The 144,179-nt window shown below is 43.2% G+C and overlaps 1 protein-coding gene across 1 annotated transcript; it reads left to right on the top strand.

Moving 5' to 3' along the window:
* Positions 1-71,140: 71,140 nt before the first annotated feature.
* Positions 71,141-125,997, top strand: LOC126248224 (protein obstructor-E-like). Its single transcript, XM_049949047.1, has 5 exons — positions 71,141-71,259; positions 90,541-90,741; positions 107,361-107,564; positions 116,787-117,000; positions 125,372-125,997. The coding sequence occupies exons 1-5, from the start codon at positions 71,205-71,207 to the stop codon at positions 125,424-125,426; spliced, it is 729 nt and encodes a 242-aa protein (XP_049805004.1). The 5' UTR covers positions 71,141-71,204; the 3' UTR covers positions 125,427-125,997.
* The last annotated feature ends 18,182 nt before the right edge of the window (positions 125,998-144,179 follow it).

Below are 144,179 nucleotides of genomic sequence, written 5' to 3'. Positions count from 1 at the left end.
TTCGACTGTATCTGGCACTCTTATCTAACGACACGATACTTACACATACTACTGTCACAAAAATTTGGGATACGTACGTTTGTGACACTCTTTACTGTTCTACATCTTAACGATCTGTCGTTGTAGATGAATGCCTTCGAGTAAGTCACCGTATATCACCCTCCACTCAGAGTACTATTAATCCTGTCACGGGAAAAAGCCAAGTATAATTCTACTGGCCTATAATAAATTAGCAATTCTCCGATAATGTTACTCTCGTGAAACGATTTTAATTTGACCGTGACTGTGCGTTATAAATGAGGTATCGGACTAAATTTCGTTTTTCGAAAGATTTTAATGGAAAGGAAGCAGCAGCAGAACAAACGGAATTCGAACCAAGGTTCTATTAGTAATAAAGTAAACTGCACTTTAGTAAAAGAAAACAGTCGCCAACCTAATTAGGCAAAGTTGCACCAAGTACTAGCACTGATCAAGAAGAAAGTTAATTATGAGGATTGATTTTACTTGATACTGAAATCATTCTTGCAAGCAAGATACAAGACAGTAGCAAACTTCAGCAAACAATGTAACAGTGATTTGGCATGGATAGCACAAGAGGAGCATTAAAATGTTTTGTCATCAACCGTCTCTCAGTAACAGTCTGTATAATAAAGCAGCAAAGTAATGATAATTACAAATACATGATTTAACTGATGTCGTAGCTCTACTAACTTGGACATGAGGTTGTTTTATCAGTTTGATTATTGGAAAATGCTGTCAGTCAGATCTTTATGTTATTTATTCAGATTACTGTTTATTTTACGAGACCCGCCAGGTTAGACGAGAGCGCTAATGCGCTGCTTCCTGGACTCGGGTAGGCGCGCAGCCCCGGATCGAATCTGCCCGGCGGATTAACGACGAAGGCTGGTGTGCCGGCCAGCCTGGATGTGGTTTTAGTCGGTTTTCCACATCCCCCAAGGTGAATACCGGGCTGGTCCTCACGTCCCGCCTCAATTACATGATTCGCAGACATTTGAAGGACGTTCACACTGCCGGCCGAAGTGGCCGTGCGGTTAAAGGCGCTGCAGTCTGGAACCGCAAGACCGCTACGGTCGCAGGTTCGAATCCTGCCTCGGGCATGGATGTTTGTGATGTCCTTAGGTTAGTTAGGTTTAACTAGTTCTAAGTTTTAGGGGACTAATGACCTCAGCAGTTGAGTCCCATAGTGCTCAGAGCCATTTGACGTTCACACTATTTCATGGTTTACATTACATGCAGACAGCTGAGGTACACTGATTCCATCCCGGTGGGTACAGGGAGCTGACAGAAGGGACATCCAGCCACCCTTTCAATTAATCATGCCAAATCCGACCGCAACTATGCCGACCCTGCGAAAACTGCGGGACAAAGATACAAGCAAAAGAAGAAAGAAGACTGTTTATTTTACGAGGGAGCATTTCCTTCTGTATACTAAATGGAGTGCACATAAGACGTGACCTCTGAATCTGTAGTATTTTGAATAGTAGTAGCCAGTTATTTATTATAGCACACAAATGTTATAGAACTGGTAGTTGTCCTTCGTTAGTACAGTAATTTGAATCTGGAAAGCAAAGCTGGTTCAACAATATGTATGTGAGGCCAGAAATCAATCTATCAGTGACTAATAATAAGGCTGACTAGTTTTGCTACAACAAAGTATGAAAAGCACTATTAACTGCAAACACATGAAATATACATATCATTACAAACCTGAACATTAATGATTTCTTAAGCTGACCCATCAGGTTTACTAGACAGTAACTACTCTGATTTATTACAGTTCTGTGCGGGTAGTTTTGATACTGTACTGATATTTCAATAAAAATGACATTCAAGTAAAGCTCTGTAGGTCTTTTCTTGGCAGTTACGCTTTAGTGAAACTATCCTTCTGTTACAAAGACGTGCAGTAGTTCACAAACAAAACTCACTGAATGGTAAGGAAATCTACTACTTCCACACAAGTTATTAAATGTTGTTATAGAAATCAATTACTTTCCAGCTCAGTAAGTTAATATACTCGGGAATATCGCTGCTGGTGGAATAGGACCCAGTCTGGGTAAATCACGAAGGATAAAAGATGGGTCTTCAACACAATGTTTAAACAAAGCAACATTACTAGTTGGATAAGAAACCAAATAACTGGTCCATGCCATTTTACAGTACTCAACTGGTTATGTGAGACGAAGGTATTGGCTGTGGCGATCTGTGGTTGTTCGAAAAGGCGGAAAAAGTATCCATGGCTCTTGCAATATAACAAGCTCTGAAAATTTTCTTTTTAGCGTCGGATTTTTGTAGTAAAGAGCTAACCAATGTAAGCCATGAAAAATGGGTCAAATTTCTTTCGCTTCCGAGTCTATATTAAATAATCTTCCTGCTCTTCTTGCCTCGTTCAGCACACAAGATGCGAACACCTTTCATGCTGGACACCGACTAACTCTTGCCACAAAAAAGCCTTACAGGTCGACCGCCAAATCCACCTTTTATATTCCCGCCATGGGGCTTTCGTAGTGGAGGGACTTCCCTCCAGGTTTTACGTGATTACAATCCTATTTGCTCTATGGATGAACCAGTACTACAAGTAAAGTTTTAACATATCCATTCTTTTACAGAACATTACTCTTAAATTTTCGCCCAAAAATTAATTATTGTGACATAAATAATGAATAAAACATTTACATATATGTTTCATCAAACAGCTTGGTGATACAGAAGTCACATTAAGTAAAAGCAGACAGAGAAGTTAAATAAGTTAAGTGTAGGTAATATCGATATTGGTGTTTCTATATATATATTGCATCTTGTCCGACAGCAATGTCACTTATCTGGTTTGAAGGACTTCAATTCTGACTGATATAACACTACAGCACTGTCTTTACTGTCCTATTGCATCCATACAGCTGTATTTCCGTGGATCTCCAACAGTCATTATGTTAATCGACGAGTTTCACAGATATTAATAATAAGCAACGAAGATATTGAAAGCGTGTCATTCTGTTGGGGAAGGTAATGCTGATGTCCGAGGCATTAATCGTGAAAACATTTTTCTCTCAGTACATTCTTAGCATTTGCCTTCTTACCCGCGCGAAGACATCGGCTGATAACTTTTTCCGGTGCCAATATTATGGCTATCATCATTTCGAAAGAAATTATTTGCTTTTGAAGCTCTGGGCTTTGAAATCAAATGGCACACTTCTAACATCTTTTACACCCACCACTGACAGAGGTTATACATGCTATATCGCTTTCTGCAGATTTAAAATGCAGGTGCATGTGCAATAGCGACAGCATGCAACTCATTCAGAAGGTGACTGGATGGTGTGCAGGAGGTGGGCTGCATTCCATACTGCCCCAACTCTTATCGATTACTGACCATACACGAAAAATCTGAAGACCCACAGATGATGGGATTACTGTTCTCTTTGATCAAATATCAATGGCACATATAGTAAAATTTATTGATGATATTTAATCGATTAACCTAACGTTATAGTGACGTAATTACAATACCTAATACCAGCGTTCATATTTACAGTAAGACAATGAATAAAAGGGCAGAACAAGTGACCGGAAACTGGAGTACATTTCCTAAGATCAGTGTGCGGTGGCAATGTGTAAGTTTTTAATACCACCGCTTAGATCCCTCTTAATGGAATTTTATTATAGAAATAGCCGCCTAGTCTTGAAACTCTTAATGGCTTTATCTTCCAGCACCGTAGGGTGAAATATGCAACACCATCTGTTCACATCTTGCATGTCATATAAACTGTGAAACAATGGCTGTCTGTACTGAAGAGCTGAAGAAAGCAGGTGACTGAAGCGGACTGCAGAAATCCAGAAGGAAGTAAACTGTGAGCTTCATCTAACTGTTTGTTCATCGATGCTATTTACAGTAATTTACTGACTCCTTGCTTTTCAAGGCTACATTCAACCTTTTGAAAATATCATACTAGAAAGTAGTTGCCTGTAAAAGTGACCCGTCGAGAATATTGTACGTTGAATTAAATTACACGTTCTCAATATAGAACGTGGCACTCATGTCCACAATGTCACAGTTTCTTTTACGTCTGTCTGAAAATACCCCTGGTGTGAAGAGACGGCCCTAGCGTATCCGTAAGTTGATTAAGACATCCAGCCCTAATGTCACAAAATTTATTGAAATGTTAATTTTGGTTTAGGATTAGCAAAAAACAAATTCTGAAGTATCTTAATTTATCACACATACAACACTAAGACGTATAATTAGTCGTTCAGTTTTAAATATAAGAAGAAAATTTACAGAAAATACACTTTTTTGTCATCAGTAATCTGACTGGTTTGTTGCGGCTTGTCATCAATTATACCCCTGTGTCAACCACTTCATTTCAGAGTAACAGTTGTATTAAACGTTCTTAATTATATATTCCAATCTATGTCTTCCCTTAAAGTTCTTGATCTCTACGTGTGCTGGCGTACCACAGGACATGGGCTCTATTCAAGTTGTAAAGGTTCATGTAAATAAAGAACTGTATTAATCCACGTGTGCATTTGTGTTGTAGAAAGAGGATACAGTACGGTTCCCTCAAGTAACATTGAAATTATTCTTGGATGTGTCTAACCCATATCCTACAATCCTGTTCCTTCTCCTTGGACGCGCGGGGTAGTCGCGCGGTCTTAGGAGCCTTTCACGGTCCGCGCTGCTCCCCCCGTCGGAGGTTCGAGTCCTCCCTCGGGCATGGGTGTGTCCTTAGCGAAAGTTAGTTTAAGTTAGATTAAGCAGAGCGTAAGCTTAGGGACCGATGGCCTAAGCAGTTTGGTCTCATAAGACCTTACCACAAATTTACTATTTTCCTTCTTCTTGTCAATCTTTCTCTTAACTTCCTTTCCTCGCCGATTCTCCTTCTCACTCCTTTTCTTATAAGTCCTACTGATTTTCATCATCCTTCTACAGCACCCAATCTCAAACATTTCGATTCTCTTCTTTTCCAGTTTTACCTCAAGCCATAATTCATTTCCATCCAATGCTGCGCTCCAAACGTACATTCTCGAAATTTATTCCTGAAATTAAGACTCATGTTCAGTAGTAGCAGACTTCTTTTGGCCAGGATTTCCCTCTTTTCCCGTGCTAGTCTCGCAGTTAAGTCGTCCTTGCCTCGTCCGTCGTGTGTTATCTCCATTTCGTCTACTTCGTGGTCCGCTATTTTGATGCGAAGTTTTTCGCTTATCTCGTTTCTGCTAGTCCTCATTACTTCTGTCTTTCTTAGGTTTACTCTAAATCCATAGTGTGCGCCCATAATAGCGTTCATTCCATTCAGCAGGCCCATAATTCTTCCTCACTTTCCCTGAGGATAGCTGTGACATCAGCGAATATTATCATTGAACTTTAACCCCACTTCTGAACCTTTATTTTTTCCGTCATTGCTTCTTCGATGTACAGATTCATCAGTAGGGGCGACAGACTACATTCCTGCTTTGCACCGTTCCTAAACCGAACATTTGGTTCTTGGTCTGCCCGTCTCATTTTTCCTTCTTTGTTCTTGTACATACTGCACATTACCCGTCTTTTCATATAGATTACATTCATGTTCCTGAGGATTTCTGACATCTTGCAACATTTTAGCTTTCGAATGTTTTTCTAGGTGGACTAATCCTGTGAAGGTGTCTTGGTTTTTTTTAAAGTGTTTCTTCCGTTATCAAGCACATACTAAAACCAAACTGATCGTAATCTAACACGTTTACAAGTAAAATAAAATCACTAGTGTAGTAATTTTGAGTACAATGTAATTAGCTTGGTGATGGATGGTGTGCTCTGCCTTCGGGTCTCTTCTGTAGCTAGCACGTGGGTGGGTTACAGTCCTTGCGCCCCCGTGTAGGGCCGCCTTCGCTGGCGTATTGACCATGCATATTATCCTGAGGAATTCCCCACTTATGTAGCCATTTGCATGTCTAGAACCAAGTACTCATTACGGAATTAACAAGTCCCCCACACGAAAGCCACTTATTTGGATGCTTACTAAGTAAACTAGAAAATTTACTGTCGAATGTTTGTTTCTGGACATCAAGACTGCGTCAGGGTCAGAATAAATAATATGAAAAGCCTAATTCAACAAGCATTCAGTCTACAAATCGCGAGGGACAGGAAGCGACGGCGGGCGCTGATGACCGTGCAGTTGAGCGCCCCACAAACCAATCATCATCATCATCAGGAAGCGAGGAATGTCATCTGCGATCAGGGCCAGGTGTGTAGCACTGGGACCATTCAAGTACAGAAATAACTTCAGTAGTACTGGGAACCTAAAGATAAACACTTAAATACAAAAAGAAGGGATTGTCATAAGCGATTCTGTATTCAGAAAATTAATCACTAAATTGGCAAAGACAAGAAGAATTCAGTGAGAGATACCAGAAACACAGAAGCCATATAATAGCTTCCCTTATCAACGTGAGATACATTCTGGAACTTCTGAATCCTGTTTCAAAGTGCTAGACCACTGCGACATCGGATACAACATACTGGGGTCCCTTATTTGCGATGAAAAGAAAATATTTCACAAAGTACACAATTTCCTAATTCATGGACGCAGTTACTCTCCCGTTGAAACCACGAAAGGAAGAAAGGTCATTGGAGAGGACGATGAAAGGTACCCTTATATACGTTTCGGGGGCTGGGAAGCTTTTTAGTAGCTGTTAGTGTGATATTTAGTGTGTCATTCTACTTTGAATCACGTGCCCTTACTAAAAGCGACTTTCAAGGTGTCATCCTCCGCAGACGACAGTCTTTCATAAAATAGCAGCATATAGAATTTTAATGAAATGGATGTAATTCTATTACAAAATATGTAATAGCTCGACATAGCACCTTTCAGTTTCTGTACATTTATTGCATCGTGCAATTTACTCCGTCTTATTTGACCATAATATTACACTCATCATCATTTTGAAGAATTCTTCATTGTGGCTAACAAATCCTAACGGAAGGGTGGAGGTCGGTCCTCATATGCAAAAAATGGTTCAAATGGCTCTGAGCACTATGGGACTTAACTTCTGAGGCCAGCAGTCCCCTAGAACTTAGAAGTACTTAAACCTAACTAACCTAAGAGCATCACACACATCCATGACGTAGGCAGGATGCGAACCTGCGACCGTAGCGGTCGCGTGGTTCCAGACTGAAGCGCCTAGAACCGCTCGGCCACTCCGGCCGGCGCCCTCATTTGCAGATGTATAATCTGGAAACTGCAGTTTTTTAATTAGGTGTAGAGTTGTATCTGCGGTGTGTGGAGGAATTCTGCCGTTAAGGGGAAAACAAAAGCGCATGCAAACTAATGTGTTCTGTGACGGCTTTGTGTTGTTGGTTTCAGTTCTTTGCGCTCTACCGGCATTATCCATGCGAGCTTTCAAAAACTGAATGAAATGATGTGATGGTGTGGCCCTCAACTACGTACCCTCTGACTAAGATTTGCGATATTAAAAGTTTTGGCTCATTTCGAAGTCTAAGGGCTGGGATACGTAGTTGCCGCATTACAGGCCAAATACTGCTGAGTCTACAGTATACGATAAGAATACACACATGAATCGAATGGTCGAAGGTTTCTATTACTCGGCAATTGCGAATTATGAATGTAACATAGAAATTTATAAGTGAAAGATTGCAATTAAATAAAATCTGCAGGTACTATCTTAACGACTTTAAATGATGAGTACGATAGTAGAGAGTATTTTTGATAATGCGGTATATTTCTGAAAAACACTTACTGGTGTCGATGCTCCAGCAATTAAATAAAATATGAGTTGAATAACAGGGAAACAATAGATTCCTATTTCACGTAATTAGCTATGAACAACAACATAACTGGTGAGATATTCACTTCTGAACGCATACTACGACTTCACCGTAGAAGCCAGGGAAATCTCACAAGTGCACAGGTCGGCACTCCGAAATATTTCTCTCCTCCGCGACCACGCGCAAACTGCTCCATTGTCTAAGTCTTTCCGCCGACTGTGCGTCCGTCGCGCTACACTGTTCGCGTCCAGCCCTCACTCACGTGTCCTGAGTCGTACTTTCCAGAACTGCCGCCCTGCCAGAACTTCGGTAGTCGCCTCTCTCAGCAACGAACATAAAACAGTTTCTAAATACTGGATTTACATTTAAATAACTTGACATTAAATAAATATTCCTACGGCTGGACCATAAACACGCTCTTTCTTTCTTTCTTTCTTTCTTTCTTTTGCTTGTGCCATTTTCCCGCAGGTACGCAGGGTCGGCATGGTTAATCGGATTTGGCAATGTTAGCCTAAGGGGTGGCCGGATGCCCTTCCTGCAGCCACCCCGTACCCCCCCAGGACGGAGTTAGTGTACCCCAAATATCTGCGACTAGTGTAATCCATGGAATAATGCGAAAGTGTCCAGATGTCTGCATGGCATGTAACTGAGGCGGGACATGGGGACCAGCCCGGTATTCACCTAAGGGGATGTGGAAAACCGCCTAAAGACCACATCCAGGCTGGCCGGCATACCGACCGTCGTCGTTAATCCGCCAGGCCGAATCGATCCGGGGCCAGCGCGCCTACCCGAGTCCACGAAACACCGCGTTTGCGCTCTCGGCTAACGTGGCAGGTGGACCATAAACATGCTCTTATTAGATACATAAACAAATTAAATAAACATATATCAAAGGGATAGAAGAAAAGGTAGGCCAGTAGCCTAATGTCTCTGTGCTTTCTAAAACACAATAAATATTTAAACCATTTCTTCATGAATAGTATATATCAGATATAAACAAAGACATCATTATCATCATCATCATCATCAGCCAATTCAATCATTAGATGATGTGGCCTCTTCGAGTTGTGGATTCAGGTAGGCTTTCAGAAGTCTTCTCCAAGTGGGACGGTCTTGGGCAGTTCTCTGCCAGGTGTTACCAGCCATCTTCTTGATGTCTTTGTCCCATCTGTCTGGTGGTCTTCCTCTAGGCCTCCGGTGCTCTCTCGGACTCCACTCCAGTACTAGCTTCGTCCATCTGTTGTCTTTTCTTCTTGCAACGTGGCCAGCCCACTGCCATTTCAAGGAACCTACTCTCTCTAAGATGTCATTAACCTTCGTCACAGACCGGATGTCATCTGCCCTTTTCCTGTCCTTTCTTGTATAGCCCAGCATTGATCTCTCCATGGCTCTCTGTGCTGTCCTAAGTTTCCCTTTTGTGAATGAGTTCAGTGTCCATGTCTCGCAGCCATACGTCATCACAGGAAGAATGCATTGATCAAATATTGCTTTCTTCAGATTTACTGACATTTTTGATCTGAATACTTTTGAATTCTTCCCAAATGCTTGCCAGCCAAGCTTGATGCGTCGATAGATTTCTGGCCTTATGTCTCCCTTCATATTTATAATCTGGCCAAGGTAGACATATTCACTGACCTCTTCTAGTAGACTGTCCTTGACTTTCACATCTCCAGCTGGGACCCATTTGTTGGATATTACTTTTGTTTTGGAAAGGTTCATGTTCAAGCCAACCAGCTGACATTCCGATGCAAGATCTGTAACTAAGTTTTGGAGCTAAACAAAGACATAGATGAATAAATATATTTATAAGCATGCTCCTACCGATTTTCGTGTAACTGTGGAGTACTTGTGGCCTGACGCGATCGATAGTAATCGGCCACTTTGACCTCCAATAACTCATGTACTATTTAAGTTACATGCCTGTAATTCATACGAATTTAGGTTTACACTAATAGCTTTCTAAAGACGCGTAGATCGACGAAATAGGATGAACCGTTTAGATTTTGGAAATTCGTTGCTGGGTGTTACTTGTATAATTTGTCGTCAGATACTAAACTTTACACTAATAAAGATATTGGAAATCTGATTACACTATCAGAATAGTCGTGTAAATAATGGTAATATGCATTTTTCTTTTTGAGGTATCATGATTCATCTGGCTACAATTAATTTCTACGCGAACTGTGAAATGTCTGCTATGATGATTTCACAAAGTACGCCATCTTTGGCACTCTCGGCATGCAAGTCTCTTTCATTGACACAGAGTCACCATGGAATTTCCAGTCACGCGTTCGGGCTGGATTTCTCTTGCTTCGGCCAACGTCCGGCGCCACGTGGTTGCTGCCGGGCGCGCGGCTTTGAGGAGCGTCCTGTGCGGTCGAACCAACTCCGAACATATAATATTTCCAGGGTACCACAACTCGCCCGTTACCTCACATCCACTGTTTCATTTCTCTCGATCATTGAGGAGTGTGAATGTAAAAAATTGCATGAAATCAGCAGAAGGAGTCACTCGTTACTTCCGAAAGTGCTACCATGAAACCGGCTAGCACAATAACTGTACATACGGAGTTAAAAACAATGTGGTTCAATGGTTGAGCAGTTTCTGAAATCCCAAACATTTCCGTAGCCATGGCTAAGCGACACTTTACGTGCTGTAGCGAGAGACGCCACTAGACAATGCGTGGGTGGAAACAAGTGATCTGGAGTGGTGAATCAAGCTACACCCTGTGGAAATACGATGGAAGGGTTTGAGTTTGGCTAATGCCTGGAGAACGTTACTTGCCATCCATGTGTAGTGCCAACATTAAAGTACGGAGGAACTGGTGTTACGGTATGGGGGTGTTTTTTGTGGTTAGTGAGTGATCCCATTATTGCACCAGTGGAGGATATGAGCACGTTTCACAGAATTATGTACTACGTACAGTAGAGGAACAGTTCATAGACGATGACTAATTGTATCAGCAAGACAATGCACTCTAACACAAAAAGCATGTATGAGGCAATTCGCGGGAAGAACAATAGCTGGAAAGCCTCCGCGTGGTCTTGAATCTCTCCAATTCTATTCTGATGGTCTTTTCGCGAAATATACGGAGAAGAAGCAATATATTGGATGATTCTGCTAGGAACGTATGCTTTCGAAACGTTAACAGTAGACTATACCGAGATGCAGAACGCCTCTCTTGCAGCTTCTGCTGCTGGAATTGGCAGAGCATCTCTGTACTCTCATGCTTACCAAATGAGCCTGTAACGAAACCTGCTGCTCATTTTTGGATCTTCTGTATTTTCTTCTATCAGTGAAATCTGCTACGCATCCCATACTGGCTGACAGTATTCAAGTATTGGTTCAAATGGTTCATATGGCTCTGACCACTATGGGACTTAACTTCTAAGGTCATCAGTCCCCTAGAACTTAGAACTACTTAAACCTAACTAACCTAAGGACATCACACACATCCATGCCCGAGGCAGGATTTAAACCTGCGACCGTAGCGGTCGCGCGGTTCCAGACTGTAGCGCCTAGAACCGCTCGGCCACCCCGGCCGGCAAGTATTGGTCGAATGAGTGTATTGTGTGCTGCATCCTTTGTTGATGGACTACCTTTCCTGAGGATTCCTTCAATGAATCTGTCTGGCACCTGCCTTACTCGTGATTAATTTGGTCGTTATACTTCAAATCACTCAGCACGGATACTCCTAGATATTTTATGGAAGTAACTGATTCCGGTGATCGTTCTACAATTGTGTAATATTACAATAAAGGGTCTTACTGTCTATGCATTCGCAATAAAGTTACAGTTGTTTGTGATGAGGGTCAACTGCCACTTCCTACGCCAAGCGTCGACCCTCTTCAAAATGGCTCTGAGCACTATGGGACTTAACTTATGAGGTCATCAGTGCCCTATAACTTAGAACTACTTAAACCTAACTAACCTAAGGACATCACACACACCCATGCCCGAGGCGCGGTTCCAGACTGTAGCGCCTAGAACCGCTCGGCTACCACGGCCGGCCAACTCTCTTCAAATCTTCCTGCATTCAGTCATAATTTTCTAGCTTCTAGACATCTCTGTATACAACAGCATCATCCCCGAAAAGCCTCATGGAACTTCCGACGCTATCTACGAGGTCATGAATAGTGTGAAAGGTAATGGTCCTATAACACTCCCTTAGGGTATACCCAGAAGGTCTGAAGATTTCTCTCCGTTCAGAATGACATGCTATGTTCTGTTTGTTATAAACTCTTCTATCCAATCATATAGTTGGTATGATGTTCCGTACGCTCTTATTTTCTTCATTAGGCGTCAGTGAGGTACTATATAGAATGCCTTCCGGAAGGCAAGGAACACAGCGTGTACCTGGGTGCCTGTAGCTGCTGCTTTCCGTGTTTCGTGGACGAAATGAGCGACCTGTGTTTCACGCGATCGTTGATCCCAGAACCCATGTTGGTTCCTGCAGAGGAGATTTTCCGCTCTCCAGAAATTTCATAACACACGAGCATAAAACATGTTCCAAATTTCTACAATAGACCGACTTCAAAGATGTAGGCATATAGTTTTGTGCATCTGTTCGACGACCATTCTTGAAAACGGGAATGTCCCCAGCTTTTTCCCTACCATTAGGAACGCTTCACTGCTCTAGAGACCTACGATACATTACTGCTAATAGAGGGTCGAGTTCTTTCGCGTACCTGTGTAGAATCGAACTGGCATACGTCACGTCCAGTGGTATTTCCTCTGTTGAGCGATTTCAGTTGCTTTTCTATCCCTTGGTCACTTATTCCGGTGTGTCATTGTGTGTGCAATAGCATTCCTGAAATGGATTGGCCTGCCCAGAGTCCCACCCAACGCCCAGTGGAGCACCTTTGGGATCAATCAGAACGTCGACTTCTCTACAGACCCCAGCGCCCAACGTCACTACCGAATCTGATTTCGGATTTTGAGGAAGAATGGACTGCCAATCCCCCACAACAGCCAGACATCTCATTGAAAATGTGCCAAGTAGGGTTCAAGACGTCATAAAGCGGAAGGATGGACACACTCCATATTAATGTCCACAAATAGGTGTCCAGATAATTCTGATCAGATAGAGTACATATTCCAGAACAGAGTGAAAAAAGCCTTTCCGTCTGAGAGAATGAAGCTTGACAGTATTCTTGGGTGGAGTAGACGTGGACAACTGTTGTGGAAACTGCCATTACCTTTATGGATCATAATTAACGATTCATGTTGAGTGTGCTGTATCAGTATATGCCAAGAACTCGTCTCACCTCATCTCGCGTTGTTTATCGCCTTGAAGAATGTGGAAATATTCCCATGCATCATTTTGTGTTCGTCACAGATTTTTCGAGGTACCCATCTACCGAGTATGGATTCATTGCAGGTGGTATGGAAAGACGTTAGTACTGAACAGATTAGTTCAACAACCGACACGCAGTGGAAATACTTTGACATTCTAGCTGCAAACATGATTAACCTTATCGGCAGTGTCAGTTCAGAGACAAGGGTCAGTAATCACATCATAATGACGATGGCTGCAAAAGTTAATAGCTCCTTCAAGAAGACTAGGAGAGTTTTTATGCCGAAAAAAAAAACAGATAATCCGTTGTTAACTTAGACAATGAATGGACATCATTTAACCCCAGTACGACTAATTGTAAATCGTGCTCTGGAGACATATGTGTCAAGTAAGTGGATTAAGCATGGAAAGTACCCTTCGTGGTTTAATAATCAGATCCGGAAAATGATGAGGAAACGGAGATTGTTGCACTCTCGATTCAAAGAAGAATGCCGGCCGAAGTGGCCGTGCGGTTCTAGGCGCAACAGTCTGGAACCGCGAGACCGCTATGGTCGCAGGTTCGAATCCTGCCTCGGGCATGGATGTGTATGATGTTCTTAGGTTAGTTAGGTTTAACTAGTTCTAAGTTATAGGGGACTAATGACCTCAGAAGTTAAGTCCCATAGTGCTCAGAGCCATTTGAAACAAAGAAGAATGCAGAAATGACAACAGGCAAAAATCAGTAGAAATTCATGGGTCGATAAAAAGATAGATGCGCGAAGCACAAAACTACTTCCACCGTCATACGTTAGCGGAAAATCTTGCTGAGAACCGGGGATAATTCGGATCGTAGGCAAAATTGCTAAGGGCGTTGAAGGCTACTATTCAGTCACTCGACAGCTAGTCTGGTGCAGCAACAGAAAACAGCAAAATGAAAGCTGAAGTTTCAATTTTTGATCTCAAAAAAAAAATCACGCAAGAGGATCGCACAAAAATACCATAGTTTGACGATCCCACATATTGCTTCTTGGAGGACATCGAAATTAGTATCTCTGGTGTTGAGGAATATCCAAAAAATTTAAAATAGGTAAGTCGCCGAGTCTGGATTAAATCTCACTTCGGTTTTACTGATAGTACTCTTTGGGATAACTAAACTTGTCTATTGCTCTGCAGAAAGACCAAACGTTGAAGGAAAAAAAAAAAAACCATGTCACTCCTATACATAAGAAGCATAGAAGAACATGTCCGCAAAATAACAGACCAAACTCCTTAATGTCGGTTTGCTGCAGAAATATTGGTATATTCTAAGTTCGGATATAATAAATTTACTTGAAACCGAAAAGATTCTCTCCACAAATTAGCCCAGGTTTAGAAAGCATCGCTGGTGCGAAAGTCAGCTTGCCCTGTTCTTGCGCGATATCTTGTGAACCTTGGATGGAAGACCACAGGCAAATTAAATGTTCCTTCACTTCCGGAAAGCATTTGACAGACTGCCCTCTACAGAATGTTAACGAAGGTCCAAGAATACAGAATAGATGTTCATAAAAAGTAGATCGAAGACTTTTTAATCAGCAGAAGCCAGTAAGTTGTCATGGACAGCGAGTGTTCAAAATGGTTCAAATGGCTCTGAGAACTATGGGACTTAACATCTGAGGTCATCAGTCCCCTAGAATTAGAAGTACTTAAACCTAACTAACCTAAGGACATCACACACGTCCATGCCCAAGGCAGCATTCGAACCCGCGACCGTAGCAGCAGCGCGGTTCCGGACTGAAGCGCCTAGCACGGCGAGTGCTCATCAGAGAAAAATACATAGTGTGATATTACAGTGTTTAGTAGACTGTACCATTGATCAGTAACCACCACTCGACACATGGAACAAAAGTATTTGTGTGTTTTATAACATTATAGGAAGTGAAAATGTTTTGTATTGTACGATGGCGTTTGAAAAGTCCACGCAAAAATAAAAGCTACTTACGTGTTTGGGGTAAACCTTTTTTATTTTTCGACATAGTCTCCTTTTAGACCTATACACTTCGTCCAACGCTGTTCTAGTTTGTTAATCTCTTCCGAATAATAGGAATTGTCCAAGTCTGCAAAATAGCTGTTAGTTGCTGCGATCACCTCCTCATTTGAATAAAATCTTTGTCCCACCAGCCATTTCTTCAAATTGGGAAACAAATAGTAGTCCGAGGGAGCCAAGTATGGAGAATAGGAGGGATGTGAAACAAGTTGGAATCCTATTTCCATTAATTTTGCGACCACAACTGCTGAGGTGTGTGCTGGTGCATTGTCGTGATGGAAAAGGACTTTTTTGCGGTCCAATGGCAGGCGTTTTTCTTGCAGCTCGGTTTTCAAACGGTCCAATAACGATGAATAATATGCACCTGTAATAGTTTTACCCTTTTCCAGATAGTCGATGAGGATTATCCCTTGAGAATCCCAAAAGACAGTCGCCATTGCCTTTGCGGCCGAAGGAATGGTCTTCGCCTTTTTTGGTGCAGATTCTCCCTTGGTAACCCATTGGTTAGATTGTTCTTTGGTCTCAGAAGAAGAGTAATGTATTCATGTTTCGTCCACAGTGAAGAAACGACGCTTGAAGTCCTGTGGATTCTTCCTGAATAGCTGCAAACCATCATTGCAACACTTCACACGATTCCGTGTGTGGTCAAGCGTGAGAAATTACGGTACCCATCTTGCGGATAGCTTTCTCCTGTCCAAATGTTTATGCAAAATATTGTGTACCCGTTCATTCTAGATGTCCACAGCACTAGCAATCTCACGCGCCTTAACTCTTCTGTCATCTATCACCATATCATGGATTTTATCAATGTTTTCTGAAGTCGTAACCTCCACAGAGCGTCCAGAGCGTTCAGCATCACTTGTGCCCATGTGGCCACTCCGAAAATTTTGAGATCACTTATAAACTATAAAAAAAAAAATGTTTCAAATGGCTCTGAGCGCTATGGAACTCAACATCAGAGGTCATCAGTCCCCTAGAACTTAGAACTACTTAAACCTAACTAACCTAAGGACATCACACACATCCATGTCCGAGGCTGGATTCGAACCTGCGACCGTACCGGTCGCGCGGTTCCAGACTGTAGCGCGTAGACCCCCACTTATAAACTGTTCTAATCGAAGGTGCAGAGTCACTGTAATGTTTATAAAGCTTCTCTTTAGTCTCCTGAGTCGTTTTGCCTTTCATAAAGTAATGTTTAATTACCACACGAAATTTTTTTTCGTCCATTTTTTGATAATCACTCGACGTCCTTGATTCACACGAATTCCAAACACAAAGAAATAGGCCACTATGGCTGAAACTTGGTGTGCATTCTTTCCAAAGATGCTACTAACTAAACATGACCTCAATACGCGCCGGTGGTGCCATCTCTCGGACTTTTCAAACGCCCCTCGTAATATTTCACTCTACGAAGTGTTTGTTTTCTCTCGTGTTACGTTATTCGAGTTCGGGGCGTGGCAGTGGTAAAAGAGCTAGTCGTACTGTTGTTACGCAGTCATCCTTGCTGGTCTACAATAGAGCAAAATCGACGGTCGTTATCCAAAGAAGACCCCACGAAGCCACTCACCCGACCGTACATTAATAATGGAGACAAACGAAACGTATAATTTTAAATTGTAACGAATTAAAATATATATTCAGTTCTTGTTCAGTTTTAGTCACTATCAGTTGAAATCTGTCCACGTAAGTCATAAATGGTTGACACGTGGCTCTGTTAGCGAAGTGTAATCGTGACGTAATGAAGTTATTAAAAAGTGAACGTAAACAATTTTGAAGATTTTTGGTAATTTGCTTGAAGATGAATTTATGTATGACAGATCTGAACGAAAGTTCTATTTGAGCCTAGTGAAGTTTTCTTGGCAGTGATGTCGTTCCCATCTCATAGTGCAAGAAGTGATATGAGATAGCAAGATACGACTTCACTGGGCACTACTTACTTTAGTTGAATAGTTAGCTCGAGCCCCCACATGCTACGGCACGAAAATATATATGTATATATTTGTTACACTTAGCTTAATTGAGGGGCCCAGAGATGTGGCTGGTCTCAATGTTTGGCTACGGTTTTCGTCGTAGGGTTCCAGCTCACACCTGTCGTAAACTCAATTTTTAAGCTGAAATAAAATATAAAAAACAATGCATGCAGGTATTGCGGGGAAATTTAAAAAAAATATTGAGTCACTCACTTTGATTTATAATTTGAACAAGTAGTTTATTTCTATTTTTTCACGAATAGTTTTCAGTATATTGAGTAAAAAAAATCTTTATTTCTCAATATATATACACTACTGGCCATCAAAATTGCTACACCACGAAGATGACGTGCTACAGACGTGAAATTTAACCGACAGGAAGAAGATGCTGTGGCATGTAAATGAGTAGCTTTTCAGAGCATTCACACAAGGTTAACGCCGGTGGCGACACCTACAACGTGCTCTCATGAGGAACGATTCCAACCGATTTCTCATACACAAACAGCAGTTGAACGGCGTTGCCTGGTGAAACGTTGATATGATGCCTCTTGTAAGGAGGAGAAATGCGTACCATCACGTTTCTGACTTTGATAATAGACGGATTGTAGCCTATCGCGAATGCGGTTTATCGTATCGCGACATTGCTGCTCGCGTTGGTCGAGATTCAATGACTGTTAGCAGAATATGGAATCGGTGGGTTCAGGAGGGTAATACGGAACGCCGTGCTGGATCCCAACGGCTTCGTATCACTAGCAGTCGAGATGACAGGCATCTTATCCGCATGGCTGTAACGGATCGTGCAGCCACGTCTCGATCCCTGAGTCAACAGATTGGCACGTTTGCAAGACAACAACCATTTGCACGAACAGTTCGATGACGTTTGCAGCAGAATGGGCTATCAGTTCGGAGACCATGGCTGCGGTACCCTTGACGCTGCATCACAGACAGGAGCGCCTGCAAATGGCGTACTCAACAACGAACCTGGGTGCACTAATGGCAAAACGTCATTGTTTCGGATGAATCCAGGTTCTGTTTACAGCATCATTTTGGTCGCATCCGTGTTCGGCGACATCGCGGTGAACGCACATTGGAAGCGTGTATTCGTCATCGCCATACTGGCGTATCACCCAGCGTAATAGTATGGGGTGCCATTGGTTACACATCTCGGTCACCTCTTGTTCGCATTGACGGCACTTTGAACAGTGGACGTTACATTTGAGATGCGTTACGACCCGTGACTCTACCCTTCATTCGATAACTGCGAAACGCTACATTTCAGTAGGATAATGCACAACCGCATGTTGCATGTCCTGTACGGGTCACCTGGATACAGAAAATGTTCGACTGCTACCCTCGCCAGCACATTCTCCAGACCTCGCACCAATTGAAAACGTCTGGTCAATGGTAGCCGAGCAATTGGCTCGTCACAATACGCCAGTCACTACTCTTGACGAACTGTGGTATCGTGTTGAAGCTGCATGGGCATCTGTACCTGTACACGCCATCCAAGTTCTGTTTGGCTCAATGCCAAGGTGTATCAAGGCCGTTATTACGGCCAGAGGTGGTTGTTCTGGGTACTGATTTCTCAGGATCTATGCACCCAAATTGCGTGAAAATGTAATCACATGTCAGTTCTAGTATAATATATTTGTCCAATGAATATCCGTTTGTCATCTGCATTTCTTCTTGGTGTAGCAATTTTAATGACCAGTAGTGTATGATACATAAAACCCACCACCTTATGCAATTAGTGGGTCCTAGTTGATACAATTCAAGTATTAGTACTACAGCTTACTCTATGTTAGTTTTCTTTTGCTCTCACTATGGGCACTACCGTTATGTCTTCCTATGTTATTTTATTCTACTTATGCTAATCTACTTCTACCTGCAGCGTTACAAACGTGCCAGCGTAGTATAAACCTACGTTTTTGGCCCTGTTCACCGAGCTAATCCCGGTGAACGTGCCCCTGGCACCGGGCTGGCCAGAGTTGTTGATAGCTGCAGCACTATACTAATGTTGTTATCCTAGCTTATCCTACGTCTAACCTATCTTAACCTAGTGTCAAAATCGGTGAGTGTCTTGGATCGGTAATTGGGCGCACCCTCCCCCTAATCCCAGGCGTGGCGGATTCCAGCCGTGGGGCGGCTGGCCAAGTCCACGCCTCGGCGGAAACAGGACAGGTGCGTGGATCAAATTGAGTGTAGTGAGATCTTAATCATTGTTCCAGAGATATTACCTTATCACTTTGAGTGAGATCTCATTTGCTAACTTGTTCAAGATTGAGAAATGGTCCTCATGCCTGAGCAGGTGATACGTGTCATGGTTTGGTAGTTGCTGGCGTAGTTGCGCCGCTACATCGTCGAAGAGGTGGCACTCATACACCACGTGTCCTGGGTGCCTGGTGTGGCCCCACAGTCACACGCTGGTGTAGCCCGTTTCCCGAACCGGCATAAGTATGCCGGGTAGGGTCCATGACCTGTGAGAAAGTGCAGCAGTCCTCGTGACGGTGTGAAGTGTTTTAACTGCAATCTTTCCCTGATATTGGGCAGCAGTTCGTATGTTCTGCGACCGGTTTCTTCGTTATCCCATTGTTCTTGCCAAAGTTCTTCTCCCCTGCGTTTGATTTCTATATTGTTCCCCACGTAAATCCCCATTAGATCAACTATTTTATCCCTGTTTCCCTTTTTAACCCAGTACCAGGTTGCTTGTTCCCTGATTTTTATGTCAAGCGGACAGAGCCCCATTAGTACTGTTAGGGCTCCTCCTGGTGTTGTTCTGTATGCCCGTACTGATCTGAGAAGCATGTTCCGCTGCACTCTTCTCACAGCCATGGCAGGCATAACCCTCGTGAGTCTGTGGGCCCAGATTCCTGACCCATATCCTACAATTGATGTCAGAATGCTGTTATGATATAATTTGATTAATTCTGGTGGTAAGTGGAACCGCTTGTGACCAATCGCAATTAGATTATTTAATGTTTCTAATGATCTCTGTGTGACGGTGTCAATATGTGATGCATAAGTCCACGTAACTAATGAGGAGGTATTGAATAGGATTGGGGAGAAGAGAAGTTTGTGGCACAACTTGACTAGAAGAAGGGATCGGTTGGTAGGACATGTTTTGAGGCATCAAGGGATCACAAATTTAGCATTGGAGGGCAGCGTGGAGGGTAAAAATCGTAGAGGGAGACCAAGAGATGAATACACTAAGCAGATTCAGAAGGATGTAGGTTGCAGTAGGTACTGGGAGATGAAGAAGCTTGCTCAGGTTAGAGTAGCATGGAGAGCTGCATCAAACCAGTCTCAGGACTGAAGACCACAACAACAACAACAAAGTCCACCTCTCATCGACGACTACGCCCAGGTATCGCGCCTCATGGCGTGGAAGAACTGGTGAGCCATCTATCCTTACAGTTGGATTCCTAGCTAATTGTCCTTTTAGGAGTAGATATGTAGATTTGGTTGGTGAAATCTTCAGTTTGGTCATGTGGCACCATGTACTTAGGATTGATATGGCCCTTTCAATTTTCGGCTCTAAGTCTTCGTGGCTACGGCCGCCAACCAGCAGGAGGAGGTCGTCCGCATAGGCTATGCCCTCTAGCACATCGTCGCTGTTCTGAAGGTTGTCCAAGAGGGGTACCATATTAATATCCCAAAAGAGTGGCCCCAGGACAGATCCCTGTGGACACCGCTTGGTAATATTTTTACTTATTCTCCCGCTAGGGGACAATAGCCAGACCTCCCTATTCTCACAATAGCTCCTGAGACAGCCATATAGCGACCTCGGGCACTCCTTCTCTCGCAATCGGGAGAAGAGCGAGGGCCACCACAGGTTGTCAAAGGCGCCACATGATATCCACCATGATGCCGACCACGTATTTGTGCGGGGTAGAGGCACAGACCTCCGCAGCCAGGGCAATGGCGTCAGACGCCGATCTCCCGGCCCTGAAGCCGAATTGTCTGTCACTCATCCCGCACAAAACTCGGTGTGCTGCCAGTCTGTCTGCCAGCAACCTCTCAAAAAGTTTCCCCAGTGTGTCTAGTAGACAGATGGGCCTGTAGGACTTAGCTTCTCGTGGGTCTTTGTCTGGGCTTTTCTTGATTATTACTACTGTGGCCTTTTTCCATTTTTGGGGGAATTTCCCGAGCCGCGAGCACTCGTTGTATAACTTCGTGAGAGGTGCTACCAGCTGGGGGGCCAGGAATTGCACCACCTCCGCAGTGATGCCGTCTGGGCCAGGAGCCTTGCCTCTTTTAAGGGCATTTATCAGAGCGGCTACCTCTTCTTCGGAGAAGGGATATACCATGTTGTTGTTCCGGTATTCCTCTTGATCTTGTCTCCGAATCTGGTGTTGTGCCTCAGAGTCATCATTCACGCCATCGTCAGGCAGCAGGACACGGAGGAGGACCTCAGCAGTTTCCTGCCAGGTTTCCGTCATCCTGCCCTGATCCCTGACGGTGGACAGCACCATGGGTGACCTAATCTTTTCCCGTACTAACTTGTACGGTACACCCCATGGGTCCGTAGCTAATTGCGTCTGTACATACTTTTCCCAGCTCTGTAGCCTTACTGCTTTAAGCTCCTGTTGGAAGTGCTCCTTTGCCCCTCTGTATCTTAGCAACCAGCGTTGCTTTTCTTCCCAGACGACACTCCGCTGGTAGTACCTCCTCGCCCTCCTGAACGACTGGCGCATCTGTCCCAGTTCGGTTGACCATGGTGACGGAGAGGCCGCTACGGCTCTCCTCCTGGTTGGTACGGCAGCTTTTACCGCCCTAACAACTGCTTTCACCAGTTCCTCGGCGTATCCTTCGACATTTTCGTCACCATCAGGAAATGTCGGTATTTCACACTCCCTTGACAGGCGGTCCCAGTCAGCTCTGCTGTAGTTTAACTGTGTCTCCCACCCTATGTCCCAGCGGCACTCCTCGTCTCCCAATGAGAATGTAATAAGATTATGATCACTGGTTGTTACCTGATCCCAGACCATCCAGTTTGTTACTCTGGTGGCGAGATTGGGCGTGACCAATGTGACATCAATGTTCGTGCCCTCGCCCCCACCTCCTGCGTAGGTGGGCGGGTTTCCTTGCTTGTTGGCGACCATTAACTGTAGCGTCATGATGGTCTCCTCGGCCTTTTCTCCTCGGTCGTCTCGTGTGCCGCTGAACCACAGGGGGGACTTAGCATTTATGTCTGCTGTGATGACACATCGACGTCCCCGCAACGCCGTGGTTACTTGTATAAGTTTGTCTAAGAATTCATCTATTGCCCGGCCGTACTGGAAGTACATGTTGATGATGTACAGTACTCTGGCTGGTGTTTGTAGTTCCACGACGTTGCAGCGATCGTCGGAGAACTGAGAGAGGACTGTGGCTCTTAGCGCTTTGTTGATGATCATTATAGCTGCTCTGGGTTCTGCTCCGCTATGAATGACTTGCCAGCTTGCTGCCGCGAATGGGATTCGCCCAGCCAGGGAGTATGGTTCCTGCAGACAGAGCACATCCAGACTCTTCTCCTCCACGACTCTGCAGAGTTCCTGCATGACTAATTTACTGTTGTGTGAGTTAATCTGTCCTACGTTTAAATGGGTCACGTGCGTAGTATGTCATATATGCGATTCAGGCCAATTCTTGCTCCAATCGTGAGCTATTCTTCCATTTGTAATGACAGATTGACTGTAAAGTTCGTCGAGGTCGAATTTCTCATTTCGCCTTTCAAAGACTTTTTTGACTAGGTCACGCAGGGCTCCGAAGTCAGTGGGGAGATTCATTGTCTTCAGCTGTGCCGGCCGCGGTGGTCTCGCGGTTCTAGGCGCGCAGTCCGGAGCCGTGCGACTGCTACGGTCGCAGGTTCGAATCCTGCCTCGGGCATGTATGTGTGTGATGTCCTTAGGTTAGTTAGGTTTAAGTAGTTCTAAGTTCTAGGGGACTGATAACCACAGCAGTTGAGTCCCATAGTGCTCAGAGCCATTTGAACCATTTTCTTCAGCTGTATTCTGTCGACAGCCTTCATCACCGAGAAGGTGACGTCTCTGCCGTATTCATGACCGACACGCACCACATGCCTCAGGGCTGTGGTGAGGACCGCCGGCTCCTCCAGGCGTGCTAATTGTAATGCGTGTTCTAGGTTGGGGTATACCCTGTTGGGATCTACGCCCAAACCCTTTTGTATGCAAGAGTTTATAGAGGATGATGTGCTGCTTATTGTGTTAACTTGCATCTGTTGTTTCTCTGGTGCTTCAGTTTGTTGTTTTGCCACAGGATGCCCTTTTGGCCGTTCTAGCTCTTCAAGCGACCTTAGTCCCCGGCTTGGGGGAGAGGGGCACTAATCTGACCACAGGGGTCCGTTTGTACACCAGCATCTTTTGTGTCTACTTTTCTGGTTCGAGTTTTGGTGGCTCCTTGTAAGAACTCCCTAAATCTGCTGGCCCTTAGTGCATCCCTCAGCCGGCCGGAGTGGCCGAGCGGTTAAAGGCGCTACAGTCTGGAACCGCACGACTGCTGCGGTCGCAGGTTCGAATCCTGCCTCGGGCATGGATGTGTGTGATGTCCTTAGGTTAGTTAGGTTTAAGTAGTTCTAAGTTCTAGGGGACTGATGACCACAGCAGTTAAGTCCCATAGTGCTCAGAGCCATTTGAACCATTTTGCATCCCTCACCCTTTTACTCGGAGACTTTCTTTTAGGCTTCCTGTTGCCTGATATGGACTCAGCCATAATCAGCTCTCGAAATAAGTCTTTGTTGTAATGACCTATATGTGGGGCAATTACTTCCCGTGGCATTGCAGTTCTTTTTTCCTCTTTTTGTACAAGGGATACATATCCCTGTTTTGCCACAGGTTTTCCTAGTGTGATCTTCTGCGCCGCACCTGGAGCAAGCCGGCTTTCGCTCACAGTGTTTGTGAACATGGTCAAGGTCTCCACAGTTGTGACACCGGGGAACTAAGAGGTAGTCCCTAACGTTTATCGAGTGGAACCCCATGTATATTCTGCCCATTGTGGTGAGCTTACGCCACATACTCCCAGAGAATTCGGCTACATGATGTACTACATCGCGCTCTCTAGGTCCAGTTCTGAAGCGTAGTTATCCAGACTCATGTTCTCAAAATTTTGTTGGTTTATTGTTTCATAAATGTCATTCTCATTTATTGTAGTGGGCACGTCGTACAGGATCACTAAAGGATTCAGCTTTTTGGGCGGTTCACACTTAACGATCTTTTTGAGTTTGTCATGATTAAGTATTTTGTCCTTGTCTTCTTCAGTGGCAACATCTACTATTACAACATTTTTTGTTGCCTTAACCTTATTTATTTTTATTTTGTCTGCTGCCGGGTTTACAGTAGTTGTGAATAGTTATTGTACTTTTTTGATGTCCTGACCTGGCAGGGGTCTTAAGAAGACAGCCGTGACAGGCCTTAGTATATTGAGTAAACAAAATACATTCTGAGGGGCTTTTACGTAAGGGAAGCCATTAACAACTGATGCTACAACACTTCACTATAAAATTCATATGTCGCGATCACGGCGCTATTCACAGTTCATAAAATACGCTCTTGTCTGCTGTCCTAAACTACTATATTGCGCTCCACTTGATCGCTTTCGAACGTCGCTACACACATACTTGTCTCGAACGTGGTTACCAACCCACTACTACCCCCAGACGGGCGGCACGTCCGCCTCTTAGCGTCGCTCAAACCAGACTGTCCTCGAAGATGGCCGCCCTATCCACCCTCGAAACGACTGTCTAACTCAAAACAATGTTTGATAAAAATTACGAATATTCTAAAACTAAACACAAAAACACTACGTACATTGAAAAATGTGGAAAAATTTCCGGGCAATAACAATTTAAGGTCCAGTTTTCTGTATCTGCCACCGTTTTTTTCACAAATAATGTTCTTGTGACGTGATATTGCTTTTCCCGGATTTTTTATATTAAACGTAAATAAACAAATAAAAATACGTACTTAATCACTCATCTACCTCTTTAAACTTTAGACTGCTGCCGCTATTTTCGTCTCTTTAAACTTATTTATTATCAAAAATAGAGTTTTTCTCAGTCGAATCCCACATTCCGACCTCTTATTTAAAAATGGTACATATTCAGCTAAATCGGCTATGATCGCTCGATGCAGCTCTACTAGTCGCATCAGTAGACACTTTGTTCATATTAATCGGCCAAAGGATTGCCGAGATATTAGTTTCTGATCTTTCATAAATTTGCAATTTTTAAGACAACAATAACTTTTAAATTATTACATATTTTTGTGGCACTTCTAGATAATTTAATTTTACATATTTTCTGTCCATGAGTGCCAACTCGCACCTCCGTGTCACCCTTAGTTTTGTTTTTATCAATTCTTCTCTGGCACATAAATTTCTCCAAGCGCGCCAGCACGGCCATGTGCGTCCCTGCCAAGCATCCAGTCGGGTTTTTCCAACGCCGCGTACACGCTAGCCGCTCGCCACGGGCCCCGTAGCAACCGCCAGCCACGTGCTCTACGGCGGGAAACTGCGGCTCCAATCTCCCGCCACAGCTTGTACGCTCGCAAAGATTTCTGTATTATCGAAACTATGCGATGACGCTAGTGAAATTTGGTTGGCTTTCTTTCACGTTAGTTTGAATGAAAGTGACTTTTCGGAGATCTTTTTTAAGCTAAACGAATTTTGTGTCCTGTGTGGAAAGAATAAATACAAAATTAATGGTGAAATAAGTTTTCAAGTGACAGTTCATAATAAGCAAACAGAATCTTCTAAGCGAAGGAAGCGAAACTTATCTCAGCAATCATACAGGTACTGCTGTATGTTACAAATTACTCTAAGTGCAATATTAATGTGGAAGCTCATCGTACTCCTGAAAGGACTCTATTAAGCTCAAAGCCAAAGCATTCATTAAGACTGATAGTGCAGATTAATTTCAAAATGGCTCTGAGCACTATGGGACTCAACTTCTGAGGTCATTAGTCCCCTAGAACTTAGAACTAGTTAAACCTAACTAACCTAAGGACATCACAAACATCCATGCCCGAGGCAGGATTCGAACCTGCGACCGTAGCGGTCTTGCGGTTCCAGACTGCAGCGCCTTTAACCGCACGGCCACTTCGGCCGGCTGCAGATTAATTGAGTTTATGCTTTGTGGATTAATTACAAATTACTTTAAAACTGAATGTTGACTTACCAGAGATAATGAATGGAGCTAATGCCGCACGAAATTAATATCTGCGAGTTACTACGAGGGATGTTCTCAAAGTAGGGTCCAATCGGTCGCGAAATGAAAACTACAGTGAAAATCAGAAAATTTTTATTCGCAACGGTTAGCCACACCTTCCAGCTACCTCTCTAAATTGTCGCCTCTCCGACTTAGACATTTGTCATGGTGTTGTACAAACTTTCCAGTACCCTCGTCACAGAAAGCAGCCGCCTGTGCTTTACACCAATTCTCTACGCTCTTCTGCCTTTCGTTGTTTGTGTCAAAACGTGTCTTCGTAGCCAGCGGTTCTTGTGAGCAAAGATGAACAATGGACGGAGACAATTAAGGGCTGTATTGTGGGTGATCAAACACTTCCCACTGAAAACGCTGCAGGAGTGTCTTTGTAGCCCTTGCAGAATGCGGCTGAAACCTCTCTTGAAGACAGAAACGCATGACATTTACGTTATGTGGGCTGCATAGCTCCAGGCGAAATCTCTCACCAGATCCACATACTTGGCGGGAGACACTGTTGTTTTAGGCATTTCTACGTGATCACTTTGTGTTCTGAACTGAAAAGAGCGACGGGAAGCGATCGACAGGCACACTACAGACACTGCCCAACACATCTGTGCAAAGTTCCATCGGATTTTCACAGTGGTTTCCATTTCGCGCCTAATCGTACTTTTCGAATACGCCTCGTACATCAGTGGAATAAACAAGACCATGATAATGCGATTTTCACATCTCAAATATTGCAACTATTAATAATAAAAAAGCTTAAGCCCTCGACGATCGTTCATCAAGATAGAACCTGCATACTGATTACATATTGTCTTCGAAACTATACAGTGGCACAAATTAAGCCTTACTGCAGCATCATCAGGTAACTGACAGGTAGTACATTCCGTTACGGCATAAGAAACACGACAGGCTACAGTAGCCGTCATGAACGACTCAGCAAAGTGTGATAGGACCGCACTTGTTCTCTGTATACACAAACGATCTGCAACTGTTTCCTGATGACCCTGCGGTGTACGGGAAACTGTTGTCATTGAGTAGCTGTAGGAAGAGACAGGATGAGTTAGACAGAATTTACACAGGTGTGATGAGTGGCAGATTGCTCTATATGTAGGAAAATGTAAACTAACGCAGGTGAGTAGAAAAGCCAATCCTGTAATATTTGAAGACTCTGTTAGTGGTGTTCTGCTTGACACAGTCAAGTCGATTAAATATCTAGGCCTAACGTTGCAAAGCGATATGAAATGGAACGAGCACGTAAGGTCGGTTGTAGGAAAGGCTGATGGTCGACATCGGTCTACAGGAAAAATTGTAGGATAGTGTAGCTCTTTTACAGGGGAGGAGGTGGGAAGGGGCACCGGCCGCTGTGGCCGAGCGGTTCTTGGCGCTTCAGTCTGGAACCGCGCTGCTGCTACGGTCGCAGGTTCGAATCCTGCCTCGGGCATGGATGTGTGCGATATCCTTAGGTTAGTTAGGTTTAAGTAGTTCTAAGTTCTAGGGGACTGATGACCTCAGATGTTAAGTCCCATAGTGCTCAGAGCCATTTGAACCATTTGGGAAGGGGCAAAACAAATCTAGACTGAAAAATATTATATGCACGTTAGGAGAGGCAATCCAATTTTCTTCATTCGCACCTGGAGCAGATGATGTAAGTTTTGTAGCCTGTCTTAAGATGCATGATATACACTGATAAGCCCAAACGTTATGACTACTGCCCACCGCGACGTCGAATGCCGCCTGGTGGCAATGCGGGCAAGTGACGCGGTAACAGAAGTATGTAAGCGGAGCAGACACGGACGGGAATTACCCTAGCGAAGGTATGGGCTGCAAATGAGGAAATCGATTGAGAGAACCGACTTTGACAAAGGGCAGATTATTATTACGCAGAGCCTGTAGACGGCGAAGCTGGTCGAATTTTCACATGCTACTGTCTTGAGCATCTACGGAAAGAGGTAGAAGGACGGCGACCACTAGCCGCGAAATGGTTGTACGTCCACGACCGTTCACAGATCGTGGGGTTCGGAGGATTGTCTGGTCTGTAAAGCAGGATAGATGGCGTTCTGTGGCATCTCTCCCTAAGAGCACAATGCTGTTGTACGGACAAGTGTTTCGGAGCACACCGTTCATCGTACATGTTGAACATGGAGTTCCGCAGCAGACCACCCCTACGTGTTCACATGTTTACCCAACGACATCGTCAAGTACGACTGCGGTGTGCAAGGCGCCGTCGGGATTCGACCATCGATCAATGGAAGCGTGTCGACTCTTCGGGTAAATCAGATTTTTGCTACTATGGGTCTATGGTCGTCTCCACAAATGCCGTCATCGAGGTGAACGGTGTCTCTAAACGTGCAGTGCGCCACGGACGCAGGCTAGTGGGAGCAGTATTATGCTGTGGGAGACATTCTCCTGCGCTTGCATGGGACCTGTGGTGGTAGTGGAAGACACAGTGACAGCCGCGAACCACCTGCATACCTTCATGTTGATGTCTTCCCCGATTGCGATGTCATCTTTCAGCAGTGTAACTGTCCGTATCTCGGAACCAGAATCGTGCTTCAGTGGTCAGAGGAGTATTATAGCGAACTCATGCTGATGTCTCGGTGACCAAATTCACCTGATGTGAATCCAGTGTAACCCATTTTGGGTCGCTGTCGGATGCCACCACAGCGTATGCAAATCAACGACTTACGCGAATTACATTACCTGTGCGTAGACATCTAATGCCACATACCTCCATAAACCTACCAACAAACCGTCGGATACATGATACGCAGAATATGTGATATATTTTGTTCCAAAGACGGATAAACAAGCTACGAAACAGGTGGTCACAATGTTTTGGCTCATAAGTGTATTTTCTCTGCGAGTTTTATTCTGTATATCCTCTATAAAAACAGAAAACTTGTGTGACACATTCTTGAGTACCGCTAGAATGTTTAGCATCTTCACCAGGTCGGATTAAAAAGACTTCTAACAGTTCATAGGTGGGCAGCTAGGTTTGTTACTGGTAAGTTCGATGAACACACGAGTATTATGGAAACGGTCTGTGAACTACAATGGATGTCCCTAGAGGCCAGACGACGTTCTTTTCGCGAAACATTTCTGAGAAAATTTAGAGAATCGGAATTTGCGACCGACTGCAGAATGATTTTAATGCCACCAAAACACATCTCGCGTAAGGGCCACGAAGACAAGGTAAGAAAATTAGGTCTGTTATGGAGACATATAGGTTGGTTGGTTCAAATGGCTCTGAGCACTATGGGACTTAACATTTGAGGTCATCAGTCCCCTAGAACTTAGAACTACTTAAACCTAACTAACCTAAGGACATCACACACATCCATGCCCGAGGCAGGATTCGAACCTGCGACCGTAGCGGTCGCGCGGTTCCACACTGAAGCGCCTACAACCGCTCGGCCACCACGGCCGGCAGACATATAGGAAGTCGATTCTCCTTCTCACATTTGCGAGTAGAATAGGGAAGGGAATAACTAGCAGTCGTGCAAGGTACCCTCCACCATGCACCATGTAGTGGCTTGCGAGTAAACGTAGATGTACACATTTTGCAGTATTTGAGGACGTAACAGACCTCACCCCAATGAGCCCCGACCTCGCTCCATACTATTAGCGGAATACCTAAAAATACTCATTAAGTTCTAGCGGTGTTTGCGTAACAGTTATTCGACAAACAATCTCACTCATTTAGGTCTGATGCCTGTGTACTGCCTCTCTTTACTACTTTGTGTTACTGACATTGCGACACTAAATAGCGACATATCATCATCATAAGTGCACCTACTACAGTGGCACCAGCTGTATTCCCCGTTGGGATCCCTTGTCAGTGGTTCAATAGGTTCGGTATACTCTAGACCTGCTGCACAAGACAGACAAAATTGCACGAAGAATACGACAATATCATGATGAGAGAAAACTTCCATGATGGATGGTCGTTCTCTAGTACCAACTTGGGAAAGGAAAACTTTCTATGGGGTTTTCATTATGCTGTCCATCCTCGGTATACCTCTGGATCTGTTTGTTGTTCCTGAGCCTACTAGCGGTCACTGTTGTGCTCTCAAGATTTGTGTGTCGCGTACAGTTATTCTGTGAGTCATGACTACAGAGGTTACAAGCCATTTTAGACTTAGGAGGTTGTCTGCCCTTCAGTTGAACCACAACTGATTTCTTCCACGAGATGCGTTACACGTGCACTTCCAATTTCATGCTCAGATTTTACATCACATATCAATATATTGATAAGTGTAAGTGAATTGTGCTGTTATGATTCATTACATATAGTTTCATAAATTATGGATTTCGATAAGGTTGGTATCCAACGTTCAAATTATTAAGTTTTTCCGGTCTATCCGGCCATAACAGTCAAAAAACAAGGCGATTTATGTTTCACGGCTTAGCTTAATGTGCGCTACAAAATAAAAGCACGTCAAAGTACGTAATAGACATCAGGAGTCGAACTCCGGTGTATTTAAGACCACGACATGAACAATACGCCAAACTCTGGTTGGAGTCCACGCAGAGAGACCATGTAAGTTCACTGCTCAGAGAACCTGAAGAAGATGACAAGACCAATCACTGAAACACTGTGCTCCAGAATGGATCATCAACCCGGATGGAAGCCTGAAAACGTACCATCAAACCATCATCCCGAGAAAACCTCATAAATCGCACCCTCTAATACGTTTGTTTATAGTTACAATTATCCTCCGCTATTTGATATTCGTATTGACACAGTCCGTACTCATCTTGTTGTAGTTTTACCTTTTAATACCAAAAGTATTTGCACGAGTCAAGCAGCAGAATAAAATAACGTTCTGTGCCGCTTTCCTTGTAACTGAGACAATTTCTGTTTCAATATTTGTATGCGTAAGTGAGGATTTCTGCTAGGTTAAAGGTGTATCAACAAAATTAATTTTAATTTTATCGTGGAAGTCTTCCATTTGGTCCGTATTTGCATATAAAAATAACAATATGGGAATTGTGAGTATGCCTTGATACAAAACACTTCTGTTATTTATTTATTTACTTACTCCCCAAACTAGTTTCAGCGACAAATATCATCTTCATCGGTGGGTTCTTCAAATCTAAAACATGTAGAAAATAGCATAGTTATAAAACACTGTGAAACGTAATTACATGTGTACTGTTTGTTTTTTAAATATTGTTTACTGTGAATACTTTCACAATACCTTATTTATTACACATTACAGCATGATTTTAATATTGTTTCGCTGTTTGCGGCATATTTTCTGTGTTTTTCTGTAGCTGTTTTTCTAAGTAACAGCCTAGTACACACAAAAACTGTATCCACAACACTACCGAAATCCCAACTGTAAAATGCTGACGTACGGAAGTTCACGTTTTTGTATTTGTTTACTAACAGCAGATCACACAGTTGCAGATAACATGATTGACATGATGTAAGCCGAGAAAAATTGCAACAGAAAACCACAGAAAATATGCCGCAAACAGCGACAAAAATCTTAAAACTTTGCTGTAATGTATAACAAATAAGGTATTATGAAAGTATTCACAAGAAACAATGGTTAAAAAAGCAAACAGTACACATGTGATAATGATTTACAGTGTTTTATTACTATGATATTTTCTGCACGTTTTAGATTTAAAGAACTGACTGATGATGGCGATATTTGTCGCTGAAACTAGTTTGGGGAATGAATGAATAAATAACAAAATTGTTTTGCATCAAGGGGGACTCACAATTCTCATATTGTTGAACATTTATTATTCTTGTATGACATCAGAATTTTGAAAAATAAGAATGAAAATATTTGGTAAAAAGGTTCATTTGTTCTGTCAAACATTGACTACACATGTACAGCAAAACGCTTAACATTAATTCTGACGCATCACGCTAAAATAACCGCTTACGCTATATGCTGAAATGGCTCCTTATTTCCATAACCTGTTTGCATCGTCTGTGTATTTCACACCGCAAAGAAAAGAAAAACCGTACGTCATAATTTGACTTGCGCCCAGTGTGGCGGTAGATTATGCCGATAAAAACCCTGAGGATAAAATCATGGAACGTTCAAGTGAAAGTGACATCAATAGAAACAGCACCATGGTCAAGACACTAGACGCGTAATCGGACAGGAAAGGATCAAAAAACCCCATCCACTCATGCCGATTTAATTTTTTGTGTTGTCTCTAAATTACTTTGGGTAATTACTGGGTTCCAGAATGAAATTAACGCTCTGCAGCAGAGTGTGCGCTGTTATGGCAGATTAAAACTATGTACCGCACTGGGAGCCGGCCGCTGTGGCCTAGCGGTTCTATGCGCTTCAGTCCGTAACCCCGCTGCTGCTACGGTCGCAGGTTCGAATCCTGCCTCGGGCATGGATGTGTGTGATGTCCTAAGGTTAGTCAGGTTTAAGTAGTTCTTAGTCTAGGGGCCTGATGACCTCAGATCTTAAGTCCCATAGTGCTTAGAGGCATTTGAACCGGACTGGGACCTTTGCTACTCGCGGGCAAGTGCTGTATCAGCTGAGCTACCTGCTGCACACGACTCACGCACGACTCCTCCTCAAAGCTTTGCTTAAGCCAGTACGTCATCTCCTGCCCTAAAAGCTTCGCTGAAGTTCTCCTGTCTCAAGGTACGTCCGCATCTACATACATACTCCGCAAGCCACCGTATGGTGTATGGCGGAGGGTGTCTTGTAAAACTACTATTCATTTCCTTTCCTATTCCTCTCGCAAATAAAGCTGGGGAAAGACAGCGGTCTACATGCTTCCGTACGAGCACTAATTTCCCTTATCTTAGTGGTCCTTATGTGAAATATACGTTGGCTGCAGTAGAATCTGTCTGCAGTCAACTTCAAATACCGATTCCCTGTAATTCCTCAATTCCTCAAAGAATGTCGCCTTCTCTCCAGAGATTCCCATTTGAGTTCACGAAGCGTCTTGGGTAGCTTATTTGGTAGAGCACTTGCACACGGCAGGGAACAGTCCTAAGTTCGAGTCCCGGTCCACCAGAGTTTTAATCTCCCAGGAAGTTTCAATTACTGGGGTGTTTCCTTCTACAAAGCCCGAAACGATGTCTTTCTCTGTCCTTGTCAGCTGTGCTAGCTTTTTTCCTTTAATGATTTCAATTTAAAAGAAAGGAAGAACTCCGTCTTCTATTCTTCCCTTTAGTTGGGTTAACTGTCGTTACAAAGTGGATACATCATCCAGTGGGTGCAGATGGGTCGCAGTTGTTTGTTTCAAGCCGGTGTAAGCTGACTGGTTTGTCTATGAGAAGAGAGCAAGAACATAATTGCTTGTGAACGGGGTGTGATAGTGGATTCCGACTGGGTGGTGCGCCCTGTTATATCGTTATATGGGAAGAAGGCGATTTCAGGTGAGTGGGACATACTGTAATATTGTGACTAGCGAGGCCCAAAATACACTACTGGCCATTAAAATTGCTACACCAAGACGAGATGCAGATGATAAACGGGTATTCATTGGACAAATAAATTATACTAGAACTGACATGTGATTACATTTTCACGCAATTTGGGTGCATAGATCCTGAGAAATCAGTACCCAGAACAACCACCTCTGGCCGTAATAACGGCCTTCATACGCCTGGGCATTGAGTCAAACAGAGTTTGGATGGCGTGTACAGGTACAGCTGCCCATGCAGCTTCAACATGATACCACAGTTCATCAAGAGTAGTAACTGGCGTATTGTTACGAGCCAGTTGATCGGCCACCACTGACCAGACGTTTTCAGTTGGTGAGAGATCTGGAGAATGTGCTGGCCAGGACAGCAGTCGAACATTTTCTGTATCCAGAAAGGCATGCGGTCGTGCATTATCCTGCTGAAATGTAGGGTTTCGCAGGGATCGAATAAAGGCTAGAGCCAAGGGTCGTAACACATCTGTAATGTAATGTTCACTGTTCAAAGTGCCGTCAATGCGAACAAGAGGTGACCGAGACGTGTAACCAATGGCACCCCACACCATCATGCCGCGTGATACGCCAGTATGGCGATGACGAATGCACGCTTCCAATGTGCGTTCACCGCGATGTCGCCAAACACGGATGCGACCATCATGATGCTGTAAACATAACCTGGATTCATGCGAAAAAATGACGTTTTGCCATTCGTGTACCCAGGTTCGTCGTTGAGTACACCATCGCAGGCGCTCCTGTCTGTGACGCAGCGTCAAGGGTAACCGCAGCCATAGTCTCCGAGATGATAGTCCATGCAGCTGCAAACGTCGTCGAACTGTTCGTGTAGATGGTTGTTGTCTTGCAAACGTGCCAATCTGTTGACTCAGGGATCGAGACGTGGCTTCACGATCCGTTACAGCCATGCGGATAAGATGGCTGTCATCTCGACTGCTAGTGATACGAGGCCGTTGGGATCCAGCACGGTGTTCCGTATTACCCTCCTGTACCCACCGATTCCATATTCGGCTAACAGTCATTGGATCTCGACCAACGCGAGCAGCAATGTCGCGATACGATAAACCGCAATCGCGATAGGCTACAATCCGACCTTTACCAAGTCGGAAACGTGATGGTACGCATTTCTCCTGCTTACACGAGGCATCACAACAACGTTTCACCAGGCAACGCCGGTCAACTGCTGTTTGTGTATGAGAAATCGGTTGGAAACTTTCCTCACGTCAGAACGTTGTAGGTATCGCCACCTGCGCCAACCTTGTGTGAATGCTCTGAAAAGCTAATCATTTGCATATCACAGCATCTTCATCCTGTCGGTTGAATTTCGCGTCTGTAGCACGTCATCTTCGTGGTGTAGCAATTTTAATGGCCAGTAGTGTAACTGATTGTGAACGGGGTGTGATAGTGGATTCCGACTGGGTGATACGACCTGTTAAATCGTGATGTGGGAAGAAGGCGATTTCAGGTGAATGGGACGTACTGTAATATCGTGACTAGCGAGGCCCAAAGTAAACACTCCACTGGCCATGAGGTCGGTCGAACAACAAAGGAAAATTACTACTGGCTGGGCGCTGCCTGTGGATCCCCTAGCGGCGAAGGCCAGGGGCGGATATAACGCCAAGACAAAGTACTGTGTCGGTGGTTGTTCGTCTTGGCTGCTGGTGTGAGCCTGAATGCTGCACGAAAGGAAGAACAAACTGCACAGGTGGAGGTATCAGCGCGAATGGTGCACTGGACGCACAGTCGAAAGGAGAAGGGGTTCTAAATCCTAGCTGACCATCATTCTGTGTTTCTCTTACAGTCAGTCTCTGAAGACATCACGCTAGTATCGTATAACCACAGCCTTTGGCTTTGATAATGGCCGTTATTCAGCGAGGGAGAGACTTGACAAGTTTTCACAGGCACGTCGTATCCACCAGTAGCCACATGCGCCACAGAACTGCGGGATGTTGATTACTACATTTCAGCTGCCTTTAAAAATATTCCCATATATTTTCTGTTGGATTAAGGTCAGGTGATTTAGCGCGTTTGACTTTTGTCGTCTTGGAAAAATGTGAGTGTCTACAGCATACTTATCACGAAGATGTAGACGAGGGCTGTGCGGCTGGTCCCGGCGGATGTTCGAGTCCTCCCTCGGGCATGTTTGTCCTTAGGATAATTTAGGTTAAGTAGTGTGTAAGCTTAGGGACTGATGACCTTAGCAGTTAAGTCCCATAAGATTTCACACACATTTGAACATTTTTTTGTAGAAGAAGGAGCAACGGTTGGATACAAATAATGTTGAAATGGACACCCAGGTTCATGTTAACGGTGACATTAATGTGTGTGTCGAAGTCATGGTAAGAAAAACGCATCAAAGCATTACAGAACCACGTTCAGCCTGAACTCCTTTATCCATACATTTCAGGTTAATCACCTCATTGGGTCGTCTGTGTACACGACACGTTGCATAATTTGTAAACAGGCAAATGTGCGACTCGACGATATATGCTCTGGGCTCCTGATATCTGCTCTCCTGTTTCCGCGTTGTTTGAGCCACTGAAGACAATTCACGTGCCATTGGGAGAAATTGCCTTCTTGGAGGTAGCCGATTGCAAATGTCCACTGCATGCAATTCTCTTTGCAATGTTCTCTCGGAAACTGGTGAGAGGACCTACATTCACTGACAACGGCAACTCGCCTCAGATTTGAAACAGATTGTTCAAAATGTTCAAATGTGTGCGAAATATTATGGGACTTAACTGTTAAGGTCATTAGTCCCTAAACTTACACACTACTTAACCTAAATTATCCTAAGGACAAACACATACACCCATGCCCGAGGGAGGACTCGAACCTCCGCTGAGACCAGCCGCGCAGTCCATGACTGCTGCGCCTTAAACCGCTCGGCTAATTCCGCGTGGCGAAACAGATTGTTGCTCACAAGTGAAACTAATCGTCATTAGTAAAGGTTTGAGCTCAGATATACAAATCTGTGACCGCTACCCGCTTGTCAACGCAATAAAAAGCTTTGCATGTCATAAAACATTCCATTCATATTTTGGCCGCTGCACACAATGGAAACAGCATCCCACTGAAAAATCACCTTGGTGCATTCTTGATAATCATGGGAGAAATTGTAGGAAGTAGTAAATGAAAGCTGTTATCACAATACTAATCATTTATTCAAAATTAACGTGGAATCTTATTGCAATGTGAATCTTGAAGAACAAATATACACTAAGCTAACGTGAATAGTGAAGTTAATTATGTTATGACTGACATCGTTAGGAAGACTGCAACTAGAAAAAAATCAAAGATCCTTATTTGTACAACTTGTGTTTTCATATAAATAAAAGAAAAGACCCATTAAACTTCGGATCCATGTTACACAAAGAATCAGTTAAGTTGCGAGTATTTCTTAAATACAGCCAGTACTGAATGTTAGGTGGTGGCTGGAAGGTCCTCGCACGAAGTTGTGGATCCTGGAACTACAAGTTTTCATTGTCGTTTACAACGGAAAAGTTTTGCTCAAGGGTTAGGTGACATCTTCGGGTGGTTCCCAAGGCCTGCTCGGCGTAGTCTGAAATTGCAGTTTCTGGGAGTTAATGTCTTTAAATATAAGAAATAAATGTAACTGAACTGCTACAGAATCATGAAGCAATTTGTCTCTGCTGGTTATGTTACATAACCACCTCGTTGATAATCTCTCTCTCTCTCTCTCTCTCTCTCTCTCTCTCTCTCTCTTATAGCGTAGATACATTCGTTGGTCACCTAGTTTTTGAGTGCCACCGAAAAATTTACCATTTCTACGCTAGTAAGAGAAAATGAAGTCTAACAGTCTTCCTGCTGGAAAGTAACATTGGCAAGATATATTGTGGCTAATGTGGTTTTTACAATACCACATAGAACGAAGGAAATTTCTGTAAGCCGTGCATTCTGTTTATGGACGTAACAGAAACAAACTAATTCTAAGATACATTCTAAAATTCAGTCCCACATAAAGTCGAAAGTGAAAAAAATTGTTTTCTTGCATGGTTTCACAGTTGAAGCTTGATAGAACAAGGATATTGGACAAATGACTTAAGATATAAAAAAATTATCTATGGAGCTCCACAGTACTTTAAGGTATGTACCAATAATTGGGATGTCACATGATTATCTCAAACTTAAAAATATCTCCATCAAATTAAACGGGATGTGAGCAAACACATATGTAAACAACATTCACTCCACGCAAGAGCAGCTCTTGTGGAACTCAGTTACAACATGGTAAAAAAAAACTTCTTTCTTTTCTTTTTACAGAAAGTAAGAGAGTGAGAAGCCAATATGACAATAAGGAAAAACTTATATCTAAAATTTGCGCATCGATCAATTACGAAGGTGTTTACACACGAAAAATCTTGCAACTAATTGCAAAACATAGAAAAAACTTATTATTATCAATTTGACATATCAGGACAATGGCAAACGAAACACTTGTATTTAGATTAAAATACTGCGATTTAACGCAAATGATTTTGCCCAAAAAACACATACAACTACGTGTGACTTTGACAAAAACTGTTTAGCTGTTTAATAAGCCAGCATAGTGGCAAAATAAATAACATAAATTTAAGATTTTAACTGTGTCAGAAATGAAAGAATTGCTTGTGCAGGAGAAGACTTACAACTAAATATATAAGTTTGACAAAAGAAACTAACTGTTTAACGAAAATTGTATGCCTGCATAATGGCAAAAACGGCTCACGTTTAAACTAACTACTAATTATAAAAAATCAGTTGTTTAATAAAAGTAACATGCGAAAAAATGGCAAGTGACGAAGTTTTTGTTTAAAAATTTGACTTTGTGAGTGTCCAGTCAGCATGAATCGTTTTTAACACAATAACGCATTCTTCTCTCACTGCTTATTATTTTGTGAAGACAGAATCATCTGCATACTGCATAAAAGAAATATACAGCTAGGAGGAATATTTTCACACTACACGTCACACTAGGTGTAATATAATTTACTTTGTAGCCTTCGCCAAAAACAGTATTAATAGTTGTTTTACAACAAGTTCTTTTTATCGTACCAACAAACAAACAAAAGTATTATTTAAAAATTTAATGCTTCTCGTCGTAACTGTCGAAAATAATTGTTGTGCAAGAGATCTGGCCACTCGGAAATTTTGCAGCTTCTTGAAGGAAGTAAGGGTTCTGGCATTTGCCTGGACCGATTTAGGTAATAACGGGAAACCTAAATCTGGGTGGCTGGACTCGGATTTGAACAGTCGTCCTCCTGAATTCGAGTCTAGTGTGTGAAAAAAATTCTTCCATTAAATTTTTGCTTTGTTCGAAGTGCTACCCCTTTCTCCGTAAAACTACATAAACGATATTTTTATCCTGGGTGCTCTTTCATTTGTTTGACCTTTTAATCATGTTGGTGAGGTGAGTGCTCTACACAGAAAGTTTGTATTCGGTGTTAAAAACGGCAAAAACAAATTTTCCTGTTGACTTTAGTGACAGCTCAGACTGTTACAGAAAAACACAACCCCTAACATGGACAAAAATCAAGCTTGCCCAGTTATCTCTTGGCAAACTGGCATTTGATGAAAACTCTCACAACATTTTCTAACACAAATAAATTCAAGATCGCCCACTGCTTCCACGGAAATCTGGCATCTGACGAAGAAGTGCCATAACCTCAAAATTTCTGGCCTATATCCCAGCGCATTTACTCTCTATAGGCGGTATGCCATATTAATGAAAAATAATATTGTCTACAGTGCGTCCTCTGACCACTCAGATCACGTAAGATATATCTACAAATGTTCCTCATGCCATATGCTCCAAACTTACAAGTCACATATCAATAAATAATTCAGTCTCAACCTTGAGCCCTTTATACCAGTAGGAAAACAACTATGGTCTCCACAAAAATTACAGCATTTTCAGTGTAAGAAGTTTAGACACAAATGAAATGAGACACCGTTTACACCATTTCAAAATTAAAAGGAACGATACTTGACGTTTTTGTCACTTTTCCCGTCACAATCACACTGTGACAGGGCTTAAACAAAAAAAAAAAAAAGTATACATAAACGGTATCTCTGACATCCATCATTGACCGTCGCTGTAGCATTTTATCTAGAACATTTGAGAAAACAGGCATTATACCTTTGCACTACAGGATTACCAAACCATGTGTTTACTGGCTGACCAAACATATACAGCTTAGTAATACTATTTACACAATATCAAATGAACCTGATGAGTAGAACAGATTCTGAGGCAGGTGTGCATATTTCCACCGCTCTTTACTTTCCCAGTATGTTAGACATAGCACAAAAATCTAACTGCTTGTTGGGTAGTTTTAACACTGTGATGGAACGTACCGTCACTTCGAAGTTGCCCATCTCAGTCAGAAAGTCATCCCTGATCTCCTCACACTTCAGCACGATTTAAGGTATAACCTGACCCTCGTTTACACCTATTTATCCCTCGTATGCAATGCAGGCCTGATGATTCCTGTCTGGGTCTAGATTCCAAATTTCCTCCCTCACATAATCGTCCAGGTAGGTTGAAATTGACTGCGCCCTTCTAAGTTTTTTTGACACAGAGCAGGAAATCTCTCGGCATGTTGCTGACAAAAAGTTGAATCAGCTCGAACCTGTTATAGGGCTGGTCTAGGTCTGATTTCCGCTTAACATCTCATAAAAGTACGCCAAGCACATCTTAAATCTAAACGCTGCCGGTGGTGGAGCTTTGATGACACTTATTCACACTTTATTGTACTCCGTGGTCGACCAGCATATTTTCCTCCTCTCCGCTTCGAAATCGGCGAATATTCTGAACTCTATAATTATTCTTGAAACTCACACATATACTTTGCCACTCAGGTGGTTGCTCAGGTGTTCGAGTTTGTGTTGAATCGGCCAACTATCTCTGAATCGGCAAACTAACTCTGAACTGCTCATGTCTTCAGGCGTGGATTCCCACCCACTGTGCAGGCGAGACACTTGCATAAAAAAATAGTGTTTTTGTCGAAATCTAGTCAGATTCTGATGCAACATCCGACATTTCACAATTGGCCTTTCTCATATTGGCAGAACCTGTTTGAAAACAAAAGAAGCTTGCTGCTCAGTGCGTGCCCTTGGTTTGTGAAGTCTCATCTGAGTATGACAATCTCCTCAGACTCCGAGAAATTAAATGTCTCATTTACCTCTGAAGAAGTGCGCTCCTCCAATTCCTGGATCTTCAGTGAAAGGGAGATGTTTATTTCCTCTATTTTTCTCCTAGCGTGTAGAAGTTGGTCCACTCTATTAAAGCCTACAGATCTGTCCTCAGACATTTGGTTACATTGTCCCATTTATCATTCATTAAATCGAACTTGCGAACTAGGAATGAGTGCTTTTGCGCAGTGCTTCAACCTCTAACTTGAATAGCTTTCTGTTGTCCTCTGGTCTTTGGCCGTCGGCTTCTGCTTTATTTCTTTCTAAATCTGTTTTCCTTCTATCTACCTTTGCATTCTTTCTATCCGCAATCGTTTGTGTCCTGTCAGCCACTGCTTTTTCTCTCTCTGTCTCCCGTTTAGCAAAATGTCAGATGTCGTCCATTGTTCCAAATTAGCGTTGTTCAGTCCACCTTCGTTTCCATTTTACAAGCACAAATATCCTCACTTTTCTGTGAAATGGTAGGTGTTTCCCGGGTAACAAACGATGGGATAGACACTGATGATTCTCTCTCGAAAAAGTCTGTTACAGTCTCCCATGAGTCTATATAATCTTCTTGAACACAGATCTTTCTCGAATGAGTCCTGATAGCCCTATCCATGTCAAAAATTGAACAAATGAGGAACAAATACAGTAAGGTATCGCTACAGTAAAATTTTAACCATAAACATACGATACAAAATCTTCACACGCTACAAAAAATACACTAATTATTAAAAAAAACTAATACAGAGAATAATGAGCGAAATAAAACACTGTGTACTCTGCTCCAGCAGTGGCTATATTGCAACTGTGATTGGTAAACGTGCAAGCAAATCAAGGAAAAGAATTGGTCGCAACAAATTCTATACACTAAGAAGCATAACAATATGATGCTCTGACAAAAGAACACATAGGAAAATACCCTGGGAAACAGGGTTTGAGGTCCTGAATAGTAGCTGCTAGCACTACCCACTTGTCGCCACAATAAACAGCTTTACATGTTATGCAACATTCCATTAACACATTAAACGTATTCGCAGTTGCGAATATGGGTAATCATCAGCTGCATAATGGAATGACGACACTGAAAATTTCTGCTGGACCGGGACTCGAACCCAGATTTCCCGCTTGTAGCAAGTGGTTGAATCACCATTTGGCTACCTAGAACTTAGAACTACTTAAACCTAACTAACTAAGGACATCACACACATCCATGCCCGATGCAAGATTAGAAACTGCGACCGTAGCAGTCGGGCGGTTCCGGACAGAAGCGCCTAGAACCGCTTGGCCACAGCGGCCGGCTTCCATCTGTTGTCAACTACGTGTCTACAACCTGTACTCATACATCCACTAGGCATAATCCCGTACGGGGGAGACATTTTGCTTAAAAGTCGCTTGCACGGTATCGCTGGATAAATACGATACTGCAGTGCCTGTGTTATTCGGAATAATTTTGCCACTGTACACCATTACATTGAAGTAACACCTTAGTGTATTCCTGATTATTTTTTTCAAATAGGAGTCGCCCAGTCATGGTACAAATGGTGAAAAGTAGGGTTCATAAATGGAAGCTGATATCGCAATATAAATCTTTTATTCAAAACTAACATGGAATGTTACTGCATTGTGAATCATATAAAAACAAATACACACAAAGCTAACATGAATACTGAAGTTAATTATGTGGGACTTTGATTGACATCATTAGGAAGACAGCTAGAAACACAAATCAGAGTTCCTCCTTAGCACAGCTGGCATTTTCAGATGTTGTTGTTGTTGTGGTCTACAGTTCAGAGACTGGTTTGATGCAGCTCTCCATGCTACTCTATCCTGTGAAAGCTTCTTCATCTCCCAGTATATACTGCAACCTACATCCTTCTGAATATGTTTAGTGTATTCATCTCTTGGACTCCCTCTACGATTTTTACCCTCCACGCTGCCCTCCAATACTAAATTGGTGATCCCTTGATGCCTCAGAATATGCCCTACCAACCGATCCCTTCTTCTAGTCGAGTTGTGCCACAAATTTTTCTTCTCTCCATTCTATTCAATACCTCTTCATTAGTTATGTGATCTACCCATCTAATCTTCAGCATTCTTCTGTAGCACCACATTTCGAAAGCTTCTATTCTCTTCTTGTCTAAACTATTTATCTTCCACGTTTCACTTCCATACATTGCTACACTCCATACAAATACTTTCAGAAACGACTTCCTGACACTTAAATCTATACTCGATGTTAACAAATTTCTCTTCTCCAGAAACGCTTTCCTTACCATTGCCAGTCTACATTTTATATCCTCTCTACTTCGACCATCATCTGTTATTTTGCTCTCCAAATAGCAAAATTCATTTACTACTTTAAGCCTCTCATTTCCTAATCTAATTCCCTCAGCATCACCCGATTTAATTCGAAGACATTCCATTAACCTCGTTTTGGTTCTGTTAATGTTCATCACATACCCTCCTTTCAAGACACTGTCCATTCCGTTCAGCTGCTCTTCCAGGTCCTTTGCTGTCTCTGACAGAATTACAATGTCATCGTCGAACCTCAAAGTTTTTATTTCTTCTCCATGAATTTTAATTCCTACTCGGAATTTTCCTTTTGTTTCCTTTACTGCTTTCTCAATATACAGATTGAATAACATCCGGGATAGGCTACAACCCTGTCTCACACCCCTCCCAACCACTGCTTCCGTTTCATGCCCCTCGAGTCTTATAACTGAAATCTGGTTTCTGTACAAATTGCAAATAGCCTTTCGCTCCCTGTGTTTTACCCCTGCCACCTTCAGAATTTGAAAGAGAGTATTCCAGTCAACATTGTCCAAAGCTTTCTCTAAGTCTACAGATGCTAACGTAGGTTTGCCTTTCCTCAAACTATTTTCTAAGATAAGTCGTAGGGTCAGTATTGCCTCACGTGTTCCAACATTTCTACGGAATCCAAACTGATCTTCCCCGAGGTCGGCTTCTACCAGTTTTTCCATTCGTCTGTAAAGAATTCGTGTTAGTATTTTGCAGCCGACGTTTATTAAACTGATAGTTCGGTAATTTTCACATCTGTCAACACCTGCTCTCTTTGGGATTGGAATTATTATATTCTTCTTGAAGTGTGAGGGTATTTCGCCTGTCTCATACACCTTGCTCACTAGATGGTAGAGTTTTGTTAGGCCTGGCTCTCCCAAGGCTGTCATTAGTTCTAATGGGATGTTGTCTTCTCCCGGGGCCTAGTTTATACTTAGGTCTTTCAGTGCTCTGTCAAACTCTTCACGCAGTATCATATCTCTTATTTCATCTTCATCTACATTCTCTTCCATTTCTATAATTTTGTCCTCAAGAACATCGACGCTGTATAAACCCTCTATATACTCCTTCCACCTTTCTGCTTTCCCTTCTTTGCTTAGAACTGGGTTGCCATCTGAGCTCTTGATGTTCATACAAGTGGTTCTCTTTTCTCCAAAGATCTCTTTAATTTTCCTGTAGGCAGTATCTATCTTACACCTAGTGATATGCGCCTCTACATCCTTACATTCGTCCTCTAGCCATCCCTGCTTAGCCATCTTGCACTTCCTGTCAATCTAATTTTTGAGACGTTTGTATTCTTTTTTGCCTGCTTCATTTACTGCATTTTTGTATTTTCTCCTTTCATCAATTAAATTCAATATTTCTTCTATTACCCAAGTATTTCTATTAGCCCTCGTCTTTTTAACTACTTGATCCGCTGCTACCTTCACTATTTCGTCTCCCAAAGCTTCCCATTCTTCTTCTACTATATTTCTTTCCCCCATTCTTGTCAGTCGTTCCCTAATGCTCTCCCTGAAGCTCTCTACAACCTCTGGTTCTTTCAGCTTATCCAGGTCCCATCTCCTCAATTTACCACCTTTTTGCAGTTTCTTCAGTTTTAATCTACAGTTCATAACCAATAGGTTGTGGTCAGAGTCCACATCTGCCCCTGGAAAAGTCTTACAATTTAAAACCTGGTGCATGAATCTCTGTCATACTATTATATAATCTATCTGATGCCTTCCAGTATCTCCAGGCTTCTTCCATAAGAGTAAAGACCCAATAAACTTCGGCTGCAAGATAAACTAAGGGTGGATTAAATTACGAGTTTCTCAGAGCGCTGACTCTGAAATATGAAACTAACGCCTCATCCTCTAGTCAAATCCGACACCTTCATCTGCAAACTGTAACGTCAGCACGATAGGAAGGCCAGACAGCAAATGATAGCACGGGATGACTTCCAGGAAACGAAAGACAAGAATACGAACCTCTCTGTATTCAGGCCAAACTCTCTTTGGCAAGGCAGCTGCAAGCTTGCAGCCAATGTGACGAATGTAAATGTGCCTCGAAGCATAACAGAGGGAAATGCAGCAGAAATTTCCCTGATATGGCATAAGAATACACAGAGACAATTTCTAACGTTGGAACCGGGTTAAATGGTCTTTTACTATTCGAAGATGTAGCACACGTAGCGTCTAGAGGGGGAAGCAATACACAGAATAGGCCGAACAGAAATACTGTTCAGATAGAGCAAAATTTTTCAAGTTTCATGGGAGCGGTAAGGCAGGATTCTTGTCGACATGTAAGCTAAATTGATGCTTGCTACATCTCAGCTGGGCTAGCACACCACCGAGGCCGCGCATCAGGGATTAAATCTCGGAAATCGTAACTTCAATATGCGCCAAACAGGCCTTGGGAACCACACCAAGATGCCATTCAACCCTCGAGCAAAGCTTTTCTGTCGTATGCGACAGTGAAATCGGGTAGTCTCGGAATCCACAACTTCGCCTGATAAATCTTTCACCCTCTACCCGAGAGCCGCAGTTGTCAGCTTTTTATTTAACTAACACATGTAAATGAACTGATACAGAATCTTGAAGCGATCTACACCTGTCAGGTTACACAATGCGTGGCATTCGTCTCAGTCCCCTCTCAGTTACGAAGTTTATCGAGATAAATGGATCAACTCAAAAAGAATTTTTTATGCAATAATATTTATCTATTATCGAGATACGATAGTTTAAAGTCGAGCTCAGAGGCATATAAGCATTCAATCTCCCCGCACTCCATCAGCGAATAGACCAGAAACAGTACTCAGAAGTGCTATAATAATGAGTACTGTCTGTCATGGAGTAAGTACGTAGATGTAAGTACAGACAAGGTGTGAGAGGAAGAAAGGCCAGTTGTGTACATACTTGTAACTTAACTTCGATGTTACAATTCTTCATGATCCTAGCAGACACCTTTGCCGGCCCTAGTTTATGCTGCAGTCACTGTGCAGCAAATAACAGATGACTGTCACATGCAGCGGTCCAGGCGTGAATCTGTTTGCTGCCTACATACGGAACTAAGACGTTCCTTGATCGTCATGATGGGGAATTATTCGGATAGGACCATCAATATCCGGCCGGTGTGGCCGAGCGCCTCTAGGCGCTTCAGTCTGGAACCGCGTGACCGCTACGGCCGCAGGTTCGAATCCTGCCTCGGGCATGGATGTTTGTGATGTCCTTAGGTTAGTTAGGTTTAAGTTGTTCTACGTTCTAGGGGACTGATGACCTCAGATGCTACGTCCCATAGAGCTCAGAGCTATTTGAACCATTTTTGGACCATTAAAACATTCGCAGGTTCGCAGTACTAGGTTTCTAATGATGGTTCAAATGGCTCTGAGCACTATGGGAATGAACTTCTGAGGTCAGGTCCCCTAGAACTAAGAACTACGAAAACCTAACTAACCTAAGGACATCACACACATCCATGCCCGAGGCAGGATTCGAACCTGCGACCGTAGCGGTCGCGCTTTTCCAGACTGTAGCGCCTAGAACCGCTCAGCCATCCAGGCCGGCTACTAGGTTTCTAGAATGCAGATAAATTTTGCCCTCGGCGTCGTTCCGGTAAGCCTACTACACTTCGTAACCTAATACGACGCCTAAAACAACAGCAGCTAGAGAGACATTTGTCACGAGAAGTTGGCATCACTCCACATTCTGACCATTTTCCTTTACAAACTTGCAGCGTGTGGAAATCATGTTGGAGAATGCAAGGACTGTTGGAATACTTGTGGCACATACGGTAACCCAAGATAGTCTTACATATATGACGAGAAGGGCAAAAATCCCAGTATGTTGAGAAACAGTGGAGTTTCTAATCCCTGATAAATGTCAGGGAGGTGTGCAGAGATGTAAAGAGAAATGCGGAAACACCATGTGCAAGAGTGTTGATAATACAATCATATACATTGTCTTTGAGATGGAGGTTATCTAACGTATTCAAAGCCCCCGTTGGCAGAGCTACAGGAGTAGACATAGTTCCAGTAGAAGACGTGCTGCTATTGGCACCATAAATTCCGTCTTCTCTAGCTCAGCCGAATAATGAGTGCGTGCAACAAGAGAGTGCAAAGTAGGAACAAAAGACTCTGTTACAAACAGCTTTCCTTCTGAATATACTTTGGAATCTGATAATAAAATTGCTGACTGATAACTCGACAAGTCTTCGAGAGCTGCACGTGACAGACCATTGTTAGTTCATCTTTCACAATGGTAAATCGACTGAAGGAGACATTAAACTGGCTGTTTAAAATTTCTATTCTTCATCGATGCCTTTGACAACCATTGGCTGCTCTCATGACATACATATAGTCATACTTAATGGAAAGGAAGAAATATTAGGGTTTAATGCTCCATCGGTGACGAGGTCATTAGTGACGGAGAAAAAGCTCGGTTTGGGGAAGGATAGGAAAGGAATTCCACCCTGTCAAACAATCTGTCCCGCCATTTTCATCATCGTCCTCCTAAATGCAAGTCCAGTTGCTACCAATGCTCCACCCCGCTCGTTGCATGTACTTAAGAACCTAATCAGAAGGTTCAATGCCGATTTCATCTATCACATTCCAAATTCAGTTAAATGATAGCATCAAACGTGGTGTACAGTGAATTGGCGTTTCAGCGTATGCGTCCGGAGCCTTGTTTTGGGAACACCTTGAAAGTGAGAAGAGTAGAAGTCAATGTATTGTTATACATCCGATACCTTTACTTCTGACGCAAATCAATAATTTTAGGTTTTTTCTCTATATGTAGGTATAACACAGAAAACCGCCTGTTTCTGGTTAAGCAAGTAGTTTGAGATAGAGATGTGAGTGAAGTAGGAATAAAATGAGAGGTGTAGTCAGAGACTTTGAGTAATCAGATATAGACAGATGAACCTGTTGCATATTCAACAATTCTTTGGAAAGGTTCTACATCTACATTTCTACATTTATACTCCGCAAGCCACCCAACAGTGTGTGGCGGAGGGCACTTTACGTGCCACTGTCATTACCTCCCTTTCCTGTTTCAGTCGCGTATGGTTCGCGGGAAGAACGACTGCCGGAAAGCCTCCGTGCGCGCTCGAATCTTTCTAACTTTACATTCGTGATCTCCTCGGGAGGTATAAGTAGGGGGAAGCAATATATTCGATACCTCATCCAGAAACGCACCAACCTGGACAGCAAGCTACACCGCGATGCAGAGCGCCTCTCTTGCAGAGTCTGCCACTTGAGTTTGCTAAACATCTCCGTAACGCTATCACGGTTACCAAATAACCCTGTGACGAAACGCGCCGCTCTTCTTTGGATCTTCTCTACCTCCTCCGTCAACCCGACCTGGTAGGGATCCAACACTGATGAGCAATACTCAAGTATAGGTCGAACGAGTGTTTTGTAAGCCACCTCCTTTGTTGATGGACTACATTTTCTAAGGACTCTCCCAAATTACTTCATGGCTCATACCCTACATGGTCGTATAGGATTGACAGACGAGTAGATAGATGAAAATTGTAGCAGTTGACCAGAGATAGTGTAATCGTAACATGTGTCGTTGAATGTCCCAACCATATTTCTATTGAGGCGTTCCCTGGATTAACAACTTTACGTCCATTAAGTCATTCTTTCATTTCCTGCATATACTCAATCTGCTCTAACAAGTTATCCCTCAAACACAATATTATTACTCTCAGACAGACACAAATCCATGTACGAAAGTTTGAAATGAATAGGAAACAGATTTACATGTTCGATGGCCTGTATCTCAATTTCAGTTACGTAACTTTCCAGAGAACATGTTATTGCCCTAGGCAGGAGCCACCTATCAATAGGATGTACAATGTACATTACAGTTAGTTAATCAGAGGTGTTAGAAGTTCTAAGTTTTCTAATGGATTATTTATCGGATGCATCTGAGGAACGCTCATCATGTCAGGGACCAATGAGCCTGAATGGTAAAGGAGGTAAGAAAATTGGAAAAATATTATAAAAGTAAAATTATTATAAAGCATTATAAACTGAAAAGCATTACAAATAATAAATAAATGTGTTGCCTATTGTATTTTAATCAGTCAGTACTCACAATTTCATTTGCAACCTCAGTTAATAGTTGTGGAAACCGTGTGTCTGGCGTAGGTAGTAATTTATATCTGGTGTGGGGTGTATTTTATTGTTACATGTTATTAAAGAATTTACACAGAGATATGGGTATTAAATGTGTACCAGTATGTGAAAAGGGTGAAAACCTAGCAGATTCCTGTATTGGTGGACCTAAGAGGTCAAATAATATTGTGAATAAACAAATCTGAATTACATGCAACTACATTACAAAATTTAATGTTGGTATACTGTGACGCGTTACAGTCTGCTACACAGAAGCGCCAAAGAAACTAGTATAGGCATGCGTATTCAAATACAGAGATATGTAAACAGGTAGAATACGACGCTGTGATCGGCAACGCCTATATAAGACAACAAGTGTCTGGCGCAGTTGTCAGATCAGTTACTGCTGCTACAATGGCAGGTTATCAACATTTAAAAGAGCACGAGTGGTGGGACACAGCATCTTCGAGGTAGCGAGGAAGTGGGGATTTTCCCGTATGACCATTTTTCGAGTGTACCGTGAATATCAGGAATCCGGTAAAACATAAAACCTCTGACATCGCTGTGGCCGGAAAAAGATCCTGCAAGAACGGGACCAATGACGACTGAAGAGAATCGTTCAACGTGACAGAAGTGCAACCCTTCCACAAATTGCTGTAGATTTCAATGTTGGGCCATCAATAAGAGTCAGCGTACGAACCATTCAACGAAACAACATCTATATGAGCTTTCGGAGCCGAAGGCCCACTCGTGTACCCTTGATGACTGCACGACACAAAGCTTTACGCTTCGCCTGGGCCCGTCAACACCGACGTTAGACTCTTTGATGACTGGAAAAATGTTGCTGGGCGGACGAATCTCGTTTCAGATTGTATCGAGTGGATGGACGTGTACAGATATGGAGACGACCTCATGAATCCATGCACCCTGCATGGGACCCCTGGTACGTCTAGATACGACTCTGACAGGTGACACTTACATGAGCATCCTGGCTGATCACCTGCATCCATTCATGTCCATTGTGCATTCCGACGGACTTGGGCAATTACAGCAAGACAATACGACACCCCTCACGTCCAGAACTGCTACAGAGTGGCACCAGGAACACTCTTCTGATTTTAAACACTTCTGCTGGCCACGAAACTTCCCAGACAAGAACACTATTGAGCATATCTGGGATGCCTTGCAACGTGCTGTTCAGAAGAGATCTTCACCCCTCGTATTCTTATGGATTTATGGACAGCCCTGCAAGATTCATGGTGTCAGTTCCCTCCAGCACTACTTCAGACATTATTCTAGTCCATGCCAAGTCGTGTTGCAGCACTTCTGCTTGCCATGGGGGCCCTGCACGAGATTAGACAGGTATACCAGTTTCTTTGGCTCTTCAGTGTAGTTGAGAAACATGCAGCAATAAACAGAAATCAAATGAGATAAACTAAAAATATAACTTCAGTCAACACAAACGCACTATCTGATCATCATCACGAGCATTCCTTGAGAGAAAGACTTCCTTTAAATGCTAGAGGTTAGTGAAATGGATTTTGAATTGACATTTTGACGTCATGTCTGATCATTAAGGCACAGATCTATGATTCAGTGGTTGTAAGGCAGCAAATATTATTTATATTCGCAGATCCTTGTCACACTTATTTAGTTTGTGGTTGAAAGTGGTGACTGCGAGTCTAAGTGCACAGAAAGTGTGAATTGTATGCGATAAATGAAAAAAAACTGTAATTTCACAGTTCGGAGAACGTAAGTACCAAAAACGATATCCGCCACTGTCAGCTCCAAGAGTGCAGCGTCTATGGATTTGATTACGACGGATTCCAATGCTTCACACGTTCTGGCAGGTTTCCCATCTTCGTTCAGGCGATCTTGGCTTGCTCCCTGCTGTACAGGGCGTTAGACTTTAACCTTCATTTCTTTGGCTTGCTCCCCATATTTCGCTTCGTCCATGCACAAACATCTGCGTCTTCTGTCACAAATTACATTTAAGAGCAGTACATAGTGAACTTATACTTACACCATACCATACAGTGTCCTTGTAGCTACGCTTACAGGTGGTACAAGAGAAAAGTTACTACGGTTATTTTCTTCACAATCTTTTATGGAGTTGTACATCGTGTATTTCAGATTATAATTCTACAATACTTGTTGAGAATACACTGCCTGACAAAAAAAGTGAAGCACCTAGAAGACGTGGTTGGATGTCGAAGTAACTTCTTACATGTGCACACCATCGTCTGGTACGTAAATAAGTAGATTTGCAATTCTCTGTGACAGGTAGAACCGTACATTAGAGCTGTTCGTGTTTAGTGTTGTTATCTGGACTGGCAGAGTATATACGGAGGGTGAGCAGCGTCAGATGCTGAAGGGCACATAGGGGCCGCACACTCGTGAGAGACACTATTATCAGCACCTGGCCGAATTTGAAAGGGGCCTCATTGCAGATCTCCATTTGGCTGGCTGGCCAAGTTGGTCAAAATCTAGATTTGTGGTGCATTTGGATGTGGTTGGTTGGTTGGTTTATTTGGGGGAGGGCACCAAACAGCGAGGTCATCGGTCCCATAGGATTGGGGAAGGATGGGGAAGAAAGTCGGCCGCGCCCTTTCAAAGGAACCATCCCGGCTTTTGTGTTAGCAGAAGAGCCAACACCGTGTTCGAGTGGAGGCCGAAATGCACGCGTTTTAGCTCACGCAGGCTTGCGTGAAGAGGGAAGGACTATACTGACGTGAGGTCTGGAACATGACAAGGAATGAGAACTCAGAAAGCGGACATAATTAGTTTGATACTTAACTTTAATCCATTAATGATGAACGTCGCTCTTGATGGTACATGATTCACAATATTATCTGTTCAGAATACATTCTTGAGGATAGTTCTTATAGTACCTGAATATGGCGCCTTGCTAGGTCGTATCAAATGACGTAGCTGAAGGCTATGCCTAACTGTCGTCTCTGCAAGTGAGAGCGTATGTAGACAGTGAACCATCGCTAGCAAAGTCGGCTGTACAACTGGAGCGAGTGCTAGGGAGTCTCTCTAGACTAGACCTGCCGTGTGGCGGCGCTCGGTCTGCAATCACTGATAGTGGCGACACGCGGGTCCGACCTATACTAACGGACTGCGGCCAATTTAAAGGCTACCACCTAGCAAGTGTGTTGTCTGGCGATGACACCACACCGGCATTCACCTGAAGCGATTTAGGGAACTCACGGAAAATCTGAATCATGATGCCCGGACGCGTGTTTGAATCGTCGACCTCCCAAATGCGAGTACAATGTGCTAACCATTGCGCCACTTCGCTAGATCATTTGGCTGTGTCTGTGGCCCATGCTCGACTGCGCTTGTTGCCAAGGTTCCGTTAAACCGCGTCTGTCCACCACAAAGGAGAAGCACAGTATTGTATACCAAGCGCATCGTAGCCCTTTCACATCTGCCCTGCCATCCGAGAAGAAGCAATGAACTGCCAGTAACGTTCTGTAACGTCCCACACCACTGGTCGGAGACTAATAGCAGCCAAACTAGGAAAATACCGTCCAGTGCGTAGGCTGCCGTTAACAACTCAACACAGACAATTGCGTATGGAGTGGTGCCGTGACAAGGAACCGAGGACTGTTGATGAATGACGTCACATTGTGTTCAGTGGTGAATGTCAGTCCTGAACTACTCAGAACGACCATCGTTGGCGATTATGGCGGTGACTTGGGGAGAGGTCCCATTCTTCACATGTTTTGGGGAAGCACAATGATGTTACTCCTGGTGTCTTGGAGTGATAAGCCATCTGGTATGACTACAGGTCAGGGCTGGAAGTGACACGGGGAAGCCTGGCCCCACAGCAGTACGTCATGGGTGTCCTGTGTCTTCATCTACATCTACATTTATACTCCGCAAGCCACCCAACGGTGTGTGACCTCTCATGTGATTGTACCGTAGTGCCACTTTTCAACAGGACAATACTTTTCACATTTGGCACATGTCTTTAACAAATATCTGTGTAGTGTTGTGGTAACCCGTGGCCAGCAATATTCCCTGATCTGTCCCCGATAGAATGAGTGTGGAGCCACCTAGGACGTTAGCTCCGTCAGTTGTTTGCCAGTTTGCCTCGGGAGACGATACAATGGCTTTGACACCCCTAAAAAAAATGTTCAAATGTGTGTGAAATCTTATTGCACTTAACTGCTAAGGTCATAAGTCCCTAAGCTTACACACTACTTAACCTAAATTATCCTAAGGAGAAACACACACCCATGCCCGAGGGAGGACTTGAACCTTCGCCGGGATCAGCCGCACAGTGATACCCCTCCCTACCGAATCAGTAGTTTCATCCGGACCAGAGAGAGTGCAACGTCATACTGATAAATGGGCTCGTGCTGCCAAGTTCTTTGTAAATTTGATTCGATATTGTACTAACTTAAATAACATCACATACCCTCTCAACATACGAAGTTTCATTTAGTCTCTTCCTCCCCTTCTGCTTGAGTCACATTGTTTGTAAGGCAGTGTAGATTCAATAAATTTTGTATTTACGTTTTGGCGCGATATTTCTGTTTTGCCTTTACAGTTTATTAACTAAAAGCGTTGAAGACGTCAGCAGGGTTGACTAAACATGTAATCATCCAATAGTACATTTTCTGTACACGATCTATAAATTAACACAGAAGCGGCGTACTTGCTCGTCTTAAGTAATAGAACCCAGTATGTTTTCTTCGGCGGCGAGTGTTCATCGGAGAAAAGGGTATCGTCAGGAGTGCCTCAGGGAAGTGTGCCAGAACCGCTGTTGTTTTCTATATACATAAATGATTTGGTGTACGGAATGGGCAGCAATCTTCGGTTGTTTGCTGATGATGCCGTGGTGTACGGTAAGGTGTCGAAGTTGTGTGATTGTAAGAAGATACGAGATCACTCAGAAAAAAAATTTTCGGTTGGTGTGATGAATAGAAAATGGTTCTAAATGTCTCCAGAATGAGATTTTCACACTGCAGCGGAGTGTGCGTTGATATGAAACTTCCTGGCAGATTAAAACTGTGTGCTGGACCGAGACTCGAACTCGGGACCTTTGGAAGTCAAAGGTCCCGAGTTCGAGTCTCGGTCCGGCACACAGTTAAGTTTCCTGGTTCTAAATGTGCAAAAATGTAAGTTAATGAGGATAAGTAGGAAGAACAAACCTGTAATGTTTGGATACAGTATTACTAATGTCCTGGTTGACAGACGCGTCGTTAAATATCTGGGTGTAACGTTGCAAAGCGATATGAAATGGAAACGAGCATGTGAGAACCGTGGTAGGGAAGGCGAATAGTCGACTTCGGTTTATTGAGAGAATTTTAGGAAAGAATGGTTCACCTGCAAAGAAGACCAGGCACGACCTATTCTTGAGTACCGCTCGAGTGTTTGGGATTCGTATCAGTTCGGATTGCAGAAAGACAGCGAAGGAATTCAGAGGCGAGCTGCTAGGTTTGGTACCGGTAGGTTCGAACAACACGTAAGTGTTACGGAGATGCTTCGGAAATTCAAGTGGGAATCTCAGGGAAGGCGACGTTCGTTTCGAGAAACACTGTCGAGAAAATTTAGAGGACCGGCATTTGAAGCTGACTGCCGAACGATTCTATTGGCACCGACATACATTGCGCCTAAGGACCACGAAGATAAGATACGAGAAATTGGATCACCTATGGAGGCATATAGAAAGTCGTTTCTCCCTCGCTTTATTTCCGCGTGGAACAGGAAAGGAAGTGACTAGTAGTGGTATAGGGTACCCGCCGCTACGCTCCGTACAGTGGCTTGCGGAGTATCTATGAAGATGTAAATGTAGATCTAAATGTAGAATTGTCGTTTGCTGAGGTACTGCAGCAGTTTTCTCTGCTGCGAAACTCTCTGATAAGCTAAAGCTGCGTACCGGACCAGAATTCGAATCCTGTGCCCTTGCCTTTCGCGGGCAATGCTTTTAGCAACTGAGCTACCTAGACACTACTCACAATCCCCAAGAGCGGCTTCATTTCTACCTTCACCTCTCTGCTACTCTCCCAGGTGCGATAGTTCAGCAAGGTATGCAGGAGAGCTTCCTTGGGCTCGGAAAGTAAGACAGACGTACTGCCAGAACTGAAACTGTGAAAGCGCGTCATGACTCGTGGATCGATAGTTACAGTCGAAAAGGGTAGTGTTCACCAATGGTAGAGGCATTCCCGGTCCGGTGAAATTTTTAGTTTACCAGGAAGGTTCAGAGCAACTGCAGTTTCCCTGAAAATTAGTAGAAGCTTGCCAGCTCATTTTTCCGCAAATAAGTTTGTGTTATGGTCGCTGTTACAAACGAGGGCCATAATAATTGTTTTGCATTACGTGCAATTGGATAGTAGTTTTGCCGGCCGCTGTGGCCGAGCGGTTCTAGGCGCTTCAGTCCGGAACCGCGCGTCTGCTGCGGTCGCAGGCTCGAATCCTGCCTCGGGCATGGATGTGTGTGATGTCCTTAGGTTAGTTAAGTTTAAGTAGTTCTAAGCTCTAGGGGACTGATGACCTCAGATGTTAAGTCCCATAGTGCTCAGAGCCATTTGAACCAATTTTTGATAGTAGTTTGGTTTAGTGAAGTACAAAACCGTATGGAGGAAAGGCCACCACGAACCCCTGTGGAAAAATGAAATACTGTCAGATTCAAAGAAATCATTGATAAGTGACGAAAGTGCCAACAGAATCAGCATCTTTCTTTCCTACAAAATAAAGGTTACGTAGAATAAGACTACTGTTTATCAATGCCACCTATGAATGCTACTGTTTCACTTGACTCTCCAAGCAAAAGGGGAGTTATTTATGGTAGAGTAAATTGAAAGGGGCATTTTTTGTTTCGTTCCGGTTAACGCCCAGTGCTAACACAAAGGCCTGGGGTGCGGCGGTCACATCCTGTGTTATACTGCTTCCTGCAGTTGCCATTACTATTCCTCCACGAGAGGCAGCTGCAGTTTCGGGCGCACTTCCGTGGCTGCGATTGACATTTCTAGAACATTTTGTAATATTCAAACTGCTTGTCACTCGTTATTATCTTTAATGTTCAAACAATGAGAAGTTGCAGTTTCATCAGTTATTATTTTTTTCTGCCATGAATGTACGCGTTGTTCCGAGAGGAATGGTCAATAAGCATGGATCTGACAGGAACGATCATCCAAAGAAAAAGGCCAGCAAACATATACTCTAAAATGCATGATGTAAGAGTTGTCATTTATCAAATATGACTATATGAACTGTATGTAGAAAGATAGCAGGCAAGTGGTGTTTGCATGGTCATCCTTCCCATCGCAGGTAGCGACACTATCGGGACAACGCAACCTATTGCCAAGCCACACGCTATTGACTATGCATGCGCCATTTGCAGTCAAAGCTATCGGAAGTTCAGGGTCATATCCCAGCGTGCATCCTGAATCGTTATACGGAACAAGAGTTGGCGTGGTGCCCGGCAGCGGTTTGCGTGGTCATCGACGATGACGACTTCTACAGATTGCCGGTACTTTCAAGAGTAACCACTATTGCTAGGCAGTTTAAAGCCTTAATTTATACCTTTCCTTCAGCAAACGCTTGATTCCAACGAGATGTGTCATAACCGCATGATGCAATTTCCACGTTTTCTTCGTAACAGAGTAAAAACGCTTATTCCTTGGTCTGCCTGTTTACGTGGCATGCCACCAACTGGACATTTTATTTACTTATCGTATGATGAAAGGGGAATATAGACAACTATTTACAACAGTTTTACAAATTTCTATAGAGATACAAGCTATTTCAAGTTCGTAATGGGTTCATAGCTAGAAGTTCAGGTTGGAAATCCAGTCAGAAGCTTCTGCAGAGAAATTGTGAAGGTCTTCCAGTGTTCCTTTGAATACACTGAGGGAACATTTAAATGTTATATGATATAGTGTTCGCTACTCTTCACCGCAGTCACATTCAAGGGAGGGCTTCCGTGTCCACTGGTGCAGCTATTCTGCACATATGCCCCGGTCAGTAGTGATCCGACCCAATATAAACCAGTGTCGTCGTGGTAGATGAACCCCTGTTGGTCGCTCGCAGGGAGTTTTGATTAACTGGCAGCGTTTCATGGAAGTTTGCTCCTTCCACTGATTGTTTCAGGCTTTTTGCAAGTTGAAGTTACTGTCCCGCTGACTGACTACTGTGGGCCACGATGCATTTTTAGACGTCACTCACCGGGGTTCTGGTAAATCAACTGGACGTTAACGGAATATGGACAGCTGGCTGGTCGACCATCTCAGGTAATGAAGCGTGGAACTTGGATTGTTCGGCTTGGCAGGAAGTATGTGTGGAACAAACGTAGACACTTCTGTTTTAATCGGGGCAGCCTCAGAACACGATATTTGTGATTTCGTTCTATTGGCATGAAAATTTAGTCGTTCACTGAGTGCACTTTTGGCCATTTGTATCATCGGCTACATTCTATCCCGATAACGTCTTTAAGGTGTTTTATTTCTCGGTTTATCAGTATTTGTAAATGAATATTCCAGTGTACGGCGTAGGAAATGGCGTGTTTGAACGAAACCTGTCAGGTGGGCGTGCATCCCAGCGTGCATCCTGAATCGTTATACGGAACAAGAGTTGGCGTGGTGCCCGGCAGCGGTTTGCGTGGTCATCGACGATGACGACTTCTACAGATTGCCGGTACTTTCAAGAGTAACCACTATTGCTAGGCAGTTTAAAGCCTTAATTTATACCTTTCCTTCAGCAAACGCTTGATTCCAACGAGATGTGTCATAACCGCATGATGCAATTTCCACGTTTTCTTCGTAACAGAGTAAAAACGCTTATTCCTTGGTCTGCCTGTTTACGTGGCATGCCACCAACTGGACATTTTATTTACTTATCGTATGATGAAAGGGGAATATAGACAACTATTTACAACAGTTTTACAAATTTCTATAGAGATACAAGCTATTTCAAGTTCGTAATGGGTTCATAGCTAGAAGTTCAGGTTGGAAATCCAGTCAGAAGCTTCTGCAGAGAAATTGTGAAGGTCTTCCAGTGTTCCTTTGAATACACTGAGGGAACATTTAAATGTTATATGATATAGTGTTCGCTACTCTTCACCGCAGTCACATTCAAGGGAGGGCTTCCGTGTCCACTGGTGCAGCTATTCTGCACATATGCCCCGGTCAGTAGTGATCCGACCCAATATAAACCAGTGTCGTCGTGGTAGATGAACCCCTGTTGGTCGCTCGCAGGGAGTTTTGATTAACTGGCAGCGTTTCATGGAAGTTTGCTCCTTCCACTGATTGTTTCAGGCTTTTTGCAAGTTGAAGTTACTGTCCCGCTGACTGACTACTGTGGGCCACGATGCATTTTTAGACGTCACTCACCGGGGTTCTGGTAAATCAACTGGACGTTAACGGAATATGGACAGCTGGCTGGTCGACCATCTCAGGTAATGAAGCGTGGAACTTGGATTGTTCGGCTTGGCAGGAAGTATGTGTGGAACAAACGTAGACACTTCTGTTTTAATCGGGGCAGCCTCAGAACACGATATTTGTGATTTCGTTCTATTGGCATGAAAATTTAGTCGTTCACTGAGTGCACTTTTGGCCATTTGTATCATCGGCTACATTCTATCCCGATAACGTCTTTAAGGTGTTTTATTTCTCGGTTTATCAGTATTTGTAAATGAATATTCCAGTGTACGGCGTAGGAAATGGCGTGTTTGAACGAAACCTGTCAGGTGGGCGATAAAGGTGTGATGTTTTTCAAACAATTTCCCGTAATTTTTATAACAGTCTACATGTTTTAATCAATCATCACGAACCGCGACATACATTTCAACACCATCATCAGATAATAAACTCATCCGATCTTTCAGTCGTTGCGAAAATTAAATAAATAATCCTAATAAACTGAAAAAAAAAATATTCATGAGCTCGGGGCCACTACCTGAGCGGTAACATTGTCGCCAGGTAAAGTGCACATCGTCAGTCTGATCATACCTGTACCAACAACTTGTTCACAGAATAGTTTTCAGCTTCTAGCCCACATGGATGGGCCTGGAGAACATTCCCGCCAGGTATAGGCACCAATTCACAGCCTCACCATATCTGCTGCCCAAACCAATCCGACACAGTTGTAGAACCGCCACACTACAGGAAGATAGGGGAAGACTAAGGAAAAAAATAACAAAAAAACTCACTTCCCTAAGGCGGGAGGAAATTACTGAAAGAAACAGTATTTGCTTCCTAACACGCTTACATTGCCATAGCCTTCAGACCTGTGATCACAATCGTAGCGCTAAGTGGACTTCAGATAATGGTTTATTTATTTAGCGTATGGTATCTACAGAGTAAAATTGCACAGATACTATTAATTAATGTAATAAACGAATTTCAAATATATTATTAAATGATTGATTGCAAACAACATTATGCGAAAGATTAGGGAGACAGCCACTGCAGCTATTACAAGTCCACATCTAAGCAGGTCATCCACTGAACAGCACGTGGAGTAGCATTCATGATATCCCTCCATTCTCCTTCAAACCTTCTCGCAGGACATTCGAAGATCAGCTGAGGGATTGTTTGTTCTTATGCACCACAGTCGCATCGCGGGTCATCAGTGAGTTTCCATTTGTGGAGAATGGCCTTACACCTTCCGTGGTTAGTCCTCACACGATTAAGTCTGCGCCAAGTTCTTCTGGGCATTTGCATTCCTTCCACCGGTATCGAAGGATGAAAATCAGTGATGAGAGGATGGTAATTATTCAGCGACCAGTATTGCCTCCATTCCCATGCTATGTCGTACCTTTCTGGGAATTTGAGGACTTTGTCTTCCCATAGAGGTTTCCTGGATTTTAGGCTGGTAGTTGGTAGATGGTCCAATATTTTTCGGATAGGTATATCTTCAGAGACTGAGGGGTCATTAATTTTCTTCCATTCTCGGATAGCTGCTTGTTGCCTTCTGAGGGAGGGAGGAGCTATATTGCAAAGAGCATGAAGCCAGGAAAGTGGAGTTGATTGCAGAGTTTCTGAGACAATCCTCATGGTGGTATTAAGCTGGACATCCATTTTCTTCGTGTGTGTGCTCTTGTACCAGACTGGGGCGCAGTATTCTGCCACCGAGTAAACAAGAGATTGTGCTGCGAAGCGTAGGGTGTTAGCTTGAGCTCCCCAGGATGTTCCAATCAGCTTTCTTAATATGTTATTTCGACTTTTTATTTTTTGACTGGTTATTTCTAGGTATTTTTTATAGGTTAGTGACCGGTCAAGAGTGATTCCTAGTTATTTTGATTGGCTGTTGTGCGTCAATCACTCATTGCAGAATGTTACTTGTAACTTTCTTCTTGCCTCATGATTGTTCAGGTGGAATACTCTTACCTCAGTTTTATTTGGATTTTGGATTTGGGCAGAGCCTCCATTTCGTATAATACTGGTTAATAAGTTGAAGGTTCGTTGACAGAGTAGCTTCCCCCTCTTCGAATGTATTGCTCTGAGTGGCTATTGCAATGTAATCTGCATAGCAGAATTTTTGCGATTTAGTTTCTGGCATGTCACTCGTGTATAAGTTGAAGAGAATGGGAGCCAACACTGATCCCTGTCGGAGCCCATTGTTTATTGAGTAGGATTTACTCGTAGATTGACCTACGTTCACTCTGATAATGGTAAGGGCACACTTAGATTTTGTGTTAAATAATTAATGAAGTCATCAAAATTTTGACAGTTTGTTTTTTTATAGTTCTCAAATTATGTGTGTGGCACATATTTTTAAAGTTCTCCGGCGAATGCGTTTCAAATGCTTCGCGGTCCAGTCCCACTAATGTGACTGCGGGCTGTGTTCGACGACAACATGCAATAACCATTCATAGACGACAGGTGGCAGCCCTAGCAGTGGACTGCTATGTAAAGCATGTCAAAAAATTGTTCAAATGGCTCTGAGCACTATGGGACTTAACATCTATGGTCATCAGTTCCCTTTAGAACTACTTAAACCTAACTAACCTAAGGACATCACACAACACCCTAAGTCATGTCATGGGGACGTGGACGACACTGCAGTTGTTATCGTAATGAGGACACGGAGCGATTTATCTGACGGCCAAAAGGACATAATCATTGGCTTTTGGGTCAAAGGTGGAAGCATTTCCGAAACTGCTAAGTTTGTAAACCGTTAGCGTGCCGTCGTGGTCAGGATATACCGTGAATGGGAAAACGGCGCTATTCAAAACCGGCGCTGAGGCGAGTGTGGTGTACCACGGGCCATAGCTGATAAGGATGAACAATGGCTGCGGAGATGTGTACAGACGAATAGACGTGCAACTCTTCAACAACTGAACATCCAGATGAGGAAAGGAACAGAGGGGCTAACAGCAGTGTCTTCTCAACGACCGTTCAGTGAAAGTTGCTGCCTCAGGCGCCTGGTTCATACACCCATGCTAAACGCTGTTCACTGGCGACGATGGCTGGAATTTGCACACCAATGCCGCAACTGGACGTCCACTGAGTGGCGATAGGTGACTTTCTCAGATAAATAAATGACCAGTGACTAGGGCCTCCCGTCGGGTAAACCGTTCGCCGGGTGCAACTCTTTCGATTTGACGCCACTTCGGCGACTTGCGCATCGATGGGGATGAAATGATGATGATTAGGACACCACAACACCCAGTCTCTAAGCCGAGAAAATCTCCGACCCAGCCGGGAATCGAACCCGGGCCCTTAGGATTGACATTATGTCGCGCTGACCACTCAGCTACCGGGAGCGGACACTTTATCAGATCAATGACGTTTTATACTCCACCGGAGAGATGGCCGTTGGCGCAAACAGCGTGAAACGTCTTAAAGGAAACACGCTACAACCAGGAGGGAGCATTATAGTCTGGGGAATGTTATCGTGGCACGGAAGGTGCAGTGAATCAAACCAAATATGCATATATCTAATGGGACCATGTCCTCCCTTACATGCTGTGTGCTTTTCTTCGGCTCGATGGCATCTACCAGCTGAATGTGTCACACTGCTCGCAGTGCACGTGCACGGTTCGAAGAGCACCAGAATGAGTGTACCATACAGCCCTGGCCACCAAACTCCCCAGGTTCATCCCAATCGAGAATCTGTGGGATCATTTCGATCGGGCTGTTCGCGTCATGGATCCTCAACCGAGTAACCTGCTGCAGCTGGCCACTGGAATCGGCAGGGGTCCGCATCCTTTAAGAACCTCGCTGAGTCTTCCTGCACGTCTCGCTCTGCATAAGGTTGCTCTTCAGGCAGGTGGTCAAATTAATGCGACTGGGCAGTATATATTCCTTTGAATTGCAATTTCTTGGAAGTTATTCTAAAGTGATGCACTAAGTACCGGCTGCCTTGCCGCAGTGGTAACACCGGTTCCTGTCAGATCACTGTAGTTAAGCGCTGTCGGGCTGGGCTAGCACTTGGATGGGTGACCATCCGGTATGTCGAGCGCTGTTGACAAGCGGGGTGTACTCAGCCCTTGTGAGGCAAACTGAGAAGCTACTCGATTGAGAAGTAGCGGCTCGGGTCTCGTAAACTGCCATACAGCCTAGAGAGCGGTGTGCTGACCACATGCCCCTCCATACCCGCACCCAATGACGCATGTGGGTGAGGATGACACGGCGGTCGGTCGGTACCGTGAGGCCTTCCACGGCCTGTTCCGACGGAGTTAGTTAATTAGTAAGTTTTATCATCGTCATAATCATCACCATCATCATCTGCCTTACTAAACGACTAACTAGGGGCACAGTCACATTTACAGGAGGCTTATGTACCTGCTTTCAGGGGCACAAAAAATTTGATTTTCAATTTTTCGTATACTTATTGACAGAATTCAAAAATTTAAAATGGATGACATAATCTACTGATCAACAGCTATAATCTTGCGTTAAAGATGTAACAAAATAAATCAAGTATTGCTGTTAGAAACTGTGTATATGTTTAGAGACAGAGTAACGCCAATTACGCAGACTATATTCCTCCGGTATTTGAGAATGAGAACCCGTAGCGTCATCCAATTACCTTTACACATAATTCCAAAAGCTTACGAAACTTTTTCTCGCTGACAACACCCACAAAACTATAAAAAGAAAAAAGTTTAACGCTCACTGTATTTTCGCTGTTCACGCTCTTCACGCAGCATCAAACATGACTTTTAAATTTATTATTTCTTTACTACTAAATCTATTCGCAACATCTTTTAAAATTGGAAATTTGTGGTAAGGTCTTATGGGACCAAACTGCTGAGGTCATCGGTCCCTAGGCTTACACACTACTTAATCTAACTTAAACTAACTTACGCTAAGGACAACAGACACACCCATGCCCGAGGGAGGACTCGAACCCCCGACGGGGGGAGCAGCGAGGATCGTGACGAGCCGGCCAAGACCGAGCGGCTACCCCGCGCGGCATCATCTTTTAGAAACAGTATCCACATATACCACTGAATGTGTCTGCAAAATTATATAATTGTACGACACGTAGATCGGAAGATACGACATTTTAAACATGGGAAATCGACTCTTTAAGGAATTGGCGGTGGTGTTTATGGTCGTTATTCTAAAACATACGAGTATTGGAACTTTGATAGTGGCAACTATTTATTTACAGCTCGTACAAAATAGATACGTGTTTCAAAGTTTTACTGACCTTCAAAGTAGTCACCAACATTGTGCCAGCGATGTGTAAGTCTTAGGATATTCTTAGCAGTGCCAGTTGTGTTGACAGTTCAAGCGGAATGCCGTGAAGTGTTTCCTTCAGTTTATAAATCGAGTTGAACTTACGAAGGCTTAAGTCAGGGGAGTGCAGTAGGTGGTATAGCACTTAGCAACCCCAACAGTCGAACAAATCAGTAACAGCTTGCACTGTACGGGCTTAAGCATTGTCCTGCAAAATGATGGTCAGGTCCTGCAGAAAGTGACATCACTTCTGTCTCTAAGCTGGTCGTAGATTGTGTTCCAAAACTGAACAGCAAAGAGACAGAAGTGATGACACTTTCTGCAGGACCTGACCATCATTTTGGAGGATAATGCTCAAGCAAGTACAGTGCAAACTGTTACTGGTTTGTTTGACTGATGGGGCTGCTAAGTGCTATACAACCGCCGGCCGGAGTGGCCGTGCGGTTCTGGGCGCTACAGTCTGGAGCCGAGCGACCGCTACGGTCGCAGGTTCGAATCCTGCCTCGGGCATGGATGTGTGTGATGTCCTTAGGTTAGTTAGGTTTAATTAGTTCTCAGTTCTAGGCGACTGATGACCTCAACAGTTAAGTCGCATAGTGCTCAGAGCCATTTTTTTGCTATACAACTAACTGCACTCCCCTAACTTAAGCCCTCGAGAGTTCAATTCGATTTCTAAACTGATGGAAACACTTCACGGAATTCTCTTCAGAACTGCTACAAATTTGTGGGGCAATAGACCGCGTCGCTCGAACCGTCAACACAACCGGCACTGTTAAGAGTATCCTACGACTTCCACATCGCTGGCAACGGGTTATACACAATGCTAGTGACTACTTTGAAGGTCAGTAAAACTTTGAAACACGTATCTATTTTGTACGAGCTATAAATGAATAGTTACCACTATTAAAGTTCCAACCCTCGTATATACAGCGTGTTTCACAATTAATGTTACACATTTTTAGAGGTTGTACGTGGGACTTTGTACATCAAGTTTTACGTATGAACCAATCGCCGGAAACGTCATCCAATGACGCTACAAAGCGTCAAAGTTATAGGTGCCGGCGCCTGTCATTGTATGTTTATACACGGTGATTCCGTAATGATGCTACATACTTTGTAGGATGATGGAGAAGAGTTTTCCCTGTACCGGAAACGAACGAGTCGAAAGTTGTAAGCGAAAACCGTTCTGATACCTCTGACAGTGGAATACAAGTACTGGTACTGTTGTTGCTAAGATTGTAGGACAGGCAACTTTCAGCGGTAGTAGTATGATCCAAAACAAGGAAAAATGTCCATGGGCTCCAAAATACATACCTGAGGAGCTACGAGAATTTGTTCATCTTTGCTATGGTGGAACACATCTCTTGTATTGAACAAGTGCTCGTGGCTCTTAAGGTAAGCACATACTTTTACAGGCGCTGTCGCCTCTAACTTTGACGTTCTGTAGCGTCGTTGGATGATGTTCACGGACATGGGTTCCTGTGCAAAATTTGATCTACTAAGTTCCCTCTACAACCTCTAGAAGTGTGTAACATGAATTGTGAAATAGTGTGAACATTAATAAAATTGACAAACAGAAGGGATGGATTCATGGCTGAAAATGGAGGAAAAAAGTTCCTGTGAAAATGTGTCCGGAAATGCATCGTTGCCACGGTAGACGGCGCTGACAAATGAAAATTTCTCTGAATATTCTTCGTGCCTGTAGTCCACAGATGACAGCTGTGAAGTCTGATGATGTCAGATCTGGTAAAGGTTGCTTCGTCGGTAAAGAGAACTGAAGACAGAAATAGAATAATTGTTATTGTATGGTGCAAAAATCATCGAAAAAATCCTTCCCGGAGAGGGAGGTTCGCTGCTGATAATCCTTGCACTCTTTGCAGGTGATAGGGATAGCAGCGATTGTCATGAAGGATACACGTAATCGTACTTTAGCTTACACCATGTTGGTCTGCCATTTGCCTGGAACTTGTAATAGGTTCGTCTCAATATCTTCCAAATTTGGTGTATGCGCAATCCGCCGTCTCCCTGTACGTTTTTCTGTCTGAAAGGATCCATAATCACACAAACGCTCAAAAAGTGCTTGAAATGGTGTGTGATGTTGTTGCTGTATGTGGGGGTAATTGTTTTGGTATAGCCATGATGCCTCTCGACCGTTTCCATCTGCTTGGCGATACACAAACCCCATCTGGACTTGTTCCCGTCAAGAATACCGGACCATTCTGCTGCTTGCATTACGCAGCGTCAATCACACAGCCTGCAATGCACAAGGAACACACGACACGTGATCAGAGGAATTATCATTTGTCAACTGTGCCACATCTACTGTTGCAACGATGCATTTACGGACATATGTTCATAGGAACTTTTTTCTCCATTTGCAGTCAGGAATCTGTCCCTGCAGGTTGTCGGTTTTATTAACGTTCACCTTGTATATATACAAGGTGGTTTCACTTAAAGGTTTACCGAGCGAGGTGGAGCAGTGGTCAGCACACTGCACTTGAATGCGGGAGGACGACGGTTCAAATGCGCGTTCAGCCATCCTTATTTAGGTTTGGCTGCATCGTAATACGTCAATTACATCCAGAGAAATTGCAAAGTGAAGTTGACGGTTGAAATAAGAGACGCGCCGCTATTGGACATGCCGAGATACAAGCATTAATCCCACACTGCTCGTAATCGTGATGTGATTGATGAGCTACCATGCAACAGTCGCTGCACTTATTACTATTAACACTTGGGATAGATAGAGCAGCAATCAGTCTTAGAATTAAGTTGCTTTAATATGACATTTATAGTCACAATGCAGATCAGATTTAGACCTGTGTCAGGTCATTATCAATGCAGCGCGCAATTGTAACTGTTATTAAGTGGTCTGAAAACAATACAGATGTCCAGTTACACAAATAAGTACAAATGGTTCAAATGGCTCTGAGCACTATGGGACTTAACTTCTGAGGTCATCAGTCACCTAGAACTTAGAACTACTTAAACCTAACTAACCTAAGGACATCACACACATCCATGCCCGAAGCAGGATTCGAACCTGCGACCGTAGCGGTCGCGCGGTTCCAGACTGTAGCGCCTAGAACCGCTCGGCCACTCCGGCTGGCCTAACTAAGTACAACGACTATTTACCCCTCTGTTAGATCCTTGGTCAGCCATTAATTATGTTTACCCTGGCCGGTGATATTCGGTTTTTCACTACCGTTATGTCTATTCTATTACTGTTGGAAAGATCAATAAAGCACGAACGAATAAACCCTTTCCTTATTTTTCATTATGTGTGACTGGTCGTCTGTATTGTTTCCAGGCCACTTAGTAACAGCGTAAATAGCAATAAGTACAGCGTTTGTTGCGTACTAGTACGTCAATCACATAGCGATTACGAGCAACGTGGGGTTCACGTTTGCATCTTACGATGCGCAAGAAACGCGTTTCGTTTATTTCAAGCGTCAACTTCGGGATGAATTCAGGTACTGCGATGCAACTAATGCCATTCTTTTTGTGATTTTTCCTGTTATTGTTTGTGTAAGAAATAATATGGGGTGTCCATTAAAACAACGTAAGCTAACGTTGAAAATAATATTTGATTACGTTTTAGAACGTCTCATATTATTTACTTTCATGAGCACCTGCTTTATATTCACACCCGCGAAAATCGTTTTTCAGTGTATGTAGCTGTGCCCTATTGTTTCAGAGTACTTGCGCTGAAACGCTGAAGTGGACTTCCCCATACATATATCCTAATCACATAATTATTACCTCCCGTTACGCTCATTTTTAACATGCCATGACTGCTCTCCTTTTTAATATACAGGGTGGTCCATTGATCGTGACCGGGCCGCATATCTCACCGTCAAACGAAAAAACTGCAAAGAACGAAACTTGTCTAGCTTGAAGGGGGAAACCAGATGGCGCTATGGTTGGCCCGCTAGATGGCGCTTCCATAGGTCAAACGGATATCAACTGCGTTTTTTTTTAAATAGGAACCCCCATTTTTATTACATATTCGTGTAGTACGTAAAGAAATATGAATGTTTTGTTGGACCACTTTTTTCGCTTTGTGATAGATGGCGCTGTAATAATCAGAAACATATGGCTCACAATTTTAGACGAACAGTTACTAACAGGTAGGTTTCTTGAATTAAAATACAGAACGTAGGTACGTTTGAAGATTTTATTTCAGTTGTTCCAATGTGATACATGCACCTATGTGAACTTATCATTTCTGAGAACGCATGCTGTTACAGCGTGATTACCTGTAAATACCACATTAATGCAATAAATGATCAAAATGATGTCCGTCAACCTCAATGCATTTGGCAATACGTGTAACGACATTCCTCTCAACAGCGAGTAGTTCGCCTTCCGTAATGTTCGCACATGCATTGACAATGCGCTGACGCGTGTTGTCAGGCGTTGTCGGTGGATCACGATAGCAAATATTCTTCAACTTTCCCCACAGAAGGAAATCCGGGAACGTCAGATCCGGTGAACGTGCGGGCCATGGTGCTTCGACGACCAATCCACCTGTCATGAAATATGCTATTCAATACCGCTTCAACCGCACGCGAGCTATGTGCCGGACATCCATCATGTTGGAAGTACATCGCCATTCTGTCATGCAGTGAAACATCTTGTAGTAACATCGATAGAACATTACGTAGGAAATCAGCAAACATTGCACCATTTAGATTACCATCTATAAAATTGGGGCCAATTATCCTTCCTCCCATAATGCTCCACCATACACTAACCCGCCAAGGTCGCTGATGTTCCACTTGTCGCAGCCATCGTGGATTTTCTGTTGCCCAATAGTGCATATTATGCCGGATTACGTTACCGCTGTTGGTGAATGACGCTTGGTCGCTAAATAGAACGCGTGCAAAAAATCTTTCATCGTCCCGTAATTTCTCTTGTGTCCAGTGGCAGAACTGTACACGACGTTCAAAGTCGTCGCCATGCAATTCCTGGTGCATAGAAATATGGTACGGATGCAATCGATGCTGATGTAGCATTCTCAACACCGACGTTTTTGAGATTCCCGATTCTCGCGCAATTGGTCTGCTACTGATGTGCAGAATAGCCGCGACAGCAGCTAAAACACCTACTTGGGCATCATCATTTGTTGCAGGACGTAGTTGGCGATTCACATGTGGCTGAAAGCGTCCTGTTTCCTTAAATAACGTAACTATCCGGCGAACGGTCCGGACACTTGGATGATGTCGTCCAGGATACCGAGCAGCATACATAGCACACGCCCGTTGGGCATTTTGATCACAATAGCCATACATCAACACGATATCGACCTTTTCCGCAATTGGTAAACGGTCCATTTTAACACGGGCAATGTATCACGAAGCAAATACCGTCCGCACTGGCGGAATGTTACGTGATACCACGTACTTATACGTTTGTGACTATTACAGCGCCATCTATCACAAGGCGAAAAAAGTGGTCCAACTAAAACATTCATATTTCTATACGTACTACACAAATACGTAATAAAAATGGAGGTTCCTATTAAAAAAAAAAAAAACGAAGTTGATATCCGTTTGACCTATGGCAGCGCCATCTAGCGGGCCAGCCATAACGGGATATGGTTTCCCCCTTGTTTCGAACTTTGTAGTCTTTTTGTATCTACATCTACATCCATACTCCGCAAGCCTCCTGACCGTGTGTGGCGGAGGGTACTTTGGTACCTCTGTCGGTTCTCCCTTCTATTCCAGTCTCGTACTGTTCGTGGAAAGAAAGATTATCGGTATGCCTCTGTGTGGGCTCTAATCTCTCTGATTTTATCCTAATGGTCTCTTCGCGATATATACGTAGGAGGGAGCAATATACTGCTTGACTCCTCGGTGAAGGTATGTTCTCGAAACTTCAACAAAAGCCCGTACCGAGCTACTGAGCGTCTCTCCTGCAGAGTCTTCCACTGGAGGTTATCTATCATCTCCGTAACGCTTTCGCAATTACTAAAGGATCCTGTAACGAAGCGCGCCGCTCTCCGTTGGATCTTCTATATCTCTTCTATCAACCCTATCTGGTACGGATCCCACACCGGCGAGCAGTACTCAAGCAGTGGGCGAACAAGTGTACTCTAACCTACTTCCTGTGTTTTCGGATTGCATTTCCTTTGGATTCTTCCAATAAATCTCAGTCTGGCATCTGCTTTACCGACGATCAACTTTATATGATCATTCCATTTTAAATCACTCCTAATGCCTACTCCCATATAATTTATTTAATTAACTGTTTCCAGTTGCTGAGGTGCTATATAGTAGCTAAATGATAAATGATCTTTCATTCTATGCATTCGCAGCACATTACACTTGTCTACATTGAGATTCAATTGCCATTCCCTGCACCATGCGTCAATTCGTTGCAGATCCTCCTGCATTCCAGTACAATTTTCCATTGGTTGATGATTACTTCGTGAGATATTTGGCCCGGTCACTATCAATGGACCACCCTGTATATAGTTAAAGGAGAACAGCCATGGCATGTTCAAAATGTGAGTAACAGAAGGTAATAGTTATGGGATTAGGAGGGTCAGTAACAAACTGGACCCACCGAGAACTGAACCCTGGTCCACGACTTGTATCATTATGACGTTTCCATCAAAAAAATGGTTCAAATGGCTCTGAGCACTATGGGACTTAACTTCTCAGGTCATCAGGCCCCTAGAACTTAGAACTACTTAAACCTAACTAACCTAAGGACATCACACACATCCATGCCCGAGGCAGGATTCGACTGTAGCGGTCGCGCGGTTCCAGACTGTAGCGCCTAGAAACGCTCGGCCACCCCGGCCGGCTCGTTTCCATCAGAATGACAAATTTTTATTCCGCGTGAGTGTAAAACCCCAAGAGGTTTACAGAGGTGTCTGATGCATCGTTTTCGAAGAGGTGGGCAACGTCTGCTAATGGAATATTTCACTGGTACGCGAAAGTTTAATCCTTTATTGTAAACTTTCTCGAAATAATGGAAACGTGCAGAACGAGCAAACGAACTTAGTAGAACACATAATTTTTGGTGTCGTACGGCTGTCGCGACTACCGGGTTCTTCCCGCGCCGGAGGGGGGCGTTGCTGGTGGTGGTGGTGGTGGTGGTGGTGGTGGTGGCGATGAAGCAGCGGGGATGCTGCCGAAAGAAGTGAAAGAGAAAGCGTCAACTTTTGGCCGTGGCCTTTGAATGTCGCGGAGGGTCCCCTCGGCGAGAGAAAGCTGAGCGCGGAGGGTGGTAGTGGGGCGCCGGCGAGAAAGCGAGTCGTGGTGCGGGCGCGCGCGCGCCGCGCAGGCCTCAGTCCGCCATGGCCGCCTCCGCCGCTCGCTGCTGCTGCCTCGCGCTGCTGCTCGTCGCCGCCCGTGAGTCTCCAGCTCCAGCACAGCGCGCGCTTTCCAGCCCCGGCGCACCTTTCCTCTCAGACACCAACGCAATACCTCACCCTCTCCACGCTGCTTTCCTTCACCGCCGATCGGTCGTGATAGGGTAACACGTTCTCGCGACACCAGCGTCTTCACTTCTTTATCCCTGGAGACCATTCTTACTATCCGGGACTATATTTGCTTTACGAACTATCCGTACGAAATGCATCCTCATGTTTTCGCGGCGTATCGACCAATCGGGCATGCAGCCGCAGAAACTCCATTTCTTCGACTGGCATTTCAGCCGTATACCTTTCTTCCACCATCCGAGTGAGCTAATACACTGAAGCTATACAGCGCCCGTACTCGTTACTTTACACACGGGGACCGCGTCATTGTGCTGTATGACAGTGCCGAAATTGTAGAGTCGGCTTCGTCCTTCTGGAAAGAAGCTGCGGAAATTCGTTTATCGAAGGATTTAATTGCTGGAGATAGCGGTGTAAGTCTGGACCAATGCATGGAACCCGGCGCTTTCTTTAATCAACTCGCAAAGAGGTCGCAATAGAGCAGCTGATATACATGCATCGATATTCCACCATGGCTCGAACGAACAAAATCTCTGGCCCTCGTGTATTCTGCCGCCGCAAGCGAAGGGCCGCCAAAACGAGATTTTGCTTCAGTGAATGTCGTCTAAGCCTAACATTACAGAGACAACTGTATTTTCTATATGACACTTTTCAAAGACTTGTTGTATGCATTCTTCAGAAATAATTTACAATTTAGTTTGGTTTGAGATACTCATTCAGCGAAATCGAGTGCTTGATGAAGCTAAATGAAGCTGGAATCACGCGTGGGTTGTAGATGTCGAAACATCGCCACTTCTTTGCCGTAAACTGCATTGAGGGTATGAAAATGAGATTTAACACTCGTAAGACGTGCTAAATTAGTGTTTTTTGCAATACACACCTTGCTGTTTTTGTAAGATTTGTAGAACGTACTTTATATTAGTTTTGCTCTTCTGGGTAGTAACGCAAAAGAAGTTACAAAAGTAATAAAAAAAGAGATTAAGTGAAAAACATCGAAACTGCCTGATACGGCTGATTAAAATATTCGACGTTACCTCCCTGCGAAATTCTTCGAAACGGAACTATTTTTTATATGCATCGGAAAAACGTCGCGATAAATTTGAACGAAAACTGGAAAAGGGCAGGCTGTACCGTGTGCATATTTTGAGATAACCGTTAGTATTAACGGAGGCGAAGGTATTTATTTTTTCGCTCTTGTCGACTCCGACTTGGAGTCCAGGCGAATAGGAAATCTTGCCCGTCCAGTTCTTCACGTAACACGCGTTACTGGCTTCTGCGCGCCGATGAAGTCACAGTGTTACAGGACCTGTCCCACTTGCGCTTACCTGCTTCTTCTCCTACCTTGGCGCTGTCTGCAGCGTACTAGATGCCTTGCACGGCAATTCCTTTGGCATACGTACCTATGTTCAACTTACCGTTGCGTTAATTATCTACTGAACTTTACAGCAAATGGGAATTATTGTGTAAATAAGATAAAATTTAGAATTTATCCACCATATCACAATATAAAAATGTGTGTGTGAAATCTTATGAGACTTAACTGCTTAGGACATCAGTCTGTAAGCTTACACACTACTTAACCTAAATTATCCTAAGGACAACACACACACACACACCCATGCCCGAGGGAGGACTCGAACCTCCACCGGGACCAGCCGCACAGTCCATGGCTGCAGCGCCTTAGACCGCTCGGCTAATCCCGCTAGGCATCACAATATATTCGGACAGATTTACAAGACGAATATAGACTGAGAATATAAATGAAAATGCTTCAAAAATTGTCATTTATACATTACGAATGTAATATCTAATACCTAATGATGCTAATACATATATTACATTACGAGAATTATTTTTGATTGAAAATTTTTTTTATACGAATGTCTGTAAACCTGGAAAGTGCCTTCGAGTGACTTACAGTTTGCTTCCTTTGTTTCACACCGGCTGACATGTTCCAGCACAGGATTGTTGATCGGCCGAAGTCTAGTATTATTATTAGTGTACGAAAACCGAAACTTACTATAACCTCCAGCATTATACCATCCATAACGAATAAGTTGAAGTCATTTCATTTGACAGTCTCTAATCTTTTTTTGTTGAGGAGAATATAACTGACATGCATAACGTTACACGAATATCTGTTAAGTCATAGACCATCATGCTAAAGACATATTCCGTCTGCATTCACCCTAACTTCCATGATATGCAAAGACCTTTCAGGAGGAACTATGCCTACAGAGTTTGCTATAAAACATGCTCAGTTAAGAGTCAGCAGAAAAGAGTAGTCGTTACTGGTTACTTACAATTTCTAGCAAACTGTTCCCAAATTTTGTTAGTCAGAGCAACATTCATGAAACGTCAATCCGTGCATGGAAACGGCACATTGTAATTCCAAAGACAATCAAGGCTGTAATGTATTCAGAGTAGCGGTAACTATCCGCTCCGCCCACGTCTGTAACCGAGGTTGCTGCGCAAAGCAGCTGCCTAGTCCGTCTGGGCTGCCTTTCCACTCACTTTGCTTGGATTTAACTACACTCTCTGTAAGGAACCAAAAACAAACCTAACAATCACTTCCGAATGGAAGTCACTAAGTAGTCCATGTCTGATTGTCTAGAAGGAAAGGAGGAAGGATAAAATTTCTCAGAGACATCATTACAGCCGGAGCTGAAGCTCGGATTGGGACGGATGGGAGTGTAAATCAGTCGAGTCCTTCTAAATAGAATCGTCCAGGCATTTGCTTTAAGCGATGTATGGAAACCGTAGAAAACCTAAATCAGCATGGCTGGTCTTTTCTTTGAAAATGTGTGGTATAAAGAAACGGCTACGAAATCTTGTGTGTAATTGCCCTTTCCGACAATATTACTCAGAGACACACTACCTCACAGATATTGTAAGTAGTGCAGCGACTAATATTTATGCTCCCCTAAACATAATAGACGGAATAAAAATATCGAGAACGTTCCCCGTCAACAGCTGTAAAATGAAAGATAGATGTTCTATATGCAAAATAAGTTACCAAGGGGTGATCAAAAAGTTTGTGTTTGAGGGCGTTGCTGCAGCCCGTATGAAACCCAGATGACGTGGATATATGAGCACCGACATGTAGCCAAGGGGTTAGTGTGGTATTCTAACGGAAATTTTTTGTTGGCCCCTTATGATATTGTAAAACACAGAAATACTAGTCTTAAAACTTCTTCCTCTTAGATGTTTTCGTACTAGTACCCTTAACAGAGCAGAGTGACTGATACATCTCATACATTCTAGACACCGCACACTACGTTTGTGTAGGTGAAGGATGTTTTGGGAAAAAACTGCAGTCGGTCACACTCTTTTTGAACTCGTTTATTGTTAGCCGACGTATGAACTGCTGCAATTTCTTCCCAAACCATGCCTGTACTCCTGACGGAGTCTCAAGCTGAAATACGCCTCCGAGATCAAGTTTCGCAACTGAATCTAACTTGTAGATCCACTATCAACCAAACTGGATATCGAATGATACATTTCTGTCTTCAGGTCAGTTGAGGATCAGTTGCAGAAGAGTTTTTATTGACCAACACCAATCATAACGCTTTAGTTTCTTCATCTTGACGTTAGAAAGGTGCGAATCCACAGCTGTTTAAACTTGTATGTGTGGCAGTCACTACCTCTATTGTCTTATTTGTTGGAGGATAATCGATTTTAGAGCAACAGATTTGCTCTGGTAGACTACTAGTGGAACATATGTAGTCACGACGTATGCTTTTGACAATGGAAGTACTTGTTTTTAAACCGGGTAGTGTCTCCCGTATATACAAACCTTGACGCTGCATAAAAAAAAGAGAAAAAAACTATGCTCTGCCAGAGGTGTTGTTATAGATTCGATATGAATCGTCATTAGTAAATTATCGTTAATCTGTGGATATGGCTTACTTATTCGTTCAGTTCTTGTATCTTGACTGGAGCGTAGAGCGTGCCAACTGAGAAATAACGAGCTGGATCTTGAAAGGTGGGCCAGAATAAGCTATAAGAGGTTAGCTGAAGGAGACTTCCGTGAAGCGAGAGTGGTGGTGAGTTGGAAAGGAGCTCGCTTGCAGGTTAATGCGGTTGCCACACCGCTGGGCGTGTCCCGGCAGCTGCGCCGCGCTACACGCCCCAGTCTCGTGCGCAGGAGGGCTCTCGCGTCAGATCTTCGCTGCAGGTTTCGAGAGCGCATATCTAGACACTCTGATATATGCCAGGTACAAGCCTCCGGACTGAAGGCGTTCAGATGGCAGTGCCTGCAGGTTTCACAGCTCAAGGATTCAGGAAGAGTTCGAGGTTCAGCTGGCCTCTGCCAGTGGTTGGAAATGCGGATGCAATTGCAGCCACAGGGCGACCTTAGCGGGCCGCTCGGGTACCGTAGACGCGACGTGATTTGCTAACTGTAACGAGCTTGTTCACCAGAAACACACGCAGTCTGGGCCTTGGTGACGTACGAAAGTCTTTTCTTTGGTGATTTCGCTGTAGTTTTCGGTGACCTTCGGCATTACGCGTAAGAAATTCTGATTCTGAGATGCGATAATGTGAACATTAAAAGAAAAGGTAATTTTTTTCTTCAGCAATCGATCCTACAAACACGCTACTTTTTCCGTTTCCACGTAATATGAGGATTTCTTCGCCAGAAAATAATTAAGAGCCCTGACGATGAAATCCTGATCACTAGTCTTTTTCAATTTTGCAAGTATCTGAAACTAAGACTTTTGTTTTGAATAATATATTTCGTTTGCGATACTTTTAACATCACGGATGTTGTATGTTTTGCGGGTCTGTTGGAAGAGTATGAACTCTCTGTCCTATACAATGTATTATGTAAAACACTTGGAAATTTTATATAACAATTTTTTTCTTCATTCTTGTATATCCTGATAATGGCCACTTGGAATGAGGACAAAGGGAGTAGCTTCTTAACAGATAATCGATATCTTTTGTAAATCTGTGTGTAATTGTATTATAAATGCAGGGTGTACCACGTAAGATGGACGCTATTAGTATTTTAGAAACTTTTGAAGATAACGAAAAAGTAATTCGTTAACAGATAGTATGCAAATGCATGAGATCAATACTGCATGATTATTGTCCGCAACTTAGCTGCGAACTTAGGTACAGCAGTATTTTTTAATGGAACCTTGTAATTTTCTAGTGGCGTTTAAGAACTCTTGAACAATGGTGTTAAATGAAATAAAATTTGTTAATTATGGCAGTGGCGGCATTTTGAGAGCAGCTTAGCAATCACATTTAGAGTATTTAATGGCTATTTCTACGGAACGGTTCGCCGCAAATATTAACAAGTGTCACAGCACTGCACGCCTCTCTTAGAGGGCTTCTCAACTGCGGAGTTCGTTGTTGTAGTTAATATAACTATAGCCGGCCAGAGTGGCCGTGCGGTTCTAGGCGCTACAGTCTGGAACCGAGCGCCCGCTCCGGTCGCAGGTTCGAATCCTGCCTCGGGCATGGATGTGTGTGATGTCCTTAGGTTAGTTAGGTTTAATTAGTTCTAAGTTCTAGGCGACTGATGACCTCAGAAGTTGAGTCGCATAGTGCTCAGAGCCATTTGAACCATTTATAACCATAGTTACTTTAATATCTCCTGTAACTAACGGCGCCGGTCACTGTGGCCGAGCGGTTCTAGGCGGTTCAGTCCGGAACCGCGCTACTGCTACGGTCGCAGGTTCGAATCCTGCCTCGGGGATGGATGTGTGCGATGTCCTTAGGGTAGTTAGGTTTAAGTAGTTCTAAGTCTAAGGGACTGATGACCTCAGATGTTAAGTCCCATAGAGCTCAGAGCCATTTGAACCATTTGAACTAACGGCATTACGAGTATTTTCCCTTCTGCAAATTACTCTTCCCTGTGCATACTCTCATATTTTCGAAACATTGTTGTCCACAGGATGGACACCCGGAAGACCCACCCGGATGCAATGGTTCAGCTCTCAAATTGTCATCGCTTCAGTGTTGAAACGGGGTACTGATGAAAACGAGTTATTTATTTATTTATATGCTGTTCCCTCCGTTGCTCCGATTTTATTGTGAGGCCTGAGAGTTCATAAGTAGACGCACATCACAGTATGTGGCGACCAGATAACGCTCCTATTGCTGCATCGCCACCGCTTATACCAGATCGGCATAATTTAATCATCACTTCTGCGGTTCGTATAGACGCTGCCCTGCGAATTTTATGTTTTTGTTTCTCGGGTGTTGTATATATTCGGTGCATTTAGGGAACCTTCCATTAGACTAAGGGGGTGTGACAAAAAGCTTTGCAATCACACTCACACAGCGTCTCCCTGGAAACTCACTAACTCGGCACACGGATTAAATTTGGCCCACCCAGCTATTTGGCTGAATATCGCTTACCGCATCGCAATCTTCTACAGTGTTTAAGACGACCTCCGCCGTCCCAGTAACATCTTCTCCTAAGCTTGTTTCCCACCTTTCCCCCTGCCTCAAACTAACGACGTTTCGTGTTGTCCTTTAGCGTGAAAGTGAGGATGAGACCCGTTTAAATGCCAAGGCCTCTACATAACAGCTTGACCCCGGAAAACGGGACTCCCGGCGTCGTCATCTTATGCAACTACTCCACTCGGACATTCTACGGTTGTACTTGTTTTTCTCTTCTTGACGTAAGCACAATCCTAAATTGTTCTTCATACAACATTCGCCTCTCTCGTGTAGCCAAGTGAAAGATCGAGAAATTCGCATAGAAAAAGAGTTCACAAGTTTTCCCTTACACATTAACTTCCTACTGAAACAAACCAGCTTTCGGAAGCACAAGTAGAGTGGTTTCAATACTTTATCTATAACAGAGACAATGCGTGATAAGTAATAATGATCGTAAGTTTTTACGATTTTTACATCGTTAAAGCAAACATTCGTTTTCCAATGAAACTGCACAAATGAATAAAACACAATAAATAGTCTGATTCCCAGGCTTGTCGCACAAAACCGTTTCTATCTTTTTAAGGATTGAGTTTCTACTGATTCCAGGGAATCTGTGTTACAAGGGGAAGAGATCTGAATGGATAAGATGGAGAAGAAAACAGACAAAGTCATTTCCAAAGAATCCTACCCCTCACTCGCCTCAGACAATGTAGGCAAACTGCGGAATACCGAGATCTGAATAGCCGGGCTATTATTTGAGCTGTATTGACCACACTATCATCTAGCTCTGGAAAAGAAAAAAGAAAAACAAGAGGAAGAAATACGTGAAAACTAAGAAAAAAAGGAAGAAAAAGAAGCTATAGTAGGAGACAGAAATAGTAGACATAGATTGAATCGTCTGGTCAGGGAATGGGGACATACGCTGGATTTGTAATGTGCTCAGTTTTCAAAACCATGTAGATGATTACGTTCCTGATTTCCTGGTTCTTTGTCGTTCATATAATTTCGTACCGTGAAAGTGTACTTCACTCAACCAAATCCATACATATCTCGCAAGTTACCCCTCTAATTTTAAATTCAAGAGGATACCGATTCACTTCCAAATCCGAATTTGATTTCGCTTTTTTGTAGTTTCTCATATTCCCTTCTTCCAATTACTATGATAGTCTACAGAAATTCACCCATTTTCCAGAACGATATTTGCATGGAAAAATTGGAAGATTGGAGGAGAAGATGTTACTAAATCAGCAAAAAAGAAGCCAATTTTACCTGAAAAGTGGGGAAGAATGATAATAGCGGAATTATTGTTTGGCAGTTATTCAGTAATTAGTACATTTCTCATAAGGGACGGGAAACTTAAACAATGACTCAAAAGCAATTAGCATTGAGGTTATCTCATATTTTATGAATGTTATTTCTCGACTATGATGGCACATTGTCATCTCGCGGCCGAGATGCAGAGAATTAGCGAAGAATTTGCACCTTTGCACCTTTGCACCTTTGCACCTTTGCACCTTTAGCTAAGAACGATTATATCCCATTGACTGTGAAGAAAAGACTAATTAAATTCGATTTTTGGAATAGACAGTTTAGCAACATGAAAGGAAGTTCACTATATGGCGATGCAGGCGAAGCCGCTAAGCTGGCAGTGCATGTCTGCGAACGGGTCGCGGTACGAAGGTCACGTGCGAACGACTCGCCATTCCCGGATACGACCTTGGTGCGTCAGCGGACAGTTACAATCACTTGATTGCACAGCAAACCTTTCGCTTCCTCTGCACAATTTCACACTTTATCCAGTCTATACACGGAACGTTTCCTACGATGTTCATGTTCGGTTGACCTTTGTCTCACCAAAGGCTTCTTTTCCTCGTTCCGCGAGTTTTGATTTATGGACGTTTTCGATCCATATGTTGTCAGCTTTGTCATCTTTTTCAGGAGTCGTGAAGCGTTTCCTTTGGCTTGAGAAAAGTTATTCTAAGTCTACGATATATGCCACGAGCAGATTTGAAGAACATAGTGACCGTAGGAAATTTTAAGCATAAATTTGCCTGCGTATCCACCAAGCGGACCGGAGAACATTAGCAAGGCTTATTATCTATAAACAATCTGTTTTCTTTTTTTGCAGCAGAATAATGACGTGACAGCTTTGTTCGAAACGCATTTATACTTTAACTTTTGAGCGATATGAACGGACGAAGAACAACAAGTCATCGTATATTACTTGTACCGATCGAAGTGGCGTAATTTTTAAGAAACTAGATTCGCATTCGGAATATAAGTTTGCAAATCTCCGAACAGCTATCTACATTTAAGTTTCCCGTGGTTTTTCTAAATCACCGCCAAATTCCTGCGTCATCCTTATCCGATATGAGCTTCCGCTCAGTCTCTAAAGAGGTCGTCGTTGACGCAACGTTACATGCCAGTATTCTTTTCTTTCGTTTGATAGCACTTGTGGTTTTGGTACTCACATGAAGTCTGGCTCGTTTCTCGTAAGGATTCCTGATGAGTTCCTTCCATTAAAATTTTCGACATGATATTGTCAGTTAGAACAGAATATTAACGCTGATCGTTTATGAGGACTGCCACTTTTCCAGGAAAGGTACCCTTTCTACTGCTTGTGAGCGAGATAATGACAGCTGAGCGTTAGATTAATTTGATTAATTGCTCAAGCGTCTCTGATAGTATCTTAGTCGCTAATGCCAAGCAGTTAATGGGTCAAATGGCTCTGAGCACTATGGGACTCAACTGCTGTGGTTATCAGTCCCCTAGAACTTAGAACTACTTAAACCTAACTAACCTAAGGACATCACACACATCCATGTCCGAGGCAGGATTCGAACCTGCGACCGTAGCAGTCGCACGGCTCCGGACTGCGCGCCTAGAACCGCGAGACCACCGCGGCCGGCAAGCAGTTAATGTCTCTTACATTCCAGAAGAGCACAGTTCCTTACCTGCTGCTGTCAAACTCAAACTGATGTTATGCTGCAAATTTTTAGAGTCTATATATTACTTATACAACGCTCTATATCACAGCTAAACCATCTAGAGATTGTTAAAATTGCAGCTTATGACATATGCGAGTTATGAAATGATTAAACTCATTAAACTCACGCATTCAGTTCCTGGGCTCGACTCCATTAATGTGAACGAAGTGTTATAGCAACAGAGCTCTATTCATAAATTGTTCTTCTTTCCTTCATTTAACAGGACCACATCTCCATAACAATGCAACTTTGTGAAATTGTTAACAAATTCTTCCTTTTCAGAAATATAAATGCTTTTTTCGCTGTTGTCAATCTGATTTTATATCTCCTCTATTCTGCCATCACACTTCTTTTACTGCCCAAATAGCAAAACTCACCTAATACTTTTGTTTTCTCATTTCTTAATCAAATTCCATCATTATCGCCTGATGCAATTCGATTACACCCTTGTTTTACTTTCGTCCTTTTCAGGACACTCTCCATTCCATTCAGAGGTCTTTCCAAATCCTTTGCCGTCTCTGACAAACTTTAATTCCCTTTCCAAATTTCTCCTTGGTTTCCTTGACTGCTTCCTCAAGGTACAGATTGAATAACTTCTGGCAAAGGCTAAAAAACTGTCTCATTCAATTCTCAACCACAGCTTCCCTTTCATGCCCTTCGACCCGTGTAACTGCTGTCTGGCTTCGGTACAAGTCGCAAAAGACCTTTCGATACCGTATTTTATCCCTGATACCTTCACAATTTCAAAGAGTAAAGTCCAGTCAACATTCTCAAACACTGCGCGGTGTCCTATAAATAGAAGAAAACAGAAGATGACCGAAAGATATTAAAAAAAATGTAACCTACTTTGTCCCTAAATTGACAACCCACACTGCCGCGCGGGATTAGCCGAGCGGTCTAGGGCGCTGCAGTCATGGACTGTGCGGCTGGTCCCGGCGGAGATTCGAGTCCTCCCTCGGGCATGTGTGTGTGTGTGTGTGTGTGTGTGTGTGTGTGTGTGTGTGTGTGTGTGTTTGTCCTTAGGATAATTTAGGTTAAGTAGTGTGTAAGCTTAGGGACTGATGATCTTAGCAGCTAAGTCCCATAAGATTTCACACACATTTGCACATTTGACAACCCACACTGGAAATAAGAAGGAAGCGGCAGGTTACCTTATTACGGTATGTGTCACAGTCCTATACGAACCAAACGGGATCAGGCGTACAGTAAAGATTATCATAAACATGCCGGAGGCTTAGTGCATATTCTGGTTGCACACATCACACTGGATATGAAAACATACAAGGCCCCCAAGACTAGTGCACGCAGCTCTCAGCAGATGGCACCTGCAGGCTGTGAGTTACGTAACAACAAACCATGACAGTTACTATAGATGACTATTGTTCTAAAAATTGCTGATAAAATGCCTATATTAATAGACACCATTATGCATACTCGAACCTCCCTGAAACCAGAATCTACGCATCTCGCACGATCTCGTGCAACGGGGGTGGTGGAAGGGGAGGCGTAGATTCTTGAGATTCTGGTTTCACAGCACTGTATCCCAGATCAGAAACTTCTAATTTATCAAGTTTTAATTTTTAGCCTAGTGAATCAAGTTCACTCACCATTGACATAGTTAACCGCAGACTTTTAATGTCATATAGAATGTTGCTTCCCCCGTGAACCATGGACCTTGCCGTTGGTGGGGAGGCTTGCGTGCCTCAGCGATACAGATGGCCGTACCGTAGGTGCAACCACAACGGAGGGGTATCTGTTGAGAGGCCAGACAAACATGTGGTTCCTGAAGAGGGGCAGCAGCCTTTTCAGTAGTTGCAGGGGCAACAGAGTGGATGATTGACTGATCTGGCCTTGTAACATTAACCAAAACGGCCTTGCTGTGCTGGTACTGCGAACGGCTGAAAGCAAGGGGAAACTACAGCCGTAATTTTTCCCGAGGACATGCAGCTTTACTGTATGATTAAATGATGATGGCGTCCTCTTGGGTAAAATATTCCGGAGGTAAAATAGTCCCCCATTCGGATCTCCGGGCGGGGACTACTCAAGAGGACGTCGTTATCAGGAGAAAGAAAACTGGCATTCTACGGATCGGAGCGTGGAATGTCAGATCCCTTAATCGGGCAGGTAGGTCAGAAAATTTAAAAAGGGAAATGGATAGGTTAAAGTTAGATATAGTGGGAATTAGTGAAGTTTGGTGGCAGGAGGAACAAGACTTTTGGTCAGGTGATTACAGGGTTATAAATACAAAATCAAATAGGGGTAATGCAGGAGTAGGTTTAATAATGAATAAAAAAATAGGAGTGCGGGTTAGCTACTACAAACAGCATAGTGAACGCATTATTGTGGCCAAGATAGACACAAAGCCCATGCCTACTACAGTAGTACAAGTTTATATGCCAACTAGCTCTGCAGATGATGAAGAAATTGATGAAATGTATGACGAGATAAAAGAAATTATTCAGGTAGTGAAGAGAGACGAAACTTTAATAGTCATGGGTGACTGGAATTCGGTTGTAGGAAAAGGGAGAGAAGGAAACATAGTAGGTGAATATGGATTGGGGGGAAGAAATGAAAGAGGAAGCCGCCTTGTAGAATTTTGCACAGAGCATAACTTAATCATAGCTAACACTTGGTTCAAGAATCATGAAAGAAGGTTGTATACCTGGAAGAATCCTGGAGATACTAATAGGTATCAGATAGATTATATAATGGTAAGACAGAGATTTAGGAACCAGGTTTTAAATTGTAAGACATTTCCAGGGGCAGATGTGGATTCTGACCACAATCTATTGGTTATGAACTGCAGATTGAAACTGAAGAAACTGCAAAAAGGTGGGAATTTATGGAGATGGGACCTGGATAAACTGAAAGAACCAGAGGTTGTAGAGAGTTTCAGGGAGAGCATAAGGGAACAATTGACAGGAATGGGGGAAAGAAATACAGTAGAAGAAGAATGGGTAGCTCTGAGGGATGAAGTAGTGAAGGCAGCAGAGGATCAAGTAGGTAAAAAGACGAGGGCTAATAGAAATCCTTGGATAACAGAAGAAATATTGTATTTAATTGATGAAAGGAGAAAATATAAAAATGCAGTAAATGAAGCAGGCAAAAGGGAATACAAACGTCTCAAAAATGAGATCGACAGGAAGTGCAAAATGGCTAAGCAGGGATGGCTAGAGGACAAATGTAAGGATGTAGAGGCTTGTCTCACTAGGGGTAAGATAGATACTGCCTACAGGAAAATTAAAGAGGCCTTTGGAGAGAAGAAAACCACTTGTATGAATATCAAGAGCTCAGATGGCAACCCAGTTCTAAGCAAAGAAGGGAAGGCAGAAAGGTGGAAGGAGTATATAGAGGGTTTATACAAGGGCGATGTACTTGAGGACAATATTATGGAAATGGAAGAGGATGTAGATGAAGATGAAATGGGAGATAAGATACTGCGTGAAGAGTTTGACAGAGCACTGAAAGACCTGAGTCGAAACAAGGCCCCGGGAGTAGACAACATTCCATTAGAACTACTGATGGCCTTGGGAGAGCCAGTCATGACAAAACTCTACCATCTGGTGAGCAAGATGTATGAGACAGGCGAAATACCCACAGACTTCAAGAAGAATATAATAATTCCAATCCCAAAGAAAGCAGGTGTTGACAGATGTGAAAATTACCGAACTATCAGTTTAATAAGTCAGCTGCAAAATACTAACGCGAATTCTTTACAGACGAATGGAAAAACTGGTAGAAGCCGACCTCGGGGAAGATCAGTTTGGATTCCGTAGAAATGTTGGAACACGTGAGGCAATACTAACCTTACGACTCATCTTAGAAGAAAGATTATGAAAAGGCAAACCTACGTTTCTAGCATTTGTAGACTTAGAGAAAGCTTTTGACAACGTTAACTGGAATACTCTCTTTCAAATTCTGAAGGTGGCAGGGGTAAAATACAGGGAGCGAAAGGGTATTTACAATTTGTACAGGAACCAGATAGCAGTTATAGGAGTCGAGGGACATGAAAGGGAAGCAGTGGTTGGGAAAGGAGTGAGACAGGGTTGTAGCATCTCCCCGATGTTATTCAATCTGTATATTGAGCAAGCAGTAAAGGAAACAAAAGAAAAATTCGGAGTGGGTATTAAAATTCATGGAGAAGAAGTAAAAACTTTGAGGTTTGCCGATGACATTGTAATTCTATCAGAGACAGCAATGGACTTGGAAGAGCAGTTGAACGGAATGGACAGTGTCTTGAAAGGAGGATATAAGATGAACATCAACAAAAGCAAAACGAGGATGATGGAATGTAGTCAAATTAAATCGGGTGATGCTGAGGGGATTAGATTAGGAAATGAGACACTTAAAGTAGTAAAGGAGTTTTGCTATTTAGGGAGTAAAATAACTGATGATGGTCGAAGTAGAGAGGATATAAAATGTAGACTGGCAATGGCAAGGAAATCGTTTCTGAAAAAGAGAAATTTGTTAACATCAAGTATAGATTTAAGTGTCAGGAAGTCGTTTCTGAAAGTATTTGTATGGAGTGTAGCCATGTATGGAAGTGAAACATGGACGATAACCAGTTTGGACAAGAAGAGAATAGAAGCTTTCGAAATGTGGTGCTACAGAAGAATGCTGAAGATAAGGTGGGTAGATCACGTAACTAATGAGGAGGTATTGAATAGGATTGGGGAGAAGAGAAGTTTGTGGCACAACTTGACTAGAAGAAGGGATCGGTTGGTAGGACATGTTTTGAGGCATCAAGGGATCACAAATTTAGTATTGGAGGGCAGCGTGGAGGGTAAAAATCGTAGAGGGAGACCAAGAGATCAATACACTAAGCAGATTCAGAAGGATGTAGGTTGCAGTAGGTACTGGGAGACGAAGAAGCTTGCACAGGATAGAGTAGCATGGAGAGCTGCATCAAACCAGTCTCAGGACTGAAGACCACAACAACAACAACATAGAATGTTGACAGTGTACAGAGGCAACCAGCTACAATTTTATTTTGGTTAACAGTATCCAAAAAACACTGTTGCCGGTTTCGAATTTACTCATTCATCGTCAGACGACTTCTATAAAAACACATACATAGAAGCACATACATGTCGGTTTGCAGGTGAGCTGCCGTGAAATGACCACCTGAAACATTTTTTTCCGCCGTCCTGCTCCAACGGATAACACTTATTTGTTCTTCATGTTTTCACATTCACTCAAAGTGCTCTTCATTACTATTCATGTTCGTTGGCCGACAACACAGATTATCGGGAAACACCGCATATTGTGACTCACTTATATTTGATATCCATTCGTAAATGCCGGATGGAGTTTTGACCCCAATCCTCCCGAATAATAGTCCAGTTTCCTAACCACTGAGCCATCACGCTCAATGCCAGGTTTCGTGGAGGCATGTAAGTACGTATGTGTAATACTTGTGTGTCTTTCTGTTGTCAAAAATTTGAGCAAACGATAAGTCTATCAGTCATTGTTGGAGGGACTCGATGCTTGCATTATGAAGAAAAGAAAGAATCTAGCGGAAAAAGTTGTAATGGTTCTTAGGAAACGAAACGTTGCTATGCACTAAAAACACTCGAAACGGAATGGCTTAAATTGCTGAGATTTAAGTAGCGTCGCGTGGTTCAGCTGAACTTCGAAGAAATTTTCTGAGAAGCAGTGAAATTATAGCTCCTGACATCTAGTGCGAATGACAAAAGAAGAACAATGTAATTAACTAATAATGCAGTTCACCTTAGGTATACTGAAATTTGATTTAAAATTACTTTTCTTGTGTGCGCAACGACACAGAGCAGAAATTATCTGATCTGTAAGGCAACACCCTTATGATTCACGATAAGAAGATTTAGGGCATTAGTAAGTAAGCAATCAAATTACTCGTAGATATAAAGGGAACCTAAAACATAGAGGGTAGTTTATAATTAAACTGTCGCTCCTTGGGTGGGCCCCAATGAAAAATGAATGATCGTAGGACAAACAAAATGTGTGGAAACATTTGTAAGGGCACGTGGAAGAGACATAAAGAATAAACCATTGAAAGAAACAAATTTCCACGTAAGAGGGTTCAAATCTGGTGATATTGGTGGTTACGCAGTTTGAAACGATCGGTCAGTGATTCGGTTTGCCCCCGATTGCCACAGACTCTTGGCGAAGTTACTGTTGCCAGGGCTGAGAATGCTGAACACAATGTGCGATTTTCAAGCTGTGCATGAGAGCTGAACATTCCGCGGTCGACTGTTAGAAAACTGCTGCGGACAGTTGTGAAATGGTATCCGTAGAAACTTCACATTGCTTAACAACTGTTGCCACGTGATGCAGACATTCGAGTAGACTTTGCTCTTACGTTTCTTGTAAGGGCTGAAGTTGAAAATATGTGACCTTGGAACATTTTGTGGAGTGAGGAAGCACACTAAGCTTACTGGGGCAGTGAACACCCACAACTGTCGCATTTGGCGATCGTCGCCGCCAACAACGTTCATTAAGTTCCCCGACATAGTGAACGCGTCACTGTTTGGTGTGGCTTCACGCCACAGTTCATGATTCGTCCATTTATCGTTTAGGAACTCGGACCCCAACGACCAAGAGCATGCAGCGAAGACACATGTTACTGTGTTCTGTTCCGCCAACAGGAGACCCCTGACCCCTGCTCTACTGGAGAGAGGTGCTTTGGACTCAACTGTTTTGATGCATGAGGGACCTCCGGCTCACACTGCTCGTGAGATCACTCTGATACTCTGTAACACTTTTGGAAAAAAAAACCGAATCACCAGCTCATCGTTCCTAACCACCAGGATCACCAGATCTGAACGCTCTCATGTGGGCATTAAAATGAGTTGCTATCAATGGTTTGTTCGTTATTCCTCTTCCGCATGTCCCTACAAATATTTCCACAAAGTTTCATTGTCCTACGATCACTTGTTTTTCATGGGGGCCCTCTTAAGTAGAGAAAGTTTGATTAAACCACCCTATAATTCATTTTCAGTTTTGTACAGTAAATACTCTGTAGAACCTTTTATTTTTGTTTGAACATAGATTGATTATTAATTCACTGATTTTACTCTTACTCAGTTACCTATAAACTGTTCCTAATCAGTGCTCATGTATCACCAGTTTTCTCCAATATTAATTTCAACGGAAATATCTTGTTTTAAATGGCCGAAATTGGTTTATCCTTCCCCGGTTGCAAGTTCTTGCGCCTCTTATCATTAAAGGTTCGTCGCTTTGATTAAATTACTCGGTACTTTGATATCGATCAGTTCCTAAATAATGCGGTCCCAGAAACTCAGGTACAACATCTCGATACTGGCACCTTAGTATTTCATGTCATCATGCTTACTGGCATGCAGAGTTCGGTGATCGCTGATGCAATTAGCTGTTTGAGTCAAGTACACTCCAAGAAAAAAACGCGAAATTCTGTATAGATGGGCTAGGTAGACCGGCAAAATCCCCAGCTGGTTGGTGGGCACTGCCCACAAAGTTCCAGACGTTCTTGACAGGGGCTAGATACAGCGACATTGCTGGTGAAAATAGGATTTGGCAAGCACGAAGACAAGCAGTACAAACTCTTGCCTTGTTCAGAAGGTCATTAACTTGCTGAAATGTAAACCCAGGATGACTTGCCATGAAAGACAACAAAACTGGGCGTACAATACCGTCGACGTCCCGTTGTAATGGAAGGATCTCGCGGATGACAACCAAAGGGGTCCTGCTATGAAATGAAACACCACAACACACCCTCACTCCTGGTTGTCGTGCCACATGGCGGGGGCAGTCAGGCTGGTATCTCACCGCTGTCTGGGGCGTCTCCAGACATGTCTCCTCTGGTCAACTGGGCTCACTTCGACGCGTGACTCATCACTGAAGAGAATTCTACTGCAGTCAGCGAGATTCCAGGCCAAATGAGCCTGACGTGACTTCAAGTCAGCTCGGTTCAAATGGCTCTGAGCACTATGGGACTCAACTGCTGAGGTCATCAGTCCCCTAGAACTTAGAACTACTTAAACCTAAGTAACCTAAGGACATCACACACATCCATGCCCGAGGCAGGATTCGAACCTGAGACCGTAGCGGTCGCGCGGTTCCAGACTGTAGCGCCTAGAACCGCTCGGCCACACCGGCCGCTTTCCCTGAGTCGCCTAATAATAATCACTGTGTTGACTGAAGCGTCAGTTGCACGCCGGGTCGATGATAATGATGAATCAGGGACTCCAAGTGCCTCTCTGACGACTGCTCGGTTCCCACGTTCTGTCGTCTCTCTAGGTCGACTGTTTCCTTCTTGATGCTATGTTCGGCCATGGTTCACCCATTTCTGACAATATCGTAGAACAGTAGCATCGCTCCTACTGAAATGTCGAGAGATTCGTCGATTACTCCAACAGACTTCTTTGAGTCCAACTACGCATCCTCTTTAAAATGATGTCATCTGCGTATATTACCAGAATGAGATTTTCACTCTGCAGCGGAGTGTGCGCTGATATGAAACTTACTAGAAGATTAAAACTATGTGCCGGACAGAGACTCGAACTCGGGACCTTTGCCTTTCGCGGGCAAGTGCTCTACCATCTGAGCTACCCAAGCACGACTCACGACCCGTCCTCACAGCTTGAATTCCGCTAGTACCTCGTCTCCTATCTTCCAAACTTCACAGAGGCTCTTCTCTGCAGATCTAGCACTCCTGGAAGAAGAGTCTCGGTCTGGCACACAGTTTTAATCTGCCAGGAAGTTTCATATCAGAGCACACTCCACTGCAGAGTGAAAATCTCATTCTGGAAACATCCCCCAGGCTGTGGCTAAGCCATGTCTCCGCAATATCCTTTCTTCCAGGAGTGCTAGTTCAAGGTTCGCTGAAGAGCTTCTGTGAATTTTGGAAGGTAGGAGACGAGGTACTGGCGGAGTTGAAGCTGTGAGGATGGGTTGTGTGTCATGCTTGGGTAACTCAGATGGTAGAGCACTTCCCCGCGAAAGGCAAAGGTCCCGAGTTCGAGTCTCGGTCCGGCTCACAGTTTTAATCTGCCAGGAAGATTCATCTGCGTATATTGTTCACACGCCTGCCTATGAGGCATAGTTGCCGTACAGCTGAGTACACGGAGTGAAGTTCGCAAAGATTTTATGCCCTGGTAGCAACATGTCCCCGATTTACTGTGCTTGCAAAGCTGCGTGGTGAAACTGCACAGCAGCTCCACACATTCATTTGTCGGCCTCCAAAATCTACAGTTTTTAATTTTACATTGATACCAGTATGAGTGTCAATTTGTGACCAATTTGCATCACACGTTTTTTTTTTTTTTTTTTTTTTTTTAAACTTAGAGTGCATAACATTGGATTTCTTAATGCCTTTCTGCAGCAGATGTCATAGGAAATTTGGTAATTTGTGTTAAGATATTATGGGACCAAACTGCTGAAGTTATCGGTCCCTAAGCTTACACACTACTTAATGCAACTTAAACTAACTTACGTTTAAGGACGACACACACACCCATGCCCGAGGGAAGACTCGAACCTCCGACGGGGCAGATATCATAGTCTGTCGTATAAAATGACAATATTAACTCAAGAGCAAAGTCTAAAATATGGAAATTACCAGTCTTGATGATATATGTAGAAAGATAAAATCTTTCCGCGATTTCTGTTTTAGTACTTTTTCTCTACCTTCTTTATTTGAGTGATCCCAATGAAACACACTTTAACAATGAAGTTTTATGCAGTGGTGTAGACATATTCGGTCGAGGACAAGTAATGTTGAAATGTGTTGTAGCTATCGTGTCTGAAGGATACTCAGTTGGTGGCGGAGGATTAATGAGCAAAAAATGTTTCAGATGCGGCCAGCAACTTCAAATGCCCGGAGAAAGACGGCGTGTTCGAGGACTCGCGCCAGTGCGACAAGTTCTACGAATGCCGTGACGGGGTCGCCACGGAGAAGTTGTGTCCGGACGGACTCGTCTTCGACCCCCTCATCCGCAAGATCAACAAGTGCGACCAGCCTTTCAACGTCGACTGCGGTGACAGAATAGAGCTGCGTAAGCTTCACATATTACTGCCATTTCTGTTCAACTATTCACTGGAAACGAAAAGAAGTCGTTGTAATGGCCCTTTATATACTTCTGTTCTGTTAAATAGTTTTTAGCCTATCATAAATGATTGCAGAAACACTTGTTTTCAGCATTTAGTTTTAACTTACAAATTTTCTAAGCAGAATTACTGCAAAGAATTTGTGTGGACTAGTAAAGAACAAATGCATTGTTACGAAATTTTAACACTGACACAAACTCTTGTTGACAAGTCGGCCATTGGAGGTTCATCAGTCTCGTTTTACGTAACGTAGCAGATAGTAAGTAATCAGCCTAAAATGTAAACAGTAATTATGATGTTAATATAAGAAACGTGATACATTCAGCTTGCGAAACACTATGGCAGCCACGTGTGTTGATAACCGGAAGGAAGAGAAAGACGATTATGTGATCATTACATATAGAGCACGAGATGGAACTGGATAAGGATGAACTAGTAGACTGACCATATTCGTTTTAAAGGAACAACTGAGGCAGCAGTATCAGGAGATGTAGCGAAAGGTAAATCTCGATAGAAGAACGGGAATTTGAGCCCCCGAATTTGGAATTCATGCCTTAATTATTGCGCCATCTTGCTTCGTTTCATATACGAAGTGATGCACTTTGTTAAAGTCGGGATGCATATGAGATTTAAGGCGATGAGGATACTGGAAATTGCTTTTTGCTGTCTCATGAACATATACTAGTTAAAACAGTTGTGACCAACCGAAACTATAATGGTCTGGCCACAACTGTGGGTCCTTTGATCGCTCGATGAGTCGGTGTTTTGACACAGATCTTTGCTAAAGGATTGCTTGATAGTTTACAACTGTTATAGACTATTAAAGTATCACCCGATGCACAGATTAACAAACTGTTCTCTAGCAGTACAGTGGTCTACCTTTAAATGAACAAGTTCCTCAGAAACTGTAACTTTCACGTTGGTCCTATACTACTATGCTGACTCCTTCAGGTGAGGTCACAAACTGGGTGAGAGCTCTCGCTAGCTCGACGCTATGTTGAGGGCGCTGCTACACTGCGAGGGGAAGAGGAAAATTTCGGATTCAAGACAAATTCAAAAACACTAAGAATAGAACGCAACACAAGTTAATCTACGTTTATAACATGGACGTAACAGTAAAACGTGAAAACTTAGACACAAATTCAGTATGTATCTTCTAACTCACAGCAGATTTGAAATGAGCATAAGATACAGGTAGCAAAGGTGTCACTTATTCTTACTGGGGGTAGTATTAGTTAAAACTAGAACAAAAGTTCCTATACTTATTTGTCCAGAAACCAATACCTCTTAAGTTATAAGCAATATTACTTGTGAGGGGCAATGTATAGTATTCGTTGGTGAAGGCAGGATTCACAATGATGTCATACAAATTACCACAATATAAATGTGTGGGCAGATGCAAATCCTTGAGCAATCGTGGATGTGAGGCATTAGGATCGCTTCAGCATCAATATAAGTGCAGGAATTGTCGATTACTCACTCATAGGGCCATACAATTTACCATATATATTAACAGGTGCTGCGTATCACTGATTTCTGTGCGACGAATTACCAGTGCTACTGGAGAAAGTTACCCTTGCAGATAGACGATTGTGGGTTATGCACGGCGGGACACCACTCCGTTTACAACGGATGGTTCAAATGGTTCAAATGGCTCTGAGCACTATGGGACTCAACTGCTGAGGTCATTAGTCCCCTAGAACTTAGAACTAGTTAAACCTAACTAACCTAAGGACATCACAAACATCCATGCCCGAGGCAGGATTCGAACCTGCGACCGTAGCGGTCTCGCGGTTCCAGACTGCAGCGCCTTTAACCGCACGGCCACTTCGGCCGGCGCACAACGGATGGTGCGACAGTACCTCACCACGAGGTTTTATGGGTGATGGATTGATTGAGGATGTCAAGTTGCATGAGCTCCCCATTCAGCGCACTAGAATCCGTTGGATTTAAGACTATTGCGACATTTAAAGGCATAGGTGTATGCCCAACCCACCGACAGTGTGCAGACATTACAGGATCATGTGACCATGCATGTGACTGCATCCGAATGGAGCCAGGTGTATTTGAAAGAGTGCTTGATTCACTACGAAGAACGGGTGAAGCATGTTTCAGGATGTGTGGTAACCATTTGCAGCGCTGCCTATAGTGCTACTTCCTAACAACAGACAGATGGGATGAGAGGATAGATTGGCCCATGTCTCTTCGGGTATAGGCTTCTCGACGTCATTATAGGATTTTTTTTTATATTTGACTAGTAACACCTCCCGTAGGAATACATGATACTTTCTTTAAGAAGAAAACTATTATGTGTGAGTTTAGTGTAGCACATGTGATGTCATAATGAAATGTGGTTAGTCTGAGCAGTAATGAAACACATTCATCGTTACGTGATGGAGCCTGTGACATGCGTAGTCAGTGGATGCTAGTATTCTTGAAATGCTGCTGTCACTGCTGCATATGTGCAAAGGACTACTGTGAGCAGCACCTCGTCTTCCGATAACGTGCTTCATGAGTTTAAAGCCAGGAGTTTAAGCTAGCTACTTCATGTACTGAACTCTTTGATGTCGAAGCTACTAGTGAACGACACGAACCATCTATGGCTAACAAGACGAGCTCCCCAGCGTTGGGATCTACTTTTCGAAACCATCTGCAGCTCTTGTGGGCCCTCGTTTGTAATTAATCGACAAAAAAATTTCAGTGAATTTATGAAATTTTTTTCATTGTTTACTTGCAAACGAGAGCCCACCAAATGACTGGCTGCAGACAGTGGTATCTGGGGTCTTAACCTACATCATCCTACAGATGGTTTCAAAAAGTCATTCCCATCGCTGGGGACCTCTCCTTGTAAGATTTATCTTCCTGTAGGCAGGAAGGCATAGATAAGCATAATGTATGTCATCTTTACGCAGGCGTGGTGAGACTTGGATTTCTATGAGTCCATCTAAGAATAACTCGCACACAGACACTGCCTCGCGAGAAGGTTTCTAGTTGATGTAAATTAGGTAAGTGATACCAGGTTCTGGCGTGCCACCTAATATCAATAGAAGTAAAATCAGTTTGGAAACTAAACCGGGAGCTATACGTGTAGTGAACGGTTTACCACTGATATACGATCCAGATTGGACACTGACATGGTCACTGCAAACGCTTCTGTGATGGAAGATAAGGAGTACACAGGGAGCTGGCCGCTTTCGTTATATACCGAGCACGTAAAGACTTTTGTACACAGCACTCGATTGAATCGTCCTTGAAATATTTGAGAATGACCAGACCGTCGTGGAGGTTGGCCTGCAATACTGTTCCTACGAATACAAAACAATAATTAACGTTCTGCAGCTGAAGTGACCGCCGTTGGTCGTCTTCGATTGAAGTTCGAGTCCTCCAACCTAGAGTTACAAGTTACTGTTATCCTTGAGCAACAGAAGGCTCAACATTTCACCAGCTCGCTATCTGCCTGTCACTGGCCATCTTTCAAAGACCGTCAGTTAAATGATGCAACGATGCTATTCGACCAACGGAAACTCCTAACGAGAGGAAATGCGGTGAATAGTCCCAGCAAGGGGCGCGAAAAGTGGCGGGGGGAGAAAAGAGGAGACATGGGAAGGAGGCGTACATACCAAAATATTCTCCCACTCTAAAAATAGACGAGGTAAGAAAAGTATGAAGTTGGAACGGAAAAAGACATCATTCCAGCCACATGTAACTGAAACTGCGACAAACTGTTCTTGTAACAAAAATTTCGTCCATGAAGTAGTGTCAGGAGGAATGACGAAAGCAAAGTGAGGCAGCTCTTTCGCTAACTTTTCAATAAAGTACAACTTTTAGGCATCCTCCAAAGTGTAAGAGAGTTACATATCGGGCTCGACTGTCTATGAGTGCACTCTTTACAGTTTATTGTACGAAACACGGTAAAATTTTGTCTTCTGTGGGAAGAGAAAATACAATATTGTTTTGTCGTGGGTTCTCGCGATGACACTGAACATAAAACGTGTTACTTGTTGCAGGGTCAGGGAAGTGAGCTTTAAAATAGTTCTTAAATTAACTCTACTTGAAAATATAAGGAACAAATCGAGAGAGCGGACAACACGCCGTAGCTCAGATAGAGATTATTTATCGAGGATCTAGGGCATAACTGTAGTGGGTCTCTGTATAGCTGTGCTTTACATTTGATGTTAGAAACTGGATGACTGTTACAAGAACAGTGATAGACCTTTTTATACCAAATCTGTACATTTTGAAAATCAGTTCTTCTGCACCAGCAAACATATTATGTCGCTCCCACGAGATGTGGAATTGTTTTGTTTATTACACAGTGTATCGTACTTTCTATAGTGTTTCACTCTGAATGGCAGGACCAAAAAGCATCTACTTTCTTCCCAGATAAGCTCGCATAGAAAGCCGACAATGAACCTCTGCGGGTGGGCGGAAGCGTTTTTGTGAGCAGGCAGGCCGAGAAATTCAGGTAGCGGGAAGAAGCCAGTAGACGGCGCAGTAGCCGCGGCGCTTCATTTTTGCCGCCAGACGCGACCTGCAGCGGAGGAAGGAAAGAGAAAGCGTTCGCCAAGTGATGGAGCATGTCGGCGCTTTTTACGTCTTACAATCCGTTCTCCTCGCCGCGTGTTACGACTCGCCAACTGCTAATAACGTGGCTCGCTTTGAATTCGCTACGCGACGACGAAAGCAAATGTTTGGTACGCTTGACATCACAGTTCAGTATAATCTCCTCAGTAAGGTGACGCAAAGTCCGTAATTATGAAGCTGTTGCGATTTTCGTTATGTTAAGCTATTTCTTCAAAACGGAGCAGTCTCCTGATTCATTTCATGAGAGGAGAACCTCAGTGGAAGTCATATACACGACCCGCATGAAGTCACACTGCAACTGGGTTAGTCTGGATGTTCGTTAAGTACCTACCCATTTGGATGCACTGGTACTCATCTTGAGGCATCGAAAAGGTAAACAAACTATTTTATTGTTATCTGCCTTAACAAATGTGCAGTTTTCTCTGCAGCTGTGGAGGTCTTGTGTGGAATCTCTGAGAGTACACCACTCTTATGTACAAGTATTATCTTATGCAATTCGCTTTCAGGCAGTAAGATGTTTTGTTCATGATTAGGTGTGTTTAGGCTCTACGAAAATTCGCCTCCCAGTTACAAACGATGATAAGTTTACTAAAATAAATCATCGTTACTTGAACCTCTTATTGTCATTAAGACGTCACCTCCCCAGTTTGCATAATTTATTCATCTGTTTTTTTTTTTTTATCTCAGTCTCAGGGTATCCCGTACGATTATAAGAAGAGAGCGCCAAGAGGGCGAATTAATAATTGTTGATGACAACGTACGTATAGACAATCACAATACATCGTGTTTTTAGTAAATAACATTACTCATAAAGAAACAGTAGGTGGAAAGACAAAGTTTTGCTTCCAATACATAGTCTAAATACGATTTCAAGGATAGCGCTATGACGTTATCAGTGTTTTGCAAACAGAAAGGAAGAGTAGGGATATGACAGATATATCCAAAACATTATAAAAGTCGTTAGTTAAGGTCTACACTTATGTGCAATTGAATGAGGGACACTTCCATAGTAACTCCTTCTTTCATCACTGTCACACTTCAGGGTCAGGAAGATACACACACGCACAATCACTCAATTACTGCCCAAACCCCACGAAAATAGGCCAGGATCAAAGGCATAAAATTCATCTTCAGTGTACTAGCTGTGCTTGTGCTTGTATTCAGAAAACAAGCATTTATGTGGAATGTCATCTAGCCACTCTGACACAGTTTAAGTGCGGTTTGAAGGTTTGTTGTCTTCCTCATACTATAGACGTCGGGCTAGTGCTGTAGTCAAACAGTGGATGCACGTGATATGTGAACAGAAACCTCAACCGTTCGCTAGTGTGAGATGCTGTCACACGAACCAGGAGTCACATTTCATTGCACATATTGGACAACGAAGAAATTACGCGAAGTGACACCGTGATTGATCTGATATGAATGAAATTTAGGTTTTATTATGTTGCGCAGTAATGTAAGCCAAGTGTCAACTAGATTTGCTGAATAATTATGTCCTTTAAGGCTTTTTAAAGCTCTCTCACTAATTTCCTTCTCGAATTTGTCTCTAGGGTAGATTCCCTTCTTTCTACCTAGCTTGCTCGTAAGGATGTCTATTAAGCCCTTTCCCACTTTGTTTCATTATTTTACATCATCTACTTCGATTAACTTACTTTCAGTTCCTATATCTGGGACTGACCTCGACTTTTTCAAGATTTTTTCAGAAGTGCGGGCCATGAGGGGAACGTCCCCCAACACGCAACATGGTAGCCAGCGTTTGTGTGGTGGGTGAGGGGGAGAGGAGGGGGTGTAGGGTACCCATACGGTGCCGAACGCACTATTGATGTTCGAGGTGTTACCTGCTTACGCACGCCGAGTAGTAGATGCCCGTCCGTTTCGAGGCACTGGGTCTCGGGCAGTGATGGCCATCAAGCCAGGTGGTGATTGCTGGAGCACAGGGAGCCCTCGTTCGGAGTAGGTGGCGTCATGGCGACTGTTTTTCGTCATGAAACGACCAAAGTTATCAGCCGGTGGCTGCGAGGCCCAGGCATTCTCTACAGACAGACTGAAATACAATGATACAATGTTGATCGCTACGACCCTGGTAACTTTCTCTACCTGGCCACATCATGAGAGGAAAGCAAAACAGAGCGGCTAGCAGAAACTTCCCATCAGTTCCTGGTTTGCACTCGGGCTAATATGAGTTACGTTCTCTCTGTGTGGAGAATATTTAAAATGTGTTCAGCAAAATCTCTTCGCTTAATAAATTACGAAGCGGTCACATCTCAATTAAAACGGCACATCCTACTCAGTCTCGCGCGTTACTCTCTTGAAACAGCTTGGTGATTTAGCTGTTACTGTAACACCCCATAAGATTGTAGACATGGTACAGGGTATAACTTTTCACCAGGACTGCAGTCGAGTGAAGAATTACGCAATTATTTGCACAAGCATAAGATCCATTTCGTGCGTCGGGTACGTCGAGGACCGCAAGACAACAAGGTTGACACTGGAACAATCATTCTCGATTGTTTTTTTTAAAGGGGAATTCGGTCCCAAATTCATGATTTACCGTAGTGATGTGAAGCCGTATTTCCCACTCCCAATAGTGCGAACATTTTAGTGCTAACGTTTCGGACGTAAGTATGCCTGGTGCACATGCGACCGATTAGTGGTGGCTGTGGTCAGCCACTCCACGCAAACTCACCTTGTGCTGTAAAACCTATCTGTGTCAGTTGCAGAAATGACCACCCTTCCTGCTGTCGCAATTAAGGAACGAAAAATCCAGAAACTGAAGGTCCCAGAAGGCCCGCAATATTTTTAAGCTCGGAAAAGCTATGGTCATGTGACCAGGTCGACTGCGGTACCTGGCGTATTTATCGTCAACTAGTGATAGGTCTTTCTTTCGGGAACTCTCTCCCTGGAATTTCAGCACTAGGGAAATTGGAAATTTGTGGTAAGGTCTTATGGGACCAAACTGCAGAGGTCATCGGTCCCTAAGCCTACACATTACTTAGTCTAACTTAAACTAACTTGCGCTATGGACAACACACCACACACACCCATGTCCGAGGGAGGACTCGAACCTCCGACGGGGAGAGCCGCACGGACCGTGACAAGAGGCCTAAGACCAAGCGACCACTCCGCGCGGCTCAGCACCAGGGCTACCCACTTCATTTCGGTTCCTATTCCCATAGCTTATAAGCCCTTCCAAGAGTCTCGATCGCTAAAACTAGTGAAAGAGAAGAAAACGAAACCTCGGGAGAAACTACTCTGGCAACCGTGGAGACGCCAAATCCACCCACACCACCAGACTCAGAAATGATATTTGTTGATGTTGTTCCACCTCCACTGGTGACAGACTTCTCCTCCTGCTACTGCCCTTAACCTGATACATCACTGAAAATGCAATGGATGTAACTGTCACTTGTCAGAACTACTACAACTTATTGCCTTCTGTTCTGTGGTCTGTGTTGCTCTCTAAGAAACACATGTCACTGACGACCATTCTATAACCCTTCGGGGTTACCATACATTCTGTCAGAACTGTAAACCGTGCTTGCCACAAGAGAGAATCTGGAGGGTTTCAAATGGTTCAAATGGCTCTGAGCACTATGTGACTTAACTTCTGAGGTCATCAGTCGCCTAGAACTTAGAACTAATTAAACCTAACTAACCTAAGGACATCACACACATCCATGCCCGAGGCAGGATTCGAACCTGCGACCGGAGCGGGCGCTCGGTTCCAGACTGTAGCGCCTAGAACCGCACGGCCACTTCGGCCGGCATCTGGAGGGGGTTGTAGATGGGTTCACACGGATGCCGTTAGTGATTCTCCTCTACATTGTATTGGAAACAGTTTGAAGCAAGGGCAGTGTGAGTACGATCGATCCCAGCGATCACTATTTTTAACGTTTGCTTCCTTTCAGGAATGGCGCTTTCATACCTTGAGGCGACCTCCTTAATCCAATTACCATCTCCTCCTTTTCTCCTACTTTGGTAATTCGATGTGCGCCACCCTGCAGGGAAGTACCACTTCGTCTGGTAGGGGACTTCTAACTGACCAGTTTTTTTCCGTTTTTGATCTCTCTCTCTCTTCAGCGACGGTACTTCTGCCCTTTCCAGTAATGGCCAGGGCACCTGTTTCGCTATCGACTCTACATTATCTTCCCCGATCTTGTGACTTCGGTACTGTTGTCGCTACGCAACGATATTTGTATTAGCGAAAACTTTCCAGTTATTCTGGTCCTTCCTTATTACCACCCAAAGGACGATTTGCAACATTGGACTCTCTGAAGAGCCAACTGGGTATTGTATACCTCTACTGTCACCTTTATTCCCTATGTCAGATAGCATCGACGTGTTTGTGGGAGTCTACAGGCACTTTTGGCACCGGCTGATGACATGGTGGACCAAAGACATCCTAGCTGCTTTTAAGTTGCATTGCCCGCTTTCTAATTAAGCACACTGAGAATAAATGCTAGGAGCACTATGTCTCCTTCTTGGGAAGGAATGCCTCTTCATTCCAGGCGTGGACCAAGATCTGTAGTCTTAAGGGCCGCCTAAAATCAACAGCTGTTGTGTATCTCTTCCTTCAAGGTGGTATCTCAACCGATGCTTTGGTTCTTGCTGAACACCTTGTGAACACTTGGCGACCGTATCAGTGTCCTCTCTTATCTATCTACCATTCGAATTAGTAACCAGTTGAAGACATCCACTTATCCTTTGCCGCCATCACGTCGAATGATAAAATGAACCTTTCATTTATTGTGAACTGCCTCAGGCTCCTGACTCATCACATGATACGGTTCCAGACCCTGATTCAATTCATAATCAGATGATCAGCATCTGAATGTTAGTCAAGGACTTCATCGGTTCAGGGTCTTGAACTGTAATTTTCTAGAACGCGTTTTCCCTACGGAATGAGGTGATAGTATCACCATCCCAATACTTAAACTAGGCAAAACAGAATGCCTATCGACAGCTACTGACGGATTAGTCTCACCAGCGTGCTCTGCAAACTGCCTAAAAGGATGATTGTCCACAGATTACGCTGGGTTCTCGAATCTCAGGGTCTTTTGTCTCCTGTTAGGAGAGATGATCCACAACCGACCATCAGGTCAGGTTGGAAACAGCAGTTCGACAGGCTTTTCCTAAGTACCAACATATCACTGCAGAGTTTTTTGACCTATGCAGGGTGTTCAAAAATAAGTGTCGAATACTTTGAGAGGTTACCTTGCCTAGTAAAGCGGTGCGGGTATCCCGCATCGTTCCCCTACGCTCTGTAAAGAAGCATGGGACTTCATTTCACTTCACTTTGAGAGGTAGTTGTACTCATCACAACAAGATAAATGCAGGAGGTTTTCAACGTGGCGTCCATTCATGACAATACATTCCTCTACCCTCTGACGCAAGGAATGACGCACACTTTGAAGTATACCCGGTTATTGTTGTACCTACTAACATGCATTGAAGATTCAACCCTGTAGTGTCCACACATCATTGACTGGCGTGGCGTAGACCAATTACTTCAAGTGTCCCCATGAAAGAAGTCTAAGGGATTGAAGTCTGGGAAACAAGAGACCAAGGTGTGGAGCCCCCTCAACCAGTCCATCAGGCCTGAAATGTCTGCCTGAGATGTTCGCGCACATTGTGATGAAAGTGTGTTGGTGCGCAGTCATGCATGAACCACATTTGTATTCGTTGCTGCAGTGGCACAGCCTTCATCAAGGTAGGCAACACATTAATGAGAAAGTCGAGATAATGCACCCCAGTTAATCTTTGTGGTAGCACGTATGGCCTTATTAATCTATCGCCAAGTACGCCTGTCCATAAATTGATTGAGAATCGGTGTTGATGCCCTCTTTCCTGAATTGCTTGGGGAATTACATTTGCCTATACATGCTGGTTACGAAAATTCACACCATCTCTTGTGAAACCTGCCTACTCAGTAACTAAAATCTTGGATGTGGACGTGCGGCACACTCCTGCAACAGCCATAGACAGAACCGCAGCCTGCCATTATGATCCTGTGGCCTTAGGGGGTGAACAGGTCCCACGAGTTTCCTCTGCCAAACGTAGCACACGCTCCTCCATATCAAGCGTCCAGTCTGTGTGGGGTATTCCACACGCAATCTTCCGAGATTCAAGTGTACTTGTGTCCTTCAGACGCTGTAAAAGTCTGCTGGACAGCTTATCAGAAGGCACTCTGCGCGGTGGATATTTTTCAGCGTAGAAGGCACGGGCTTGCAGGCTATGCCCATTTGCTGAACCATAGCAGAATATAATATCCGCCATTTCACTTGTCGAGTAGTAGGCTTCCATTGCTGACAAGTGGTGGAAGAGAGAAGATGTAAATGAACTACACCATCTGTGCTCAAAACAGCCCAATAACAGTCAATCCCCGTTTGGAAGAAGGTAAAACACCATGATACGTACCTAGGTTGACAGTATTGTTCAATAAGGTACGCAAACACGACGAAAACTAAAATAGCCTGCAACATGACTTGAACCACACAACTGAATGCAGACCACCTAATGGCAGGTAGAGTAGTGTGAGTAAGACATCATAATACCCTGCCGACACATTTAACGGTGCACCAGTGCAACATCTGTGCTAATATCCGCAACCAAGCGTTGCGCAACCCTTCCTATAATCACGTGTTTATCTTGAAAAGTATGGGTTTCCGGACACATGTTTATTGGACTTATTTTTCTTGTATCAAAAATGGCTCAGAGCACTATGGGACTTAACTTCTAAGGTCATCAGTCCCCTAGAATTTAGAACTACTTAAACCTAACTAACCTAAGGACATCACACACATCCATGCCCGATGCAGGATTCGAACCTGCGACCGTAGCTGTCACGCGGTTCCAGACTGTAGCACCTAGAACCGCTCGGCCACACCTGCCGGCTTTCTTGTATCGATGAGTACTACCACCTCTCAAGGTATTCGACACTTCAAGGCTCCTTACCGAATTTTATTCGTCACCAGTTGTTCCGGATTATAGTTGTATACCACTGAGCTCCTCATGGGTTCAAGAGAAGACGTCCATGAGGGCTCCATGCTGAGTGTTACACTCTTCTTCATCACCACCATCTGTGGGCTAGTGACACCCATTGGACCAACAAGATAAATGCAGGAGGTTTTCAACGTGGCGTCCATTCATGACAATACATTCCTCTACCCTCTGACGCAAGGAATGACGCACACTTTGAAGTATACCCGGTTATTGTTGTACCTACTAACATGCATTGAAGACTCAACCCTGTAGTGTCCACACATCATTGACTGGCGTGGCAGGTACACTTACACTATATGTCAATGACTTTTGCATTTGGCGTAACTTCCAATACATGGCCTTGGCTGAACGCCAGCTCCATGGCGCCATCCGAAGGGCCTCCTCTTGGACCCTTTCCCATGACTACCAATTCCTTCCCACAAAAATGCGAGTTATGCATTTCTGTCATGCCACGGTCGAAATTGAATGGGCCCTGGTCTCGTCCATATTGTTCTATGATTGTCAGATTTATGGCTCAGTGGCACTTTCAGCTTTGAAATTGTTGAAGCCAGTCCATCATCGTGGAATAAAAATAAGCACTGGTGCCTTCCAGACTAGATCAGTAGACAGTTTCCTTGCTGAAGCTGGGATCTTCCCTCTTCAGCTACGACGGCACCAATTCTTGCGCACTTACGCAGTCACCAACCGACAATTTCCTAAACATACAACTTTCTAGATTCTTTTGGATACAAGGGGCATCGACCCCCTGAGTTCCCCATGTTTCCCTTTGTTATCGGGGTGGGGCAGGGCAGCTGGGGCTGGTGTGTCTGCTGCAGCATGCTGGGTCTGGGGGCACCTCGACCCTACCTGCTAACTGCGTTGGTCATTTGATCGTCCGTCCCTCTTTTACTCTGTTTTAGTTGTATTTAGGCACAGTTTGCCCTTTTTCTCTGACACACGCCATTTTTTTTCTTTCTAGGAGTAGCACTCTAATGAACTATGTGTGATATTGCTATGGGAGGGATTGCCCCCATCGAATGCAGAGCCACAGACGACATTCACCTTGCCCCACTCACCTACTGGTCTAATCATTTCTCTCACCTCACTTTATTATCACCATTTCAACTGACATCCACTGCGATTTTAGCCTTCTCACTTTTACTATTTCGAATTTTCCGACTAGAAGGCATTCCTTACTCTGTAATTGTCTTTGCCTTTGATCGAGTTGACAGGGTTTCTCTCGTCACAGTTGAGCCTCGGGAGACTCCTCGTCTGCTCTCTGACACATGTACTGATCAGACTCATATACTTTCACTTCTCTTTAAATTGTTTCTTAGCTCTGGCATTAATATTGCTTTCAATATATAGGTTTTACCTCTCCTGCATACTTTCATAATTCGATCAATACCTCCAGATGAAGTGTCTCTTGACTGAGGGACTGATGACGTTGCTGTTTAGTCCCTTAAATCCCAATGAACCAACCAACCAACCAGCCAATATGGTACTGGTCGACAGACGCTGACGCCATAGGCACACATATGGAATGGAGAATTAACTATGGGAAAGTTTAGAGAAATTTTGGTTCCTGTTTGGTTTTGTGATGAAAAAATGAGAAAGCCGGCCGCGGTGGTCTAGCGGTTCTGGCGCTGCAGTCCGGAACCGCGGGACTGCTACGGTCGCAGGTTCGAATCCTGCCTCGGGCATGGGTGTGTGTGATGTCCTTAGGTTAGTTAGGTTTAAGTAGTTCTAAGTTCTAGGGGACTTATTACCTAAGATTTTGAGTCCCATAGTGCTCAGAGCCATTTGAAAAAATGAAAAAAACGCGAAAACATTTATCTCTGCTACGTTTTGCAGCATTTTAAGGAGAATTAAACTCAATTTTTTGTGCCCGTTGTTAATGTGTTCGGGAGATGAATCCATCATATCACAGCAGAAAAGAAACAGCAGTCAAATTAGTGTGTGGAAACTGACGATCCGACACCAAAAAAGATGAAGTTCACTTTCTCTACGGGACACCTGATGGCAAATGTTTTTGGAATGCAATGATAAAACAGGAAACGACGAATACACGAAGAGAGGCTTCGGTTGTGAACCAAAGGTTCATATTTTATGACTATGCACTTGCCTAGAATAGTGTTTTGGCAACGGAAAAACTGAGTTGTGGGGACAATTTCCTGTTCATCAGGTTTGACATTCTCTGAGTTCTCTTAGAAATTTGCTGTTATAAAATATTTTGGTTGCAATGAAGAGGTTATAGCAGTTGTAGACGGGTATTCTACAGATCTTTTAATGGCGCACTTCACGGACAGAATCTGCTAGGTCAAGAAATTTTATTCTCTCTTGCCTCAATATTTTCCATTCAAACTCATAAGGGCAGAGCCTGTGGTGTGGGCGTCAGCTGTGTTTGATAGTATTTCTTACAAAAGTCTGGTAAATTTGAGATTTTATGCTATCTGACAAAAAATCTTAAGTACCCGAAAGGCATCGTCTTGATTTCAATGTACTTTCTATGGGTATGTAGATCATTAGAGCTGCAGTGCTCTGTGACAGCTAGACCAGCCACCAAAGTACAGTTATGTTTTTCATGTTTAGTTTTGTTACCATGCTGGCTGGGGTATATAATGGGCGTGAACAGCGTCAGATCTTGAGTGATCACTGTGAGGATTCTTGGAGGTGCCGCTTAATCGTGTGAGACAATCTTAAAAGCGCGTGGCTTCATTATCGGTCTCCACTTGGCCGCTGTTCGAATTGTGAAATATCCAGATTTGTGGGACATTTTGATGTGACAGCGGTCTAATGGTGGATTGTGTGGGAACGTGAGGGCAGACATACTCTCGTCAAGGAACCGATTGACCATGCCTGACCACCACAAGGAAGGATCGCTGTACTACGCACTAAACACATCATAACTCTTTCACATCTGCGCCTGCCATCAGAGAACAAGTAATATACTCTCTGTAACATTCTGTGTGATTCCGCACCATTCGTTGGAGTATAGCAGCAGCCGGACCTGGGAATTACCGTACCATGTGTAGGCTGTCGTCCACACCACAAAACAAACAGCTGCGTTTGGATTAGTGCTCTGACCTCGAAGCATGGCCTGCTGAGGAATGGTGTCACATTGTGTTTAGCGATGAGTCGCGGTTCTGCACTGCACCGGACGACCATCATCGGCGAGCATGGCGACCACCTGGGGAGAAGTCCCATTATTCCAATGTTTTAATTGTCTGGAGAGGCACAGCGTCATGGTGTGGGGAGCCATTGCGTATGACTTCAGGTCTCGTTCGGTAGCTATTGAGGGAACTCCGATGGTACAACGGCACGTCACGGACATTCTGCGTCCTCATGTGTTTTCTCTCATGCGACATTATCTTCGTGCTATTTTTCAACAGAATAATGCTCGTCCGCACTTGGTACGTGTCTATATCAATTGTCTCCATGTTGCTGAGGTACTCCCGTGGCTCGCAATACCTCCAGATCTTCCCCCGAAAGAATATCTGTAGTACTAGATCCGACGACTTTATGACACACTTTCCAACCGAACGAGCGCATGCATCGTGGCCAGAGGGGGTCAACGTCTTGCTGATGATTCGGCTCATACTGCCAAGTTATTTGTAAACTTACTCGATTTTTGCAGTCACTCAAATAACATAACATATCCTCTCGACCAGTGAAATTTCCATTTCGTTTCTCCTTCCTCTTCTGGGTGCTTTATTGTTTCTCATCTTTCAGTCTATGTGAAGAAAGCGAAAACAGATTCTGGAAATCATAAACATCAAGGCGAATGGATGGAAAATTTTTTATTTGTTCCTATTAAAGGCTTGCCAGAATGTATGCTTCACGACAAAGACGTGTCCATAGACTGACTACAACTTGAAGAAACGTACAGATGGCAGTCAGCTATGAAAAGACTGAACGCACAATTTGGAAAATACGTCGTATATCAAGCAACAATGTTCAACAAGCAAAGGACGCAGCAACACATCACTGTCAAAGTCAATTTCTGCCATAAATAAAAGAAAATTGCTAAACATTCTGTCATATATTCAAGGAATCAAAGAACTTTTGCTAGATTTACAGACATATTGTGCCTCGGAAACAAGAAAGAACTTCAAAACACTCGTTTCTTCAGACGTACAGTTGTCAAGACTGAGTTATGAAACATGTCTGAACACAAGAATCTGAATGACAGTTCTAGTGTCCGCGACGCAACAGAACTCTCTAGACTTTGTGGAGGAGCTGATACGGATCCCAACATCACAGACGAATTATTGTCGAGCGTTACATGTATATATACACATATAAGCACATTTGGCTCTAATGGTTCAAATGGCTCTGAGCACTATGGGACTTAACATCTGAGGGCATCAGTCCCCTAGAACTTAGAACTACTTAAACCTATCTAACCTAAGGACATCACACACATCCATGCCCGAGGCAGGATTCGAACCTGCGACCGTAGCGGTCACGCGGTTCCAGACTGAAGCGCCTAGAACCGCAACGGCCACATCGGCCGGCGAAGCACATTTAAAATTTAAGTATCCATCCGCGTTTTACTGTATGATGGTGAAGGCACGCAGAAACTACAGTAGGGGAGTTGATATGGTTTCCACTGATAACTAGATTGATTCACGAGGAAGGTTTGTGTGTGTAAGTTCTCGGCACTACGTCAGGTAAGTCGACCAGCTATACATGCGAAGTTAGGACGGGTCATTAGTTAAACACAGATGTAATATGATTCAGAACTGGTAATTTATGCTGCTTTAGGCTCTGCAATGTATTTGTGAAATGGAAATCAGTTACATTTCTAGCACCTGTCTGGAAGGGAGTCTTCTGTGTACGTTATCCTGCTGTTTATCAAACCCTTCAGGGGCTTTAAACTCGCTCCTGCAATACGTGGCTATTCTTTTCATTTTTACGTCCCAAGTTATCTAGCGTAAGGTAAGATAAGAAAATGTAATGTGATGTTACTGAGACTAATGTAAGCCGTATTATGTTCCAGAACCGCCCAAGTCGAACGCAAACTGCCCGAGGAGGAACGGCTTCTTCGCGCACCCGGACCCGTCCATCTGCAACGTGTTCTACAACTGCATCGAGGGCGAGTACACAGAGATCGCATGCACGCCGGGCCTGCACTTCGATGAATACCAGGGCATCTGCGTGTGGCCAGACACCGCCGGCAGAACGGGCTGTGGCGCTTCTGAGAGTGAGTCCTACTGACACAACTCTTATTTCCCAAGGCACACGGCATGCTTCACAGAGAAGGGAGGAGAACCAAGTCGGCTGTGGTAATGTCCAACAAATCATCCAAGTACAGGGCCGTTTCTACCATTAGGCAAGACTAAGGAGCCGCCTATGGCGCTGTGCACCACTGAGAGATTTATTACTGAAATTTCGGGAGAACGCTTTCCGTGAAGAGTCGGACAACATATTACTTCCCCCACACACGTCTCGCGTAATGACCACGAGGAGAAAAATAGAGAAATTGCAGCCAATACAGATGCTTACCGACAACCATTCTTCCCACGCGCTAGTTACGAGTGGAACAGAGTTGGAGGGTTCAGTTAATGGTACAAATGTACCCTCCGCCACCCACCATTAGGTAGCTTGCGGAGTATAGCGTAGATGTAGATGTAGGGCGGCAACATTTTAGGGGTCGCAAAGGGAAGAAAAATTAATTTCGAATTGAAAAGCGAAAAATCTGAGCAAATGAGGAGAAAAAGATGAAAAAGAGGAAAAATTAAAACACCGAATTGGTTACAAATATATGCGAAACAGTTATTTAGTAAGTATTTACTTACTTTGGTGAAAGTGGACACTGAAAAAGATGAGATTTATTCCTCATTCGAAAAGTATTTCTACTAAAACAGAAACGAAGAAACACCACCAGAAGGCGTAGTTTGATGCTTCGGCATATGTTCCATCAATATAGTTTAATTTGTAAATTCAAGGAAAAATTCATTCTCTCCAGGAAATAGTTCCACGCCTTTATTAGTCCATTTTATTGCAATTAAATAAAATAAATAACTGATGCCAAATTTGGTAGTACTGCTATATTGAGTTCTAGATTTTAAAGTATTCAGCACGTACTTCCTATTTCAATTATTTTGGGATATTTAAGAAACTGAGGGGGAAAATGAAGGAATTGAGGACAAAGCATGAATTGAGGTCTGGCCACCTTAGTTTAAAGATTAAAAATACAAGAGGAGATTTGCAATGTTGTGCCGTCGGATGTTGATGGTGGTGGTCGTGGTGGTGGTATCTTAATAGGGACTGTTAGACCAGCTTAAGTAAAAATATCTGTTTGATTTCAATTTTAACAGCACTTGGCCACAACAGTCAAGATCAGGTACTTTGTGTATGATAAATTTATTAAAGTGTATAACTATGTTTCATTCTGACAGTGTATTAATTCTGTACCTATTAGAAGTTCCAGTTTACTGTAATATATTCACCTATCTCGACAATGTGCTGACAAATGATAAGGGACGTGAGTTCTATGTTATTTATGTTATACTTTCTGACATGCGCAACATCCACGGAAATCACCTCATTTTTCCGTCTGTGGAACTAAAATTAAATCTAATCTATTCTAATCTAATCTAATGATCTGTTTAGGCCTACAAGCCCTAAAGCGTGCGCATCGATGTTTGTAACAGCTGCCCTGAGACGTACTTACAAGACAGCGATGTTGTAGGGAAGGGGACCTGTGAAAACAGTGTCTTTAATGTAATCCCAGAAGTAAAAATCACAGGACCACGCCAGCAACTAGAGATTGCCAGCCGACGGACCTCCATTCCATCGTCGTCGTAGCTCAGTATCCAAGAACTCACGATCATCCTTGTGGAAGTGCAGTGGAGTGTCATCCTGTTGAAAAATGAAATTAACGATGTCCTCTTACAATTGCTGCTTGAATTACGCAAAATGTCTGCTAAGTTAGTTTCGCAGCCATATTACTAGAGATCACTGGAATAAAACCTTCTTGACTTGCTGTTTCCACACATATAATTACATAATACATCATCCCAAAGAAAATATTTTTTACAGTCACTTGACAGTGTCTAGATCATTGAGAAGAGTCCTGAAATGCGGTTCACATCTTCCATAACCATTTTTTGTAATTGACTCTTCATGTAAAATATACCGTATCGTACAATTTCGACCATCAAATACCTCAAATTGTGTACCTTTTCTGTGTTTACATCTTTTGTGGTAGTTTCCTGATGTCCTTCTCATGAATCATCTTCTACAGCCTCACTTTCGTGTTTGAATCCAGCAGCACAGTTTGAAAAGTGGTTGTTAATTCCGCAATTTCTCATCATAACAGAAAATAGAACATTGTCTGTCTACTTGGAGTAGAAGACAAACGTAGTAATGAGCGATGTGTGCATAGAACACGGCATGCCTATTCAGTCTCTTTCATTTTCGCTCAACATCCTTCTGTTACTATTACAGTTTCTTTCGACAAGTAAGCATTCTCTTTGGAAATCTGGAACATCTCAGACTTACAAAAAGGACGGGACAGCCCAAGTCAATTTTGTGAATTCAGATTATTGTTTTGATATGTCACATGATGTGATGTCATGCGCACTTCCTCTAGTTTTACCACTTTCTGTGTCTTTGGTGGAAAGGGCCTTTTGGGAGCAATTATGTGGATTGATGGAGCCATCGTCGAGTGCGATCGGCAGCATGCAGCAGGAAATTTAGTAAGCTTTTCCATCTAGTTTTAGCTATGTAATTAGTGGGGTATAGATATATCTGCTGTTTACGACAGATTTACTTCTCATTCCATTATTTAGTTTTCCGATTAGCTAGTGGAATTTTTAATCTTAGTAGGAAAATCTCACTGCACACGTGGGGCATGCCTTACTTCAAAACTTCACCAGGTTTTATCTACCTAAATCGAAAGTGCAAGGGCAATGTGAGACAAAAGAGTATAGTACAAAGTTCTATTTCCACAGTTTTGACAGGCAGAGCACATATTACATTATTTTACTCTTGTCATATGATAGCAGATATGATACAAGCGCATAAGAAAAGAATTATTAATCACAATATCCCATGAAACACTGTCCTTGCAGTATCACAAACTGTAAAATTCTCTGACTTATTGGGTGTTACTTGAACATAACTGACAATGTGATCCCAGAACACTCACACCAAATTTCACAGTAAATTCAGGCTCGGATCTTATTCAAATGTAATTTTTCATTTTATCTCCCTTCATTAAAACTTGTAAGACATGTAATGATAGTCATATGCGTAACAGACGCACTATAAATGATGAATGTAGAATGATATTAACCTGACTGACCTTTTTCGCTCCAGACGATTTGAAATAATCCTTTTCTGTCGATTTGAATAACATTAAATTTGAATTTGAGCAAATCTCTCGTATATAATAGGAATAGAAACAACTTACAGCGTTCATTCCATGAACATGGAGTTGCACTTAATCGTCTCATGCATCGGTTAAAATACACTCCTGGAAATGGAAAAAAGAACACATTGACACCGGTGTGTCAGACCCACCATACTTGCTCCGGACACTGCGAGAGGGCTGTACAAGCAATGATCACACGCACGGCACAGCGGACACACCAGGAACCGCGGTGTTGGCCGTCGAATGGCGCTAGCTGCGCAGCATTTGTGCACCGCCGCCGTCAGTGTCAGCCAGTTTGCCGTGGCATACGGAGCTCCATCGCAGTCTTTAACAGTGGTAGCATGCCGCGACAGCGTGGACGTGAACCGTATGTGCAGTTGACGGACTTTGAGCGAGGGCGTATAGTGGGCATGCGGGAGGCCGGGTGGACGTACCGCCGAATTGCTCAACACGTGGGGCGTGAGGTCTCCACAGTACATCGATGTTGTCGCCAGTGGTCGGCGGAAGGTGCACGTGCCCGTCGACCTGGGACCGGACCGCAGCGACGCACGGATGCACGCCAAGACCGTAGGATCCTACGCAGTGCCGTAGGGGACCGCACCGCCACTTCCCAGCAAATTAGGGACACTGTTGCTCCTGGGGTATCGGCGAGGACCATTCGCAACCGTCTCCATGAAGCTGGGCTACGGTCCCGCACACCGTTAGGCCGTCTTCCGCTCACGCCCCAACATCGTGCAGCCCGCCTCCAGTGGTGTCGCGACAGGCGTGAATGGAGGGACGAATGGAGACGTGTCGTCTTCAGCGATGAGAGTCGCTTCTGCCTTGGTGCCAATGATGGTCGTATGCGTGTTTGGCGCCGTGCAGGTGAGCGCCACAATCAGGACTGCATACGACCGAAGCACACAGGGCCAACACCCGGCATCATGGTGTGGGGAGCGATCTCCTACACTGGCCGTACACCACTGGTGATCGTCGAGGGGACACTGAATAGTGCACGGTACATCCAAACCGTCATCGAACCCATCGTTCTACCATTCCTAGACCGGCAAGGGAACTTGCTGTTCCAACAGGACAATGCACGTCCGCATGTATCCCGTGCCACCCAACGTGCTCTAGAAGGTGTAAGTCAACTACCCTGGCCAGCAAGATCTCCGGATCTGTCCCCCATTGAGCATGTTTGGGACTGGATGAAGCGTCGTCTCACGCGGTCTGCACGTCCAGCACGAACGCTGGTGCAACTGAGGCGCCAGGTGGAAATGGCATGGCAAGCCGTTCCACAGGACTACATCCAGCATCTCTACTGTCGTCTCCATGGGAGAATAGCAGCCTGCATTGCTGCGAAAGGTGGATATATACTGTACTAGTGCCGACATTGTGCATGCTCTGTTGCCTGTGTCTATGTGCCTGTGGTTCTGTCAGTGTGATCATGTGATGTATCAGACCCCAGGAATGTGTCAATAAAGGTTCCCCTTCCTGGGACAATGAATTCACGGTGTTCTTATTTCAATTTCCAGGAGTGTATTTGTCAACGAACTGAAGTGAGTCATCAAGTCATCCCCCCCACGTATGCAACGACTTTTTCCTACAAAAATTACAAGCTCCACTAGGTAATTGGAAAAGTATATCGCGGCAATAAAAATGGAACCTCTCGTATCTATGTTTAGTTTTCGGATTACATAGCTGAAACTGGGTGGAAACCTGTAGTTCCTATTGCATGGTGTTGGCCCCACTTGACGATGGCTGCGTCTGCTCGTCTAACTACTCACAGAACTTCGCTTCCACAGCTGAATGGTCAGTGCGGCAGGATGCCATGCGAGATGCCCGAGTTCGGTTCCCGGCCGGGTCGGAGATTTTCGCCGTTCAGGGACGAGGTGTTGTGTTGTCATCATCATTTCACCTTAATCGACACGCAAGTCGCCGAAATGAACTCAACTAAAAAGACTTGCACCAGGCGACTGGTCTACTCGACGGGAGGCCCTATCCACACCCCCATTTCAGTTACTATTCCCAGAGGAGAGTATTTCCGCCAACGACATCATCAGCTGACTGCAAACTGGTGGAAGCCTGCATCACTTCACGTCATGTCACTCACCAAAATAAACACCCCCATTCACAAGTCTGGCACAAGTTGACCCGTCCATCCGGTAAGTCGGGGATTTTCCAGTTTTTCAAACAGAAAGAAACTTCGAGAAAGAAACTCTAAGAAGGGGGATTAACAAACAAAGGGACAGAAATGAGCATAAATTGGTCCATAATAGTGTGAAACTCTATCGTGTTTAGCGTCTGCTCAAAGCCGGCAAACGTCAATACTATAAATTTCTATTATAATGAAACGTGTTTGAACTTACAACTACCTTTCAACTTATTAACTGTTGATAATAAAGTATCAGACACCTTATAATCCTTCAGAGACTTTGAATAAGTTCTGTTGGCGACAAACCTACAAAACATAGAATTTTATGGTGGAACGATATTCCAGTTTACCCATTTGAAAGAAACGCACAGAGCAGAAGAGTAAAAAGTAAAAATAATTTTCTTCTCCAAATCAAGATACCACTTGATTTATGTTATTGTAAAAATGTATAAGTTTAAAAAAATTAAAAATTTTCATCGAAATCAATTCTGTGTCTGTGTCATAGCGAAAACATTTTTCCTTGCCCTACTGTCATTATAAGCCAATAGGCATCTTTTGCTGCATAAACCTACTCTCGACCTTTTTCATTAGAACCTTCAGTGATATGTATTTACGTTGCTCCAATGTGTCTTTTAATCTCACATCCACGCCCTCCGTAAGATTGTCTCAGTATTTTCTTATTTCCTGGAGTCGACCAAAGAGCTCCCTTTATCATCTGACGTCTACTCGCACAGCCACCTATTTTCATCTCATTATCATCACAGTCATATTTAAGTATTCCATGCCAGAGCGTTCACTGGTCCGATATTTTTTTGCTCTCTTTTCTACTGTCAGTATGCATTTTTTCCATTTCTCGTTTAGTTACCATCGACATTTGAATATTTTTTAAAAGTCTGTATGTCACGGCCATGTATAGACACTTGTAGAACACACTGACTGTACGTTACCAAAACCCGGCGAGAACATTTTTACTCTTCTGCGTAAAAGTTCAACTCACCAAAATACGAAAACTTCCAAACTGGGTTTATGATTTCATTGTTAATGTGTATTTTCTTTTCTTTTCGGTAGATTTTACAGTGTGTCCATAAATTATCTTGACAACTTTAAATTTCAATAACTTTAAAATTGTGCTAAGTATAACGAGTGGTTTTCTGCATGTGACAAGCTGGCACTCAAAGTTTCTTTTCCCCATCCAAATGGGTCACTTTCTAACATTCTTCGTGGTGTCTGTTTGTTCTAAGTCGTGTCTCCCTACCAATTCCGCGCAACGACGCTCTGAGCGTGTTTTGTAGGGAATTGACTAGTTTGAACCTGGGATCTGTTGCTGGTAAGGAGACCACACATGATATGTAGATTTCAGAAGAGTTCAGTGAGACTAGCGATGATATAATCAAATACTTAATGATTTCAGCGTCAGCTCCACTGCACTATCTGTAAAAGTATCTTAATACTAACTAAATTTAGTGGAAGGGGTTCAAGACTTTCCTATTTTTAGTTAGCTGGTAAAATAACGTCGAAAAAGCAGTTAAGTTTACCATTGGAATTTTTATTCTACTCACTAAACATTGTTAATAAATTGTACTATTGATAAAAGGAAATATTTTAATACAGGATGATAAAAACAAACTGCGTTCAGCAAAAATGTGAACTAATATTCCCTGAATGCGTTTCCAAGTTCTATAACGGATCGAAGGATGACCTATGCCATATCATATGTATAATTTAGGTTTAAATTAAGTTTCATAAAAGAGAAAACTATCAAAAATGGTCTACAGTGACCCTCAATTATCTTTAATTACTTATTTAACTTGTCGTAAATTACAGTGGCTGATGTGGCTTCTCAATAATTATATAACAGAAAAATCATCGCGTTTCAGATTTTAACTTCAAGTAGCAAATGTGAATACCATGAAGTTTAATTGACGATCGACACTAGTATTACGTAAAAAGGGGATGTAACAGATGAGACTTCTGTAGTTCTGAGTGAAGCCTTATGCGCTCTTATGAGACATCGCGTGCATTCATTACCTTGTCGGTGGTTAGACAGTGTCAGGGGCGGCAGGCAGTGCAGCTCCACACCTCGCCGTCTCGGTAGCAACTCTATCGAACTTATCCTTACTACTGTTTACCAAATTTGGTTTAAGAAAAAGGTATCTGGGTGTGTTTTCAACTGACCAATCAGCGTCTCAATGTTAACCTTAAGCTCCGCATACAAAAATTCTGTCTATCCAATGAGAAACGTTATATTTTTCGTGGTGGGGCAATGTTTTTAATGTTTGATACGTAACAGAGACGCGTATAGTCTCACGCTAAAACTTGCAGCCAGTGTGGCCCTTTTAGTGTTATCGTAAGATCTATACTGTTCTTCTGGAGGGCTCTATCTTTTAACATGGGCTGGGGGATAGACCTCCCGGCGATCGGCCGGCGATGTGGGTGTCCCATTGTCCCGCTCCTATCGTAGGGCCTTATGGCTTAACACAGCTCTGCTATCGGCTTCCGTTCTCGTTTCTCTCCTCGGAACTGCGTCTGTTTCACAGTTGGAAGGTATGACATGCATTTAGGCGTTCTTGTGTTAGTCTGTGGTATTCCATTTGCTCTCTCGTTGATACTATTACTTTGGTTAATTTAATGTCAGGATTTATTCGGAGCGATGTGACATATTGCCGGATTTGCTATCATGTCAGGGTTTTCATGGAAGGTGTTGGATTTGCCTGACACCTTACAACTTCGTGCACACATAGTGGCGCGGACAATGTCCAGTCGATATTTATGTACGCTGTAGTAACACGGTGGGATGTTCATATAAAATGCGAATGTGTGTCTTGAATTCATCTAGGTCTGTAGCTTTGGTTCGGTGCACCTGATTCTCTACGAAATGCCACACGAAAAAGTTTAGGTGTGTGAGATCAGGTGATCGCGGTGACCACCGAAATGGACCATCTCTTCCGATCCACCTATTCGGACAATTTTCATCCAGAAACTGGCAAACATTGTGGACCAATGAGGTGGTGCCCCATCCTGCTGGAATAAGTCTGCTGGTTAATGTTTTCCGATTGTGGTACACAGACTCACGAAATATGTGCAAATAACCATCACTGTTGACGGAAGGCTAGCTGAAAAATAATGGAACAATGATGCAGTTCTGTCTGCATAAGTCCACACACCGACATTTCATGTGTAATATGAAGACATCCTGATCTGATGCGAACATTAAAACCGTTCATTTTGCCGAATATAAGAGAAGTTGAGTCATCGGAAATATTTTTTCCAAAAGTCATAGTTTGGGTCTGTCTTGGCTACCTTACCCACGGCAAACAATTCAAGTTGAGGTTTGTCGCTCGGCTTTAATGCCTGAAGCAGATGTATTTTCATTTCGTTCACGTAGGAGTCTGAAACAGACGGACGACCTGCCCCTGTTTATATAGAACACCTACTGTTTTCATGAATTACGTATGCCAAGCCCGAATAGTTCGATGGGACGGTGCTACCCCATTCCATACCGTTCACGAAATATTTGTTACACTTGTGTATCGGATTTCGTCTCTATGAGCCCGATGACATAATGAGATTTCCTGTGATGTCCACATTTTTCGTCAATTCTGAAGATCTGGAAAATTTAAAAAAGCTTTGTGAATTATCTTGGCACACGTTGAAAGCCAGTTGTTGTTATCTAGTATAGTTTTAAAGCTATAAATGTCTAATTTTGCGAAGATAATTTATGGATACCCCGCACATTACTTCACTCCTATTTCAATTGATTCTCACTCAAACATTCTCTTTTAAACTGTTCCATACGTTGTTTAACTGCGCTAGTGTTTTACACTAGAAGTATTTTCACATTACAGTGGTGACGGCTTCAGCATATATTCATTAAAGTCCAGCAGTGCATTAATGAGCACGTTTTGTTACAGAGAAGCTGAAGGACGGCTTCACGTGCCCCAAGGAGGCGCAGGCTGACGGCAACGGGCAGGCGGTGGCCCACCCCAAGTACGCGCATCCCACGGACTGCCAGAAGTTCTACGTCTGCCTCAACGGCGTCGACCCGCGAGAGCTGGGCTGTTCTGTCGGAGAGGTCTACAATGACGAGGACCAGAAGTGCGACCAGCCCGACAACGTGCCTGGATGGTCAGTGGCTACAAATCTGCTTCCTGCAGTGGCTTTCTCCCAAGTGCTGAAAGTCACGTCGTTTCTACATAATTTCTTGTAGGAAGTCGTCTATCCGCTAGAAGTTCTGTAGCTCAATGTGACCCGGAATACTCGAAAGAAGTCTCTGGCAGATATAAAGATAGACTCTGTTTGGTAGCCTCCTAAAATCCCTTGCTTAGTGAAGTGTGTGATTTAGAGGATACGTTAAATACTTTCTTGCGTCCAAAAGAAACGACTAGGGGTCTCAATCGGATATCCAGAATCACACAATAACATAGTGAATGAGGTAAATATAGGAATGACTGGGGGAATGCCTACCGACTATATAATAACTCCCAACTGCTTCGACAAGCCTTACAATATAATAATTGGAAGCAGGGAGTAGTGGGAAAAAACAAACAAAAAATGGTTCAAATGACTCTGAGCACTACGGGAGTTAACATCTGAGGTCATCAGTCCCCTAGAACTTAGAACTACTTAAGCCTTACTAACCAAAGGACATCACACACATCCATGCCCTAGGCAGGATTCGAACCTGCGACCGCAGCGGTCTTGCGGTTCCAGACTGAAGCGCCTAGAACCGCTCGGCCACACCGGCCGGCGGGAAAAAAACAGTTCGACACCGTACGGGAGACATTGTTTGGTTCACTGATGGGTCGAAAATAGAGCAAGGTGTTGGGGCAGGGGTGTACGAGGTTCAGCCAAGACTGGAGGGCATCATCTCCCTAGGAAAACTGGCCTCTGTATTCCAAGCTGAAATTACTGCAATCAGGTTCAAAATGGCTCTGAGCACTATGGGACTCAACTTCTGAGGTCATCAGTCCCCTAGAACTTAGAACTACTTAAACCTAACTAACCTAACGACATCACACACATCCATGCCCGAGGCAGGATTCGAACCTGCGACCGTAGCGGTCGCGCGGTTCCAGACTGTAGCGCCTAGAACCGCTCGGCCACACCGACCGGCTCTGCAATCAGGGCATGTGTGGAGGAGAATATGCGTAGGTGCTACAAGGACAATAGCATCTGCATCTATTGAGACAGTCAGGCAGCCCTGAAATCATTGGCAGCTCCTGCAACAAGACCTAAGATTGCTACAGAATGTCACAGGGCTCTGGTGGAGCTAGGGGGAAGCAATAGGGTAAATCTAGGGTGGGTCCCTGGCCACTCAGGGATCTGCGGCAATGAACACGACAGATTGGCAAGGATGGGGGCAACAACTCCATTTGTTGGACCGGAACCTGTACTGACAATCACCAAGGCTATGATCAAATTAGAACTACGGAACTGGCTTAGGGAACAGCACGTAGGATATTGGATCAGGGTCCATCAACAAAAACATGGTAAGGAAATGAGGCCCAAGCCATGTTTTAAAAGAAGCTCTGTAATCGTGGGATTGAACAGGAAAGGGATCAAACTCAGGACTAGACTGATGGGTATAACGGATTAGGAACCTAAATGTAGGCTCTGTGATGAGGGTGAAGAAGCTGCATCACAGGTAATCTTCGAATGCATGGCATTGCAGAGTAAAAGATACAGACTCTTCGGGGCAACTAGACCTGAACAAATTGTGTCTAACAATAAACTGGTAGAGGGACTCCTTGCACTATTTAAGGGCATTGGTTGGCTTTACTAGATATACAGGGAGAGATACCGCACAATAAACTTAGTTTCGGTGCAGGCAGTGGTGGGTTAGACCTAAGATGTTTTAGCTTCCCTGTTAAAATTAAATCAAATTAAATCAAACTTAGATGGTTTTAGGTGACCAAATCACTCACTGAAATTGTTGATAAGGCTCTGAACATTTTTCATGTGCTGGGTAAGGAGAAGAGGAAAGCGCGTTGGAATTTAACGGCTCTTTTATATCAAGGTCGTTAAGAGACGAAGCATATTTTCCGATTGAAGTAAGATGGGGAGGGAAATGGATCGAGACCGAGTTTAAGTGATGTAGAGGAAACGCAGAAAATCGGAATTAAAATGGTCCTACAGGGATTTCCACTACTACAACCTGACGAAGAAACGCCTTGACACCCAGGAGCATGTCACGTTAACTGAGGGCATCAGGTGTATAAAGGCGAGTAGATGATCATCTAGCAGTGGATGACAGAAAACTGCACTGAATGCTTGGTTCAATTACAGTAGAGCATTCAAACCATCTGCAAACCACACATTGTACGGCACAGCTGCAGTCTTTTGATGATCCTTACAGCACATTACTTGAGGGAACCGTTATATAAACCCTTATCAACGTAAATCTTGATTCATCGCGTCTTTAAATATTGTTGCGCTGGGCTGTGATGATCCTTGATCTGAATTTGTGAACAGCTGTGAAATTAGTGATAAGAAGTAATGCCTTCGGGGAGATATCTCTGCTATAATTTTGACACTACGGATCGAGTAATGTTAAATTACGCAACAATATCCCCTGTCCATACTTCCATAATTCACTTCACGTAGAATGTTCATGCGAGACTATGTTTTCTAACATGCACAAGTCGTTGACTGAAAGAACTGCAAAAGTTCTTATTGTTACTGCACCTTTCATGGCAACTTATTATCTTTAGGTCATTTCGTATACTTCTAATCCACGGTAATTTTTCGAATTCTGATAGTAAAAGAAACATTGTCCCTGTGCCTCTGCAGGCACAGTGGTTAAGAAATAACACTGTAATTATTTTCATACCAGCAGACTACACGTAGTTTCTGTTAAACTCGACTTGTCTCCCTTATTCTTTTTCTGATCTCAGTAACTATTTTGATAACATTAAAATATACCTAAGTTCTATTTTCCTTTAACGAACAAATGTTTTATTAATAGATGACATAAGTTTCGCGTCATGGACCATTTTATGCTACAGTTGAGAACAGAAATGGTATTGCATCACTTTGTTATCCAGTAGAGGAAAGGCACTACGTTCTGTGATGGTATATTAACTTATAGTTGAAGTATAAGGGCCCATGAAATTGAATCGTGTAAGGTTGTTTCGTAATTCATATGACAGGCTTCTACGGCTCGTAGAATGGACCTAGTATACAAATTTGTCATTATGAACCCATGTTCGGAAATGTACCAGTCGGATGTAAAAGAAGTTTGAAGATCGGATCACTTTAGATTTCCCGCTTCACGGTACACACACCCTGGAGACAATGTGCTTTGACGTCCATGGCATGGGCATTGTTTCTAGTATTCGTCGTCAGGTTGTTTTCTACGTGACGAATGACGTCCTCGTCAAAGTCGAGAGTGAGGCGCGAACGTGGAGCACCTCGACCCTCCTAGCTGCGAACGTACTAGTTTGACTCACCCTTTGTTGTTATCGGAAGAAAATTAGATGTGGTAGACCGAGACGATTCGGAAAACGTTCTCGATACATGCGTTGTGCAGCTCTACCATTACATCCAGTTTCACAGTAAATTAGCAACATCCCACCATACTCTTCAAACGTGTATTCCACCATGCTGTACTGTTTCGGTAGTTGTTACTGCTCAGTGACGGCCTGATGATTGAGCAGAGTCCGCCCCCGCTAGCTGAATGGTCAGCGTCACGGATTTTCAATCCTCTGGGCCCGGGTGCGATTCCCGGCTGGGCCGGGGAATTTCCTCCGCCCAGGGACTGGGTGTTGTGCTGTCCTCATCACCGTTTTATCTATCATCCACATCGACTGCAGGTCGCTGAAGTGGTGTCAAATTGAAAGACCGGCACCCGGCGAACGGCCTGCCCGACGGGGGGCGCTAGCCATACGATTAAATAAAATTGAGCAGAACGCTGAAGTAGTGAGTACAAACAGAGGGCACATACTTCAGGGACTGATGACTGCACCCTCTTCCCAGTGCGTACCGTGAAGCGGAAGATTTGGCAGTGATCCAATTTTGAAACTCAATTTATGTCCAAATAGTAAATTTCCGGACGTTCGTTTTTTATCAAAACTTCGTGTACTAAAGTCCTCTCTACAGGGTGGGTCAGGAGGAAAGGTACATGCTTGGAGGGGTGGCAATATTGGTGATTCCGAACAAAGGAACTGCAAATGGACATACAATGATGAGCCAAAACATTATGACCATCTGCTTAATAGCTGATTTGTCCGTCATTGGAACGAAATACATAACCGATTCTGTGTATCAAGGATCCGACAGTTTGTTGGTTGGTTTGTGGAGATATGTGACATTAGACGTCTGCGTGCTGGTAATGTTGTTTGCGTAAATAACAAGCCGCTGATCTGAGTACGCGGTGATTGCGCCCGATAGCGTCCCACGCAGATTCCACAGGATCTACATGAGGCGAATTTGCTCGCCGAGACATCAACGTGACTTCACTATAATGCTCCTCAAACCACTGTAGCACGGTTCTGGCTCCGAGACACGGACAGTTATACTGCTGAAATATGACACCGTCGTCGGGTAAGACATCAGGCATAGGGGATTCATGTGGTTCGAGCTGTCAGCGTGTCTTCGATTACTACCACAGGTTCCATGCAAGTGCAGGAGAATGTCTCCCGTGGCATAATATCGCTCCACCCAGCCTGCGTCCGTGGCATGCTGCGCGTTTCGAGCCGCCGTTTACCACGATGACGGCGTTTGCGGAGACAACCATCGACCTAGTGTGGCAAAAACGTGATTCATCCGAAAATCCCACACATTTCCACTGATAGACGATCGAATGCCGATGGTCCCGTGCCCACTGCAATCGTAACTGACGCTGTCGTTAGGTCAACATGTGAACACGTAGGAGTGGTCTGTGCGAAGCTCCATGTTCAACAATGTACGATGAACGGTGTTCTCCGAAACACTTGTTCGTGCACCAGCACTGTGCTCTTTCGGCAGAGATTCCACAGATCACCATCTATCCCACTTTATATAGCAGACAAACCTCCGAACGCCACATTCTGTGAAGAGCCGTGTACGTCCAACCATTTCGCGCCTAGTGGTAGTTTTACTGTTCTATTACCTCTTTATGTAGATGCTCACGACAGTAGCACGTGCACATTCCACCAGCTTCGCTGTTTTCGAAATGCTCGTTCACAGCCTCTGCGTAATAATAATCTGCCCTTTGTCAAAGTCGCTTATCTCAATGTTTTTCCCCATTTGCAGCCCACATCTTCGCTGGGGTTATCGCTGCGCTTACATACTTTTCATAGCGCGTCACGTGACCGCAACGCTACCAGACGGTATCCAGCATCGCTGCGGGCAGTGGTCATAATGTTTTGGCTTATGAGTGCATGCCGTTTTAGTAACCTTATCCGACATAGAGCTGTTTGAAAATCACGGGCGTAAGTCGCATTTTCTTTTTCACCAGCACTCAAATGCGAATACCACCAAAGCGACATTAGACTACGTCTTTATTGACAATTTCAATGCGCACTTCACTTGCACATTCCGTACGGCCAGTGTCACTGTATCTCACTGAAACGTATCCTGGGCGTTGGACCGGTCACCGTGGAGTCATTTCTCGGCCACCGAGGTCACTCGATCTTACTCCATTAGGTTACTGTTTATGGGATTGGCTTAAGAACAAGTCTACAAGCACAGAGTGGACATGAAGAAACGCCTCGTTCGTATTTAACATGCATGTGCCCAAGTAAAGACAGTACGAATGAGCTCAGATCAGCAATACAGACATTGTCTACAAGAGCTGCAAAGTTCATTGCAGTTGACGGTGTACTTTTTGAACATTTTTTGTACAAAATTAGCCAAAACATTAGATCACAATGTTTCATTTGCATCTGTCCTGTTCTCCACTGGTTTTATTAGTTTCATCGGAAACTGTTAAGAACAGGACATATGTTCATATGACGTTTTTTGTTCAGCATCGCTATCACCCCTCAAAACATGTACCTTTCCTACTGATTCACCCTACATAGCCCCTAGACCCCTGCAAAGGAATTTGAAAAATATCTTGTCGACGTCAAGGCTTAAAGGCAGCACAGAATTCACGATCTTTTCTCATATTCACACGGGCATCTTCCAGAAATATCTTTACTCATAACTCAAAACATAAATCGTGTTCCAACAAAAAGTTTGTTGTCAAAGATAGTGTGCGTTTGAGTGCAATATAATGCTGTCCCATCAAAACTGACAGTCAAGAAAACTAAAGTCTGTTGCTCTCAAATTAGTTACATTATACTCTTATTTGTTTCAGAGCCCGAATGTAATCTGATGTAAAAGGAGATCACTTACAGCTTCGCGTGTGTGTGTGTGTGTGCGTGTGTGTGTTTGTGTGTTTGAGTGTATTTTTCTCTTGGTTACAAAATTTATAGTCAACAATTTTTTCCGCTTCTGAAACTATCTTGCTTTTATTTACAAATCCTACAATATTTTTTACAGTTAAGTATGACAAAAAAGCTCAGCTATTGTAGTAGTCCAACATTTTACTTTCCACTGTTTCGTCTGAACTGAGTGCATACTCTCAAATATGAATATTTTATCTTCACTGTTTCTTGCGTGAATTCTTTTTAGTGTGACCAGCACCTTGCGAAACTTGTAATTTTCTTGTATCACAAATAAAATTTGCACTGAAAATAAACGCCTTTGAAGCAGGAATTTCGACAAAAGAGCAAAGCAAATGTGAGCTCTAAGCTACGTCCAAGCCGTCCAAGGGAGTTTAAGTAGGATGGCAGCATTTAACGACAGGAAACAGTTAACATAATGTTCATCGTTCCATGAGAATCCTTAAGTGAGGGAAGATTTCAATTTTTTTTGTTTCAAATATTATGCCAATTTCTCTTGTGTTGTTTCAGTACCAAATTCTGTACTTTGAATTTTGTGCCTATCTCACCTTTCGGCCAGGGCCAGCTCTATAGTATAAATAGTTCTGAAGCTACCAGATTAAATAATCAGTCTCCTATCTCGTAATGAAACTCTTTTTTATATAATTAGTAATAGAGATAGCTGAAATGCAACTTCCATGATACAATAGTGATGGATTTCTTTTTTAAATGCCCCGCAAACCACCGTATGATGCATGGCAGAAGGTGCCTTGTACCATTACTGGTCATTTACTTTCCTGTTCACTCGTTAATAGAGCGAGAGAAAACGATTGTCTGTATGCCTATGTACGAGTCGCAACGTATCTTATCTTCGTGGTCTTTACGTTGGTGCTACTAGAACCGTTCAAGTGAAGGTTCTCTAAATTTTCTCGAAGTGTCTCACAAAAAGAACGTCGTCTTCCCTCTAGGGATTGCCGTTCCTATTTAAAGGACATTCGCACGTTATTCAGAAACAGATTTATGTTTTTCTCCGAAATTTTTAGTAGAATGGACTAACGTTCTCATCATCTTATAAGGTACATACAAAAGACTTTACAAAGATTGGTATTCACTCTCTGGTGATCACTATCGAGACTTCCGAAGTGATGAAGTACCTGCAACGCGTAAGAAAAAAGAATTAAAGGTGGAACACGTATTGAAAGTGAATTTTATAAAAGACAAGCAGTAGTCACTTTATACCCTGTACGTCTGCATATATTTTGTTCAGTTTATGCTAGATAAAGGCGAATTACTAAGACTGTTGACATTATTTCAGTTCCACTGTTCTTACTTATTTCAAATTGTACGCTGTACCAAGAGTACTCCACAACAACGAATAATGCGAACTGTACTATGGCATATTAGTTAACACAGTAGATTTTGTGTGATGTTATATTATCTAATAAATTGGGAAGTTAAACTAATGCTAGTACTGTCTTTGAAACTGATCAATGAGAAATTTTCTTTATGAATTGAATGGAAATTTTCCAGAAACGCTGATGACAGTCTTACAAATAGTGTGACACAACTGTTTTTTTGACGTATTTTTATCTGATTCGTGCACAACATGAGGTTTTGAGGAACTTTTTGTAGTTCTAAGCAGCTTCATTTAGTTCAAGGTTACACGTGTCACTTCGAAGAGTAGCGTAGGCCTCAGTTAAGAATCACAAAAAATTAATCTTGGTTTAAGCACGATCTGCCTTGTCGGAACTGGGTTCAAGCCCTCTGTTGGCAAGGAAGACCTTAAAGCAGGTAGTTGACTAATGATGCTGTAAAAAACTGTGACTTCACAGCACTGCAAACTGTATTTTTGCTTATCACTAGCGTCATTTCTTTCAAATACTTTGTGTATGACGTATATATACAGTGTCAAGAGTGCTTCTATGGAGTGCAGCTATTGTCTTACATAGAAATCTTGGATAGTTAGTTCACCATAACCAGTATTTTAAAACAGACATAAGTTCACACCTATAATTCCACCTGTTTTGTTACGATCTGCCACTATCTGTAAAAGCTGTCCATGTAAACCTCTGTATGTCCTTGAAAATAATACTTGAATGATTCTATGTAGACTGAAACTGATTAATAAGACTATGGTTCTTGTTTTACAGCGAGGACTGGTACAAGGACAGTCCAGACGTGAAGCCGAAGCCCAAGAAGTCATAAATCTTCAGCACATCTGCTGTGGGAACCCACTTGTAAATAGTTTCTATAATGGGCTATCGGGTCTCGAGATATTCACCAGCCTTCAAACTTCAACATTCAGCATTGCAAAAACGACGAGTCAGAAGCGGACTGGGCAAAGTGAGTGAATGTGAGAACTGAAGGAAACAGAGCCATGGTTCCCACTCTCGGGAGAACCGTCAGTGTTTACAGAAAGTGACCTGACTGCCTCTTGAGTTACATAAAGTTAAACAGCTACAAGAAATATACTGTAAAAGAAATCTTTCGATTTCTATTTGTGTAATGATTCCAGTCACAACCATATTTTTACAGAAGTAAAAGAACTGAGAGACATTTCCAAGGCGTGAAAACCCGTTCAATCTTGAGCGAATTACCAATAAGGTTCTACATTTCTTGACTGATGCGCCTAAATCAATTATTAAACTGAACTGTAACAGATATATCAATGTAGAGATATTGCCTTCTATATTAAGTACGAGATTTTTATGAAATTGTCTGTTTGAAGCAACAAGATGTACATTTTCCTAAATAAAATATAAACAATATATAGCCATTCATGCCTTGTTTATTTAATGAATTTTCCTTTTATTACTTACCAGCCGTACTATCTTACATCTTCACTATTCAAAATATGAGTATGGCCAAAAATGATTGTTTCCTTTACAGGATCTGCACAAATAGACATTGCTTTGCGACGTTGTGTCCTATAACATTAAGTGGGGAGAGATAGTTGTAGATTCGTATACTATTAGCTTGTTACAGATGTTTATTATTTATGTGCCATGTACTGTTTGTAGGTTTGCATGCTGGATCTGTTTTGAAAGTGTTTGTGCCGAGTAGATACGAATTCAGAACGTGCTGTTCTGCATGTACATAGAAATTTCAGAAATCTATTTGTAAAAATGATACCCATCACATAAAGAAGTGAGAAAAAGAAAATACTTGGAAATTACACAGCCCGTGATAAATAAGTTCTATTATTTTATATTTCTTTGGCAGGAAAAGGGGAATTTATGTGGCTTGTGCCTAAAACGTTAGAGAAACAGCGGGTACAAAGGAAGTGCAAAGGACTCTTTGTTTCCCTGTATTATTATACGTCTACAACAGTTGTAATATAAAAGCTCTCATTCTTCAAATTCGAATTTCTCAGTGCGAAAACATATGGTGAACTCCTTTATGTGTTGAAGTCTGATGCTATAATACCACTGTTCTCATTGACAGCTGCATATTGTCATGAGAACTGCTGAGTGTTTCCTAGACTACTGTACAACACTGAGCACTCAATATGCCACATCGCATTTATTTGAAAGATACAGGGTGAACCACAACGCCAACAACAAACTTTTAGCGGTGGTAGTATGGAGTAAAACAAGAGAAAAAGGCTATAAAACGTGGGCTCTAAAATGCACACCAGAAGACTTATGAGCGCTTGTTCATCTTTGCTACATTGGAACACTTCTACTGAACAGCTGCACATACCTCCTACAGGTCCGCAGCTCGTGGTCGTGCGGTAGCGTTCTCGCTTCCCGCCCCCGGGTTCCCGGGTTCGATTGCCGGCGGGGTCCGGGATTTTCTCTGCCTCGTGATGACTGGGTGTTGTGTGATGTCCTTAGGTTAGTTAGGTTTAAGTAATACTAAGTTATATGGGACTGATGACCTCAGATGTTAAGTCCCATAGTGCTCAGAGCCATTTGAACCATTTTGCACCTCCTAAAGTATGCATTTTAGAGCCCATATTAACTAGTCTTGTTTTGTTTTGTTCTGTACTACCTCCTAAAATATGGAATGCAAAGAACTTGCCGTACAAGAGATGTTTCACAGTATCGAAGATGAACAAGTGCTCATAGCTCTTAATGTACGCATTTTAAAGCCCATGTTTCCTCGAAAAATTTTCTTGTATTGACCCACACGACCATCTCTGAAAACTTGTCGATGGAATTCTGGTTCACCATATATACTCAAGAAAGAATCGCACAAGAACTGATTTGATTTGTAGGAGTAGTAGCAGAAATAAACTTCAAGATATATATGTCAAAAAATCAAAACAGTTGAACTGTGTCAATATTTAAATAAATATGATAAGTCTTCAAACACGTTTCATTTAACAGAGAAAAGCACATGTCTAGAAACTTCCCAACCTTGAAATGTTACTGTTTCATATATCTGCTGATTTGAAGTTATTGGATTACAGCACTAAGAAAAATATTGGGATTTATGTCGCTATTGCAAAATAGAGTGACAAAACTGATCTCCATGTCACTGAAACTATGTCAAAGAGTAGCACAAAAAAATGTTCAAACATGTGTGAATTCCTAAGGGACCAAACTGCTGAGGTCATCTGTCCCTAGACTTACACACTACTTAAACTAACTTATACTAAGAACGACACACACACCCGTGCCCGAGGGAGGACTCGAAACTCCGCCGGGAGGGGCTGCGCAATCCGTCACATGGCGCCTCAAACCGCACGGCCACACCACTCGGCGAAGAGTAGTACATCTGCAACACGGAGAATTATTATAAAACAGGTTTTGAATCTATTTAATATGAATCATTCTAACAATAATCCCAAAATCTTTGTATAGTCAAAAGACCGTACTTTCTAAAGCATCCCAGGCATTTGAGTCTCTGGAGTTTTTGACTACAGTCATTTCAATCAATTTAGTTTTGTAGCTTTGTTACTGATATTGTTCGTCGAGTATTGACATGTCGACATTTTATCCACTATCTAAACACGATTCGCCTTGTGGCGTATTTCAGCAATCTAAGGTATTGGAAGGCCGTTATAAAAGAGAGAAGTGTAAAACGCCCACAGTTTCGGTGTTTTTGTGAGTCTAATTCCTTCCTACTGCATCAGGTGTCCTGCACCGCATCGCCAGTGATTCATAAGGCGAGCTGCGGAAGAGTAGGTTTAACTTTTTGATACGCTCTGTAGTTTCTTCTTGTGACGTAGTGGGATAGATAGAGTGGTGAATTACCTGGTCGTTTTTCAATTTGCAGATCTATGAAGAAGAGAATTTTATGACCACAATCCAGCGACCTACCTTCCTTTGTGCTCCTACCATCCAACCCCGTCCCCTCCCCAACCTGGTACACTCCCAGAACACAATTTATCCCTCAATACGGCTCTACTGCACTTAGACGTGGTACACACATTTAATATTTGCTCTTAACCCCATTTGTTTAAAAATGAACAGTAATTTTGTCCATTAATACATTTTTTATTATTCTGCTATTTTTCCATCCACTGCTACCCAGAAACTATTACTCTTAGAGAAAAAATCAATAGGATCCTTTCTTTTTGGAAATTTCATGTAATTAAATTTTGTCCTAGGAATCAAAGTTATTCAAGAAACAAAGTTATTCAAGAAAAATCTAAAAAAGTGATCAGCAAACGCCCCCCCACCCCACACACACACCTACACTGACAGCACACCAGTCAGGGTTTTTAGTATGTTGTTCATGGAATTCGTCCGAACCCCTCCCCTCACTGTTAAAAAAATTACGACGATGCGACTTTTTTCTCCTAATTTTGGTTTGTTGATTCGAATAGGTGGCTTGATATTTAACGAGTCGACGTGTGGGGTAATGTATTTCGTCGCAGGAAAAACAGTATTCAGTGTTGTATTGGGGACAATAAATGAAAACGGATTACCTATCAAACTATGTTTTCGAGATCCTGCTATATCAAAATTTACTGCTTAACTGATAGCACGTTAATGACAACTTGAGACTTAATATTCAGTGCCCTTCTGACAGAAATTTTTAGGTGTCTCATGAATCCAGATCCTATTCCTCACACTATGCAGAATAACATCCACGAATATCTTTCTTATAAACGTAAAAAAGAAAAACACATTATTAGCATTTGTGTTTCTGGCTGATGGTTATCACGGAAAACTGATATCATTCCATAGAGTCTAAACGTCTTCCGCATTTACGATTCAGCCTCCATTCCAAATGTTTCGTCGTGTGTCTCTCTCGTTTCAGAAGAAAAGCATTCTTGGACAAAATCTTTCAACGAATAACGAAAGATAAGCAACAGCATATGTGAGGATCTGGGAGTGTCCTAAATATTTCTGTGGAAAACTGACTGATAGTCACAAACTGCAAAACAATTAATATTGTAAGAGTCGTGGATATTATTTTTGAGATAAGCAAATCGTCTGTAAAAGTTTTTGACGACTGTCGCGTCATCATTTGAAAGAGTCCAAAACTTTTTTATTCATGCTGCAAAGTAGTTGTTGGAAACAGTTCGAATGATATTAGTACTGAATATCACCATTTGGTGATTTTATTTAATTTGTTGTTATAGAGAGGATAGACATATTATTCGCTCTGTAGTGTAGGATCGTACCCCCATGTCACGACTATGACTCAAAAAATGGTTCTGTTTGCGGCAGGAAAATTATTCACACGGACAGTGCGTCGTCCTTTGGAGCACCGTGAGTGTCGACATGGAGAGCACTCTCAGCGGCAGCACTGGACACTGGAGGGTCACCATTTAGTCTTTTCATACGGATCCCGATTCAGCGTACAAGATCACTATGTGCGTATCTGTGTGTAGAAACTCCAACGACAATGAAGGTTCCCAAGTTGCATTCGTCATTGTCATCGTTGTTGTGATGGTCTGGAGTGCCACTGGGTACACAAGATCGTCTCTGGTTCACATAGTCTGTAATGTTGACATCAGACGTGGCATTTCTAACATGTTAAGGCCAGTGGTTGTGTCCTGCTTTAGAGGTCTCTGTGCTGTTATCTTCCAACAAGATAACGCAAGACCACACGTTACCTTTGCTGTTCTGACCTTCCCCTATACTGAATGTGTCCAATTGTTGTCACTGCCATCGCGTCCTCCAGATCTCTCAGCCACTGATAAAAATGGTTCATTTGTTGCTGAAAGACTCAAACCACCCCTAGCCAACCACTGCGGTTGATGAACTCTGGCACAGAGTAAAGCAACATGCAATGACGTCTCCTGACTGTCATCCATGGCAGTTCGACCAGATGTCCATCTGGGTTAGAGCCCTTTTGCTGTCGGTGGTGGCAGCTCTGTGTACTAAATTTTACGTACGTATACACCCACATCACCTACAAATTTAATCGTGTTTTCTTCCTACCACACTGTATAGAATAATACGTAAAATGTCTTTACAACCCTCGTGATATTGCTATTTCTTTCTTTGTAGAGAAATCTGGAGCGTCATCCCTATCATTTTTTGCACGAAACCAGACTATCATGTTCAAGAGTAATTTTTCAACATCTACCAAAGTTTTCCATTACAGTCACATCTCTGTTACTTTCTCTAAATCGCTTTACACAAATTCTGAGACGGTAACTGATTGAGATAACGGCTCTCTCGAATTCTTGTGCAACAGAGCTAGTGCTCCATCCTACTCTTACGTCGACACGTCTGTAAACTCTAAGCCTTGTTTTTTAAATGTTTCAGACAAATTGACAGAGTTGTTTGTGTTATTCCACCAAGATACATTGACACAGAAAAAGATACCAATTCCGAAGAATTGCGACATGTGACGAAAGCTAACTTACGGCAGCTTGGAGTCCACAGGTTACACCTGATTCATTCTTAACGTCACATCGGGACGTTTCCATCGTCAGGTTGGTTGATAGACACGTTCTGGAAAAGAATCACCGGGTTATGGTTATTCAGCATCAGGTATTCACTTTCTTTCTCAAGAAGATAGACTGTAGGCTGGATAGGTCTACTTCCTGCGACATCTGGAATACGGTTAGGAGAGTAGACCATTTGTAGTTGTTCACCATATGGAGATCCACTTGGACCATTACTGTACAGGTCTATAATATGAAGATACACTCCTGGAAATGGAAAAAAGGAACACATTGACACCGGTGTGTCAGACCCACCATACTTGCTCCGGACACTGCGAGAGGGCTGTACAAGCAATGATCACACGCACGGCACAGCGGACACACCAGGAACCGCGGTGTTGGCCGTCGAATGGCGCTAGCTGCGCAGCATTTGTGCACCGCCGCCGTCAGTGTCAGCCAGTTTGCCGTGGCATACGGAGCTCCATCGCAGTCTTTAACACTGGTAGCATGCCGCGACAGCGTGGACGTGAACCGTATGTGCAGTTGACGGACTTTGAGCGAGGGCGTATAGTGGGCATGCGGGAGGCCGGGTGGACGTACCGCCGAATTGCTCAACACGTGGGGCGTGAGGTCTCCACAGTACATCGATGTTGTCGCCAGTGGTCGGCGGAAGGTGCACGTGCTCGTCGACCTGGGACCGGACCGCAGCGCCGCACGGATGCACGCCAAGACCGTAGGATCCTACGCAGTGCCGTAGGGGACCGCACCGCCACTTCCCAGCAAATTAGGGACACTGTTGCTCCTGGGGTATCGGCGAGGACCATTCGCAACCGTCTCCATGAAGCTGGGCTACGGTCCCGCACACCGTTAGGCCGTCTTCCGCTCACGCCCCAACATCGTGCAGCCCGCCTCCAGTGGTGTCGCGACAGGCGTGAATGGAGGGACGAATGGAGACGTGTCGTCTTCAGCGATGAGAGTCGCTTCTGCCTTGGTGCCAATGATGGTCGTATGCGTGTTTGGCGCCGTGCAGGTGAGCGCCACAATCAGGACTGCATACGACCGAGGCACACAGGGCCAACACCCGGCATCATGGTGTGGGGAGCGATCTCCTACACTGGCCGTACACCACTGGTGATCGTCGAGGGGACACTAAATAGTGCACGGTACATCCAAACCGTCATCGAACCCATCGTTCTACCATTCCTAGACCGGCAAGGGAACTTGCTGTTCCAACAGGACAATGCACGTCCGCATGTATCCCGTGCCACCCAACGTGCTCTAGAAGGTGTAAGTCAACTACCCTGGCCAGCAAGATCTCCGGATCTCTCCCCCATTGAGCATGTTTGGGACTGGATGAAGCGTCGTCTCACGCGGTCTGCACGTCCAGCACGAACGCTGGTCCAACTGAGGCGCCAGGTGGAAATGGCATGGCAAGCCGTTCCACAGGACTACATCCAGCATCTCTACGATCGTCTCCATGGGAGAATAGCAGCCTGCATTGCTGCGAAAGGTGGATATACACTGTACTAGTGCCGACATTGTGCATGCTCTGTTGCCTGTGTCTATGTGCCTGTGGTTCTGTCAGTGTGATCATGTGATGTATCTGACCCCAGGAATGTGTCAATAACGTTTCCCCTTCCTGGGACAATGAATTCACGGTGTTCTTATTTCAATTTCCAGGAGTGTATGAAGACGAGACGAGGCGATGTAAGACCCATTTTACCTGTTTCATCTGCTGTTATTTTTATCAGTGCCTATGGAACAAATAGCAATCAGTAATAATGAAATCAACGATTTCTAGTGCACATAATGTGTTATCATTAAATTAATACTAGGTATGAGCAATATTACGTGACATTTGTAGATGATAAACATTTTTTTAGCCTGATATTCGAAGAAAGCAAAGTGTAAACCGAACAAAAATGTAATCAAAAGGCAGTTAGACAACTAATCGTCCAGTACAGTGGCTCAAACTTCACAACAACGCAGCCTGCCGTTATAAAAGATTTGGAGCAGTGCAACAGATACCTGCGTCCATTGTTTTCGAGAATATTTCGCAACTATTCCTGGGATGGTGGAGTGGGTAAAGTAAGTCAGGCTACGGCCGAGAGCATCCCTACGTATAGTCAATAGAAATTCTGCTGTGCTATCGTGTTGGCCCTTCTGTTCATCTAATGTGCATGCTGTATCAGAAATATTTGGACAGGCGTTTCTGTTACACCAAAATAAAAATAAAAATTATGTGCACGTAAGTCCACAAAAGCTTCGTTATTGAAAGAATACTGCAGAAAAACAAATCACCCCTTTGCAAAATGATAAACTTATAGAATACTTTCAAAATATCGTCCACTTGCTTTACGGTTGAAACAGATAAAAGGCTTTCGCACGCTTTAAATTATCCTCAAATAGTGTCGGATAGTTTCGTAAGATTCCATGACACGCAGATGCTGCATCTATACAATTGAAATGTCTGTAGTGAAAAGTAATTCCTTCAGGCGTCCCTGCAAACAGAAATCCAAAGCACTGAGGTCGCGGGAATGGCCAGGAATAGGAACTGGTATATGTCTGCCTGTCAGTTTGTCATGTTGGTGCCTCTCAAACAACGTTATTAATATGAGCAGAAGAAATAGCACCTGTAAAGCATACTACTTTGATTGTTGTCAGGTTTGTGCTTACCAGACTTTTCCAAATATCATGAATAAAATTCCAGTGCTGTCTGCAGAGTGTCAGGAAATGATGACACGTGTCACTGTTGATGACGGATGGTGACGTTAAGCTCGGCAGCCTACTAAGTGCTCTTAGAGGGAATAGGTTATATGCCAGCACAGGTTTTCGCCCTTCTCCCTCTTTCCCTCTATAACAATACTAATACATCACTACACTGCGCAGAAAGTCATTAGTCATTCACAGGATGCCAGTGCTAACCTGCCACGTCATTTACAGGTCGGAGAAAAGTCATGACAAACCACGTTCACTAGGCTCTTGCCCAGAACGGTAATGTGGGATTTTCGCATCGGTCCCCAATGCTCATTTTCTAAGAACGGTACCGACTTTGATTATGTTCCAGTTTCCTATGTCAGCTGTATCAGCCCTTTAATCTTCAAATACCTACAACTAGACACTGGACTCGCATTCGGGAGGACGACGGTTCAATCCCGCGTCCGGCCATCCTGATTTAGGTTTTCCGTGATTTCCCTAAATCACTCCAGGCAAATGCCGGGATGGTTCCTCTGAAAGGGCACGGCCGACTTCCTTCCCCATCCTTCCCTAATCCGATGAGACCGATGACCACGCTGTCTGGTCTCCTTCCCCAAACCAACCAACCAACCTACAATTATGCCGATGGTAAAGGAGTGATTTACTGGAGCAGTAATTGATAGAGAACACGGAGCGAGAATGAACACGACACTTCCACAACATTATTTTTGTGATAGCAATCTCTATGTGCTACAAATGGATGTGTAAAACAATAACAATTTCTTAGATTCAGACACTAAAATCGTTCAATTTCTGAGGTAATTCAGGACTTCCATATTTCGTTTGTGGCCCGAAAACCCAAAAGTTTTCGTTTATCCTGAGATTTTTTTTTTTAACAGAAACAAAAAAATGTCATCGCGTGTAGAAACTATGGATACTTATACAGAAATGGTTTGCAGTTTGCTACAAAACGTTCTATCATTAGAAGATTTTCGCTGCAGTAAATGATCTCTGTTTATGTACTGTTACATTATGTGGAGTTAATTAATGTTCCAACGTACTCGTCACATACGTCCGATTTTTACTACCAATCGCTACTTTTTCACGGTCGAAAAGCATGTTATCGAACAGACACGCGACTGTTGAAACATTTATACGACTGTGCCTTGATGAATGAAAACCCACCACAATTTATCACACAAAAACTTGCTATTACTCAAGTCGTGCATGCACCTTACATACGGAAAATGGTAACGATGGAATACAGGGCACAGAGATTTTGGGTGTAACAGCCGATGCATACCGTTGGCAGTCGCCATGACCGTATCGAATAAGTCATTCTCTCTCTAAGCAAACCATTTCGTACATGTCTTTCACTTAGCTTCAACAAACACTAGGACTCAGGTACTTTTTTAGTCCTTTCACCTTTCAGGAGGTTTCAGTCCTGAGTGCATTCTCAAGTCTGCCTCTGTTCACTTGTATCGGGTGTCTCTGCTACAGCATTATCAGCTTTCACACGCGATTTGACTGCTCAGATTTGCTGCAGTTCGTGTAGTATCTTAGTGACAAGATTGTCATATCACTCTAACGAGACGTCCTTTATTTCCTTCCATTAATGTAGTCCGTAATGAAATTGCATCAAGTCGCAAACATTCAACTTTCAGCTGCAGCTCTTGACAGTCTTATCATGGATTACAAGTAGGCTTGGAAAGCTATCGCACTTGTCATACCAGTGTCTTACTGGAGGAAGACAACATATTTGCAAATAACACAATCATCTTAGATTTATTATATACTGTGTACAATATCATGAAATTCATATATATGTTACAAAAAAGAAATAACCCTTTCACACTAAACACAATTTCATTAAACTGGTTAAGGAAGCTGAACTAATATGTTCAACAACAATTTGCTGGTACTTCTGGCATTTGATTGTGTGGTGCTCATATTGGACGTATGAATAGCAGTATATGTGACTATGTGGTGAGCCATTCTAATAAGATAGTTCTTTTATAAATGCCAGTATCGCAAGTTCTCAACAGCGTATCATTTCCACGTTGAGGTGGTCTTATCGAAGATTGCCAGACTTCTTCAAATGTACACCGAGATTAAAATCTCTGAATTACCGTATCTGCAAGAGCATCCATTTCGCAATTAAAAGTTACACTGCGGTTAATTTTTCGCAATTTGTCGTTAGTTAGTATGTTATGAATAACGATTACATTCCACATTAATTGAACGGTCACTGGTAGTCATTCCCCCTGACTATATGCTATTTTAATTGTTAGTAGCCTGATTTTTCATCTTGTTATTTTGTATAATCCCGTGGGTTTTGTTGATAATATTCTTGTGAGGGGTTGCTGCCAATATGTATGTAGCTGAACTCAGTAGTGTACCTCAAAACGCCGAAAAAATTTAGGCTCGCTGTTGTTTGGCAGAAAGCTCGGTGATCTCAAGTTCGCATCTGATTCTTAAGCTCATACTTGCCCGCCATAACTCGTGCTGCTGATGAAGATGTGTGCAAAATAATTAAATTACATACATAACAGAAAGCTAGCAGTAACAGCCATTGTGTGCTCATCCCTACATGCTTTAAAATAAGTAGTCTAATGCAACGTAGTCTTCACGCAACATCGAAAGCGGGAAATTTTCGGAAGACACGTTCTAACACATTCTGTCTCTCTGTGACACTTTTAAAGCAGTGTAGCTATGTATCTCTAAAGTGAAAACGTACCTCTCAAGGGAGATATATTCACTGAGGGTATCATTAACGTGGGCTCTTCTTTTGGCGAGCTGTTGGTGTATGGCACTTTCTATGGGCACGCTGCCAGCCCAGTCCACGTTTGGCAGTCGTACCGAACTAGTTTTACAAATGCCAAGGCCAAATCCACCATCTTTCCTTTTCGGTGTTACGCGATAGGTGGCAGCAGGTTTCGGCAGGTTATTCGGCTTACATAGTGGGAAACTTTTAACCATATACTTATTTTTAATTTGGCATTGATTACATAAGACTTACGTAAGACATACAACGGTTCTTCTGCTGTAGTTATCACGCTAAACAACTGGTACTAACCAGAGTTTGTACATCTACATCTACGCGATTACTCTGCAGCTCACATTTAAGTGTCTGGCAAAGGGTTCATCGAATCACCCTCAAGCTATTTCTATATCGCTCTACTCTCGAACAGCCCGCGTAGAAAGCGAAGAAGTAAATCCTGCCGTGCGAGCTCTGATTTCTCTTACTTTATTATGATGATCATTCCTCCCTATGTAGGTAGGCGCCAACAAAGTATTTTTCCACTCCGAGGAGAAAGTTGGTGATTGAAATTTCATGAGGTCCTGCCGCAACGAAAAACGCCTTTGTTTTAATGGCAGCCACCCTAATTCGTGTATCACATCCTTGGCCCTCTCTCCCCTATTTCGTGATAATACAACACGAGCTCCCCATCTTTGAACTGTTACGATGTCTTCCATCAATCCTAACGGATGCGGATCCCACACAGCACAGCAGTACTCCAGAAAAGAGCGGACGAGCGTGGTGTAAGCAGTCTCTTTAGTGGACCTGTTGCATTTTCTAAGTGTTCTGCCAATAAATCTCAGGCTTTGTTAGCTTTCCCCACAACATTATCTATGTGATGGTTCCAATTTAAGTTTTTCGTAATTCAGTTGAATTTACAGGTATTAGATTTGTGAGAATTACAGTGTAACAGAAATTTAGCGGATTCCTTTTACTACTCATGAGTATGACTTCCCACTTTTCATTATTTAAAGTCAACTACCACTTTTAGAACCATACAGATATCTCATGTAAATATTTTTCCAATTGGTTTTGATATCTGACGACTTTACAAGACGGTAAATGACAACATCATCTACAAACCGTCTAAGTGGGCTGCTCAGATTATCTCCTAAATCGTTTATGTAGAGCAGAAAAAAGATAGATCCTATAGCACTTCCGTGGGGAACGCCAGATATTATTTCTATTTTACTCGATGGCTTTCTGTTCTGACAGGAAATTACGAATCAAGTCGCACGCCTGAGACGATACTCCACAGGCACGCAGTTTGATTAGAAGTCGCTTTTGAGGAGCGGTGTCAAAAGCCTTCTGAAAACCTAAGAATATGGAATCAATCTGACATCCCCTCTTGGTAGCAATTCCTGTGAATAAAGAGCCTAGTTATGTTTCACAAGAACTATATTTTCTGAATACATGTTGACTGTTAATCAATAAATCGTTTTCTTCGAGGTAATTCAGAATGTTTGAGCACAGTATGTGTTCCAAAATCCTACTGCAAATCGACGTTATCGAAATTGGTCTGTAATTAAGCGGTTTACTCCTATTTCCTTTCTATGCTGTTTCAGTTTTTAAGTTCTTTAGACGAGAGAGCGGCTGTATGTGACAACTAAGTATTGAACTATTCAGTATTCTCTGAAAGGAAACCTAACTGGTATAGAGTCTGGACGGAGATTTGCCTTTAATTGATTTAAGCTGTTTCGCTACACCGAGGATATCTACTTTTAAGTTATTCATGTTAGCAGCTCTTTATGCGAATTCTGGAATATTTACTTCGTCTTCTTTGGTGAAGGAATTTCGAAAACCTGTGCTTAGTAACTCTGATTTAGTGGCACTGTCATCAGTAACATCACCGTTGTTAATGCACGGTGAAGGTATTGATTGCGTACTGCCGCCGGTGCTCTTTACATACGACCAGAATCGATTTGGGTTTTTGCTAGATTTCGAGACAGAGATTCGCTGTGGAATCTATCTCTCATCTCGCATTGCAGCTAGCGATGAATTTCGAGCTTCTGTAAAACTTCGCCAGTCTTGGGGATTTGTATTCTTATAAATTTGGCATGCTTCGTTAGTTGTTTCTGCAAAAGTGTGCTGATCTCCCTATTTACCATGGGGGATCAATACCACCTCTTATTAATTTATTTGGTACATATCTCTCAACTGCCGCCGTTATTAGTTCTTAGAATTCAAATCACCTCTGGTCTACGGTTACATAATTTACTAGCTACCCCTACGGGTGACACGCTAGCAGCGTTTAGTTTCTCGAGCATATGACATGAATTTCTGTTCTTAATAAGCTGTCCTGTCCCCACTACTAGATCTTCTCCAGACAACCAACATGCCCACCTACATTCAAAAGTCCAGCTAACCGTGCTAACGACACCGCCTTCCTTATCTCTATCCAGTCCTGCTGTCAGTTCAAAATTTTATTTACATGTAATCTTCTGTACTTAAGAATCGGTCTCACCGAATCAGAGTAATGATCACAAAAAAAAAAAAAAAAAAAAAAAAAAAACAACCCGCCAATATCACGTCTCCGACTTCTACATACACAAGAATTCCACTCAGTTTATTTAAACCCCAAATATCTGGGCCCAACTTTCGTCCGTAAACTAACCCGGAACCTTCACTTGCTGTTTAAGAAGAAGCCCTTAATGGAGCAAAATTAGTTGGTAGTTGACTCCATCATTGAATCTGAGCAGCTGAAACGCCTCAACCGCCACACATTCCCCTCCTTCCCTCCACTGCCATACAATATCATCCTCTCCAATTGCAATATTCGCCAACTCCTATTTCCCAACCCAGAAATCCGAGCAGAAGGAGGTCCTTTTTGCCAGATGTAATCTCTCCTTCTGCCCATACCCTCCACAAAACACTGGTCTCGTATCCGGGAGGACAACAGCTCAAGTCCGCTTCCGACCAGCCTGATTTAGGTGTTCCATGATTTCACTAAATCGTTTCAGGCAAATGCCGGGATGGTTTCTTTGAAAGGGCACGCCCGATTTCCTTCTCCATCCTTGCCAAATCCGAACTTGTGCTAGAGATGGAGCACAAGCACGGATTAAGAAGAGATGGGGAAGGAAATCGGTATTGTCCTTCCAAAGGAACCATCCCACCATTTACATCAAGCGACTTAGGGAAATAATGGAAAACCTAAATCGAGACGGACGGACGGGAATTTGAACCGTTGTCCTCCAGAATGCGAGTCCAGTGTGCTAACCATTGCGTTACTTTTCCCGGTGTTTTAGTAACAATCATTATCAATGTACAAAGGATAATTAAAGCAGATGCGAGGATTTACATGTTCAGTTAAGTAGATAAACAGACAGTAAGGGCCGGCCGGCAGGTGCGAATGCTGCCTCCGGCATGGATGTGTGTGATGTCCTTACGTTAGTTAGGTTTAAGTAGTTCTAAGTCTAGGGGACTCATGGCCTCAGATGTTAAGTCCCATAGTGCTTAGAGGCATTTGCACCATTTTTTTTGAGACAGTAGGGTCATATCCCAAGCAATAACTCGGATCCTTTATCTTTGAGCATGAGCATGCAGAGGAACTATGGCTCACGTTTAGAAAAATAGTTAACCAAGCAGTGGATAGATATGTACCTCGCCCAACAATTCGTTTTGGTTTGGGAGGGACGCTCGATGACATATAGTAAAGAAACTTGTAAAGGTACATCGACTAATAGATTACAGAAGTAAAACAAAGCATAGGGCATAGATAATGAGTTGCTACACTGTCAGACGGGAATGTATGAAGCTTTCATTGACTGCCGTATCAGAATCATATCGAAAGATCTCGCCTAAGGCTTAAAGAAATTCTAGGCAAGTCTGCTGGTAGCACCAAACGTAGTGCCCAGACACTCATGGATAAAACAGGAACTGAAAGTGAAGATGCGAAGCAAAAACAAAAATGTTGAAATCGATTTTTAAATGTTTCAGGAGTATTTATTACTTATTAATTTTTCTTGCTTATTCGACGCATGCTGCCGCGGGATGGTAGGTCAGCAACTGCTCAGTACTGAGAAAATTCGGCATTTTTTATGACGTCAGTCTCAGTTGCATTGATGTAAAATTCAGCTGTAATGGTTACCGGTTTCGGACTCAGTCGCCCGTTTTCAAACCATACAGTAGTAGACAGTTGGACGGCATTCTTCTCCCAGCTGCGAGGTAAGGCAGTTATGTTTGCAGTTCACTCTGTAATGGTATGGCGAAAGTATTGGAATGTTATTTAAGTGACTTAATATTCTGATTAATAACTTCTTTATCGGCATTAGGATGTTGGTAAGACTTTATTAGCCAGTTTGAGTATAACTGTGTTTGTACACGAATTTCGAAATTCCAGAGGGAGATGCTTTGTGTGTAGGCCAGGTTTCAAGGACGTACCCGTGTAGTACAAAGGAACCATATTTGCTTAATGATTATCAAAGTAACTTCACTACCACTGCATTGAGGACTCTTAAGAAAATTGAATGGACTTAACGTGGAATTGAAATTTGTAATAGTTTTGACAATTTGCGCGGACCTCATTTTCAGTCGAACAGTTGTTAGAGATAATTTGTGTGTTTTTAAATCAGTAACAAGAGGTCATATTTTTCACGTCTGTCTGTAGAACTAGAGCATTTCCATTTTAACGTAATGTTGTTGTAAAATAGTTGGTTTCTCTGTTCCTCAGTTCACTTACGACCTTCCACACGTCCATCAAAGTGTGTGTAGGCTCTATCAGTGTTGCTAAATGGATAAATCTCAACTTTTGGAGCCTGTCTAATACCTGTATCCCTTGTCGATTTCTGTTTAGTTTTGAGATGCAAAATTAGCACTGTTCGTCTCTGTTTGCATGTATCCTCCCATACGTACACCAAAGAGTATGTAGGTCCCAGTAGTGTTACTAAATAAATAAATTTCAACTTTCTGAGTTTATCTAACACAGAAACCGATGGTCATTTTTATTCACTTCAGATACACGAAGTGGACTTTGTATTTCTCAGTTTCGCCATATCCATCCACATGTCTGTAAGAGTGTACGGACATTCCGATAGTATCGATAAACGAATAGCACTTCATTTTACGAGTAAATGAAATATCTTACCTATATATATAGTCAATCCTATTGAGATTAGTGATTATCGAATTAATGAAATTTCTCATGTCTTGGTACCTGTCTACAAATGCAGTGCTGTAGAGTTCTTCTGATTCTGGTTTGCAGAAGGGAAATCCCTTTTAGTTCTGTTTGTAGAATTTATGTACATACGACTGTTTTTCTCCTGCACGCCAGAATTATATGTTACCATGTACCTATCATAAAGTCTCTGATACAATGTGGTATTCGGAACATGTATGTACAACTGTGAGATACAAGAACCAAGCGTTCCTGAACAATTGATTGTTTCATTCCATGTAGGTATCAATTTAACTTACGCTAATCTCTATGCTTTTTGATGCTAATAGCCCACTCTACTGTTGTTTAGCGAATTCTATTTGGAATTTGTAAGAAATCTATGCCCACTATTTTGACGATCCCTCAGCAAATTATTTTTTAAACTTACAGATTAACCCTTTATATGTACCTTGTAAATAATGTCAGCTCAGTGGAAATTGGCTGTAAAGGGTCAAAAGGAATTATTAAAGGATTATCCCTTTTACGTATGAGATTTCTGTGTGAGTCGTTATATGTTGATCTTTAAATTCATTATACAATTACACCAAGGTGACAAAAGTCATAAGACATACACAGATGCAGGTAATGTTGTGGCGTAACAAGCTCGCTACGCCACACTGAGAAGGAAGCCGAAAGGCACGCGTACACACACGCCGACTGGCGTCAAGTCTGGAACAGGATACGTTATGACTGCTATAAAGAAAATACGTAGCTTTGGAATATACTTAACTTTTAATCAATCCTTGTGATACATCTCTCTTGACTATACAAATGAGACTCGTAAGATACATGCACTGTGACAATTGGCGCCTTGCTAAGTCGTAGCCATTAACTTAGCTGAAGGCTATTCTAACTGTCTCTCGGCAAATGAGAGCAAAGGCTTCGTCAGTATAGTCGCTAGCAACGTCGTCGTACAACTGGGCGAGTGCTAGTCCGTCTCTCGAGACCTGCCGTGTGGTGGCGCTCGGTCTGCGATCACACAGTGGCGACACGCGGGTCCGACATGTACTAATGGACCGCGGCCGATTTAAGCTACCACCTAGCAAGTGTGGTGTCTGGCAGTGACACCACAGGTAATATCGCTTACAAAAGGTGTAAAAGGGCAGTACATTGGCCGACTTGTCATTTGTAATCAAGTGGTTCATGTGAAAAGGTGTCCGACGTGATTGTGGTCGCACGACGGTAATTAACAGAATTTGAATGCGGAATGGTAGAGCTGGGAGCATGAGACATTTCATTTCTGAAATCGTTAGGGAATTCTATATTCCGTGATCCACAGTTTCAAGAGTGTGCCGAGAATATCAGATGTCAGATGTTACCTCTCACCACAGACAGCCTTCACTTATGAACAGAGAACAGCGAAATTTACGTAGTCTTGTCAGTGCTAACAGACAAGCAACACTGCGTGAAATAATCGCAGAAATCAATGTCTTTTAGGACGGTGAGGTGAAATTTGGATCTATGGGCAATGGCAGCAGACGACCAACGCGAGTGCCTTTGCTAACAGCATGACATCTCATGCAGCACATCTCCTGGGCTAGTGACCACATCAATTGGACACTAGACGACCGATAAACCGTGGCCTGGTCAGATGAGTCCCTATTTCAGCTGGTAAGAACTGATGGTAGGGTTCGTGTGGGGCGCAGGCCGCACGAAGCCATGGGTCCAAGTTGCTGACAACGCAATGTGCAAGCTGGTGGTGGCTCCATAATGATGTCGGCTCTGTTTACATGGAATGAATTGGGTCCTCTGGATGTTACGGTCCTTGGAGGCCATTTGCAGCCACGCATGGACTCATGTTCGCAAACAACGATACAATTTTTATGGTTGACAATGCGCCGTGTTACCAGGCCACAATGGTTAGAAATTGGTTTGAAAAACATTCTGGATATTTCTAGCGAATGGTTTGGCCACCAAGATCACCCGACATGAATCCCATCGAACATTTATTGAACATAATTGAGAAGTCAGTTTATGCACAAAGTAATGCACCACTTTTGCAATTATGGACAGCTATAGAGGCTGCATGGTTCAATATTTCTGCAGGGGTCTTCCAAAGACTTGTAGAGTCAATGCCACGCCGAGTTGCTGCACTACACCGGGCAAAATGTGGATACTAGGAAGTATTCCATGACTTTTGTCTCCTTGGTGTATCTCGTTCAGTGAGCTAGGATTTCCAATGACGGTGCCAGTGAGTTTGAATTTAGGGCATCAGAATTAACCTCTTTTATATACATAGCCCCCAAAGCAACAGGTTTCATTTACCTAGCGTGCCTTACCAAGGATCTATGGTTAGATCACTAAGACCTACTGATAAGCAGCCAAACACACACACACACACACATACACATGTATACAATACATAATGAATAAATTCTTTTTCAGATGTCGACCTAAAAATCTGTGGTAAGTTCCTATGGGACCAAACTGCTGAGGTCATCGGTCCCTAGGCTTACACACCACTTAATCTAACTTAAACTAAGTTACGCTAAGGACAACACACACACCCATTCC

The sequence above is a fragment of the Schistocerca nitens genome, chromosome 3 (assembly GCF_023898315.1).
Source record: "Schistocerca nitens isolate TAMUIC-IGC-003100 chromosome 3, iqSchNite1.1, whole genome shotgun sequence".
Classification (NCBI taxonomy): Eukaryota; Metazoa; Arthropoda; class Insecta; order Orthoptera; family Acrididae; genus Schistocerca; species Schistocerca nitens.
This window is presented reverse-complemented; position numbering and strand designations above follow the sequence as displayed.

Excerpts from the sequence above, each read along its gene's own strand:
- LOC126248224 (XM_049949047.1), top strand. The coding sequence starts at position 71,205 with ATGGCCGCCTCCGCCGCTCGCTGCTGCTGCCTCGCGCTGCTGCTCGTC. Across the intron at positions 71,260-90,540 it reads GCTGCTGCTCGTCGCCGCCC|ATGCGGCCAGCAACTTCAAA; the intron begins GTGAGTCTCCAG and ends AAAATGTTTCAG. Across the intron at positions 117,001-125,371 it reads CCCGACAACGTGCCTGGATG|CGAGGACTGGTACAAGGACA; the intron begins GTCAGTGGCTAC and ends CTTGTTTTACAG.